Source organism: Coccinella septempunctata, chromosome 1 (genome assembly GCF_907165205.1).
Source record: "Coccinella septempunctata chromosome 1, icCocSept1.1, whole genome shotgun sequence".
Taxonomy (NCBI): domain Eukaryota; kingdom Metazoa; phylum Arthropoda; class Insecta; order Coleoptera; family Coccinellidae; genus Coccinella; species Coccinella septempunctata.
Window position 1 is genome coordinate 28,748,278 of NC_058189.1, and position 108,886 is coordinate 28,857,163.

The 108,886-nt window shown below is 36.6% G+C and overlaps 5 protein-coding genes and 3 long non-coding RNA genes across 8 annotated transcripts; 2 read left to right on the forward strand and 6 right to left on the reverse strand.

Moving 5' to 3' along the window:
- Positions 1 to 22,320: 22,320 nt before the first annotated feature.
- On the reverse strand, positions 22,321 to 52,506 carry LOC123308022 (ubiquitin carboxyl-terminal hydrolase). Its single transcript, XM_044890544.1, has 7 exons — positions 52,370 to 52,506; positions 51,263 to 51,274; positions 50,970 to 51,098; positions 50,775 to 50,914; positions 39,788 to 39,947; positions 22,575 to 22,706; positions 22,321 to 22,519 (listed from the first exon to the last, which is right to left on the reverse strand). Exons 1-7 carry the CDS (start codon positions 52,400 to 52,402, stop codon positions 22,430 to 22,432), a joined length of 696 nt encoding a protein of 231 aa, XP_044746479.1. The 5' UTR covers positions 52,403 to 52,506; the 3' UTR covers positions 22,321 to 22,429.
- Positions 30,400 to 32,523, reverse strand: LOC123308133. Its single transcript, XR_006537060.1, has 3 exons — positions 32,238 to 32,523; positions 31,874 to 32,007; positions 30,400 to 31,261 (listed from the first exon to the last, which is right to left on the reverse strand). It is a non-coding gene; the product is annotated as an uncharacterized LOC123308133 (long non-coding RNA).
- LOC123308124 lies at positions 51,281 to 52,328 on the reverse strand. Its single transcript, XR_006537058.1, has 3 exons — positions 52,027 to 52,328; positions 51,647 to 51,865; positions 51,281 to 51,558 (listed from the first exon to the last, which is right to left on the reverse strand). It is a non-coding gene; the product is annotated as an uncharacterized LOC123308124 (long non-coding RNA).
- Positions 52,507 to 63,632: 11,126 nt separating the features above from the next.
- On the reverse strand, positions 63,633 to 65,264 carry LOC123322665. The gene has a single exon (XM_044910643.1). It carries the CDS (start codon positions 65,262 to 65,264, stop codon positions 63,633 to 63,635), a length of 1,632 nt encoding a protein of 543 aa, XP_044766578.1.
- Positions 65,265 to 69,181: 3,917 nt separating this feature from the next.
- On the forward strand, positions 69,182 to 69,819 carry LOC123308128. Its single transcript, XR_006537059.1, has 2 exons — positions 69,182 to 69,323; positions 69,670 to 69,819. It is a non-coding gene; the product is annotated as an uncharacterized LOC123308128 (long non-coding RNA).
- A 23,955-nt stretch (positions 69,820 to 93,774) lies between these two features.
- LOC123322673 lies at positions 93,775 to 97,740 on the reverse strand. Its single transcript, XM_044910654.1, has one exon. It carries the CDS (start codon positions 97,738 to 97,740, stop codon positions 93,775 to 93,777), a length of 3,966 nt encoding a protein of 1,321 aa, XP_044766589.1.
- Positions 97,737 to 99,134, reverse strand: LOC123322682. The gene has a single exon (XM_044910667.1). The coding sequence runs from the start codon at positions 99,132 to 99,134 to the stop codon at positions 97,737 to 97,739; it is 1,398 nt and encodes a 465-aa protein (XP_044766602.1).
- A 1,187-nt stretch (positions 99,135 to 100,321) lies between these two features.
- On the forward strand, positions 100,322 to 102,656 carry LOC123322689 (THAP domain-containing protein 5-like). Its single transcript, XM_044910676.1, has 6 exons — positions 100,322 to 100,414; positions 100,548 to 100,733; positions 101,661 to 101,803; positions 101,872 to 101,941; positions 102,048 to 102,262; positions 102,652 to 102,656. The coding sequence occupies exons 1-6, from the start codon at positions 100,407 to 100,409 to the stop codon at positions 102,654 to 102,656; spliced, it is 627 nt and encodes a 208-aa protein (XP_044766611.1). The 5' UTR covers positions 100,322 to 100,406.
- Positions 102,657 to 108,886: the final 6,230 nt, after the last annotated feature.

Sequence of the window (108,886 nt, forward strand, 5' to 3'; positions counted from 1 at the left end):
CAAAAGGAGTACTATTTTTGTAAAAGCTTCCTGAGGGATCAACCTGATCTTTTAATTTTACAGTCAGACAAGGGAAATATCACGGTTGCAATTGATAAAGATCAGTATTTACGTTTGGCCTATGAATTACTTAATGACAATCGTTATTATATGTTGCTTCAGAGAGATCCAACTACATCAATTCAAAACAAGTTGAATGCGATGATTAATAAATTAGTCGACAATAAATATATATCTAAAGAACAAGGTAAAATGTTGCATGACTATAACGGTGTTCCAGCTAGGTTCTATGGCCTGCCCAAGGTTCACAAGCCTACCCTTTCTCTACGTCCCATTGTATCATGTATCAATACTCCTACATCTAGTCTCTCAGGATTCATAGCATCAATTTTAACCAGCTCAGTTGATAATGAAGAAAATAGATATTATGTCAAAGACAGTTTTCAGTTTTCTGCCGAGTTTAATGATTTTCAGTTGCCACCAGGCTATAGGTTAATTAGCTTAGATGTTGTGTCTCTGTACAGTAACATTCCTCTTGATTTGGTGCTTGAAGTAATAGAGAGTAATTGGAGTTCGATAGAGGCACATACTGATATTCCAATGGTTGAATTCATGAATATAGTGAGTTTTCTTTTTAAGTCAAATTATTTCATCTTTGATAGTAAGATCTTTATTCAAATTTTTGGATCACCTATGGGCTTAAAATTGAGCCCTATTGTCGCAAGAATGGTGATGGACTATGTGCTAGATAAGGTTCTGGCCTTGATTCCGTTTTTGATCCCTGTAATAAAGAAATATGTTGATGATATATTTTGTGCGGTTCCTGCCGATCAGATTCAGTTTGTGTTAGATAGTTTTAACAGTTTTAATCAATACATCAAATTTACATTGGAGGAGGAAACAAATGATTCAGTTCCATTTCTTGATACGAGAATCATAAGAACTAATGATAACAGATTAAAGATTGATTGGTATCGTAAAAATAGCAGTTCAGGTAGATACATCAATTTCTCATCCAATCATCCATTAAAACAAAAAATTAATCTTATTGTTGGCATGAAAGAAAGAATCACTAAGATTTCGCACCCCACACTATTAAACAAGAATCTAGTAATCCTTCAAGATTTGATGTTAAAAAACGGATATCCAAGAGGATTGATTAGCAGATTAGTTTTCAACACATCCTCAATAACACATGATGTAGGTAATGAATCGCGAATTGCAAATTTAGCAGATATTTTTTATGTGTCCTTACCAGCTATACCAGATGTCACCTACAAATTAGTGAATATACTAAAAGATTCTCACTTCAAGATCGCGATAAAAAATCAATTTAATATAGGCAGACTTTATTCATCAGTAAAAGATAAGTTAGACAAAATGAAAATGAGAGGAGTAGTATATTGTGTACCATGTACGTCTTGCAATTTAAGCTACATAGGCCAGACTTCTCAACAATTAAAAAAGAGATTAGTTCAACACAAAAGTGATATAAAAAATCCCAGAAAGAATTGTGCTTTGGCGGAACATAGTCGAAAAACCAAACATGAATTAGATTATAATGCTACCAAGATTCTGGAGTTTGAAAGTAATTTGAATAAACGATCATTCTTGGAAATGTTTCACATCAAACGAACAAATAATGTTATGAACTCAAAAAAAGACATAGAAAATATTAGTAACATTTATTCCTTTTTAATATCTTACAAAAATGAGAGAATTGTCCGGGATATTTCTGTGAGTTCAGATTGATTGTCTGTGATCTAACCTTAAATTTCATTCTATGAACTATTGTACATGCCACATTGTTAATTGTAATCCTTAATCTTCCTGTGTTTTATAAAAGTTGACTAATTGAGTATCCTCTCAAGTTAAAAATTAGTCAGATTTCATGTAGTCCTTGTGCATTATGACAGTTATCTTTTTGTTCGTTCTCAATAGATGCTGAAAAGAACTAAAATTTTCGAACTCAGCTATTCTGTAAGTTTCTTGAATGTTGTAGTTGAGGAATGATTTGTGTAGCTTATTCTTCATTATTGTAGAGTCCTGAAGAAGGTCCAGACGTGGACCGAAACGTCGACCGAGAATAAATGTAGTTTTACATAATACAGCCTGTTTTGATCCAAGAACCCATTAACCTTATTGGAGTATATATATATATATATATATATATATATATATATATATATAATATATATATATATATATATATATATATATATTATATATATATATATATATATATATATATATATATATATATATATTATATATATATATATATATATATATATATATATATATATATACAGGGTGTCCCAGACGCCGACGTCAAGCCGAAAAAAGCTGATAGACCAAGTCATGATAGTTATCGAGAAAATATTAAAAAAAATCTAAATTATGTATTTTAAAAATTATTGCCATATTAAAAAAAACGAAAAAATCTACACACTTTGATGTTTTTTTAACTCCCGTTACTACAAATCTTTATTTATTTACAATTTTATTTTTATTATGTAATCTTGACTAGTGCTTCTGTAAGCTCTCGCCAAAAATTCAAAGGTAACTACGCCAGCTTGGAAGAAAATGACACTTTTTGCCCAAATAAGTATGCAAAATTAATACTTCGCCACATTTAAACTGGCTGTACTGAAAAAAAAATGTACTACGCTAGTTGGGCAAGTTACCTTAAAAGTTGGCGCATTTAATGAGGATTCCAAAATATTATGACATTTGCTAGAAAATTTGACAATTAGACTTGGACAATTTTTTTTTGTAAAAAAACCCAATTTCAAACAAAATTTTATTACTAGATTTGACTACTAGATTCTAGTTTGAGTAACACGGAGAAGTGTAAGCGAGACAGAAATCGTATTTCCAGGTAGTTCAGGGCACCGCAGGCCAATCAATGACTCATTCTTATTTGCTTCCAACCAACCAAAACCAATCCTTAACTTAAAGCAAATCAGAATGAGTCATTGATTGGCCTGCGGTGCCCTGAACTACCTGGACATACGATTTCTGTCTCGCTTACACTTCTCCGTGTCACTCAAACTAGAATCTAGTAGTCAAATCTAGTAATAAAATTTTGTTTGAAATTGGGTTTTTTTACAAAAAAAAATTGTCCAAGTCTAATTGTCAAATTTTCTAGCAAATGTCATAATATTTTGGAATCCTCATTAAATGCGCCAACTTTTAAGGTAACTTGCCCAACTAGCGTAGTACATTTTTTTTTCAGTACAGCCAGTTTAAATGTGGCGAAGTATTAATTTTGCATACTTAGTTGGGCAAAAACTGTCATTTTCTTCCAAGCTGGCGTAGTTACCTTTGAATTTTTGGCGACAGCTCACAGAAGCACTAGTCAAGATTACATAATAAAAATAAAATTTGAAATAAATGAAGATTTGTAGTAACGGGAGTTAAAAAACTATCACAGTTTGTAGATTTTCTCGTTTTTTTCAATATGGCAATAATTTTTAAAATACATAATTTAGATTTTTTTTAATATTTTTCTGATAACTATCATGACTTGGTCTATCAGCTTTTTTCGGCTTGACGTCAACGACTGGGACACCCTGTATATATATATATATAGAAGTTATAGGATACTAGTCATTTGGAAAATTATTGATTTAAATTAAGGGTGTTTCGACTATTTCTCAGGGCGGAATTCAAATGAGAGTCAAATTGTATTAAAGCTCTATATATTTCGTCAACTATCGTTGACTTCTTCAGGAGTAACTGGAAAATACAAAGATCTCATAACAAAAGTTCAAATTCTCTTATGTTGATAAATTTCTTGAGAAGCTTCGTTGTTAATTCGAATGTGACTTCTTTAATGTAGGGCAGTTTTCCAAAACAGACTCGGTTCTCTTCATTATTCACTTCGTTTAAAGCTTCGGTTGGTTCTGGTAGTCTTGGAGCATTGTATATTAATTTTTTTAGAAAGATGTTTGAATATCCATTATCCCTCATCAGCCTAAATAGCCTTCTCAGTGCCGCTTGTCTTAGAGTATGATGCGTGATATCTTCTATTCTTCTTTTTAATCCCAAAATTATATTTGTTTTTATTTTGATATCATGGTAAGAATCGATATTTATATATCTCCCAGAACTACTGGGTTTTCTGTACCAATCTAAAATAATCTTCTTTCTTTCTTTCGTCTTTCACGAGGAACCTCACCCATATTTATACGGGAAACTACTGAACGTATTTTCATGAAATTCAGCACTTATAAGTATTTCACGATGCTGATGAAATCTAAAATATTTTCAAGGCATGAGCACCTCCGGTTTCTCCGGAAATGACGTCAACTTCCGTTTCTCAAATAAGAACATCATTTTTTTATTGCAGAAATAGATTCCTTAGAAAATTTCAAGTTATTTTGATGTAACATTTTTCAGTTTTGGTTGTATTCTTTGTATTCTTTGTGCATAACAATCTTCTTTTCTTACTCTGACTTGAGGGAACATTTTTTTTATGTCCGCTGTGAAAGCATATTGCTTTATCCTGAAGTTCAGAAATATTGTTTGTAAAGGTCTGGTCCGGTCAACAAACAATCATTAAGACTTATACTATTACTCTTTGCCGATGCGTCGAAAACGATTCTCAATTTATTGGGCTTATTTGGATTGATTGCACCGAAGTAAGGCAGATACCAAATTTTATTTGATTCTTCTTCAATCTCGCTCTTTGATAGTCGTCTTATGTATTTCTTTTCTTCCATTTCTTCAAATTTTTCAGTGTACATTTCTGCATAATCTTTGTCTTTATCCATTTTCCGTTCACAGCGAAGTCGTCTACTGAAGGCATTCGCTTTACTTTCTGGTAATACTAAGTCTTCTTTTTTCCATAGTAATCCTGTCTCATATCTTTGTCCCACTCTTCTCATTGCAGTATCCAAAGTCCTCTGTGCTCTTCGATCTAGAGGTGATGGAGCCAATTCCTGAGAATTTTCAATTTTCTCTAGTCTCCATTGTTCTTTGACAAGATCGTGAAGAACATCTAAGTCATCTTTTTCTCTGAAAATGTCGAAAGATTAAATATGACACACTGAATTTGGATTTTTCTCGCCGTATTTCAAATTTCTGTGAAGTACCCAACCTAAAAGCGTTTTGCTCACTGCTGGTCCGTTCCAGGATCCAGCAACTAATTTTCTATTGACAAGAAGCGGCCAATTGTCCAGCCCAATAATTATTTTGGGTTGGGCATTCGTCATTGCAATCACTTTGTCATTAATATAGGGATAATTTTTTCGCAAATTGTTCACATCTACAGTTTGGTGGGGTAAAGATAATTTTGTTGTACGAACACGACGAAACTGGAATTTTGATCCGTTAAGCGGTGAACACATATGAGCGGCCGCGGCCACGATCACGATCGTGAGACATCGCGACTGAACGTCGCTATATCGCTGAACAGATCGTAACCAGTCCGGCCCTTGCGGTCGGACCTTTCGAGAACCAGAGCGGTCGAGAAATTCCAGAATAACCGCGAAGGTACCTGAATGTTTCCGGCGCCTATATAAGCCCAGCGGAGGAGCAGGTAGGCAAGTACAAGTACAGTTACAGTGCAAGCGACTAGTGGAAATAAACTAGAGTGGAAATAAATAGTAGTGTAATAGTTAGTTTGTGAGTTATAAATGCATTAAGTGTAAATAAATAATTGTTAATCAGTTGGATGTTTTAATCAAGCAAAGAAAACGTTACATTGGTGTCACGTGTGAGGTTCAACATCGCTCGAATTAAATGAATATTTTCGGTTATTTGTTCATGCCAGTGACCACAAGATTACAGAACGCAATGGAGACTCAAGCGGTAATGGACTTTTTGAGTAAGATGAACGAAAGAATGGAAGAAAATTCCCGAAAATTGACTGAGAAAATGGACGAGAACTCTTGTAAGTTGAATGAGAAAATGGACGAGAACTCTTGTAAGTTGAATGAGAAAATGGACGAGAACTCATGTAAGTTGAATGAACAAATGGAAGAAAATTCCAGAAAATTAAATGAGAAAATTGATGAGAAATTTAATGAGAAAATGGACCAGATTAGGGAAAATTGTAACGATGTGGTGAGTCAACTATCAGATAAATTGGATGATAAACTGGAAACCATAAATGAAAAATTCGATGAAGTGGACGAGAGATTCGATATAGTGAGTGGAAAATTTGACGAAGTTGATGAAAAGTTTGACAAGGTTAACGGCAAGTTTGAAGAAATGGCAGGAATAATTGAACATCATTCCAAGTTGATAGATTCATTGAAAAGAATGTCAAACAGAACAGATATTCTGGCTTCAACACCCTAAAGCACAGCGAAAGCGGAAAATGACGGCGAAGGTAGTAGAATGAAGATCAAGCCTCCAACTTTTGATGGAAAAATACCCTGGTCGACATATCAAAAACAGTTTGAAGCTGCTGCGCTGGCGAACAATTGGAACGACAAAGAAAAAGCCACGGCATTAATTATAGCTCTACGAGGAGAGGCACTCAACATTCTACAGACGATCCCGGAGAGTCAACAAGCCTGTTACGAAGTTCTTACATCTAAACTTCAGATGAGATATGGCGATGCTCATGTGCAACAAGTATACCATGCACAAATAAAGAACCGAGTGCAGAAAACAGGGGAAAATCTCCAGGAGTTTGAAGCTGATGTGGCGAGATTAGTCAGGCTGGCTTATCCATCTGCTCCAGATAGCTTCCTGGAACAGCTATCAATCCAGACATTCGTGGATGGGATAAAGGATAGTGAAATACAACAAGCCCTGAGACTAGCACGCCCTAGAACCATAGATGATGCCTTAGCCCAGGCTTTGGAAATAGAGGCAGCGAAGCAAGCGTCGCATAGAGGACACCTTCGCGTAAGACAAGAGCAAGAAACAGATCGATCTGTTGAGGAGATTGTCAGAGGGCTACAGCTGGGAAAATAAAAGGAGTCGCTGTGGTGGACAATAGTTCGACCAAAACCATTGAGTGTCCCCAGAATTCCAGCCATTGTTCGCGTCTGGAAGAAAAGATCGATTTAAGGCGGACCACCGTAATCGAAGACGACTGGCTACCTGAAGAAATTCAAAGAGCACAAGAGGAAGATAACGACTTGAAAGTAATCCTGAGTTGGAAGAAGAGCGGTAAACGTCCTACTTGGGAAGAAGTATCCAGCCTGAGCCAGAATATAAAGTCGTATTGGGCACAATGGGAAACGCTGAAGATTGATGGAGGTCTTCTGAAACGTTGTTGGGAAAATGAAGATGGAACTGAGCAGAGACTTCAGTTGATTGTGCCGAAGAGCCGTGTGACAGACATTCTGACCAGACTACATAACGGAACTTCAGGTGGACATTTCGGGATAACCAAGACATTGGAAAAAGTCAGGCAGCGATTTTATTGGCCAAATTGTAAGAGGGACGTTAAAGATTGGTGTAGAAGATGCAAGGTTTGCGCTGCTGCTAACGGACCTTATGGTAGAGGAAAAGCTCCAATGAAGCAATATAACGTCGGATCTTCCATGAAGAGCTATCGAAATCGCTGGCCCCTTTCCCGAAACAGACCATGGAAACAAGTACATTTTGGTAGCGATGGACTATTTCACGAAATGGGTGGAAGCCTACGGTATTCCTAATCAAGAGGCAAGTACGGTAGCTGATAAATTGGTCAGAGAATTCTTCTGCAGATTTGGAATACCTCTGGAGCTGCATTGTGATCAAGGCCGAAATTTTGAATCGAAGTTATTCCAAGAAGTATGCAGCAAATTGGGGATTCACAAACAAGGACTACACCTCTTCATCCACAATCAGACGACATGGTCGAACGAATGAATCGGACCATGGGAAAACATCTAGCCAAAGTAGTTTCTGATCACCAGCGGGATTGGGATGAATATTTACATCTTTTCACCATGGCATATAGATCTTCGGTTCAAGAATCTACCAAGGAAACTCCATCCAGTATAATGTTCGGCCGAGAAATAAGGCTGCCTTACGACCTAGAGTTTGGATGTAAGCCTGGAGAAGACGTAGCTGGGGAGGACTACGTTAGTAAATTAAGGAACAAGCTGGATTACATTCATGACAAGGTACGCAATCAAATGCAGCAAGCAAGTGACCGAATGAAAATGCGCTACGACATCAAGGCTATTGAAGGTGGATTCACCGCTGGAGATCTGGTGTGGCTACATAATCCACAAAAGAGGAAAGGTTTTTTACCAAAGCTGCAGAGACAGTGGGAGGGACCGTATGAAATAATCAAGAGGATAAATGATGTTGTTTACCGGATAAGGAAGCTCCCCAGAGGAAAACCAAAGGTTGTCCATTTCAACCGATTAGCTCCGTACGAGCAGGACGAAGAAGAAGTACGTCTTGTGGAAGCCCCGATGCAAGGTAGCAGCGATTACCAGAAGTTTATGGATTGTTATGGTGAGACACGCGTTGCACGGTTCGGCGTTACACAGTACATCAAGATCTCTTTACCGTGTCTAAGGAATACTCTCTCGCTCATGGCGTAGCGGAGGACCTTCGTATGAGCAACATTCCTATCAGAAGCCAACCTATCAGAATCTATGGGCGGCACTGTATAGCTTGAAAGAAGACCTTTAACGCTTTGGGGTTAGGAAATTAGCTGTTCCCAAGCTCGGTTGTGGATTGGACCAGCTAAATTGTGCGAAGCATGTTGGAGGTGGTATTTCAGGGGACTGGTATACGGATCCTGGTGTGCAGTTTCAACCCAAAGCAAGCCAGGGAGCCTGGAAAAACTGTGGAGTGCTACTTCCATCAGAATGGCTACTGTAGGAATAGTGATGAGTGCAAGTTTCGCCACGGTCCTCGGAGGAATTCACTAAATCTGTTCTGGGACAGAACAGGCTCAACCCTTAATTTGGCAAGAGCATTTATAAAAAACCAACATTACTTACTATGATGACACTGTATTTTCAACAAACATGCATGGCGGAAATAGTTGTGGGTTTGCTTGAAATGAGGTCTATATATATCATATAGGTACTACATTATGCAACCTGATGCAGCCCTCTACACAGAAGAATACTTGCGTGAATATGGTGTATCTCATAGGATACGGAATCAAATTAATGGTTAAGGAGGGGACAGTGTAACCAGTCCGGCCCTTGCGGTCGGACCTTTCGAGAACCAGAGCGGTCGAGAAATTCCAGAATAACCGCGAAGGTACCTGAATGTTTCCGGCGCCTATATAAGCCCAGCGGAGGAGCAGGTAGGCAAGTACAAGTACAGTTACAGGGCAAGCGACTAGTGGAAATAAACAAGAGTGGAAATAAATAGTAGTGTAATAGTTAGTTTGTGAGTTATAAATGCATTAAGTGTAAATAAATAATTGTTAATCAGTTGGACGTTTTAATCAAGCGAAGAAAACGTTACAATACATTTGCATGGGACGCTTTTCGATCGTGATCGTGATCGTGGCCGCGGCTGCTCATATGTGTTCACCGCCTTATTTTTCCCTTTGATTGTGAAGCTCACTATTCTAGAATCATTATCATGATGAGTAATATCTTCGTTTGTCCATTGCAAACACAGTGATTGCTTTGGACCATTCAAATCTAAAGAGTTTGCAAATTCTTCATCAATTAGAGTGATTGTAGAAGCATCATCCAATAAAACGTATGTTTCGACCTCCTTACCATTGTGACACTGGTAGAATTTTCATGAGTGCATTCACGGCAATTGGTTTCAGCGGCATTACTATTTTGTGGAACTAAATTGTTTTCTCTCGACTGATTGTGCAAAAGTTTATGGTGTGGTCTTTTGCAGTCATTGATGCCGCATATTTGTTTCTTTCGACATTGTCGGATATTATGAAAAGAGGTGCCAGACAAGAAAAACATATTTTCTTTTCAGTTATAAGAGACCATCGAGCATTCACTGACAAATTTTAGAATTTTGCATATGAACTCAATGGATGAATTTCTCTGTTACAACAAAAACATCTTTTGTTCGAAATTTTATCTGAAGTTGTCAAAGTGACATCTCGATTCAACTTGTACTTTTGCTGTTTGTCAAACTTTAGGAACATGAATTTGTGCTATTGCATTTGCTTTTTCGTCCAACCAATTCGATAATTCGATCAATTTAATACCAACTTTGATTTTAGCAATATGTTCAATCCATAAAAGTTTGTAAGAGATAGGCATCGATTGAAATTTAATCTGGGAGGATTCTGCATCTCTTCATAAACTTTTTAGGGTTTTCACTCCCAATCTCTGAAACAAAATCAATTAAAAATGAAATCAACGATTTGCTCCTGCGTAAATTTTTGCACTAATTTGTCACGAGCAAATTAACTAGAAAAAATTGTTGCCTGACAAATGAATCAACGTTTCTTTGCAGTCTCTGTTTCTATGTGTTGACAATTAATGTCAAACAAAAGCCACAACTCAGAAGATTTTCTAAAAAATAGATTTTTCGTCTGATGAAGGAGTCTGATATAGACTCCGAAACGTTACAGAATTATAATTTCAACGTTATTTATTTTGAGTTCATTGTCAGGCAACAATTTTTTCTAGTTAATTTGCTCCTGACAAATTAGTGCAAGAATTTACGCAGGAGCAAATCGTTGATTTCATTTTTAATTGATTATGTTTCAGAGATTATGGGAGTGAAAACCCTAAAAAGTTTATGAAAAGAGATAGGCAGTTTATTCAAAATTTCTGTGATCAACATTGGATTGCGTAAATGATCGTTTTCTTCCAAACATTGTACCGTAGCTACAAAATTCTTGATCTCATCGGAAAACTCAACAAAAAACTCCAATTTCTCTTCTTTGATTGGTGGAAATCTTCTGATTTTGTCTAGCAACATCGAAATAATATATTCTGCGCGTCCAAATCTAGTTTCAAGTAAGTCCAAAACTTTATCCAAATTCTTAGGTAATATGAGTAAAGATTGTACCACGCTTCTAGCATTTCCCTTTAAACATTTCTGTAAACGAAACTGATTTTCTTCATCGGAGAATCCACAAACTCGTGAGGTATTTCTGTACTGGTAAATGAAGTTTGGCCAGTCAAGAGGATTTCCATCAAATATCGGTAATTCTTTCGGTAGAGATTGTGTTGTCATGATCTTAGTTATTTGTGGAAGAGTAATTGGGTTTTCATCTCGAGAGGTGGAAGAAGTGGATAGATTTCTGTCAAAACTGTAATCTCTTACCTTCTCTTCAGCTTTCATTTTATCCGTTTTACCTTTGACAGTCCTGTACTTATCTTGTTCTCTCCCAATCCAATATGGGTCCTGTCCGTGATTCCATGGAAGGCGTCCGTCCATCCATTCTTCCATGTTGGGCTCCAATGACTCATGTATCGATTCGGAATTATCATCTTGCTTAGAACTGGACTCGCTCGTCCCTTCACTTTCCTCAGTTTCGGTCAGCTTCAGCGCTAATTGTAGGTCTAACATTTCTTGCTCTAATTTTTTCTTTTGTATAGCAGTTTCGATTTCGGCTCGTCTTTTCCTTGATGCTATACTGCTCTGACTTATTTTTGACTTGGATTTCGTGTCTTTCACATGATTTATCTCTTGGTCTTCCACGTTTTTTGCTGAATATCCTTTTCTTTCTACTTTGTTGCATTTTAATTCACCTCCACTTGCGGCAGCTCGTCTCATTGCTTCTTCAGCTTGAAGTCGTTTGCTTCGTCTCAAATTATCTGACTTCGTATCCATAATTTGTCTACCGTAGTGCTGGTTGTTTCAAAAAGTTCGAAGGACCAATGTTAGAGTCTTTACCTATAATTAATTGGTTCATATCCGGCTCGAAGGACCAATGTTAGAGTCTTTACCTGTAATTAATTGGTTTATATCCGGTCGAAGGTCGAAAATATGGTCAAAAATGAAAATCTGTCGTCAGTCGTCAAATATATTATATTTTTTCAATATGTTTTTTTTTTGAAAACCTTGGAAACATCAAATGGCTACTTTACAATTGAAAATAAATAACACCTTATAAAATTCTATGAAAAATATAACAATTCTCCCACCCAGTAATTGACTTGGGAAATGACAAATAGGTCAAGAGTTGTTCTAACTTTCCTACCGAGGAGCACTTCTGCTGGAGATGTTTCATTTGGCGTATAAGGGCTTGGAGTAGTTCGGTAAGTCGCTAAAAATGTCTGAATCTGTTGTCCCAATTCCTACAGGTTCTGAATATTGCCATTGATGCACTTCAAGTTACTCACAGGATGATTCAACAAGAAACTTCCAAATCCCTGGCAACGACTTCGTATTGATTTTGAAGGACCAATTAAAGGAGATTCCTTTATGATTATTGTTGATGCTTATTCGAAATGGCCAGAAATAGTGAACTAGAACATTAGAAGAAATTTTTGCAAGATTCGGAAATCCCCAAATTCTTGTTTCCGATAATGCAAGTCAATTTTGCAGTCAAAGTTTTCAAATATTTTGCAAATGGGACAACAGATTCAGACATTTTTAGCGACTTACCGAACTACTCCAAGCCGTTATACGACAACTGGAACATCTCCAGCAGAAGTGCTCCTCGGTAGGAAAGTTAGAACAACTCTTGACCTATTGTTGCCATCTCGAGTAGGTCGTCAAGGTAACGACAATGATGTTATTCCTTCCAAATCATTTGAAATTGGTGATATGATTTATTGCCAAGCAAAGATTATAGAGTAGGAAGATGGGAAACGAGGCGACTAAAGCGATTTGAGCGACATCTGTGTGTCACGCGTGTTATTAAAACGCTAGGACTGGTTAAAATATCAATTTGAGTGCCATTTGCAGAAATATATGACATTTTTCAAGATTTCAGACGTCAATTTTGATCAAACGCTTCTTGTTTATCTGGCTCGTTCTAGTTGCCGATTTTTGGAGTTTTTTGTCTTATTTCTTGGTGAAAACATCAAAATATTGTTCGAAAATTATTGAATGGTGAAGAACGGTGGATCAAATAATAAAATGTATTTTACGTGATTAAGTTTTTCACTCAACTAAGGAAAATGGAAGCGTAAGTATTAAAAGTCGTAACATATGTGAATCGGTCATTCATTGATTCTTACTTTCAGTGCTCCGAAGTGGATAAAATTCTCAGGGCTTGAAGACAATTACTTCAGCAAACATTACTAACTACACCATGTGCAATGAACATTTTACTGCAGGTCAATTGAGAACTGTTCATCGACGTAAATTGTTGTATGCAGAAAGCATCCCTTGCATGAACGGCAATATATTCAGAAATGCAGAGGTTTTATTGATTTCCATTTGGGAACCAAGTGACTGTCAAATTGTTTTTTAGAAAGTCAAAGTTTTATGAAACCTGCTGTGAGTGTTTTGTTCATTCATTCACAGAACATAAACATCAAGAGAATGGTAACTCCCGTGCTAATCTTCTTGACCGTGTTTTTTGTCTGCGACACTAGCGCTGAAACAGCGTACTGTGGAACTACGTTCTTTTTGCCCGTGCGGCTTCCGCTTCCTCCCGTCCGGACCTTACTAGCAGGAGGCGAGAGATTCAAATCGACGAGGACGCATTGAAAGAGCGCCGAATCAGAGAAATATTGAAAAATTCGAGAAAAATTTTGAGTTTTATAGGAAAATAAAGGATGAAAATAAACTTTTATGATTTCTTGTATTTCTTTTCCTGATGGTGCTCAGAAAAAGTAATGAAATTAGGAACAGGAAGGTTTTTCTTCTTTTATTCTCCCTATTCAACTTAAAATTTCTCTCGAATTTTTCATTATTTCTCCAATTCGGCCATCCTTCAATGCGTGCCCGTAATTTGAAACAGCACCTCGAGTTATTTTGCAGGGGTGAAAAAATGGCTAATGCTAGTACATATTGCAAGTCAAAACAAGTTTTGTTTCTTATGTTTTCTCTTATCTCACGTTGTCCAACAGAGTATTATAATTATTATTTGGAGAAGTTATATTGGGATTATTGTCTGGGTTTCTGAATAGAAATATTGATTCCGAAAAAACGATTTTTCTTCAATTGACGATTTAGAAATACAACTTCATAATTTTCAGACTTCCAAATGAATGCTTTTTTTTCATCTGCAGAACTTGTTCCATGAGCTGAAACATATTTATGTCTCTTGAGATTTCAGTATGAGGAAAACCTATATCATAACATGGAATTGAAATATTTTAAATAGAAACTTTAAAACTTCCACTTAAACGCTTTACTTATCAAGATGTTTAGCTTCTACCTCCTTCACAAAGTTACTATATGCTACCTCAACATTATAACCCAGGTTTACTTCAAGAAAGAATCTTAATCTAATAGGAATTTGTGTCTAGGTACAATGGATCACCAATATCATCGCTCGATTTTATTACACAATTCATCCCTTTTAAATGAAGTATTTCCAAAGAATGTTTATCTTTCTTTACGAACCTAAATCAGTCAATTCACTTCCGATAATTTCGATAAATATCTTGATTTACTAGAAAAACTCTGTTAGGCCGTATAATCTCGAAAAGAGTACTGACAAACGTCAAAGTTTGTTTACATTTCGAATTTTATGGTTAAGGATTTGCCGATTGCGTATTTCTGTGTTGCCAAGGAAAGCGACACTAGCGCTCTAACAGCGTACGCTTGCAACTCGTGGTCCAAAATTATCTGAATGAGTTGCCACCGCCTGTTCATTCATTAATCAATTTGTATATTGTGTCATGAAGACATGAAGAGACCATATCATAGGAAATCATAAAAAAAGCACCAAGAAACTAGACATACAGGTCTTGCATATGTCTGCAAGTTTTTTTTTTTAAGTGTGGTCCTGAAAATTCTTTAAATAATACCGATATATGTAAGTAACTGGAATATGTATGCTATGATGGTTTATTGAATATTGGTTCATATTAATTTCTGATATATGTATATTTTACAAATTCAACTAAGTTCATTAATTCAGAACAACCTATTGTACAGAAACAACACCTTCGACGTATAGCAGATCACCATATACTTTAGTGTCCTAGGAAAAGCTTCATTTATTGCCCACTATTTCAATTTCTGTAAATTTTTTATGAATTGCAAATAAACATATAGCACATCCAACAGCGTTTTTCGTTGATATCAATTGATTCCAAACAATATTTAGATGAAAACTAACATCCTGATCACAAAGCAAAATCATACTTTTGTTTTGTCGCTCAGGATGTTTGTTTTCTGATAGAAACAAAGTCAATATTGGAATGCAATACGAGAAATAGAATTCGAATTTCGCGCCCCTCAATCAAAAAACAGAAAACTGTTATCAAAAAGTTTTCCTGTATTGACAGTGCGTTTTTAGCGCCATCTCATTGTCACGCGTGTTTTCACTGGCCAAAATGTAGTAGATTTTTAGTACTAGCGATATGAGGGCGTTTCCTATCTTTCTACTCTATAATCTTTGTTGCCAAGTTCATAGTAATAATAGTTACCAATGGAAACCTGGAAGAATCACCGACAAGATCGGGAATGTCATGTTTGAAATATCACTTGAAAATTCCAAGAGAATTTTGAGAGTACATGCAAACCAGTTGAAGAAAAGATATGTTAAGTTTTCTGGTAACGAGAATGACATTCTGCCCTTCGAAATTCTGATGGACTCCTTTGAGATATCTAGGAACCAGGGAAAAAATGTGGCCACGACTTCATCAGCCGAATCGAGGGAACTACTTCAACCCGAGCCTATCCTTGAAGTTATCCCAGACCGCGTTGTACAAAATAGTCAACAAAAATTGGACATATCTGCAAAGCCTCGATGTGAAGTTAGACCAACTAGAACTAAACGAATCCCCCGTTATCTGAAAGATTTTGAACTCAGAAAGGGAGATGTTGGGAACGAGTGAAAATCCGAGTTACCTATTGACAGTTAACAATTAATAATAATCTTATTGTACTTTTCAATCATTTTGAAATATGAAATGAAAGAATATTGGGATTCTTGGACTAATTTTATTTATTGTTCTTCAATACAACGCCGACGTTTCGAAACGACTTGTTTCTTTTTCAATAAGAGAGTTTCCATACCTGAATATATGAACAAGGCATCATAAAAAACATGGTTGGTTTTCTAGAGTTATTTGATCGGTATGAGAATGGACCAGCAAAGTCAACGCCCACCTTACTGAAGGGACGTGAAGCGTTCACTCTTACTGAAGGCAGAGGGGCCATTTGAGGTTGATAAGTGTTACCTCTGAACCTTGTGCAAGTAAGGCAATTTCGGACGCACTCCCTCACAAGGCTCCTTAGGGACAATATCCAATATTGTTGGCGAATCAAACTCATGGTAGTATTAGGACCAGAGTGCAAAGGAACTAAATGAAAATGGATGCAAATCAAACGAGACTACGCGGATCTCTTTGGTAAAAGAATCGGATGCTTTGTTTCTTGTAGCAATGATGAAAAATGCAGTCTTCCGCCCACCCTAATTAATCCAACTGTATCAACATAAGGAGTCAATGCTCTTAGGGATCTACTGATAGACCTTTTCTCTTTCAAATCACGAAAAAGATTCGCGAAATAATGACTCTGCTGGGTCAAGAGGACGAAATAGTTTTATGTGTGAATTCGCTTCCGCACGACAATTCACGACGAATTCGTGATAATTATGAATAAATCTTCGAATGTATGCAAAAATTTTCTTAACTTTATTCAAATTTGCAAAACTCTCTATAAAATTCAATAAATCGTCCGGGAGCGTTTGTACGGCGGCAGCTACATTTATATTAGATTTTAATTCTGGTACAATACATTTGGGGGAGTAGCGAAAAGGCTCTGGCCAATCAGAATATGGTTTCTTCAAAAATTCTGGACCTTGTAACCAAAAGTTAAAACTTTTATTTTTTACGAACTGTTGGGGAGTCATACCCCGAGAAGGTAGATCGGCAGGATTCCGCTCTGTTTTTATGTGATGCCAGGAGGCATTGGGAATATACTCTCCTATGGTCTTAATGCGATTTGCAATGAAAGTTTTCAGAAGATGAGGTGATGAATAACTCCATTAATTAAGTAGGGGTGTTGATTGTCAGAATATTCGCTACTAGCTTGGCTAGTAATAATGCGGCAGATAACTCTAACCTGGGAATAGACAAGGTTTTGAGAGGAGCTACTTTAGTTTTAGCAGCTAATATATGGGAGAAAATGATATTGCTTTGAATAACTGTAATATAAACAGTGGCAGCATATGCCTTTTCGGACTCATCGCAGAAACCTGCCAATCTTATTTGACATTCTCGAGACGTAACTACATTGCGTGGAATGGTTAACTCAGAAATAAGTGCAATGTTGTCAATGATTTTATACCATTCGTTTCGAAGAGAAGTGGGAATATGCTCATCCCAACTCAATTTTTCGAGCCATAACTTTTGTATAAGAATTTTCATACAGACTACTATAGGGGCTAAAAATCCAATGGGATCGAAAATACGCGCGATATAAGACAGCGCTGATCTTTTTGTTGGCTCTTCATTGAATGGAATGACACTAAAACTGAATGAATCGATGTTGGGAATACAATTCAAACCCAAAATTTTAAGGCCCATTTAATCATCATAAAAATTTAATTTGGATTCAATATGATCTGAAGGTATTCCCTTCAAAACTTCGGGACAATTACTTGAACATTTTTTTAATGAGAAACCGCCCTGATATAACAATTGTTGAAGTTCGTGACGTAACTGAACTGCTTGCTGAATGTTAGAAGCCCCAGTTATGATATCGTCTACATAAATGTCGTCGAGAATTACTTTGGATGCATTTGGAAAACATTGGCCTTCATCATGAACTAACTGATTTAAAACTCGAATGGCCAAATATGCAAAAGGTTTTAAGCCGTATGTCACGGTATTGAGTTCGAATTCGTCTACTGGTTGATCAGGAGACGGACGCCAATAAATATGTAGGTATTTTCTATCTGAAGGATTTAAAACCATTTGTCGGTACATCTTTTCGATATCAGCACAAATGGCGATTGGATACAACCTGAAACTGATTAAAAGGTTTTTAATGTCCTTTTGAAGTTTAGGACCGCGGAGAAGACGATCGTTCAAAGACTTGCCGGACGAATCAGAATCAGAGGCGTTAAAAACAACTCTGAGTTTTGTTGTTGAACTTGATTCTTTTCGAACTACATGATGCGGTATTACGTATTTGTTCGACACTTTAGAAACGGACATGTGGTTCAAGGACAAATATTCCAACATGAAATTTTGGTAAGCCTCAAATGAGTCTGGATTTTTTTTTGACAAGAAAGATCTGAAAGATCTATTTGAATTATAATTCAACTCCGAAAATTCAATGTCAGGTTTGCAGGGGAGGGAGACAATATATCGACCGCTTTTTTCGCGGAAATGGGTTTCTTGAAAATGGTTTTCCCTCGGGTTTTCCACATACTCATCGGTGGGACTACTTTCTTGCACGGGACCGATAATAATCCATTCGAAAAATGTATTGACTGCGGTTGGGGAGCCAACAGATGATAAACGACCATCCCTATCGAACACCATCGAATATGTGTCAGGTCCCAATAACATATCTACAGGGTGCGACATATGAAAATTTTTGTCCGCTAAATTCAAATGATCGAAATGTTTGATGATTTTTGGAGACAAGGACACAGAAGGTGAATTATTGGTTAGTTGAGGTAATACAATGGCTTGCAACTATAGAATATTCGAGTTTGATATTGGGTACAACTTGCATGTGACCATGCCTAATGCCCTAGCTTTGGTTTTACCAATACCGGTAACATGCACGTCTTTGGGATTGATTTCCAAACCTAATTTATGGACTAAATGTTCAGATCGCTGAAACTTGAAAACCGGGATCAAGAACAGCTCTGATGGAGATTATCGAGCCATCCGCGGCTTGAATTCTAGCTTGAACAGTACCAAGCAATACCTGATTAAGAGAGGCTACCTTCTTATTCAAATGACAAGAGTTGACCAACTTTTCACCTGCGTTTTGAGATCTACAATTAAAACCTTCACGACTGGCCGAAGGATCGAACGATTAACGAACCACGAGTACTTTCATGGGAGTTGGAACGGACGTTGCCAGAACTAGATGCATTATCAGGGTGTAAGCTGGTGTGGTGGCGATTGGAACTGCAGAATCTGCATGAATGTTTTGAAGAGCAATCTTTTACATTATGAAGGCCTAAACAATTGAAACAGCGTTTTGAGCTCTTCAAGAAATTAAGTTTAGATTCTCGTGACATACTCGTGTATTGTGAACAGTCGAATAGCGGATGCGCTTCATTGCATTTCGGACCACGAAATTTTCGAGTGTCGGAAATTTGATGTTGAGAATTGGAAGCAGAACTAGAAATGAACATATTATGTGTTTTGGTTTTGACTGGGTTGGTCAGACGAGATGTAGATGGTTTGGAAATGGTTTTGGAGGAATTTTGCTCACAGAACTCATGTGCTTGGAGTTGCTGTGTAACGAAATTATTATCTAAATCTATTAATTGATAGTTGTAAACCTGATATTACGGCGAGAGATAGGATTTCAAGAGTTGAAATTTCTGAATGGGCGCTAAACCCTGATTTTCATGGACCAAGGAATTGAATAGTTGAAAGAACTCTGGCCATTCTGAACTGTCGCCAGCAAATGTGCGAATATTAATTTTTGGAAGCAATATAGATGAATCTGAATTCGACTGGGGACTTTGCGAACTAGGTAATCGTGTTGATGGTGATTCTTGGCGTTTCAAACACAAAAATAAGGCTCCGATTTTAGTTATTATATCATCGAAGGCTAATTCCGCATTATTTGTATCGACACGATCTTCCGATTCAAGCGGAAAATTTAATTACACTATCTCTTCTTGTATAATATTTTCTGAAATTTCGATTCATAGGCTAGAATTTTCTCCTGATACGCTTCCAGTTCATATAATTTTGAAATATCGAAATTTTTCACTCGATTCCAAATCCCGGTCACATATGAGAAAATATTAGCTCGTTTGTCAACTAATTTATTCAATGAGACATTACCAGTATCAGTTTTCGGCGGCATCTTGGCAAAGAACAAAATGAAAACAGAGAAAAACTGAGAGCGAACGCAGAAAAAGATTCCTTATCAACAAATTATGAACTGAAGTGAAACAGATGTTGCAATATGTGGTCTTACCAGCTTTTAGGGCTGTGTCGATCAGGGTATTTTCGTAACCCGGGTCGATCGCGACCCACCGGCTCAAGGATCGGGTCAAAAGATTCGATCATTTCGATCACAGAACCCGAATATGCTAAATTAACTCATTTATCGTGTATCAAGCCTGTTCAAATCTGATCGGGCTCAGAAATGAAAAGAGTGGGTTCTAGATTGTGGTCAGAAATTATTTTAACGGGTTTTTTATATATGAAATGTATTTACTGTAGTGGACTGCTTTTTTTTTCAATATTGACATAACCACTGCCCTCTAGCGGACTTTATCAAAGACCACCAGTAAGAAATGAAATGTTAGAGAAGGTTTTCTGTACTAGCTGTTGAATTGAAAGGGGAGATGGCGCAAGTGTTAAGAACCCTCTGGAAGACGCTCTTTTTCAAGTAGGTACTTGAGATCGAAAAGGCAAGAAATTCCTAATGAAGAAGGGATTCATTAAGCGTCCTTTTTTGAAACGAGTTAAACCGGTTTTTCCTGTTAGTTAGTTTTTTTTCCTAGAGTGAATTTTTGAGTAAGGCAAAGCTTGTTTTTTTTCTTTATTTTGTTCAGTGAATTCCATACGTAAGTTACCACTCATTTCATTATTACCGTTTCTTATTTTATTAATTTGAAGGTTTTATTGCGAATATGCGGTTTTGGGTACTTGATGCATCATATTAGTTTCCATTGTTAAAGTATTTCGTTAATTACTCGAGGGCCAATTCCGTCCGTCTCTATTTTATGTGCTTCACACACAATATAACTCATTTTCTTTATTGTAGATAATAACGTACTTTCTGAGTTTTTCTTTCTTTGAACACGTCATAGGGACGCCAGACGCCATTTTGGACGCTACCCCTTTTTGCTTCCAATTCTATTCCATTTATGATTTGAGGGCTAGTTATTATAATAAACTTGTTTCATGGTGGATGCGCTTGTGTTATATAATGTTCATAGTATTAATTTCTCAATTTCTACATATTTTTTTGTGCTTATCTTATGAATACGTGTAAATGTCACTGAAGCGTCCCCAAGCCAAGCCAATGATTCGATTACTTAGGTACGACCAACAGGGTAAATACTGTAATTGCATTAAGGACCCTTAATTATCATTTTTCCTTTTCTTTTATTATTATTATTTTTCTCTTCACTGGTGGAATGGTCAATACAGGACATATTTGAACAACCCCCTGACTGAACCCTACCCAATTCAGAACTGTTGTATGCTGAACGTAACTCATCTCACTGAAATATCGGTTAAGAGTCATCATTAAGGAGCTGATAGCTGTAGATGTAACCGATTCCACCAAGTGTGCATTTCACACGAGATTTTCTCTCGCCAGTTGAACCTGTTGCCGTAGCTACGTAAAATCATACCTGTATAGGATATTATGTAATTGCTGCTGTTCTAAGGGGAGGTTTTCTCGCAGCTCTTTTTCCTCCCCTCTGCTGCGCCCTAGAGCTATGACATTGGAGATCGTCTCCAATGAAACCCGAAATAAACGTTTCTTGTTTGGGTTTAAATGTGTTGTTTTCTTTCGAATCTCCCAACCTCCCGTAAATTTTTCTATTACTAATCAGGGTAAGTACGGGTCGAACTCGAATATGACCGAATGATCGAAATGATTGGGTCATTTCGAGATCGGTGACTCGATAACTCCCGCACGGGTTACGATCGAATTCAAACGATTCGATCGATCGTGATCGATACAGCCCTAGAAGGCATCTGCGGCACTTTCTTCGTATAGTCCGGGAGGCAGGGGCTTTTTTTTTCAAGGAATTTTATCCCCGCTGAATTTAATATTGTAGGTTGTAGTCACATAGCAAATGTCGAAACCGACCGTCAGCTTCAATACCACAGGTGGGTGCGGGCGTGGGATGCGGCGGAACTTGGAGGAGGCGGAGGGTGGAAAATACGTCAGTCGAGCTCGTGAACTTGAGAAAAAAATTTTAAAATCAAGTGATTTCATCCCGAATGAAAATACCTCCATATGATTTATTACATACATGGAAATACAAAAATGACCGTCAGCTGAGTGTCTAGCGGGGGAAAGACCATCAGTCAGAGCAAAAATGTATGAGCGCGTTCATGCATTTATACGGCGCGCGGAATTTTCAATGGTCTGACTGACGGTCTTTCCCCCGCTAGGCACGCAGCTATAACATTCCAATAAATACTATAAATAATGAATAAAAACATATAAAATATAAATGCCAAGCTTTATTTAATAAAAAAAACGATTAAACAATGAAAGAACAATGCATATGTGAATATGAATATGTATTTTGCAGCCTTTGGTGATTTCCAGTTTATTCAACACTGCTAGTTAAAACCATTGCGGTGAAATTAACATCTTCATGGTCTCTTGCTATGAAATCCTTGCACACCTTCGCTGCATCCTACGCATGAAAAAAAAATTATGACAGAGAATCTTAAAAGAAATTCAACTATTACATTGACGAAAGTTTGTCTCGTTGTTTTTCCATGATTAACAGGGAATTCTTTCCTTCCATCAAGTTCATAGAGATAACCACCTTTTTCCACAAATGCAACGAAATGATGATTCACTTTTTCATCAGGGTTCAGCTGCAAATAGAGTAGAATTTAGACCAAGTAAAATGGAAAAAAGATAAGGATAAACGGTTAGTTTACATATTTTTGTGCGCTCAATCGCACAGAGAAACGTTTGAATTTTATGATTGGCGCTTACAGACATGCCAAAATTGTATGATGGATGCTACTCTTTTATATTTGCGTATGGAAAAAAACCCTACTATCCACTCTCCGCACGCATATGCAAATCAGGGCTTTTTGCCGCATGATATTGGAAAAGTACTACTTTCCAAACATCAATGTGGAAAGTAATACTTTCGAAACGCTAGTAGGAAAACAATATTTTACGTCGAAAAGGCTACGGAATCGAAGACTGGTCCAAGTTGCCAACAGAAAAAATGTTGAAAAAAGGAGAATTTTACAATGTTTCTATTATTTATAAATAGATATCCGTGAACATGGGTTGATGGATCAAATTATCGATAAATAAGAAGAGAGTTTCGAGGCCGTGATTAATTTCTGAATAATGAAGAGTTCACTGCGTACAATATTTGAATTAAGTGGCGGGTGCTTGACGAAAAACCATAATGAAACTAAAAACTGAATTATATGATTTTCACTAATAGTCCGAGAGCTGGCAGCAAAAACAACTACCTCATAAGTTACCAAAGGTTTGGTTTGGCACTTTGGTTCAACTTTATTACCAAAACTTGAAACCGCCCGTCTGCCGGGCGTGAGTGGTCGCCTTATGAAATAAAAAAAATTGAAAAGATGAGAAAAAATCGATTGGAACTTCCTAATAGTTACCAAGATGAATGTTGTGTCAAAATGGTGTAGGATCTTAACTGAATTGAAATCGTAAGCGTCTGCCAACAGAGGTGGTCGCTATTTCGAAACAGACGCTGTCAAATACAGGGTGGTTCAGATCATAACCAAGAAATTTTAACCACGTATTCTACATCAAAAATAAGCCCTAGTTTGCCATATAAACATATGTCGAGACATGTTTCCTCTCCGAGATACGGGGTGTTAAAATTATAGAAAAAAAAAAGTTTTTTATAAATAACTTTCACACTGCTTGAAATATTTTTATGAAATTTGAGACATAGGTTTGGAGCGTAAAAGAGCACTTTTTGCATAATATCATTTTTTTTTTATTCTACCAGTGGCGTCCGTACTGCAGCGAGACTGAATATTTTCAGATAAAAAAATGATACGCCACTGGTTTTTCCGGCAATAAAAATTACTTTTTGAATCCTTATTCAATTTGGAGCAACTTCGGTCTCTTGACTTTTTGCTGTACGAGGCAACGTTTCCGGTTAAAAAAATAAAACACATTCTCATGCATGAAGAAATCGCCAAACTTGAAGAAGATGTTCGAAGTATGACCCATTTTGCTGAACACATAATTCACATCGACGTCTAATAGACCCGACAGCAGCAGCTAAATTTCGATTTCTTAATTCGTCGCAAGCATTTTAAATACGGCCAATAAGTTTTTCCCTTGAGTTCACAGTCATATATTTCTTTCAAAAACCCCCATACGAAGTAGTCCAAAGGGGTAATATCGGGGCTCCGTGGAGGCCAACTGACTGGCCCATTACGTTCGATCCATCTTTCTGGAAAATTATTATCCAACCAGTTCCTCACATTTCTATGAAAGTGGGCTGGACAACCGTCAAGTTGAAACCAAGCCGCTAACCTTGATTCTACTGGAATATTTTCCCACATATTTGCAAGCTCTGCCATTAGAAATTGTAAAAAATTTTCACCATTAACTCGTTCTGGTAAGAAATAGGGTCCAAATAGGTGATTATAATAAACTCCAAGCCAAACATTAACACTAAATTCTACTTGGAAATTTCTTGATCGAATGGGATGTGGATTTTCGTTGGCCCATACATGCTGGTTATGAAAGTTTATCACGCCCCGACGACTGAAACACGAGTCATCAGTCCATTATATGGTATTTAAAAAGTCTCTATTCTGCTCAATTGAACAAAGAATCCATTGGCAAAAAAATAACCTTCGCTGTTCATCACCTTCTCGTAAACCTTGGACGGGTTGCAAGAATTTTTGACATAGAAAATCGAAGTGTGCGAGCTGCTATTCGACTGCTTGTTGTTGGATTCCCATCAAATTCACGAAGTATCCTCCATGGCACACTTTGCTTTCCACAATAAAGAAATTGCAGTCTTTTATGCTTATGCTTGTATTGAAACGAGTAATTGGAAACCAAAACTGTCATTTAAGTTTTTTAATCAAATTAATCTACCCTAAAAATAGGAGTTGGGTGTGTGTTGAATTTATCTGATCTTAGAAAATTGCTACAAAACCGTAGTAACCTTTTTATTGCTATATCAAATTTTTGCGATTTCTTCATGCATGAGAATGTGTTTTATTTTTTTAACCGGAAACGGTGCCTCACTCAGCAAAAAGTCAAGAAACCGAATTTGCTCCAAATTAAATATGGATTTGAAAAGTAATTTTTATTGTCGGAAAAACCATTGGCGTATCATTTTTTTATCTGAAAATATTCAGTCTCGCTGCAGTACGGAGGCCACTGGTAGAAGAGAAAAGAAATGATATTATGCAAAAAGTGCTCCTTGACGCTCAAAACCTATGTCTCAAATTTCATAAAAATATTTCAAGCAGTGTGAAAGTTATTAATAAAAAACATTTTTTTTTCTATAATTTTAACACCCCGTATCTCGGAGAGGAAACATTTCTCGACATATGTTTATATGACAAACTAGGGCTTATTTTTGATGTAGAATACGTGGCTAAAATTTCTTTGTTATGATCTGAACCGACCTGTATTTGACAGCGTCTGTTTCGAAATAGCGACCACCCCCGTTTGGCAGACGCTTACGATTTCAATTCAGTTAAGATCCTAGACCATTTTGACACAACATTCATCTTGGTAACTATTAGGAAGTTCCAATCGATTTTTTCTCATCTTTTCAATTTTTTTTATCCCATAAGGCGACCACTCACGCCCGGCAGACGGGCGGTTTCAAGTTTTGGTAATAAAGTTGAACCAAAGTGCCAAACCAAACCTTTGGTAACTTATGAGGTAGTTGCTTTTGCTGCCAGCTCTCGGACTATAACATGAGTCGTTAAACCACGACACGTATTTCGCTATCATAGTAGCATTTTCAGGTGAGTGGAATTAAACTGAAATAAATTCAGTTTATCTCTTCAGTAAACAGAGCGTGTCAGATTTTCATACAGATGGTTAATCTCGGTGTTGTAAACGTGTTGACCCATTAATCTGACACTAATCACGGGGGGTTTTCTTAATCTGACACTTTGAAGATGATAAAAATTCTTTTTTGGCGAATATTTCCCTGCCTGTACCTCTAATCGTTTTTGTATTCATTATGAAAGTTGTAGATAATAAAATTCTACACAACTTTTGTCTGAAGCAATTTTACATACTCTTAACCGTTCTCGAGTTAGAGGGCGATAAGGGCGAGAAGCTTAGCCACACATGCGAAAGAGCAAGGTCAATGTAGAACCCCAGTCCAATCTAAAATTGTCAAAATGACAGGGTATTTCTATGATGACAATTTCGGAATAAGTCACGAAAACTTGTTGTCTCTTACTGAACCTTAGAATGTACGATTTTCCAACGATTTAATTTTCGATTCAGCATGTATCGCTTAACACCTCGCATTAATCGCCATATATCTCAAAAACGTTTGAATGTAGAAAAAATTGCTCTAAACAAAATTTGTAGAAAATGTTATGCTCTACAACTTTTATAATGGATGCGAAAAAGATTTGAAGCTCAGGGCAGGAGATAATTCAAAAAAACGGATTTTTGTGATCTTTATGGCCAATTTTTATTGTTTCGGCTTGCTAAAACTGCCAGATAATATTTTTTTAGTTATTCTTGAATCATTATCTTCAAAATAAGAAAAAACGCCACCGCGCTCGAGAATGTACACGTGACGTTTTTTTTGCAACTTTGCCGCCCTCCCACACATTTTCGACACGCTTAAATTGTCAGATTAAGAGAATATATACTTTTCAACATTTGATTAACCACATATATCTTAATCTGACACGCTCGAGTATGTACAATGATCGTTTTTTTTTTACTATTCTGACAGGCTATCCTAGACAATTCCCCCTATATACAGGTCTAATTTTTAGTAGAGGTACTCTACAGGGCCCAAGGTATGTCCCCTTATATTAATTTGACACGCTCGAGTAAATCCCGAATATCCCTCTTCGGCTCCCCACTATAAGACGAGTTAAGAAATGCAGTATTTGCAGTGAACTCTAAAAGAACTGGAACGGGCGGAACGGCATCTCGATGCAGGAAAACTGAGGAACTCTCAACTCTCGAAGAGGAAGGAGACATCAGATTTGCTGCTGAAATATGGACTGGAGGGAATAAGATCCAAGCCCTCAATGACTATGCCCTAGAGATATTAGCAAAATATGGCAGAGTCAGAAAGAAAGGGCGTGCCCCTCCCGGAACGTCCCCTCCAACCTCTAGGAGAAAGAAAAGAGCTGCTGCCTTCCGAGATGCTCAGAGAAGGTGGGCCACTAATAGGAAACAGCTTGCAGAGGAGATCATCGAAGGAATGGACCCAATAACTCAACAAGAGAGGCCATCCAAAGATGACATCGAGAGAGAATACAAGAGCATCCTCTCCAAAGATTCTCCGCCCGATCCAGCTCCTATAAAATCAAGAGTAGATTCCATCAACCTGTACCGGCCTATCACCGAAGAACAAATTGCGGAGAAGTCAACCAAATAGGGGGCAGCGGGCCCTGATGGTATCACTCTACGAGAGGTGTCCAAGAGTCCTAGGCACAAACTTATACTTCTTTATAACGGTATGCTGCAGCTAAGGTCTGTTTCCAAAGAAGAAAGATGATCTGACCAACATTAAGAACTGAAGGCCAATTACAATATCAAGCCTCCTCCTGAGGATATGCAATAAAATTGTCAACAAGAGACTGATGGAGGTACCTATTAATACGAATCAGAGAGGCTTCGTTAGTGTGGATGGGGTCTTCGCCAATAACATGTCCCTCCACACTATCGTAAAAGCGAAGAGAAGAGCCAGGCGAGGTTACTGTATTGTTGCGCTAGATATCTCCAAAGCGTTCGACACGCTGTCCCATGCAACGGTGGAGAAGGCTCTACAACGCAAGGGCATCGACAAGAAAACCTGTCGATATATCATGGCAAATTACCGAGAAGCTTCCACTACCATATCTTGTGCTGATGAGGAGATATGCACCTTCCCTATTAAGAGGGGCACAAGGCAAGGCGACCCGATGTCCCCCTCCATCTTCAATTTCCTATTGGATGAGGCGATAGAGGAACTGGAGCAGCAGTCTGGCATTTCCCTGGGTGATCAGGCTATCAGCTGCATGGCCTATGCTGACGACCTGTTGGTGATGTCGGATGATGTGAAGTCGGCAAGAAAACTCCTGAATATCTGTCAGAATTTCTTTGACCTGCTCCACCTGAACCTCAATGTGGACAAGTGCTTTGCCATGTCGGTGGGGAGAGCACCTGGATGGAGACTATTCGTATATTCGACCAGCCAATTTCACATTTACGGCAAACCCGTCCGACAAGTAGGTGTGAAAGAAATGATGGAATACCTAGGAAATAAGTTCTCACCCATAGGAATATCTAAGTGCTCAATTACCAACTTAAGAGCACAGGTGGATAGAGTCTGTAGAGCCCCACTGAAACCTGACCAAAAGCTCCAGATTTTTAAATTCCATCTGATCCCTAGGTATATCCACTCTCTGCAGATCCCCCAAGTACATCTGAAAACTTTAAAGGCAGCAGATAGAGCAATTAAGTGGGGCATAAAGAGGGCGCTACACCTGCCCATCCACGTAAACGACGCATTCATCCATGCACCGCTGAGGGAGGGTGGCCTGGGAGTATTCTGTATGCGGGACAAAATCCCCATTATAATCTCACGCAGGATGCAGAGACTGAGAGAAGTTACGCCAATTCTGAACTGCGTCGTGGAGAGCTCCTCAATATGGATGAACAGGGTGGCCAGGATGATAAAACCGCCAAACGCCACCACTGCCATGAAGGACGCTAAGAGGGCCAGTGAACTCCAACAATCTTACCATGGCACTGGACTGGATGCACTTAAGAACCACAAGATGTGCAACACGTACATTGATAACCTCCCAGATACTGGTCAGGTGAGGACTATGTACGGGCAATACAGCTGCGGTCAAAATGTTTACCAACTGCTGGCCTGCCGTGGAACCAAGGACCAGAAGGCGTGTGCCGGGCAGGATGCAGGCAACATCACACTCTCACACATCCTGCAAAAGTGCAGTTTCATGCACTGGGAAAGAATAACTAGGCACAACTACGTCGCTTATCGGCTTGAGGATATAGCGATAAAGAACGGCTGGCAGGTGACGAGAGAGCCCAGGATTAGGGACAGAGAAAGGAAACTTTTACAGCCCGACCTTCTGCTAATTAAAGATCAGCACGTCATTGTATGCGACGTTTCAGTGAGCTGGGAGAGCCCAGAGCCTTTAAGCATGGCCTATGCAGTTAAGAAAGCCATATACTCCACTCCCACCTTCCTAGAGAAGGTTGAGGAACTCCACCCGGATAAGACCATAGAGGTGCTTCCACTGACTGTGGGAGCTAGAGGAGGATGGTGCCCTGAAAACCGCAATATCATCAAGATGGTTGGCGCTACAGATGCGGACATTGGTGACATTATCCATACCGCACTGAGGGGTGGCTGCATCATACATAAGCAGTTCAACTGCGTGGTTTGGCGCTGTGCCCGTAGGGTTCGCGAAGTTCTTGTTTAGTTCGTTCCACTGCAATACCTCAGTGGTAATGCTTTAACCAGTCTCGCGTGTGCGCGAATTGGTTGTGTATTCGGGCTACTGATGCGGGCTGTAAGTGCGGTTCGAGAGAGTTTGTTCGTGAGCTTCGTTCTATACTTGGACGTATTGTATTCTCTCTATTTTTTGTCAAATATGTCATGTACTGAACTTTTATCTTCTGTTTTATCTATGGACCTGACATTTTCTACGTCATCTCTGAGGTCATGTGGCCGAATAGCATAGGAATATCTTTCCACTCTGTTTTTTGTATTTTCCTTTGCTGTGAACCGCCTTTGTATACTGCCTGTAGTCTGAATATTTAATAAAGCCTTATAACAGCGGCCCAACAATTGGAGTTGAACAACAGAATAACCCACTGGAGAAACACTTCTGGAATTACTCAAAGAAATTCGTGATGATTTCACCGACCTTCACCAGAAAACTGCTAAATCGAACCTATATTTACGTCTCAGAAGATGGTTTAAAAATGTAGAAATGAGTAAATAACTTTTCAAAATGGTTCATGTATATTTTTATTACTGAATCGATACGGTAATGAAATAATTATCCTTGTCGATCTCAACAATATATTGTTCAACAAGATTATCAGTTTGAAACATAGATTAATAAAACAGGAGATAGAGCATTTCGCCAAAAACGCATTAACAAAATACTGCCATAAATATTAATTTGGATTCTTCGGGTGGGGGAACTGGACAGGGGCTGATTCAGAACTACTTGCACTGAATATTTCAGATAGTCGACAATAATTTTATATCGAATGGAAATTAAGTATGTTTTAATGCTAAGATTTGGAGTATTTTTTTTTTGACAACTATTCAAAGGGATATAGAACTAGTAATACCAAAACACCTTGTGTGAAAAATAATTTATTTTGAATACAATATTACCATATACTAATGGTCAATATGACCCTAGCCTTCATACAAATTATTTGAAATTTTATTCACCAAGTATATACTAAAAACTAAAAATTACTGTCTTCAAATTAATTCCCTTCACAATGGTTAATTCTCAGATCAATAGAAGTGGAAGCAGCTGAATTTTATGGAATTTGTATAATGAGAATCTGAAAGAGTTTGTCATTGAAGAAATTCTCAAGTCTTTTGAACAGATTAGGCGGAATGAAAAAGTAATGTTAAACTATAAACATCTACCAATGACTGTGAAATCAAAAAGAAATCATTATTGCATAGAGTTACCCATGAAAGAATCCCTAAATTCGTGATAAAGCATCATTTTTTTTCTTTTATGAGCAGTTACAAATTCAATTAAGTTATATTGCATATCAACTAATAAGCAGTGTTTTAAACTTCCATTTTCAGCAACTCAAATAATTCAACAAACTGCTTCCCCCTTCAAATTTTCATACCACCACAAAAGTGCTTTTGGGTGTTGAAGTGTATCATAATTAAGAGCAATTTTAACGAAACTGTAAACTTTAAATAGATAATAATGTTACTTTAAAGCAAATTGTTTGAGGTCATTGCCATATTTATGTTTTTTATGCATGCAGCTGTCTTCAAAGAAATTTTTCATAAGGTATTTGCCTCGGCATTTCAAGCTTTCATCTTCAATTTTTCCTCCCAATGAATAGACAACAGCTTGTAGGGTAGCAAATTATTTCTTGAATTACTGACGACACACTCGTCGTCTCAAATCGGTTTCGACTTCAATTAGCTGTTTTTCAATTTCTGTTCTCCGCGTGTTTATTCCTGCAAAAATTTTTCTACTGAAATTTCACTTCGAAATATCCTGATAACAGACATTTTCATTCAATCTAATATATAAAATTCTCGTGTCACAGTTTTCGTTGCCATACTCCTCCGAAACGGCTTGACCGATTTTAATGAAATTTTTTTGCTTATCCGGTATCTATGAGAATCGGCCAACATCTATTTTTCATCCCCCTAAATGTTAGGGGTAGTCCACCCCTAAATTTTGTTTTTATTTTTTAGACAAAATTTTTAATTTCTATTTTTTTATGATACATACATAATACATACAAAAAGAAATTATTTATATGGCAAAACAACGTTTGCCGGGTCAGCTAGTAACTCATAAAAATAATGGGAATATCCGAGCTCCATTTGAATGGTCATAATATTGTGTTCATAATTACAGTAGTAGCATAATTTTTACATTGCCATTGAAATACATTTTACAAATGAAGAAAACTTTTTTGATTATCAAAAACTGTTCAACGCCGTATGCCTCAAAACATGACCTTTACTCATTTTTATGGATTTTCATTCCTAAGATGAGTTCTATTAACCATAGTAGTTTAGAGAATTTTTTGTACCACCCTGGGTGGGTATGTATCTTACTTGTTTTATTCTTGAACTACAAGACACTTTCATTTCTGCAAATACTGAACTGGCATTCATGTTTGATGATTTTGTTCCCATTTTCCTTCCATTTTCTTCAAAAACTCCAGTACTGATGACAGGCACAGTATTGGCTATAATTAAAGTATTGTTGAAGCAATTAAAATCTCGTTCTACTGTTCATCTTGAAATCAGGAAGGATGTTTGTATAAAAAAGCTTGATTTATTATAGGAGAAAGAGAATCTACCAAATTTCAAGTTCACCTCAAAACTAGAAGTTGTCAGAAATCACTTGCAAAATTCCAAACAAAGTGATATTCAGACAAGAAAGCGAGTTAAAAAAGTGGTAATGTACCTATCTTACCTCACTCGGGATGGCATCTTTTTCAAATTAACAGTAAAAGTCGATTTCTCCCATTATACCGAAGTCTGGAGTGTAAATTATAGGAGAAGTGTAAATTGTTTTCAAGACCCGCAGTCTCTGGTCTGGCTTTATTTCTTGGAAAACTTAAATTTAAATCAATTATTTTAATGTACAAACTCAACATTTCAATGTAAGCACAAATCACTAGATCGTATTCAAATTCAAACAGAATTCGACCCTGGCGTCCCCTAAATCCCTCCCTTGATTTCATAAAGTCGTGAACTCAAACAAGAATAAAATATCAAAGACTTACCGGAATGAGTGAATCGCTTTCCTCTTCCATGTATAAATGCACTTTTATTTCAAAAACACTTTTTTACGGCACATCGTTGCATATTTTCCAAAATATTACGACGTGAATGATTGAAATAATATTTTGACAATTACAAATACACACGCCGTCTAAGAAATTTTGAAGCGATCAGAAGGGGAATACAAGCGAAAATTCATTTCATTGGTGGTTGCATGGAGTGGGAATTATTGGAAAAATGAACAGTCTGGAAAATAGCTTATGTTCCATCTATTTAATCTATGGTTTTAAAACTACATACAGCGGGTTTCACAAAACGTTGATTGTTCTATCAACAATATGACAGTCACTCGATTTCCAAAACGAATTCGCTGAAACTTTTTCATTTCTGAATATTTTGAAGAAGTGGAATCATTGAATGGATGCATATAGATCATAATTTGATGAGAGAATGATATTCTAAATGCTCGTGACTGTATGATCGATTGAAGACCTGTACCTGGAACATAAAGTACCTACTCCGCCGTCAAGTGCCGCGAGCATCACAGAAATATTTAATATGGAGACGACAATTCTTCGAATTGTTCCATCAGTGCGTTCTAGTCAAGAATCAGCGAAGGAATTCACACAGATGCTGAAACATATACACACAAACTGTAAACCGGTTACCACAGATTACAGAGTAGAATAGATCTGACACTCACGTTCTACGATGAAAAATACAGTTTATCCCGCCCTCAGCGCCCCCATGCGGTTGCCACCCAACTAACAGGGAGAAATGTCGGTATAACAGGAAACTGCAATCGCATGGCGCGAAATTTAAATTAGCCCATCTACTGGTATTTTAGACGTCGATAGAATAATATGGATTATTAGGGCGAATTTTAAGGAGAAATAAAAATTGTCATGATAAATATACATATATTGATATACCCAGCACAGGAAAAAAAATATGGAAATACATAAGCTATAATTATGGCAATGAATATATGAGCAGAGGTAAAATGTCAATAGGGTCACATATCTTCGTAAGACAATAATTATAATAAACAGTAATATTATTGTTCGTAGGAAATGAGGTTGAAATTATTATATCTTCAGAAATCTTCAACATTATCCAAAAAGGACACAATGTTTGTTGGGAGTCGGCAATAGAAATCAAAAACAGCATGCCAAAGCTTAGAATGCATTAATAATTTGGAAAAGAAAAAATTACTTGCCCAAAGACCTATGTGGATTTTATATTTTCCTGCAGGAAAGATTTCAAAGTCTCTAAACAACGACTCCCTGTTTTATCTTCCTCACAGTTAGATCCCCAGGAATGTACTGACATGAAATTAAATAACTATAGTTTTGAATGATGAAATAAAGTGTTCAACATTTGGGTCAGTATTCCTTACTTTATGTGCTCTAATGTACACAAAAAGGTTTTCTAAACAATCTTGATTGAAAGCCCCAGTGAGAATATATTTAAATTGATAATCATTGAACAGTTTTTGCCTAAGGTAAACGAATGCTTTCAATGTTGTCACTATATTCTTCAAAGTGGCCACCACAATGGATCTTTTCTTTCGAGGGCAATAAAATGAAATACTGTTGAAAATTTGTATCGCCTGCTCCCAACAAACATTGTGTTCTGTTTGAATACTAACCGTCTTCTTTAAGAGTTTCGCAGTGGATGTCCAAGCTCTGGATACATTCAACAAATCAAATAACTCTTCTAAGAATAGTATAAAGTCAGCAGTGTCGATAGCCTCTCTGGAAAGCTGAAGCGGATGCTTGATTTCTAAAAAGAAAAATAGTGAATTTTTGTATTATTATGTTTGAGAAAAAAACTTACCCATTGAGAAATGAGCTTCATCATTGACCCCACGGAGTGGCTTAATACCTGACTACACAGTTTGACTTTCATTTCCATTAACACAATTTTTAAAGGGTTTGGTTGGATTGGTTTAAGTATAAACGATTAATGTTATAATTACGTGGTTCTTTGAATCAAACATTTCTTACAAGAAAATCGATTTCCTGATAAGACTGTCGAGTTCAATAAATGGGTATTTTTAATTTACTCTCGTATAAGATCTCGTTTGTAAACAAGAATTTGCATTAAAACATATTGACATTGACACTGTTGGCGTTCACAAATCCAATATGTCAGAATACAGTAATCTGTGGAGAATATGATATATATTTTCGTATGCAGAGTCACATAGCGATTGATTGCAGAACTAAAAACCGTATTTGGGGTGGGGGTAAGGAAGTGTCAAGCCCCTGCCGGTTACGGTGTTATTGTACCTCACCAGCACCCGTGCAGTTAAATACATCGCATTCGGGGGATGGTGTAGGATTCTACAGAGTAAGTGAAGCTTGGTTCACTCTTGGTTGGACAAGTGGCGCGTTGTGATGAGGATTGATACAGTGACTTTATCAAACACAGTGGCGACAATTGGAAATTTAGCAAGAATATGGCGGCTTAGAAGCACAAATTTCAATGCTATGATCTCCAGGGGCTTGACACTTCCTTACCCCCACCCCAAATACGGTTTTTAGTTCTGCAATCAAACGCTATGTGGCACTGCATACGAAAATATATATCATGTTCTCCACAGATTACTGTATTCTGACATATCGGATTTGTCAAAGCTAACAGTGTCAATGTCAATATGTTTTAATGCAAATTCTTGTTTACAAACGAGATCTTATACGAGAGTAAATTAAAAATACCCATTTATTGAACTCGACAGTCTTATCAAGAAATCGATTTTCTTGTAAGAAATGTTTGATTCAAAGAACCACGCAATTATAACATTAATCGTTTATACTTAAACCAATCCAACCAAACCCTTTAAAAATTGTGTTAATGGAAATGAAAGTCAAACTGTGTAGTCAGGTATTAAGCCACTCCGTGGGGTCAATGATGAAGCTCATTTCTCAATGGGGTAAGTTTTTTTTCAAACATAATAATACAAAAATTTACTATTTTCCTTTTTAGAAATCAAGCATCCGCTTCAGCTTCCCAGACAGGCTATCGACACTGCTGACTTTATACTATTCTTGGAAGAGTTATTTGATTCGTTGAATGTATCCCGAGCTTGGACATCCACTGCGAAACTCTTAAAGAAGACGGTTAGTATTCAAACAGAACACAATGTTTGTTGGGAGCAGGCGATACAAATTTTCAGCAATATTTCATTTTATTGCCCTCGAAAGAAAAGATCCATTGTGGTGCCCACTTTGAAGAATATAGTGACAACATTGAAAGCATTCCTTTACCTTAGGCAAAAACTGTTCAATGATTATCACTTTAAATATATTCTCACTGGGGCTTTCAATCAAGATTGTTTAGAAAACCTTTTTGTGTACATTAGAGCACATGGAGTAAGGAATACTGACCCAAATGTTGAACACTTTATTTCATCATTCAAAACTATAGTTATTTAATTTCATGTCAGTGCATTCCTGGGGATCTAACTGTGAGGAAGATAAAACAGGGAGTCGTTGCTTAGAGACTTTGAAATCTTTCCTGCGGGAAAATATAAAATCCACATAGGTCTTTGGGTAACTAATTTTTTCTTTTCCAAATTATTAATGCATTCTAAGCTTTGGCATGCTGTTTTTGATTTCTATTGCCGACTCCCAACAAACATTGTGTCCTTATTGGATAATGTTGAAGATTTCTGAAGATATAATAATTTCAACCTCATTTCCTATGAACAATATTATTACTGTTTATTATAATTATTGTCTTACGAAGATATGTGACCCTATTGACATTTTACCTCTGCTCATATATTCATTGCCATAATTATAGCTTATGTATTTCCATATTTTTTTTTCGTGTGCTGGGTATATCAATATATGTATATTTTTCATGACAAGTTTTATTTCTCCTTAAAATTCGCTCTAATAATCCATATTATTCTATCGACGTCTAAAATACCAGTGAATGGGCTAATTTAAATTTCGCGCCATGCGATTGCAGTTTCCTGTTATACCGACATTTCTCCCGGTTAGTTGGGTGGCAACCGCATGGGGGCGCTGAGGGCGCTGTATTTTTCATCGTAGAACGTGAGTGTCAGATCTATTCTACTCTGTAATCTGTGATGATCTCTAATTCGGAATGCGGATTGGCTCACGTCACGTGACCAAATCCGCCATATTCTTGCTAAAACGATGAAAAACGAGACCACAATTGTCGCCACAGTGTTTGATAGAGTCACTATAAGGATTGAAAAATAGCCCTCATAGCGGGCCCCAATTTCTCGCTTAAAAACACCATCCTCCGGTCGCGATGTAGGGCTGTGCGATCAGGGTCAAAAGATTAGATCATTTCGTTCACAGAACCCGATTATGTTACATCCAAAGCAATAAAATATAAGCTATAATCTTTGATCTATGAAGGGTACCCTCCATACTTTGATGAAAAGATTATAGAGTTAACCTAAAGCCGGCCACAGACATCGGAATTTTTCATCGGTTCGTACTGCATCGGTTCGATCTGACGGTTCGAACCGCCGAACTGTTTTGCCCACACACTTCAGTAAATCCTATCAGTTATTTCTCGAATTTAAACGTCATGAAGAGGAAACATCTTTTAGCAGTGGCGGCCGCGGTTTATTTGCTCAATGCCGGCTATGCATAGGACTCGACTTGTACTACGCTAATGAAAGATAACCGTCGGTTCTAAACGAAATCCCCACACACTGTCGGTTTGGACCGACAACCGATTGTCCGACGGAACAAAAATCAAGCGCCGACAGATTTTTGGACCGACGGATCGACCCGACGGTTTTTCCCCACACACATCGGATTTTCGTGGTTTTGGACCGACGGTTCGAACTGCGGCAGTACGAACCGATGAAAAATTCCGATGTCTGTGGCCGGCATAACTGTGAAAGCCCTAAAAGGTTTGTGAAGAGATCTATAATCTTTGGTTACATCGAATCATATTCCTCTATGAGTTTCAAGATCGAGTTCAGAAATGAAAATAAATGGTTTTTCTAACTATTTTCACGTTCGAACATCGTGGTAAGAAATTATTTAAATGGGTTTTTCATACTGAAAATGTATTTATAATTCACATTTCATACACTTATATCAAATTTCATAATCAATTTCGAAGTGCCTCGAATCTCAAAGCTTTCTTTAATTACACTCACTTGAGGAAAAATTCAAAATTTATTATGAACCATCGAACGCGTCATGCTGTAATACGAAACAGCATCTTCAAAAGTTTTGACCGTTGAATTTTTCAGAAAAATGCACTTTTTTTTTCTTTTCAAGTCTAGTCAGTATTTTATCCAACCGAGTTCATATTCATGATCTACGTATCCGAATCGATCGAACAAAAGATTCCGATCATCAAAATGGCCCAGTATTTTCGGCCAGAATATGGCCAAAAATTGTTTCGTCCTAAATCACTGTTTCTGTTATCAGCAATATTTCTCTACAAGTTCTCAATAAGATTTAAATTCTACCGCTTTTATAACTATGGATATTTAATTATTCAATTGATCGATCGATCGCAATCAACAAACAATCCTTATGAGTTATTCAAGATTCGATCGTTCGATCATTTAGATCTTTTCTATCGCATCGCTTCTCATTCGATCTCGATCAAGATACGGTAGCTATTCTTGAATAGACATTATTAGACAACCAAAGATACAACCAATCCCAAAAACTGAAAGTTGCCGTCTTTAAAAGATTCATAGAAATGTGAGAACTCTATTGAAAAAATAATAAACACTTCAGTCACTTCATAATCGAATTCGGTATGATCCTGTCCTAAAGGAGGGTCGAATATGATCTAAATGATTGGGTCATTTCGAGATCGGTGACTCGATCACTTCCGCATGGATTATAACCGAATCCAAACGATTCGATCGATCGTGTTCGCTATCGCGATGTATTATACTGCTGAGGGACAATAATCCCGAAACCGGTCTACAGTTTGTATATATGTTTCAGCCTCTCTGAGAATTCCATATTGAATATGATCGATTGAAAACAAATTGACGTTTATTCGTCAATCAATTCTCCGATTCTCCGATCAAATTCTGTGAAACCGGGGGAAAATAAAATTGAAAATATCCTAATAATAATTAGGATATTTTCGGGATCATTTATTGTTTAACAAGCGGGATTATTATTAATATCATAGAAAATTATCATCTTGAACACTTCACTGTCATATCTCATACAGTTACAAATCGTTTTTCAACTAAACAAATTATTTACCGGGAATGTGATAATCAGGTCGATTCTGTTTGGAAATAGTAATATGGTTATAGAAAAGATATTGCTATCGCAGCAAAGTTTGAAAAACTGGTATTCTAATCACTGATTTTGAGCAATATGATCTGTCAATTTCTAGAAGATCTTGTTATTTCAGTTTGCTATATCAGCAACATCATTTAAGTACTTTTTTTCATAACAAAGTTTAAAATGGCAGTGAATCTCTTGTTTTTACATTCCTTCCAAGCGTTAGAAATTAAAAAAATAGGCAAGTTATTATAAACTTGCTTCGTGTTAGTAACTTTTTGGAAACCTTCACTTGAACTTTTCATTTATAGCGAAAATATGAGACTACGATTTCGATATATTAGGGACACCAGTAATTCATTTGTCTGATGAAAAGTTTCTGGAACTGTTTCGCTTGAATGAAGAGGGAAGATTTGAATAGATTGGTAGAGGATCCGACCAGTAAAAATACAGTTCCTTTTTACCTACAAGTGGGTGAAAATCCATAGAGAATTTCTAGGAGATTGATTATCAAATCAATTCCATCTGATTTTTTGTTGTTTTCTTATTTTCAGACATGATGCACAGTTCAACCAAAAACTCGCAATCCCAAATACCGAATAAAACATTAAACCAAAGAGTATCAATTGATGATACTCTTTGATGAAACACAAGTAACACAACTTATTCTTCTTTTCCATAGAACAATTATAGAATTACATGTTCTTTTTTATGGAATGAGAATCTTACCCTTCGAAACAGTGTTGTCAGCTCAAACATTCGATTATTTTTCAACAATATTGCTATGGTCAAAACTCATAACCAATCTTGCGTAAAACGGTGAAACAGAATATTCGTTCGCTCAGTCATATTGCTATATTTTATAATTATAACAATGTTGTAGATTTAGCAATATTATAACAAGATGCGAACAGAATCGACCTGATTTGGTGAATGAAACTTGTTATAGTTTACTTTGCAAATGAATATTTCATACCTCCGTCTGTCCTTCCAGTGCCAATTCCTGATGCGCATTAATCATATCCATTACATAGGGATTATTTGGAAGATCTTGTAAGAGTTTTCCTCTCTCTTCGGGGTCAAGATCTTTCGAATCGTCCAAAATCTTTTTGAAGATTCCATCTTGCAGAGGAATTCTGAGAAGAATGGTATATAACGTTAATTCTAGATTATATCGCTTGGCGAATGACGATATAGACTATAGAGAGTGTTTCTAGATGAGTGTTGCAACGGAACACTGCATATTCCCGATGGAAAAAAAAAATTTTTGTCTTCCATTTTTCCTTGCGGGCATTGATTCGTGATAAAGAGCGTCAAAATTTGTTATTTCGTTTTTTGCCTATACCTATTCTAGCAACTGCAGTATCCATACCACTTATGAAATAAAAACCACTTATAAAATAAAATTCTTTGTCCTTATGTAAGAAAATTATAGAGAACACTGGGACACGTCAAGTTTTAATTTCAATGGTGCACTTGTTGAGCATAAATTCAAATACACAGGGTAAATCGCGCAAGTCTAGCACAGTCCATCCTCTTTATTTCAAATGAAACATCCTATATATTCATATATTTTTTGGAGTTCCTTAACAACCTGATTTCAAGAAACTCAATATATTATGTTTAATTCCGGGTGAAATAACTACAGAATTTTTTTACTCCTAAATAACATGAGCCATATTTTGGCGATTAAGCGTCTTAATCGATGTCTTAAAGCGTCTTTAAGCGTGACGTCATTAATTTTGTTGTCGCAAAAATAGAATATCGGTGATGGTTGAGTCATCTGTCGTTGTCATTAGACAGCGAATCGAGTTGTGAATTTTTCAATTTCTGTTCTATGGATATTATTTGAAAAATATCTATTTATTCTAAATGATAATGCAGAAACTGCATTTTTGGCAATAAAAGCACTCCTTCCAAGTAGGAATTCAAATCAAATTCGATATAAACAACATATTCTCCCTTCTTCTTTATATTACCTCTTTCCGCTTAAGACGTTCTGTGCTTAAGACGACACAGGCCAGAGACAAGATGACTCTATGACACAGGCGCTCTCCATAGACCGCCAGGTTCCGCTTAAAGCGTCTTAAAGACTGACGTCATGACTTATTCGCTCGAATAGCACCGCTTAAAGACGCTTCACGCGTCTTAATCGCTAAAATATGGCTATGATTTCGGCGATATTTATATCATTTGTGACATTTATAGTTTGTAACATCGGAACAATACCGGATGAATTTTCGACAGTATTTATTGGTTTTAAGAAACTGAATGCTTAAATTACATGATATGGTTAAATGGAGTGAAATTGGCTCGATGGGAGACTATGATACCGATGTTAATTTTTGTAGATGCTAACCAGTTCTATTAGTTCTAATCGTTGACATCCCCTCCATGGTTAGTCGAAAAGGTAACCTTCCACCGTTCATTTTTTATGGTTTTTTAGTATCTTCAGAAGATTCCTTGCTATTACAGAGATAGTCCAATGAAGTCTAATTTCTAATCCAGATCTTAAAGGGCGACTTTGATAACCCATGCAAAATGTGAGGAATTCTCAAAGACTCTAGAATCGGATACATCTTTTTTGAAAAAATATATTGAGAAGGAAATAGTATGCCTTGCAATAGCTTTGTTTTGGTTTGCAAACCAAACTCGCAGGAGAGTTCCGAATCGGTTCAAAGCAGTTGAACAGCAATGGTATGGAGAGCAATGTGCGAGCTCACTCTGAATAAATAAATGTGCGACTCTTTTGAACGATCTGTGGAACCATCGAAAAATTGAACCAAAACACTATTATAAATTTTAGACCTAAATCACTGGATAAAATGCAAAATAGTTATTTTCCTATCAAGTGCGGGCAAGACACTTTCCGCAAGAGTTAGGAACAATATTTTTTCTACAAACGCTTGTTATATATAAATGTATCCAATTCGCGAAACAGATCATATCTCATTTGATTAATTCATATATAATGACAGACGTAATTCTGCATGTCGTTACTATGGGTTTCTCATCGTTGGCGTTCTGTGCATAGAAACACGATAGAATTTAATTTACTCTTTAATATTTGCGTGCGGGAAAAACCCCTGCTAATCCATTCCCGCACGCTATTTTGAAATAGCAGGCGTTTTTCCCGCACGTTTTGGGGAAGTGACTCGTTGCAACTTGGAATGCGTGCGGGAAAAAGGTTGAACGCGCACGCTTGTAGAAAAAAGTACTTATCAATGTCATCCTAATTGTATGACTTTGAGAAATGGGCTTTCATTTTTTATGACCAAGTATACACAAATAATTGAAATTTTCTGCATATCTTGTCTTCATTAGACATTAGTCAAAAATGTCAGATGTTTTTTTGAAATCCGTTTTTTTCCTATTTTTAATGAATGACAACAGGTATATCTATGGGGGATGATTCCCCAACATAAGGGTTCTGTAGTTTTCCTCGTCGGAAGAAAGAACCTCGTCGAGGACGCAAAAGTCAAAAACAAGTTTGGACTTTCAAATTATTTCAGTACTGAAGGGATTTCTAACAACGAGAGTGATCCTCCACCAAAATCAGAAGATTCTTGACGCACAGATGATATTTCTCACAATGCAATTGGAGAACAAGTTATGTCTTGAATGATTATTTATTTTTCCTCAAATTCATCAAGTTTTTTGATCAGTTTGATGAAAGCTGTATTATTTCTGGTTGTTTGCTATTTTTTCTTTGTGTCATATATAATTTCGAGATGGAGATAGGAGAAAGAATTTTTACGCCAATGGAAAAGATACCTTCCAGTATTAAAAACTTATTCTGTAAGCGAATAAAGAGTACGGGGTGTGTTGGACTTGCAAGAATCACCTTGCATATTTAAATTTATTGAACGAATGAAAATGAATGAGCTCTGTCAACTCCAAAATTCTTTTAATAATAAAAATGCAACATGTTTCGACCTCTACACGAGGTCATCTTCACGCCCTGAAATGACGAAAGACATAACTGAAACAAGGGAAACAGACACACAGAAGGAAAAAACCGTACAATTGCATATTCAATTAAAATTTTAACAAAAATTCCGTCCTCAGATTTTTCGATCACATCAATGAATAAAATCCAGTCGACAAATTTGTCGCAAAAAAAATTCAGGAAAATAGATATGTAAGAATTCCCTCAAAAATTGGGAGCTAAGTTACCAACTTTATGAAAACAAAACATTCAACCCAACATGACGCCCAATGGACGTCCATTTTATATCCAAATGAAGTAAAAACATTTACTGTATGTTCATAAATGGAAGTTTGATGGATGTCCATTATACTTCGAATAAGGGATGTTGGACAAACATCCAAATACGTCCATTATTGGACATTGTTTGAATTTCCCACGTTAAATTCAAATTCTAAATTCCCTACATTAATTCGCGCATAACTTTTTCGGTTCAATTGAGTGACACATGTTGATAAGTCGTCCATCTCTTCTCGATTATTATTGATTGAGTATCTTAGTCCGGGAGGTGGTGTCACTTTTTTATCAGTGATTTATCTGCAACTCAAATGTGATTAATTAAAGAGTTGCACTATTACTGTACTCGAAATCGGAAGTCAGTCAGCGCGACCGTGGTGGGCGTGGGCGTGGGAGGCGTTGAAACTCGCCGAAAAAATCTCAAAAAAAAGTGATCGATCTGCACGTGAAACTTTGTAATAAGGTAAATTATTCATGATTATGAGTGAAAATGGGCGTCAGTCACTTTCCCGATGGTGGAAACATCGTCAGTCAGGCGGTTGAAGATGGTCGGAAAAATCTGAAAATTGACAAGTGACCGATCTTCACTTGAAATATGATTATTTTAATCAAGTTGAACGTAAAAATGGACGTCAGTCACGTTTATAGTGGTGGATTCTGCGTCAGTCAGGCTTCCAAAGTAAAGGGCAGTGACCAGCTTCCTTTGGCGCGCTGCACCTTTTGCAGTTCGAATGACGCATATTCCACCGGCATCGTGCCGGCTGACGATTATTTATCGAGTGTACATAACAATTACTTGTTTATACAGGGTGTTTCATCATATAAATATTCCGACCATCTTCAACCGCCTGACTGACGATGTTTCCACCATCGGGAAAGTGACTGACGCCCATTTTCACTCATAATCATGAATAATATACCTTATTACAAAGTTTCACGTGCAGATCAATCACTTTTTTTTGAGATTTTTCCGGCGAGTTTCACCGCCTCCCACGCCCACGCCCACCGCTATTGGACTGACTGACGCGCGGACCTCATATGTGCAAGTGAAGAACTACTCATCCTAAAAAATTCGTGTGAAGATCGATCACTAGTTCAAAAGTGACGCCACCTCCCGGACTATCTGGATGCATATGCACATGTAGAATTGCTCGCTGTATCAGAATTAAAATAAATTTACATACTGATATCTTCATCCCTGAAGACAGTGTTTTCTTGTGAAAATCCCCTTTTATGTACGAAGTGCAATTTCGTTACAGACATTTTCTGGATATACAAATATGGATCTTAATTGTACTATCAGAAATTGTACGCATAAAGGTATGGTTGCGGTAGTGCGTCGGATGCATGCGGTGGCTGCAGAATGTTACAACCCATATGCAATTATCAAGCTGTAGCACTGCATTTGATGCACTACCGAAACCATACCTTGAGTAGGCATGCAGATCCGGAGTGGGAATTTCTCAGATTTTCGAGTAACTTTGGTTTCGAAATACTCAGCCCTGGTGAATATTTTATTTATAGATACGATTTTTGCTACTATCACTTATGTAACTATGACTTATTTCGACGAGTTCTATTACCTGTCATAAAAGAGCCTCACCTTTAAGAACACCCTGTATATAAACCGAAAAAAAGAGTAATGGAGAAGATACGCAGATGGCATATCATATCTCACAAATTCCTCAATTCCTAAACTTCCTTTATGCAGATACGACACTCTTAGCAGGGAAAAATTGTAAACTGCATTCGTTTGGCCTTTCCGTAAATGATACCTGATGTGATGTGTTCTCACGTCAGGCACCGTGGGACCACATCAGACCTGAAGTGGTGTTCACATTACCACAACAGATAGCATAAAAATTCAACAACTTTTCATTCAATGGTCACATTCGTATATCATTTAAACTATTCCAAAGGAATAACGAACGAAACTATTGAACTATAAATTGTATGTACAAAACAACAAAATATGGAAAAATAACTTTTTTTTTGTAAAATATTGTTATACAATTATTTACCAAACTATTTGTAGAATACAATAGTTTCTCTTTTACAACCAGGCCGATTGGCTTTTTCCAATAAAGAACATTTATTATGTATGTATGTTGATTTCACTGTGGCAGCACGTGTTCTAGAGCGCTCTGTTAGTTAAGCGTTATTTTGACGGTTTTTGTGGACTTTCCTCGATTATTTCTGGGTTCTGACGTTGTTCCTGTAGCTGTCTTCCATACTTTGGTGGAGGTTCTTCTCCGAATCGCAGTTTTGACTTGATTTGCGATTTTTTTCGTTCTACTTTGAACGATAGTTATCTGCTGTTCGTGAATCACCCCTGGAACAGCTGTTCTTATCTTGTCGCGGTAATGAGTTCAATTTGTGCCGGATGCAAGAAATCCTCAGATGATGAATCATCAGTTTGTTGTGATTCTTGCGCTGCGGTATTCCACAGCAGGTGTTTATCATTGGGGGGCAGTGAACTCAGAGTCATGGAATTGAAGAAGCAGAGGTCACTTTTCTTTTTTTGCGACGACTGCAAGGAAGCATTCAAGAGGGTGCCCTTCATTCTACGTAGCTATGTGGAGCTCAAGGAGGAGGTATCATCCCTTAAACATAGGGTGGAGAAGATCGAGAGGGTTGCTGCGAGGCTGCGGTAGGAGACTATTTCTGAGATTGCTGATCGAGATGGTAGAGCTTCCAATCTGATGATCTATAATATGGAGGAGAGTAGTTTTTCTGTTGCTGGCATCCGACAAAGCCATGATCGTTCTAAAGTTGTGGACTTGCTGAAGGAACTTGATTCGGGAAAAGATTCGAACGACCTTGAGGGATCAATTGTGAATTTGTTTCGAGTGGGGAGGAAAGCTGAAGGAAAGTCTCGTGCGCTTAAGGTCATCATGACGGGTACTTCGGTCTGCAGGGACGTTCTTAGGAGAAAGCATGCTCTTAGTAAGTCTGTGAAGTTTAAGAATGTGCGGATTGATGGTGATTATACCGAATCCCAGCGCAAGTATCTGAATGATCTCCGATTGGACCTCGATAAGCGTAAGGCTAATGGTGAAAACGTCACAATTAGATATATTAACGGTTTCCCTAAGATAGTTCTGGCGGGAAAACGAAAAAACTCGGGACACCCCATTTGAAGATCTATTTTCAAAATGTTGGCGGCTTGCGTACTCGACTAACTGACTTCAAGCTTGCCGCTATATCCTCGGATTATGACGTTATTGTTATCGTCGAATCATCTTTAAGCGAATCTTTTTTTGATGGTGAGGTTGCTCTTCCCGGATACCAAGTTTTTCGGAAAGATAGAAGCTTATCTACTAGCTGTAAGTCTAGAGGAGGTGGTGTCCGTATGTTGGTGAGGGATTCCTTGAATCCTCGACTTGTTGTGAGTAACACATATGTGGTGGAACACTTGTTGGTATGTTTTAATTGGTGTAGTAAATCGTATATATTGGGTGGAACTTATATACCACCAAACTCGCCTAACACGATATACGAGTCTCATGCGCGCGCTGTTGAGGAACTATACTATGAACATCCCGACGCATTATTCCTGTTGTGCGGAGATTACAATCTCCCGGGAGGTGGGCTGATGAAAGATTCGTGCTGTGTGAACCTGGAAATGTGGGCGAGTGCTTCTCCGAGTGTTGTGATTTTATGGAACTTTCCCAGATGAACCGCCTGCCTAACAGCCGTGGCATCTTTCTGGACCTGATATTTTCATCGGACAATAAAGTTTTAGTGGACTATGCAGGTGATACGCTTCTCGAAAACTCTGTTCATCATTTTGGTTATTCAATTGTTATACCACGCTCTGATCACTTTTGTGTATCTGATCTAACTGACTCTGATTTCCTCACTTATGATTTTAAGAATTGTAACTATACTGAACTCAACAATTATTTTCACTCTGTTGATTGGAGTTTTTGTAGTAATTTTGATGTTGATAGAGCGGTTGCCTACTTTTACCATGTAGTGTATAATGGGATTGAAATGTTTGTTCCCAAACGGGTCCGAGGACGTGGTACATTTCCCCATTGGTTCAATAAAGAGTTAAAAATGTTGATTAAAAGAAAGAAGAAGGCTCATGCGCGCTTTAAAGCCTCAAACTTACCCGATGATTATGAGGTGTTTCGTGACTTACGCAATCAGTGTAAGATTGAGAGCAAAAAGTTCACTACTACTAATAGGCACTTACTGCCTATTCCTCGAGTCTAGAATAAGATCAGATCCTAAATTCTTTTGGAAACACATAAGTAGACTTAAGGGAACCACCAATCTTCCTGATAAAATGTCTTTCAGCGGAGTGGAGAGCTCGAACAGTGGGGAAATTTGTGAATTGTTCGCTCAATTTTTTGGAGAAGTTTTCGTCCATGAGGAGATTGTCCCTCCTCCAGTAGATATTCCAGAAACCGTCGACTTCAATACTTTGTCATTTTCGCTAGCCGAAGTTTTTGATGGCATATCTGGGCTGAAGTGCACCTACTCTTGCAGGCCCGACAGCATTCCATCATTCTTGCTGAAGCAGTGCATTTTTAGTCTGTCTGCACCACTGTGCGATCTGTTTAATAATTCTTAGTTAGATCATTACCTTCAGTTTGGAAGGACAGTTATATCTTGGCCATTTTCAAGTCGGGTGATAAGCAGGTTGTATCGAACTAAAGAGGAATTTGTATACCATCTGTTATACCTAAGCTCTTCGATAAGTTAGTTTGTTCCTCTCTAACTTTGAAATGTGCTGCCACAATTATCAATGAACAGCACGGTTTTGTGAAGTCGAAATCCACTGCTACCAATTTGTTGATGTTTGTTGATAGTGTTACGTCTGCTATGGAGGGTGGCGGCAGTGTTGATTGTATTCATACTGATTTTCGGAAGGCGTTCGACAGGGTTAACCATAATTTATTGTTGAATAAGCTCAACCTCATGGGTATCAGAGGTAGTCTTTTTGGTTGGATCGAGAGCTTGAGTGGTCGTCGTTACTCTGTCCGATATAAGAACTCTTTTTCTTCGTTTTTTTTTTTGCTCCTTCTGGGGTACCACAAGGCAGTCACTTGGTACCTATACTATTTCTCTTATTTATTAACGATGTCGCTGCTGTTTTGTCGGGTTGTTTGTTTCTGCTGTTTGCTGACGATATAAAGATTTTCAGGGCCATCTCTACTACTGACGATGCCCTCGCTTTGCAGCATGCCCTTGACGTGTTCCACATTTGGTGTGAGCTTAACAGATTGTCGTTAAATATTGATAAATGTCACCTTATATCATTTCATCGCTCCCGAGTCCTAGACCATTGTTATCATATCGACAACTGTTGTTTGCAGAGAGTGAGTGAGGTTCGGGACCTCGGTGTATTGTTGGATTCTAAGTTGAATTTCTGCAGTTATATGTTTGATGTTAGGAAGAGGTGTATGCAGCTCCTCGGTTTTATTCAGCGAAATGGCAGGTTCTTCACGGTTGAAACTCTCAGGTTGTTGTATTGCACATTTGTTAGAAGTATTGCTGAGTATGCCTCTGTTGTGTGGTGGCCGTCGTACGTCACTCACATCGCCTGTCTCGAGAGTTCAGAATAGGTTTCTGCGTATGTGTGCATTCAAATTGGGTCTCTCATTTCGGCGCCTGGACTATGAAGCAGCGAGGTCCTCTTTACGCTTGCCCTCTTTGGAGTCGTGGAGGTTACTTCTGGATCTTTTGCTTGTCTACAATTTGTTGAATGGCATGATTTATTGCCTGAATTGTTGTATAAGTTTAATTTTTGTGTTCCGTCTTTCAACACTAGCAGCATGAATATTTTTTACCAGGAGACACCCCATACAAACTACCGTAAACACTTTTTTTTACACCGCGTCACGGAGCGTTCTAATGTTATGTTTTGAACTTGTTTGGGACCTCACTTGGCTGTTTTAGATGTGAGGTATTGCTCGCTTTAAGCTAAAATATTGTTGCCATTTTTGTGAACTTCATTGTTTTGTTTGTGATTTACTGATATATGCTTATTTTGTGATTGTAATTATTGTTCAATTTTTATTTTCAAATGGGTTGTACCGTTTAATGTACTGAGCAATGCTCATGTTCATAAATAAATAAACAAATTATTATTATAAAGGCTGTGGTCCGTATATACATTTTGGTTTCTTCTGGTTAGTAAGTGAGCGGTCCGTATATGTCGAATTCCTGACAATTCGGTTCAATATATGTCACCAGAGTAACCGCTCTGGTAACTTTCGGTTGCCCAATGTGTATATAGGGACCATACGCCAACTTTCTTCACTTAAATGGAATGCCAGATTTTTCTCGTATCATCACAAGCCTCCTTCCTAGAATGCTGGTTTCGATATTTCATGTAAAGGGTCGAAAACATCTCTTTCATCTTCAAAAAATTACTAGGGTTTGAGAGGAACCGTTTGCCGAAAATCTTTCGATATTCTTTTCACGCGTCATAAGGTAGGTAGTTGCATTAGCTTTCATCATCTATCGCGTCACGTTAGGCCAATATGAATGCAAGTTACGCAATCGCACAAAACCCTATGTTGCATTTTTCAATCAGGCGTATTATGAAGTGTTCGAACGTGTTACCACATCACGTCATAGTAATCTGTTGGCGCGGACTGAAGGTGTGTGGACGCCGTACGAACGAGTAACTGGCAACAGAACGCGCAAAGAATTCGAGGAAGAATGGTGGATTTTCACTGAATTTAGACTTATAGAAAGAAGACTCCCCAAGGAAGGCTTTAGGCTTCATTTCACTTTCTAACTCCTCACCATTTCGCCATAATCTTGATAAAAGTGAATGAACTAAAGTAAATTCGTCATTCATGCTCATTAATAAAATCCTTTAGCAAGATATGCGGGAGATTTTCCTATTGGTTTGACTTATATTAAGATATTAAGAGTTTGAATGAATATCAGGGTTGACAAAAGTTATAAGCTATAATCAGGGTGAGGATATGTTTCAAGAGATAAGAATATGTAAGCACTTCAAGTATGAAGAACGCTGAATATCGCTCTTCTTTAGTGACAAAACGATAACTTCACAATGAGGAATTCTCCTCAATTTGGGTTATCACTGCATATGAAAGTTTAAACTGAATAATTAGGAGTTTCATTTATGAATTTTTCCAATTCACCACGGAAACTATTCAAAATCAATATTCAAATATGGGGTTTTAAAATTTAAATCGCTATGTTTCAAGTTTACGATTTGGCAACAGCGCCTACTAGAAAATCAAAAGAACAATGTCCGATCAGCTTGCTTATAAAATAACAGCTGTTCAGTTACAGCCATCATAAGTCGCGTACTTACTGGCGAGCCCCAACAGCAACCGACCATAAAAATCCCATAAAATTTTACGACCTTTCTCGTTCGTCGCAGACTTCAAGGACAGCCATCTTTGTTCATCTCATCAAGATAATGTATTTGTTGTCCTTTATTATCGACGCATATTTCAGTCGACGTTGCCAGCTTGTGCAATTGACATAAAACGCTTTAAATTTTAAATACCCATTTTTATTTTTCATTTTTAAATACTGAAAAAAAATTTTTTGGGAAACTGTTGAAATGGTTATTTCAAAATGTGACGTTTCAAAGATATTTCATAAAAAATACATCATTTTTGTCAGAAGGAGTATTCCCTATTGAAATACCTTCGTGACTGGTGGGATAGTAAAAATAATCACTTTTATTGAAAATGCTGAAATTAAATTTATATTATCTCACAAAAACAAGAATACATACCTTTCTACATTATTGGCAACAGAATGTATAAGAGCTATTGTACCACAAGCATTAGAAACATATTGCTTCATGTAATACAGATCAGGCACTATTATTTGATCTTGCAATTCCTTTTTTTGTTGTGCTGCATGCTCATAAAACTATAAATGCACTTGCATCAATTTAAAATCCAGAAAGTTCAATTTTTTATCTTACTTTATCACTGCAAGGAAATAACAGAATGAATGCTGCAGCTGGTCTTGGAATCCAATCTAAACAATCATCTTCGAAACTCAATACATCAGCCAAATGCCACTCTTCAGAAACTCCAAGTTTATGTAGAAACTAGAAATATTTTCAAGATTCACAAGAAAACTGTAATATCTCTTCAACTACAAACTCATATTGCAGGTTCAAATTATCATTTCAAGAGTGTCCTTCTTCATATAGAAGATGAAATTGACTGCTTCCATAAACATTATTAATTAATAAATAAATCGCAAACTTACCTTGGTCATCACCTGCAACATAAAAAATTTAATTTTCATAAACTGAAGTTATCATTTGATTTTGGTGTACATATAATAATAATCTGGAACACTTGAGCCATCAGAGAGAAAGTGACTAGTTTGCATTTTGCATTAGCTTTTGAATTACCATTCTAGTAACTTATAAGAGGAATACTCTTGTGTGGATAGGGGCTATCATAATGTTGCAACACATTATCACTCATACTATTAAACTAGAGAAAACTCTGTATTGAACCTTCCTTAACATCTTGAAAGCTAGTTATACAGGGTGTTTCCTGAAAGAATGTCAATATTCATAGGGGTAATTTTTGGGCCCATTTTAAGAAAAAAACTTCATATGAACATATGTCCTAAACGTCTTACCTTTTGAGATACAGGGTGGTAATATTTTCAAAAATAAATCATTTATTATTGATATCTACAATACCACTTGAGATATTTTAATGAAACTTGTCATACATGTACTATGAATCAAGTGGCATTCTTTAATGTATCACTTTTTTTTTAATTTCCACCGGTCCGTTCGTACATAATTTGACCTACCTATTTAGGCAGACATTGATGGTATGTCACAGATTTTTCCTGAAATAAAAATTACTTTTGAAATTTCCAATCATTTCTTACCAAAGTTGATCACTTGATTTTTTTCAATCCGATGCACGGTTTTCGCTAATAAAAATAAAAAACGTTTGTCTGCATTGAAATAAATTACATTATGTATGTAAGTAAGAAAGAATTGTTACTTATCGTAGTGGGTTGTGGCCAAGAATTTGATATTTCTGTTGTCAGGGCGGTTGTCGTGTAACAGTTCATCAGTCTTTAAATTCAGTTCTTCATGTCTTATCTATTTTTGAAAACTTAACCACCCTGTATCTCAAAAGGTAAGACTGACTTTCAATTAGGAAACACCCTATTCACATCACTAAATATAGTTCTTAATTTTTCTACACTAAAATTCAGAGGATACAGATTTGAACAAACTGTCAATTGTAAGTTGTAAGAAAATAAAGATAAGCAGAAAATTTAATATTAAGAGCCGACTTTTCAATTCTATTAAACGATTGATTTTTCAGTTGCTTTACATACCTCAGGATTAGATTCTAGAGGGAAAAGAGCCATATCCTAATCTAATAGAAAAGATGAATTTTTGCGGGAATTATATATCAAAATAAAACTCAAATCCCAAAAAGTTACTCGAATTACTCACAAACTGTCAAAACATATGTCACCATTCCCACCACAGAATACTATGGAGTGAAGAGGAGATATGGAGAGTAGAGAGAAGGCATTGAACTCTATGGGAAGTTCAATGAGAGAAGGAGAAGGAGTATATCAAAGATTATAGAGTTAGGTTAGGTTAGGTTAACTCTATAATCTTTGGAGTATATTAGTGTTCTGTGAGGAGAACGATCGCTGCTTTGAGACCACAGATTTTTTGTCCCCTAAAATATGCGTATGGTCCGTATATACACATTTGGTAACCGAAAGTCACCAGAGCGGTTACTTAGGTGACAGATATTGAACTGAATTGTCAGGAATTCGACATTTACGGACCGCCCACTTACTAACCAGAAGAAACCAAAGTGTATATACGGACCACAGCCTATGTACCAATAGAGTAGTTCATGCCTTTGCCAACAGGCGCGCTGGCCATCACGAGAGTGCAAAATTTTGATTTACACAAATCATCACAAATCAAATTGTAGTTGGCTCGTTGGCTGAGTGAACTGTTTCCCTGGTGACAGATGATAGGAATATTATTATTTTCGATTTTTGATAAGAGAACAACATATGACCATGGTGAAATGTTGAAGCGTGTGCTAGTATAAGAGTGTTTTGGCATCGGAAAGTAAAGGAGAAGACATAAAATTTCCGAGAGCATTTTTGAGAGAAAATTGGAAAAAACCTTATCTCAAGAATCGACTCCGAATCAATTTGTGTGTCAAGAGCACTTTTGCGATGAAGATATCAAAAAGATGATGGATTCATTATAAACGAAATCGAAATTGTCATCCCTCGTGAGAAGTTGACTCTTCTGAATAAGAATATCTAACCAATAAAACTACATGGTTCAGAAGTAGATATTCTTGAAGAATTTTGTTGGCATAACATAATATATGGTTTATATCGGTTCTCAGCTGAGTATTGGCAAAAGAATCTACTCTAATACCTAAGTGATAAATCTGAGACTGCTACCTTTTGTTGTCTTGATGTGTACTACTCCTCACTACGGATTTATATAGCGTATGGTCCGTATATACACATTTGGTAACCGAAAGTTACCAGAGCGGTTACTCTGGTGACTGATATTGAACCAAATTGTCAGGAATTCGACATATACGGACCGCTCACTTACTAACCAGAAGTAACCAAAGTGTATATACGGACCACAGCCATAATTTTGAAGATTACGGTAAACCAACTTACATAGCTGCTTTCAATAAACAATGATAAACAAAAGTAGGTACAATTTTTTTGATCAGTGATTTCTTTTGAATTTCATTGATTTCGACTTGCGTTTTATTGCATATAATTCAGCGAACTCATATTTAATATAGATTTGATGAAAGGTATTCAAAAAATCATTAGAAAATCCACGATGACACATAACCTAAAACCTAAAATAAAACGAAGGCTGTTCATTTCAAATTGACTCTTGAATCCCCACCCCTTATCGATACCCGCTGCAATCGCAGTGACACCTATCCTACGTTTCCCGTTTTCGGGGACACATTTTTAGTACGTCGATCGTTCTCCTCCCTTCTCTCTACTCTCCGGCTGTGGTCCGTATATACACTTTGGTTACTTCTGGTTAGTAAGTGGGCGGTCCGTATATGTCGAATTCCTGACAATTTGGTTCAATATCAGTCACCAGAGTAACCGCTCTGGTAACTTTCGGTTACCAAATGTGTATATACGGACCATACGCTCCATAAGAGGAGAGAAGAGAACCGAGACCATAGATCTTTCTCACCTAAAATATGTACCATATGGTCCATTCATATGCTCTTGATTTTATCGTATAAATTGGAAACATAATTGTGTCAATTTTGAATGCTGATTAATATGCTGGAAATCTGAATATTTCTTATTTTCATATACTTTTCTAGGTTATAATATTATATTCCAGTTCTGTGATTGAAAGTACAGAAATTTTTAAATAATAGCGTGTACTGTCCTGGCCTTAAATTACCTTGCGCTGGTCAGTGATGCTTGTAGAATTCTTTTTACTTCGAAAATACTTACGAATGACAGCACTTTAAAGACACCTTACTACTCTATGGCCAAAAATCGTGATCGTCTGGTTGTGGTAGGACTCCACATTACGTAGGCAACCCAAAGTACTTACCCTGATTACTAATAGAAAAATTGACGGGAGGTTGGGAGATTCGAAAGAAAACAACACATTTAAACCCAAACAAGAAACGTTTATTTCGGGTTTCATTGGAGACGATTTCCAATGTCATAGCTCTAGGGCACAGCAGAGGGGAGGAAAAAGAGCTGCGAGAAAACTTCCCCTTAGAACAGCAGCAATTATATAATATCCTATACAGGTATGATTTTACGTAGCTACGGCAACAGGTTCAACTGGCGAGAGAAAATCTCATGTGAAATGCACACTTGGTGGAATCAGTTACATCTACAGCTATCAGCTCCTTAATGATGACTCTTAACCGATACTTCAGTGAGATGAGTTACGTTCAGCATACAACAGTTCTGAATTGGGTAGGGTTCAGTCAGGGGGTTGTGGGAAGGATTAGACTCAGATGCAAGGGCATCCAGCCTAAAGGGTTGGAGACGCAGTTACAACGGTACCCGGCCTCAAGGGAGAGAGACGCAGCTGCAAGGGCATCCGGCCTCAGAAATCGACGCAGATACAACGGTATCCGGCCTAAAGGGTTAGAGACGCAGTTACAATGGTACCCGGCCTCAAGGGAGAGAGACGCAGCTGCAAGGGCATCCGGCTTCAGAAATCGACGCAGATACAAGGGTATCCGGCCTGCAGGATACTAGGAAGGGCAAAATCCACAAAGGTTGTATGTTTATCCCGTAACACAAATATGAATTATTTCCGCTCTTAGCTATCACGTTCAAATATGTCCTGTATTGACCAACTCCACCAGTGAAGAGAAAAATAATAATAATAAAAGAAAAGGAAAAATGATAATTAAGGGTCCTTAATGCAATTACAGTATTTACCCTGTTGGTCGTACCTAAGTAATCGAATCATTGGCTTGGCTTGGGGACGCTTCAGTGACATTTACAAGTATTCATAAGATAAGCACAAAAATATGTAGAAATTAAGAAATTAATACTATGAACATTACATAACACAAGCGCATTCACCATGAAACAAGTTTATTATAATAACTAGCCCTCAAATCATAAATGGAATAGAATTGGAAGCAAAAAGGGGTAGCGTACAAAATGGCGTCTGGCGTCCCTATGACATGTTCAAAGAAAGAAAAACTCAGAAAGTACGTTATTATCTACAATAAAGAAAATGAGTTATATTGTGTGTGAAGCACATAAAATAGAGACGGACGGAATTGGCCCTCGAGTAATTAACGAAATACTTTAACAATGGAAACTAATATGATGCATCAAGTACCCAATACCGCATATTCGCAATAAAACCTTCAAATTAATAAAATAAGAAACGATAATAATGAAATGAGTGGTAACTTACGTATGGAATTCACTGAACAAAATAAAGAAAAAAAACAAGCTTTGTCTTACTCAAAAATTCACTCTAGGAAAAAAACTAACTAACAGGAAAAACCGGTTTAACTCGTTTCAAGAAAGGACGCTTAATGAATCCCTTCTTCATTAGGAATTTCTTGCCTTTTCGATCTCAAGTACCTACTTGAAAAAGAGCGTCTTCCAGAGGGCTCTTAACGCTTGCGCCATCTCCCCTTACAATTCAACAGCTAGTACAGAAAACCTTGTCTAACCTTTCATTTCTTACTGGTGGTCTTTGATAAAGTCCACTAGAGGGCAGTCGTTATGTCATTATTAAAAAAAAAAGCAGTCCACTACAAGCGTATGGTCCGTATATACTTTGTCTATGGTCCGTATATACACATTAGGCGTATGATCCGTATATACACATTTGGTAACCAGACCAGTTACCAGAGCGGTTACTCTGGTGACAGATATTGAACTGAATTGTCAGGAATTCGACATTTACGGACCGCCCACCACAGAACACTAATATAAGTGCCGCCCACTTACTAACCAGAGAAGAAACCAAAGTGTATATACGGACCACAGCCTTGGTAACCGGTGACTTCATAGACATAGAGACATGGACTGAGCAATGTCAGCATGAAATTGGCTTTTTTTATAGAAAGAGAGAAATGATCGTCGGGAACGTAGATATCCTCTATCTACGGTCGGGAATTTACCTGTCTCTTTTTTGTTCACATAGAGGTGAGTGTAGACCAATCAAAATTCTAGAAAGAGACAACTGCATTCCCGACGTGCGTTTTTCTCTGTCACTTTTTTTGACCGTATTTCATGCATAGATAGAAAGGGAAGGCACGTTCCATACGAGGAGCTAAATGCTCATACCCGTACCGACGTTGCCACGTCTGTCGTCTACTTTTTAAGCCACAGAAAATTTGTAAACTGTCAACCACTGTCAACTATCCATCTCTGACAGCCTGTCAACTCATTTCACATCTTCCCTTTTCTCCATGTTTCACATCAAAGATTATAGAGTTAACTCTATAATCTTTGGTTTCACATGTTTTATTTATTTTTATTTTGTTATCAGAGACCGTTTATTATTTACATTTTTCATTAATATTCTTTGTAAAATTGTGGTAATAGTTATATTAGAAAATCTGCATTGAATTGATGACCAATGAAACACAAATAACAGGGTTGCAATCACTTGCAACATGATTAACAACAAGAAGTTTTGAGCGGAACGTTAAATTAAACTGATATATTTACATATAACAACATAAGGGTCCTGTAACGTTCCTCGAACAACTGAAGAACATAACAGAATCATTACTTGGGAGAATGAACCTGGTCGAGAGGCCCTCCCGGTCAAAACAAAGATTTGGAATATTTTTGGCCACTCCAACCTTCTAGCCTCACAAAATTGTGGAGGCAAGCAAAACCGTCATAACAAGTAAAACTTCGCACTTGACGAATATTTTCGTTGTTCCAAGGTATAAAAGAGTGGTATTTAACTTCATCTGGAAGAATATTTATTTGGCAATCTGTAATAGATATATGCAAAGTAAGTTGATATTAAACTTTTGATATGATAACTACACACACCGGCAAATTTAAAGGAACGGAGATGAATTGCATTTTTTTCCCTCGTAACTTTTTTTTGCGGCACATTTGAAAAGAATCATTCAACAGGGAAATTCAACGAATGGTTTAGTTGATTTCAATTTGTTTTGCAAAGCTTCATGCGCTTTTGGAGCCTGTCTAAAGACTTAAGACTAAAAATTGAAAACTTAATTGTATACTTATTGTCGTCTTAAACATTTAATGGTAACACAAAATCACAAGGAATATTTTTTTAATAACGTGTGTTTCCTCCAACAGTCCTTATAACTGCAACCATTCGTCTTTCCATATTTCTGATTACGTTGGGGCTAATTCTCCCATATTTCCATCAAAGCAGTTATTGCTTCTTCCAAGTTTCGAACAGCAGGAATTATTGACCTAAGTGGTCTGCCTAGCATGTCCCAAACATGTTCAATTGGATTCATGTCTGGAGAACATACAGGACAATTCATTGCCGGTATTTGAACCTGATTTAAATATTCACTTACACAACGAGCTGCGTGCGGGCGAGCATTGTCTTGCATCAAGAGAAAATCTACCCTGAAAAATGGGGCAAAAGGTATTACATGATTTTGCAGAATATCCCTTATGTACATATCTGCCGTTAAAGCGCCGCCTTCAACAACCACCAACTCTGTGTGCCCCTAAACATACGCCACCCCATACCACAATTTAGCCTCCACCGAAAGAGACAGTAGGAATAAAATTAAATTGTTCATTTTGTTCTCCTGGACGACGATACAATCTTTCCCTCCTTTCTATTGAATTTACACAGAAACTCATCCGTGAACAAAACATTATCACAGAGATCATTCCAATTTTGGTGCTCTCGAGCAAAAGCTAGTCGCACCACTCGATGACGTTTCTGGAGTTGTGGTGCTTTTTTTTACCTATATGCCTTCAAACCAACTTCTTTGACTCTTCTCTTCACTGTAGGCTTACTTATAGCGGTTTCACGAACTTCTTCCAATTCGTTTCTTGTTTGAACTGAGGTTCAAGGCCTATTGCGGAATGTTTGCAATGTGATAAATCGGTCCCCACATACTCTGCAGTTTGCCTCCATTGCATAACACTACGGTGGATCGACAATTTTGATTTCCCAAACATATTGGCAACATCATTGTAAGATCGACCATTTTCGATCATTGGTACTACCCTAGCGATTTCAGTGGGTGCTAAATCACTCATAATTTACAGTTTCACAATCAAAGTGATGATAGTAAACAAAAACCAACTAAACTCAAGCGAAACGAAAAAACTAGGAAATTCTACTTGGAGAAAATTTGCGTTTCAAATGTAATGTATCAATCGACAGATATTTTCGCTTTGATTTGGCTTTGACGTTGACTAAATTGATAAAAATGTGCAAAATGAATAACAATTGTGTAAGAATGGCATAGCTTCTAGACCTAGGTACCGCAAAAACCAAATAAAGCAAAAATACATTTCATTTACGAAAGTATATCTCGTTCCTTTAAATTTGCCGGTGTGTGTATTATCATCATATATCAAGATTTCTGAATTAACTATAAATTTTCTTTCAGTGAATACAGAGAGTACCTAATTTATTGAAATTTTGATCAAGAAATGGCGGATTTTATTCCCAGAAGATAAGCCAGATATACGAAAGCATTCGAGAGCTTAGCAGCCTACAAATAATTTACAATTGGCCTTTTACCTAGGTTACTCTATAAAATATTTGGAACAAAATGTTCGAGGAAAGTATTTCACAAAAGGGTTAGCACAGATGAATTGATGCATATTTAGGGAAGGGAATAATGACCAATCTATAATAAAATACTGCTATGAGGATTGTGAAACTCTGGATCCATATGCAATGCATCTGGTAGACCATTGTTCCTGGCCTTTATTTCTACAGCGTTTGTACGGGTTATAAGAGATGGAATTAATATTTTCTCAAAATGTAAATACATAATATTATGTAATTTAGTTGTATTAAATATTCTTGAAAAGATGCACTGTTTCATTGAAAAGGTGTATTCAATATAGGTATATATAAAACAGAAACACTATAGTAGTAGTAATAAACTTTATTAAAACAATGTTTCCAAGGGCTAACAACTAACAACTCAGGTCTTCCTGCCCAGGAACAGTATAAAAATATAATCGATACAAATTAGAACTAGTAAGAAAAACAGCATAAATATAATGAGTATAAATAAAAATATAACTAGTATAAGTCAGCTCTCCTAATAGCATTTTTGTTGTCTCCTCGTCAAGTAATTTATGTGAAGCTTCTTATGCTAAAATACAGAAATTTCTTCAGGAATAGGGAAAAAACTTAACACTGTTTCCTTGGCCTCCATATCCCACAACACGACAAGAAAGTGGCATACATAGACATAGAGACATGGACTGTGCCTTCCCTTTATATCTATGCATGAAATACGGTCAAAAAAAGTGACAGAGAGAAAAACACGTCGGGAATGCAGTTGTCTTTTTCTAGAATTTTGATTGGTCTACACTCACCTCTATGTGAACAAAAAAGAGAAAGGTATGTCCCGACGAGCTTTTCTCTCTTTCTAATAAATAGCCAATTTCATGCTGGCATTGCTCAGTCCATGTCTCTATGTCTATGGTGGCATAATTATTCACTTCCTTCTAAAATACTGTGTGACATTAGAGAAGAAGCGTAAAACGCCGACGTACGCTAATAACGTTATGCGGTAATGGAACATAGATAAACACTATAGATGGGAAACTCTGAGATAAAATTTTGTTACGAAGAAAAGCGCCATCTCTTAAACGTCAGCAAACTAATCTCGATTAATTTGTCGAGAGCGCTCTTTACGCTTTGATAAGGTAATTTTATTTAATTTTTTTTGGAGACAACTATGTAACAAATAATACTCTGAGTTCATACATACAATTTATTAGATGAAATGTTCACATATGATAATTGAAAAACAATAGAATATATGATTGATAAACAAACAAAAATCAGTTAAATGAAACTTATCTATCTTTTATGAGCTGAAATACCTCAAATTTGGACAAGATTTCAAGCGCTTCATGAGAAAATCATACCTCTTCTTTGGTACTACATCCTACGTAATCAGAAAAGATTTATTCTTCGAATTCCTCATAGTCCGGCTTCTGAAGAATTATGCCAACCATAACTCTAAAAGGAACCATAAGAACAGGCAATTTTTTCTCTCTTCTTTCACTTTTACTCGTTGCTCTTGAATTTAGGTACACAACAATATTTCTTCCCAACGAAAACTTGTAATAAAATGAACAAACAAACTTGAAATCGAATGTTGATCATTTGACATATCAATTTCACACACAAGCGCAGAATCAAAGATTAACTTAGTCTATGCTACAAAGTCACTCTAGTTTATGCGCAGAATTATCAGCGTAGGAAACTAACATTTTTTTATATTAATTCGCTGACCTTTCAGAGATGGCAGCAGTTCATTCGGTTCACGTCATTACTGAGGGAGTTTCACCCCCCTGGTAATGGAATACCGTCTTGCGCTATCTGGCTCGGAATTTAGTCGTATGCAGAGACAACCTGTCTCTGGTCGTATGGAAGCATTGAACTCTATGGGTTCAATGTATGGAAGATACGAATTTACGTTATTAGCGTAAGCAACAGATGATCGGAAAATGTCAAAGTTTGTTGTCGTTATAGGTTTCTAATGCTTTTTGGGTTGATTTTATGCTGTTTTTGTGGATTATGTGCGTTTATATGGATGCATGTCTACAGGAATTTTTGTTTGTGGAGTTGGATTAAACTGTATTGAAAAATACCTGTTCACAGTGATGCTTTCATAATTTTAAAATTTATGGACATGGACCTATAAGTGGCCACTATAGTTACCAAGAAAAAATTGGAATATCACCTGGAGGATATGTAGAGATAACGTGTACATACACTTTAGTAAAGCAGTACACATGTACTGCTTGCGTAAATTACGATAACGTGCTACGTTATCCACCCGTCAGAGAGTTGAAGTGCGCACAGAACGTTAGCCTGAACGTAAACGTTAACGTGACAAATAACGTGAAATATAACGTTTACGCGTTGTAATGAAATTTGAGTTGAAGTGCTGCCATCATGAAACGTCAGACGTTAAACATAACCTATCAATTTGGATTTTGATATCGTTTTGCTGGAACTCTCTCTTATCTAATATCAAAGAGGATAAGAGATTAATGAGATAAGAGGTTAATCTTTGCTAATATCTAATATTGAGCCTCGACAGCTGGAATAATATTTGGAATATTTTTTTTTTTTTTTTTTAGAAATTTCGCTTCAACCACAAGGGTTATTAGCGATGGAGTGGTACATATTAATATTATTAATTATATAAGGTTGTCAATTTGTACACTTCTGAGAAATTTTATAATATTATTAACTTCACACTTTTCCACCAAAATGTCTTTCAGAGAACCTGCAATGAAATTTCTTGTTCTTTCTTCGTGGTATCTTGGACATTCACAAAATATATTGATGTTCTAATGATTATATGCATAATAAAGAGAATTTTGAACTTGGAAGTATTTTATTATCAATGAAATGTTTAAGTGTTAAGCCTTAAGTTGAATACTCATTGAACTCTATGGGAACTGGAATGGCATCGCAAAATGAGGAAGAGTGAAAGCGTATATTAGCATTGAACCAGAGATATAGAATATATCTCTGCATTGAACTCATAGAGTTCAATGTATATTAGTGTTCTGTGAGTGAAAGGGAAGATGTAGAGCAACCTTTCTCTCTCGCACGCCGTTGCTATTAGCAACGTAAGCATTTCAATGAGCGGGAATGAAAGAATGAACTATTCGAACTGAACACAGAACATAAACATCAGAACTGAAAATATTTGAAGGTTTAATACTGATTGGAAAAATTCACTTCTTTCTCTATTTCCCAAATTGTTCAAATCTTTCAACAAGTCGGTTCGTACTAAAAATTTTTAATCATTAGTTTGTCATTCTAATCGAAATTTCTAAAAATTTTGCACTTTTTTTAGTGATTTATGATGTTAATCATAATTTCCTGAATTTCGGGAACGAAATTTTCAGTAATCACCCTTGCAGCCTTGATGAATTAATAAAATAGAAGCTTTAAAGTAATTTGAATATAAATATTAATTATAATCTTGAGGCAAGAATATAGGAAATGATCTTCTGAAAAGCCTCGGATAAAGCTTTGGAATCATATGAAAAGCAGTGTCAGCAAAGACAGAGTTGTCTCTGGAGCAGGGACAGTCGTCTCTGGTGTCAGTGCGAGAGATTTTAAATATTCCAAATAGTTCAATATATAAAAGGAATCATATCAAAAAGTAAAGAACAAAATTGCTGAAATATTTTTATTTAACATAATTGGGACAAAAATGTTACATTTGCTTAACAATTATTAAATAAAATTAATTTAGTCATTTTCTGACGAATAGTAGAGGATCCCCATGAAGTTCATCATTCATTAATTTTGATTGATGGAACATTCTACACTAGCCCTAGTGCACTCTTCATGGTCGAAATAAATCCTAAATTTGAAACTGTTGAGAGGGTCCTTGTTGGTCTGGGTTAAAGAGACTCAATTTAACAAAATGCCGACGTTTCGATTTATTTAAAATCGTCTTCAGGGCTTTACAATAGATGGCACACATTAAAAAGCTATTTAAAGAAGGTAACATTACACATCAACAAGAAAATATCAGAACAATTGTATATGAACAAACCACTAAAGCAAGCAAACATTAATGAAGGGCAAGGGAAAAAAGATTGAACACATTAACAACTTGGTTACATATATATAAATATAAAAAAATATAAAAAGAGTATTTATTATTGACCCTTCAATGAAATGAATTGAAGCTACTCACATTGTCAGTTGGTCTCTATTGTCTTCAGTAATAAATAATTGAGGGATGTTATGATGACAGGCATACTACGGTATTTGACTCGAATCCGAAATGAAAATGAAATATATTCAACGTGAATAATCATCTGTCAAGAAGGGAAGGAAACAATATGTAGACACACGAACATGACTAACGTTACGTTAAGATGTGAGATTTCTTATTCTTTGGATTATATTGAAATAGGCCGTGTTCAAATTCTCAATGTCACTTCTCTTATTGAGAGAATTTACTTCTTTTTTTATTTCCAGCATTTCACAAAACAACCTTTTACTTAAATTAGTTTGGCAATGAAGTATCTTAACACTATCGAAATCGAACGAGTGTAATTCATTGAAAGAATGTTCAGCTAATGCAGTGTTGTTATCTTTCATTTTAGTTGGATTGTGTATATTGACACAGTCTCTTTTATGTTCAGTCAATCTAGTTCTCAGATACCTGTTAGTTTGTCCTATATATACTTTGTTACACTCTCTGCAAGGGATACTATAGATAACACCAGATCTTAAGCCAAGAGCAGTTTTCGACTTCAACTTGGAATAAAATCCCCCGACGGTATTGGCTGGTTTGAAGGCAATTTCAACTATTTGATCTCTTAAGAGTTGACTCACCCTTTCAGATAAACCCTGTATATAGGGAATCTTAAAATATCTTTTAGCTGTGGTTAGTAGTGGTTTTAGGTGTGTTGAATCATTTTTGTTTAAAATTCTTCGAATCAATGATACCGGATAATTATTCTTAATCAAAAAACTTTTAATTTTGTTCATATTATCAACGTGAAACTCTGTGCTGGCTAAATGAGTAGCTCTAAACTTCAGATTTTCTATGAGATTAATCTTATGAGTGAAAGGATGCTGAGAGTTGAAATTCAAAAATCTCTCAGAGAAGGTTGGTTTACGGTACCAATCAGTTCTTAAACAACCCGATGACCTGATGACACGAACATCAAGAAAAGGCAATGAATTATTCCTTTCCGTCTCTAAAGTAAACTGTAAACGTGGATGGAAGGAATTGAAGGCATCAAGAATGACACCAACACCGTCTGAAGGTATTGAGGTGAAAATGTCATCAACGTACCTTTTATATATCGGTACTCTGAAAGGTAATGCAGATAAAGCGGAATTCTGTAAATCTGACATGACTATGTCTGATACAATGGGTGCCAAACAGTTACCCATGCCAAGTCCAAAAACCTGGCAAAAGAACTGATCGTTGAAAACGAAATAACTGTTGTCAACGCAGAATTCGAATAATTGTACGAATTCATCCACTGTCAAACGAGTGTGTGGTTCGACTTTAGACCAGTGCCTCCTAACTAATTCAACCGCAAGTTCAATCGGGATGTTAGTGAACAATGAAGAGACATCTAATGAGACTAAAATAAAGTTCTCCGGAATGCTGACATTGGCCAAGTCCTCAACAAACTGAAAAGAATCCTTAACGTACTTTTCATCCTTCTCAAACACATTAATCAAAAGTTCTGCCAAAAATTTGCTCAAATTATAAAGGGGAGAACCCACGTAACTTACTATTGGTCGTAAGGGACAGTCGGTTTTGTGAACCTTAGGTAAGAAATAAAGTTTGGGGCAAGTACCGTTGTTACATTTCAAAAACTTTAGCGTTGCGTCATCGATATGCCCTCGTTTATGTAGGAGTGCAACAAGTTTGTTTAGCTTGTTTTGTATGCTGGTGGTTGGGTCTTTCGATAATTTCTTATATGTATCTTGTTCATTGAGTTGAGTCTGAGCCTTTTCATTATATAGATCCACAGGCATAATAACTGTTATATTACCTTTATCGGCCTTGAGGATTAACAACTCACTGTGTTCTCGCAAAAATTGCTTAGTTTCTATTATGCACTTATTGAAAAACCGGGAAGGTCTAGTTTTCTTAGAAAAATTATGATTAACTAGTAAGTTGTTAAGATAATTCGTGGTGATATTAATGAATTTATTACGTTTTTCTGTAGTGTCTAGCTCGTTTGTCCTACAACTTAAACAAAATTCTGTATCAATCAACAGTTGTTGTAATGGAGGTGGTTTATATTTATTATAAGGTAAGTTAAATTTCTCACCAAGACTCAAAAGATATTGTACATTAACTGGAATTTGAACTTCATCTAAAACTGTCTCAACTTCCTAATGACAAGGTAGATGATATTGGAAAACCTAACATAAATACAGGGTGGATCAGAAACCTCTCTGAAGTTCAAATTCCAGTTAATGTACAATATCTTTTGAGTCTTGGTGAGAAATTTAACTTACCTTATAATAAATATAAACCACCTCCATTACAACAACTGTTGATTGATACAGAATTTTGTTTAAGTTGTAGGACAAACGAGCTAGACACTACAGAAAAACGTAATAAATTCATTAATATCACCACGAATTATCTTAACAACTTACTAGTTAATCATAATTTTTCTAAGTTTTTTTTTAGGTAGCACCTCTACCCCTTCCCACTTTTCCACCCTCTGAATAACTGATTTCATTTTTTTTCTAACACTTCGACGGCCATCCAAGAAAAACTGACTGCGGTTTTAGCCTATGTGTAGAATCAGCATTCTAAAACAGTTTTTTTTTAGGCAGCACCTCTACCCCTTCCCACTTTTCCACCCTCTCCATAACAGATTTCATTTTTTTTCTAACACTTCGACGGCCATCCAAGAAAAACTGACTGCGGTTTTAGCCTATGTGTAGGATCAGCATTCTAAAACAGTTTTTTTTTAGGAAGCACCTCTACCCCTTCCCACTTTTCCACCCTCTCCATAACAGATTTCATTTTTTTTCTAACACTTCGACGGTCATCCAAAAAAAACTGACTGCGGTTTTAGCCTATGTGTAGAATCAGCATTCTAAAACAGTTTTTTTTTAGGTAGCACCTCTACCCCTTCCCACTTTTCCACCCTCTGAATAACTGATTTCATTTTTTTTCTAACACTTCGACGGCCATCCAAGAAAAACTGACTGCGGTTTTAGCCTATGTGTAGAATCAGCATTCTAAAACAGTTTTTTTTTAGGCAGCACCTCTACCCCTTCCCACTTTTCCACCCTCTCCATAACAGATTTCATTTTTTTTCTAACACTTCGACGGCCATCCAAGAAAAACTGACTGCGGTTTTAGCCTATGTGTAGAATCAGCATTCTAAAACAGTTTTTTTTTAGGTAGCACCTCTACCCCTTCCCACTTTTCCACCCTCTCCATAACAGATTTCATTTTTTTTCTAACACTTCGACGGCCATCCAAGAAAAACTGACTGCGGTTTAAGCCTATGTGTAGGATCAGCATTCTAAAACAGTTTTTTTTTAGGTAGCACCTCTACCCCTTCCCACTTTTCCACCCTCTCCATAACAGATTTCATTTTTTTTCTAACACTTCGACGGCCATCCAAGAAAAACTGACTGCGGTTTTAGCCTATGTGGAGGATCAGCATTCTAAAACAGTTTTTTTTTAGGTAGCACCTCTACCCCTTCCCGCTTTTCCACCCTCTCCATAACAGATTTCATTTTTTTTCTAACACTTCGACGGCCATCCAAGAAAAACTGACTGCGGTTTTAGCCTATGTGTAGAATCAGCATTCTAAAACAGTTTTTTTTTAGGTAGCACCTCTACCCCTTCCCACTTTTCCACCCTCTGAATAACTGATTTCATTTTTTTTCTAACACTTCGACAGCCATCCAAGAAAAACTGACTGCGGTTTTAGTCTATGTGTAGGATCAGCATTCTAAAACAGTTTTTTTTTAGGTAGCACCTCTACCCCTTCCCACTTTTCCACCCTCTGAATAACTGATTTCATTTTTTTTCTAACACTTCGACGGCCATCCAAGAAAAACTGACTGCGGTTTTAGCCTATGTGTAGGATCAGCATTCTAAAACAGTTTTTTTTTAGGTAGCACCTCTACCCCTTCCCACTTTTCCACCCTCTCCATAACAGATTTCATTTTTTTTCTAACACTTCGACGGCCATCCAAGAAAAACTGACTGCGGTTTTAGCCTATGTGTAGGATCAGCATTCTAAAACAGTTTTTTTTTAGGTAGCACCTCTACCCCTTCCCACTTTTCCACCCTCTCCATAACAGATTTCATTTTTTTTCTAACACTTCGACGGCCATCCAAGAAAAACTGACTGCGGTTTTAGTCTATGTGTAGGATCAGCATTCTAAAACAGTTTTTTTTTAGGTAGCACCTCTACCCCTTCCCACTTTTCCACCCTCTGAATAACTGATTTCATTTTTTTTCTAACACTTCGACGGCCATCCAAGAAAAACTGACTGCGGTTTTAGCCTATGTGTAGGATCAGCATTCTAAAACAGTTTTTTTTTAGGTAGCACCTCTACCCCTTCCCACTTTTCCACCCTCTCCATAACAGATTTCATTTTTTTTCTAACACTTCGACGGCCATCCAAGAAAAACTGACTGCGGTTTTAGCCTATGTGTAGGATCAGCATTCTAAAACAGTTTTTTTTTAGGTAGCACCTCTACCCCTTCCCACTTTTCCACCCTCTCCATAACAGATTTCATTTTTTTTCTAACACTTCGACGGCCATCCAAGAAAAACTGACTGCGGTTTTAGCCTATGTGGAGGATCAGCATTCTAAAACAGTTTTTTTTTAGGCAGCACCTCTACCCCTTCCCACTTTTCCACCCTCTCTATAACAGATTTCATTTTTTTTCTAACACTTCGACGGCCATCCAAGAAAAACTGACTGCGGTTTTAGCCTATGTGTAGAATCAGCATTCTAAAACAGTTTTTTTTAGGCAGCACCTCTACCCCTTCCCACTTTTCCACCCTCTCCATAACAGATTTCATTTTTTTTCTAACACTTCGACGGCCATCCAAGAAAAACTGACTGCGGTTTTAGCCTATGTGTAGGATCAGCATTCTAAAACAGTTTTTTTTTAGGTAGCACCTCTACCCCTTCCCACTTTTCCACCCTCTGAATAACTGATTTCATTTTTTTTCTAACACTTCGACAGCCATCCAAGAAGAACTGACTGCGGTTTTAGCCTATGTGTAGGATAAGCATTCTAAAACAGTTTTTTTTTAGGTAGCACCTCTACCCCTTCCCAATTTTCCACCCTCTGAATAACTGATTTCATTTTTTTTCTAACACTTCGACGGCCATCCAAGAAGAACTGACTTCGGTTTTAGCCTATGTCGTGGATGAGCATCCTTAAACAGTTTTTTTTTAGGTAGCACCTCTACCCCTCTCCACTTTTCCACCCTCTCCATAACAGATTTCATTTTTTTTCTAACACTTCGACGGCCATCCAAGAAAAACTGACTGCAGTTTTAGCCTATGTGGTCGATAAGCATTCTGAAACAGTTTTTTTTAGGTAGCACCTCTACCCCTTCCCACTTTTTCACCCTTTCAATAATTGATTTCATTCACACTTCGACGACCATCCAAGAAAAAATGACGGCGGTTTAAGAGCCGTTATTTTTTTAAAGCTAGTTTTAATTAATGTGACCGATAATCACTCAATCAAATATTATATATTGTGGTATTATCATTTGGAATTCTTAAGACTCAATTATCCTACTACAAAATAAATATGGCAACACTGTTCATAAATAACGAGTAACTGCCCTGTATCCCCGATTCGACTGTCTCTACGTCAGAAACCGTGGCTGGAAAAGTGTGGCTAACTTCACATAACCTCTTTCTACTCTATAATCTTTGCTGAAAAGCGTGAGGCAAGTTGCAGAAAATGTGGTTTGATGTTCCACAAGTCAAACACATGTGTGAACACAGAGAGATTCTGCTTTTTCTGCCATAAGAAGGGACACGAAAAGAAGGACTGTAGGAAACTGAAAGATCAAAAATCTAGTAAGTCATTGTTCGATTTGAATAATTTCAGTATGTTTGCAACATTTCTAGTTGATTCTGGTGCATCTCACCATGTAGTGAATGTACAGAATATTTTGTTAAACTATCAGGCTTATAAAGAGCCGATATCTGTTGTTTTGGCATCGGAAACTGAAAGCACTATGTCAATGGGTCAGGGAACACTTCCATTACTAGTACAGTTTGGAAAAAGTTCGCACATTGTACATCTAGCTAATGTTCAGTATGTCCCCGAAGTAAGGGATAATATTCTCAGTGTCCGTGCATTTAATATTCAGTTTGGGACAAGTCTTGTGCTAAATGCTAATAATGGATTTATTTTATCTAGAAAATTAAGAAGAAAGATCTCCCTGCTCTTTGTATCGGATGGCGTTTATCGAATCCCAGCAAGAGTCAATCCTGGTGATACAAGTAGTATCAACAAAATTAATGTAAATAAAGTAGAAAGTATAAATAAACAGTTAAGTTCGAAAGATAATTCTAGTTTTAAAATGAAACTCTCAGTTATCAAACCCAATAAGAAAGTCAATAATAGTAGAAGAGAAACACGAAAATTACGTAAAAGATTTACTCGTAATCAGTTAAAAATGTTGGCTCAGGAAGGTAGTATGTGGCATCGTAGAATGGGTCATATATCATCTTCTTACTTAGGAAAATTACCTAATGTTGTTCAAGGAGTTAAAGAACTCACGTATAATCTCAGTACTGGTAATTGTACAATTTGTTCTAAAGCAAAAATGACCAGAAAAACATGTGCAAAAGAAAGAGATCGAGCCACTAGAGCTTGTGAAATTCTTCATTCAGATCTATTAACTGTCAATCCGCCAACACAGTACACTAAGAAAAAGTATATTTTAATTGTTCTAGATGATTATTCAAGATATGCACAAATTTTCCTGATGAAACAAAAGTCTGAAACTTTCAAGTTTTTGAAGTCTGCTTTGAACTATCTTCAGTCATTATTTCCTAGTCCTGGTCAATTCAGAAAATTACGTTGTGATAATGGAACAGAGTTTATCAGCGAATCTTGTCAACAAGTTCTCGATCAGTTTGGTATTCAAATTCAGTTAGCAGAACCTTATCAACATGAGCATAATGGAACTGCTGAAAGGTTCAATAGAACACTCCAAGAAAGGGCTAGAGCCTTGTTATTTGAATCAGGCTTTCCAAATACTTTCTGGGGTTTTGCATTTTCGACTGCTTGCTATCTATACAATCGTACGCCTCATTCATCATTAGACTTTTTGACTCCATATGAAAAACTCTATGGAAAACAAGCCGATCTTCAAAATATAAGAATTTTCGGTTCACAGGCAGAAGTTAGAAATGAAAATGTTCCAAAAGGTAAAAAGTTGAATGCAAGATCTAGCACAATGTATTTAATAGGATATACCGATACTGGCTATTTGTTGTATGATCCTAAAACCTGTAAGACTATTACATCTTGTAATGTTCTAATAAATGAAGAGTTGACCTACAAGTCATATGAATCAAAGTTATCAGTCCCAAGTGATGAATTAACAGTTTCGTCTGAATCTGTTGAGTCCAGTGAGAACGTTTCTGTTACGCCCTCTGTAGGCAATTCTGTTGCGTCCATTACGGACATATCTGTTGTGCCACCTACTGGCAATTCTGTTGTATCAGTTGCAAACAATCCTGTTGAAATGGAATCAGTTGAACAAAACTCTGATTCTGTAAGAACTACAAGTCCAGTACAGAGTAGCTCCAACAATTCTGTTGATAAAATAAGTGCTACAAATATGTTAGAAAATGTTTCAGTTAGCTCTCAGATAAATAATAGGCGTTTTCGGAAACTTACCCGGGTTCATACGATCCCTAACCCTTGCGTTCGTTTACCTAACCCGAACATCCAACCCGTGTTCGGAAAGTACGGTGCTGCTAACTCGATCACTAACTCGGGTTGTTTTACCGTAACCCTACACTAGCGTCTATTTCCTGTGCTTTACAAATGAACCTTCATTTGTCATTTACATTGAACTAAAGAAAGAAATGGAAGGGACCCGCAGTTCAGCAAATCGGTCGAAAGTGTGTCCAAAAGTGTGGGAGAGAGAAAGACTATTGGTGGGTATCCCTTCTCTCTCTTTTAGATGTTTTGTTTACATCAATCAGCTGACGGTTTTGTTGATTATTCAGTTTAAATTAGTTTTTGGGATGATTTCGGTTGTGTTCAATTGGAAAGAGATCTAAAAGTGTTCAGAATGCTAAAACTCACGATTAATATTCGCTTGAAACTTCTGGTTGAAACTGTCTGAAAAGACCTCTTTCGATATTAACTGGACAGTTAAAAAAAAATCAAAGTAAGTAATCTTCAGAATTGAAGTTGTTTGTAAATGTGTGGTATAAAGTTTTAGAGAAAGTATTTTATAGGTTTTTGTGTTTCTCAAATCATTGTTGTCCCCATCAATATTAGTACTGTTTGCAGTCACGCAAAATTGGTAAATTTCAGACTCTTGTTACAACGATGGTTGTAACAAGTTGCTAAAGGATGCTCCAATGAGCCGAACAAAAATGAGCCAAAGAGTTTCCACAGGTAGGTCTATTTTAAATATTTTCATTATGAGATCCCTTTTTGCGACTTCTAAAGCATTATATGTTACTTTATTTTAGGTTTCCTTTTAAACGCCCAGATATTTTGGAACTTTGGATTACTGCTGTAGGTAGGGAAAATTGGTATCCCTCAAAGTATAGTAGAATATGTGAAGATTACCTTCATAATCCAAGTTATACAAAAAAAATATTGAAACTTGATGCTGTACCAAGTGTATTCAATAATATCTCAAGACATTCAAGGATCATGGAATACTTACAGTTCCATCACTCTTCATATACAACTCACTGTGTTATGTGCATCAGAACTGGAAGAACTTTCCGACCAATTCTATAAATCATGCATATGAAACAAGAAATAAAGACTCCTTGCAGATTCCAGTGCACCATCTGAAGCGCATACACCAGGGCATGGACTTCTGCGGCCCCAAACTATATAATAAATTTCCTTCTGAGTTTCATGACAAGTCCTAGATGAACTTTAGGAGAGAAGTGAAAAGGTTGCTTTTAAATGAAACTATATATTCTATAGAAGTTCTTATCGAGAAAGAATATGTGATGAGATTTGTTTTTTATTTTTATTGTGTTTGTATGCATGTTGTTACCACTGTGATATTTTATATTTGTTTATTACTGTCGGCACCATTTGTAATATTAATTGCAAACGAAGATCCCTTTAACCTAATCTAATCCGATGAGAAGCAGAGCACATGTAAGTTTTCGAGTGAATTTAAATTATTTGAAATCAATAATTTTCTTTTTCATTGTAGACTATTACTGAAGATATATGTAAACTATTTTATATATTGTATATAATAAAAATATAGAAAGAATTGACACTTGTTTTTTTTTGGACAACGCTCCTTAATTAACTTAAAATTCAGTATAGTAGAAGGAAAATATGTATATTCAACATGTAGATTAAAACCTTGATGAATTTCACATGATTACATTCTTTCATAATATACTAATCTAGTTAAAATGAACAAATTTCTGTTCTTTTCATACAAAAAAAGACTTATTAAATTCCGTCTACACTGCTCTGAAAAATATGATCAACGTCGCAAAATTAACTCAGAAAACGTCTTGAATTGATGAAAAATATGATTCCAATCATCACAGTTCGAGAAACGGGTCCAAAATTTCAGATATCCCCATCTCATTGTTGCAGGTGGTTGGCAAAAAAATTATTAAATTCCTTCTACAATACTATGAAAAATATAATTCACATCGCATAGAGGTTATCTATGATCGCATAATCAACTCAGAAAACGTCCTGATTTGATAAAAAATACGATTCAAATCAGAAAAACGAAACGTCAAAAATTTAAATTCAAACTTTAATAGGTTATCTCCCCTTGCGCAAGAACAGAGAGAGAAAGATATACATCCAATTGTCTATTTCAGTCGGCCTCACTTTTGCTGACCCGAGAGTCCCTTCCATTTCTTTCTTTAGTTCAATGGTCATTTATCCCTGCTGTGCTGCCATCTGTAGTGGGAAGTGGGAGTTATGATGTGCGCGGTCATATGTTCCTGAATGTCAAAATTCAAATTTAATTAAATTAACGCAAAGCGGATTTTCGTATATAAAGTTCACGTTTTGAAACCCCCCAATCAGCAGAAATGAATAGTCTGTGTTATAAATGCGGCAAGGTGTTTTGCAATTCCAACATATCAATTAAGTTTGACACGCCAGGAATTTTCACAGAGATGAAACTACTGAAATCGCTCCTAACTTGTACAAAAATGCAGCGAAATATAATTATAACTGCCATTGTAGAAAGAACTTTAGTGATAAAAATAATTTCACGAACCATCAGAAGATCCACGGTGAAGATTCATCTTCTGGTAGTGGTAGTTACCAATCGGTAGGTAGGTATTCTTCTATAAAATTTAGTCATAATATACAGTCTATCATATTTTCATTACTATTTCAGAATGAAGTTCATAACCAGTTGCATAGTATTTTACATGAGATAGATCAACAAGCTTTACGTAGAAAGCTGTTCAATTTCCTAAACCAATGTGATGATCCAGATGTAACAGATTGTATCAATTACTTCAAAGAAAATTGGGCATATGCTTACAGACTCCATGCTGGTATTAATACTGATATGCATCTAGAGAGATTTCATAAGACTCTTAAATATATGTACCTCAAAGGAAAGAAAGTTAAAAGACTAGATAAGGGAATATGTGCAATCGTGCAATTTGTTGACAGACTTATATCCCGTCATAAATCTGCAGTAAAAGTCAAAGAAATAAGAGTTCGTCATGAAACTATGACCAGCTTGGATAAAAATTTATTGATAGAATGTGAAGATGGATGGAAAATACCTTCAAATACATCTGAAGAAAACATTTATTCAAAAAACAGACAGCGATTGCCAAAAATGCCAACTTAAATGTACATTGTGTAACATCTGCATACATGAATATATCTGCTCTTGTATTGATTCACACAGTTTCTGCTTCAAGGAAAGAAAATCTACTTCGGCATGGAGGACCAAACTTTCAAACTGATACTGGTGAGTGGTTTAACATTGTAGCAATATGATAATGCCATTGAAGATTGAGAATAGTTATTTTATACCACATGTTGCATAGGAAGAAGTCAACTATCAAGGTAATATAAAAAAAATTTCATTATTGGGTTTAGGACATTTAGCACATTACTATCCTCTTCTTCTATTTCTATTTTTTTCACAAAGCTTGTTATGGATATTTATGTATTATGTTTGGGTGCTTGTAGGAAATATTGTCCTTATAATAGCAGGTTGTATATTATCTTTAGATATTCTTTTGAAAGGGAGAAATAGCAACTTTTACAATCAACTTTTACAATAAAGCAGGTATAAATAAATGGCAACAAGAAGCAGATCGTAGAACCTGTTCCAGATCTCGGTGTAAGCAGAGGAAGCAGAGGAAAATTTTATTAGGGTTCTATACATATATCTTCAATGATACAGGAAAAAAAAGATAAAAACTATTTGAGTGCACTTCTCTGTTATTATACTTCAAAGTAGTGGTTAATTTTACTGTATCCCCTGTTTTAGACAGTAGTAGGTGAAGGAGTGTGAAGACACAAAAGAGAAGAATTTAATTCTAAATGAAGTGGATAGGAAAAGAGACTTGAAGAGGTCCGTAGAGAAGGAGAAGGAAGATATCAGGAACGAAATTCATTTGAGGAACAGACATTCTCCTACCAAATTTCAAGTCATTAAAAATAATTTATTAGCTCTGGTTTCACCTACACTCGCAGCTTTAGATGCTAATAATTCCGTACCTTCTACAAGTAGAATTCCACATTATATGAAAATTGTTCCACAAAGATCACTGTTTTCAACCAGAAATGAAAAATCAAAGAAAAAAAATCATTCTCCTTAATCTGTGTAGAATACAGTACCTGTTTCAATAAACTATTTGAAATTTTCTTTGACGTATCATTGATCCCAATTCCATAGAATCCCTTTCTGAATTAAGGTTTATTGTCACTTCATTATACCATCCCCTGGAATAAATACTCACAGAAAGATTTAATTCACACGCTGGAAAAATTTTGCTAATGATAATAGGTCGTTATTTTAACCTCAGCGGAAGATGGAGCTTTTCTACTCAACTGAGGAACATAACATATATTTATTCTCATAATTATAACATAAGAATGCTATTTTGTAATTCCAAAGTAGTTGCACATCATTCCTCATTAATACTGATATCTCTGAAAGTGTTTATATTTAACCATGATAACGTATATTATTTGAAATAAAATGTATCCTTTGCCAATCCAATAATGATTGATGAAAGAGAGCCTGAGCCTAATCTTGTTTATCTGCCTATTCCCAGAGACAGAGTTTGTCTCTGCTATTCCTATTATTAAACAACATAAAACTGGTAACGGTTCCAAATATTATTAAACCTTTTAATTTGCCCGCGCTGCGGACCATAGAGATATGATTACAAATATTGGTCGGACACTCTGTGTTCTGGGTTCATTTGTAAGGCACAAGAAATAGACGCTAGTGTAACCCTACACAAAAGCAGGGTCGTTCGAATCGCTAGAGTCACCGCATGCGCACTGCAGTTTAGTTTTGTATCTGAAAAACGCGGGAATAAGCTTTCTACTCTTATTCTCAATATTTATGGAAATAGAAGAGAATTCGGCTCAATGTGAAATGTGTAGTTTCATTAGCTAATTCCACTATAGCTGCAATTTTCTTCTTGCTGCTAATTTTGATAAATAGATATTGATATCGATCACACTACAAATTTTAAGATATGGCAAACGCCAATGAATTCAAGCAAAGCATCAGAAAATCCAATTATCAATTGGGAACAGGAACCCAGAAAAACTGACTGGGAATAAAATCATTCCATATTTTGTTATTTATTTATTTTTTCTTGAAAATTACAACGCTCAAACTAGCAGCCCCTCCCAATTTCGGTAAAATCTTGGTTATTGTTTTCTTGAGGTCCTGGGGAACTGCAGATTCTAGGATGATCCAATCCCCAAGAAAACTTCCAGATCACTCAAGTTTTTATGAATTTCTTGCTTGTTCCTGGAGCATCAAGAATCTTGTGTATCCAATAATCCCAGAACTGTCTCTGGTAATATAATGTAAACAGGCTCTGTATCGTGTATAAATATTCATCCATGAAACGAAGTTCCAATAGGAATATAAAATTTCTCTGCAAAATTGCAAGAAGATTCTTACGACTTTTTCTTATAAACTCTGTTTCTGCATCAATAAAATGTGTAAAGTTTATAACACAGATAACAGAATCATATAGATACGACACTTCCTTAATATGTTGAAAAACGCTTTTTGCCGCCGCCATCTACACGGTGCGATTTGAACTACGAATTACAGAGACCCAACTTATCGATACAAAAAATCGAATTTAGCGCGAAATTCAAATAAGCGCTTTGGCGCAAATTCGAATTATTTTGTTTGATGATTTTATGCCGTGATCACACGGAAGCAACTTATGTCGCAAATCGGTCTTCTACCTGATTGGTGAGATCGCCATAAAACTCGACATTTACGCCTATATCACCAATAAGGTTATTGAAGACTGGTTTGCTACATAAGTTGCCTCCGTGAGCTTACGACCTAAAATGAAAAATTATATCGGAAATACTTTTTCAATAATAGCAGATGTATGTGAATGTTTGATACAGATTTATACAACTCCTACATCCACTCAAAACCTTAAAAATCCAATTTTCATTAAAATCACAAGCAAATTATAAGTTTGTAAGAAATTAGAAAAATAAATGTTTATTCAATACAGTACATTTCTTGTTTACATACTCCTTATTGAAATGGTAATTATATTTCAACTCCGCACATCTATTTGAGTCAACTAAATACAAGAACTTATATCTTTTATCTTTGGGTTCGGGAAAACAAACTAATTTTCGAATAGGTAAATCATCTATAATGAGCATCACATACATAATACCTGTTGTATATATATGCTCAACAGATAAATCTTGGTAATATTTTGGCTTGATGATTTCAACCTACCCTTTAAAAAGAGCTGTCTTAGTTTTGGAAACCGATGTCTCTTACGAACAACATCCTCACATCCAAATACACAATAAGTTTTCAATACCATTTTTTGGAAGATATCTTGAGCTGTCCCAACACGTGTTCTTTTACTAGTCACTCGATTTCTCTTTCGAAGGTGAGATTTTCCGCTGATCTTTTGATAATTTTCCGCCCAATAAAAATATATTCGAATTTGTACATATCTATTGAAGACAACAGTGACATTGATATTTGACAAATTAATTTCATTTTTATTTATGATTCTGTTCATAGATTAAGTTAATCTATGATTCTGTTATTCTGTTATTAGAACATAAATATCTATGTTCCAAGGGTTTAAACGATAAACAGAGTCATCTATAGATCAAACATTGTATTATTTGCGTCTACAGAGTCATCTTATCGATGCGATTAGAACTAAATATGCGATTGGGACTGGGGGTAAGAGAGTGTCACGACCCTGGTTTATAATAAATTTGAATGACGTTTTGGTTATGTTATTCTCACTAGGGATGGGCGAAAAATATCGATATATCGAAATATCGATATTTTTTAAAAAAATTATCGATAAATATCGTCGATATTTCGAATTCCGATACTATCGACTATCGATATTTATTTCGAAGTATCAAATTTCGATATTTTTCCATGTGTCGCACATCGTTGATCTGATATGTTTAGTGTGTAGTATAACGACCACGACAATGAGTGGTGTATTGGGTTAACTTAAGTTCAATCCTTCGTATCTACGCATTGAACTCTATGGGTTCCCATAGAGTTCAATATATCTACGGTACGGGTAGATCATTGTTACGCTTTGTGACAGGAGTTCTAAACGAAAAGAAAAGGAGTGCACGTGCAATTTGCACTTAAAATAGTAATTGATATCAGTTTTGTATTTTAAATAATAAAAATATTGATAACACTTCCAAGTCTGTGCTTCATTCCGAATATTTTAATAAAGCTCATGGGTAACCACAAATTTTGTATATATCGTTAAACCGATATATTCAAATAATAAAAATATTGATAACACTTCCAAATCTGTGTTTCATCCCGAATATTCCAATATATCGATATATCGAAATATCGATATTTTTTCACGATATATATCGATACTGTCGAGAAATATCGATACAATATATATCGATATTTTTTTCACGTTTGCCCATCCCTAATTGTCACGACTGACACTTCCAAATCCTAACCTGATAAGTTCGTGAACTTAGAACCGGGTCAGTGATCCGAGAAGATCCGTCACGTGACCTCAATGGATCGAGTTAGTAACCCTGAGTAAGTTTCCGAAAACGCCTAATGAGATAGAATATGAAGAAATATCCCAGCTAGATGATTTTGATGGCAATGAAACCAGTGGACTTGATATGCCGCAAATTTCAGTTAATGCCACAATTTTGAATCCATTTGGTTTTGTATATGATACAAAAATCTATCAGACAAGTAAAACACCTCAAACATATCTGGAAGCAATGACATGTTCAGAAAGTAGTAAATGGATTACTGCCATTCAGTCCGAACTTGAAGCTATAAACCAACATGAAGTTTGGGAAATTGTGGAAAGAAAACAAGGTATGAAAAGTATTCCGTTGAAATGGGTATTTACAGTTAAGGACAATGGTGTGTGTAAGGCTCGTTTAGTTGTTGTAGGATGCAAAGATACTGAAAAGTATACTCCTGAGGAAACTGCATCTCCTACACCAGCTCTATCAGTTGTTAAATTATTATTTGCATTGTCAGTTTCTAGGAATTGGCATGTTGAACAGTTGGATGTCAAAACAGCATTTCTTCATGGTGAAATTGATCGACCAAAATATGTAAGTGTTCCTGAAGGAATCAATCTTGATAAATCAAAGGTAATATTGAAGTTACGAAAAGCTCTTTATGGATTATCTATAGCACCGAAATGTTGGTTTATGACACTTGATAATTTTCTGAAGAATTCTGGTTTTGAATCAAATTTACGAGAACCATGTTTATATAAGAAAAAGGAAGATAGTAATATCATTTTGATTTTAGTATATGTTGATGATCTATTAATTACAGGTAGTTGTAGAAACCTTACTCAGGAAAATGTGAATATGTTGAAGTCACGTTTTAAGGTAAAACAATTTGGCTTTCCTACAAAATTTCTTGGTTTGGAAATCACTAGATCAGAAAATCAGTTGTTTCTTCATCAAACACAGTTTGTTAATGAAATGTTGAAAGAATTTCGAATGGAAAACTCAAATTCAGTTGACACTCCTTTAGTTCCTCAAGGAAATCATAAAGTTCCGGAAGTAACGAATGAAGCAGATTTTCCGTATAAGAAAGCTATAGGTTCCCTACTGTATTTAAGTATGTTCACAAGACCTGATATATCCTTTGCCGTAGGTTATTTGGCTAGATTCCAAGCTAATCCACAGCAGTATCATTGGACATTAGTTATTTAGTTTAGAGTTTTCAGATATTTGAAAGGTACAAGTCAGTTAGGTCTAAAATTCACAGTAGGATCTCCAATTTTGTCATGTTATTGTGATGCAGATTTTTCAGGTGATAAGTGTGGTCAAAAGTCGACCACAGGCTTTGTGATTTTTGCATTTGGTAATCCTGTTGTATGGTGCTCAAAACTTCAATCAACAATAGCACAAAGTTCAGCAGAAGCGGAATTTATTGCACTTACTCATGCTACTAATGAAATTCTATTTTTAGCAGAATTATTAGAAGAGACTGTGGGTCTCAGAGCATTTCCAGTTAATATATATGAAGACAATGAAGCAGCAAGACGTAACTGTCTGGCTAGCACAAGTAAAAGCCGCTTGAAGTATGTGGAACGTAAATATTTATTGATTCGTCAACACGTAAGAGATAAGAAAATTAATATTGTGAAGATCAATACCAATGATCAGATTGCTGACATTCTAACAAAACCATTGAATGCAGCAAAGCTCACTAAGTTTCGTGATTACCTTGTATTCTATGAGGTTTGATTTGCATGAAAATATCCAATCCAAGCATAAGATGATAACCAAGTAATAAGTCATAATGATTCAATATTATAGGAAGAAAATGAGAAAAGTCAACGACAAACTCAAAACATGCTCTGTTTGATCAAACATTTCATAAGTAATATTAATTCTTTTCTTTTCAGTCATTATGTATACCTTATCTGAGTAGTGTTATAAATGATCTTCGATCTCAAACATACTCTGATAGTGAATTCTGTTGTTTATCTTAGTATCTTGACAGGATCTTCGATCCCTTAGGTACTTTGGTAATATGTCTGTTGAGAGTTTTATCTGTATATTGTGGAAAGGTTCTTCGTTCCTGGAAACATAATCTGATAATACTCAAAATTTGTTGTATATTTGTTCGAGTTATATTGGAAGGGTCTTTGGTCCCTGGAGATATAATTTGATGAATATACATGTTGAAGTGTTCATTTGAGACATGTAGGAAGGGTCTCCGGTCCCTGGATACATACTCTTACGAATACTAGTGTCTTGATTTGGAAGGGTCTCCGGTCCCTGGAAATGATAGATGCGAAATCCAAAATTCTGACCACATGTGTGTTATGAATTAATCATGTTAGTCTGATATGATGGAACATACTATGTATGTGATCAGTCATGTCATTTATATGTTGATCTACTATGTGATATGTATGCATTATGGCATATGTATCTGTTGATCAGTTTCAGTTGATATGATGGTATAATATCACTTGTGGGAAGGGTCTCCGGTCCCTGGACACAATGTATTGATACCATACCAAATATTAAGGACAGTTGGTTCGCTATAAGGAACCCTATTCCATTGCCTCACAGCAACAGCTCTGTATGGTTCTACCACGGCCGTCTAAAGACATGGCCGGGCGCCTCAAGCGGCAACGCCGCAAAAGACGATCGTAGGGAGGTATACTGCTTACGATGCTTAGCATTGAGAGATACGATATTTCGAACGTATCATTTCATTTCCTGAAGTTATTAAATGGGTTTCCCGATGAAAATCTGGAAAAAAAGGTGGAAGTATGCCCTACTCGGTCAATAAATTGAATATAAATGAAGAACAAAATTGAAATTAAACCCAATTGGTTGATTTTTCATTCAATTTATTGTCCAGCAAGAACCACGGGGAGGTGTAGGGCCATCTCTCGCCAATAAATGTGAACTCAAATATAATTCTAAGAATGAAATAACTCAAATAAAATTCTCTATATAAATAACAAAATAAATCAAAATTCTCCATATAAATAACAAAATAAACTGGAATTCTCTACATAAATCTTCTATATTAATAAAAGAGGATCTATGGTTTACTTCAAAATGCTTTATTGTTCAAACGATCGCACCAAATTGGACAATTCTTTTTTTGTTGTGTTTATTATTGATAGGGCAAGGTGGATATAACAAAATATTCCCGAAAAAAAATTGTACAGAACAGAAAAAAAGGCATTCCTTTTTCTTACGACCAATCGAGCAATCACGATGAGTTAGTTATTATTATCTACCCTAGAAATATGTAATTCGAATGGCAAAACTAGGTTTGCCGGGTCAGCTAGTAAAAAAATAAATCGGAATTCTCGAAAAAATAACCAAGTGGAAAATGATAAGGAATGAAAATTTTGACCCCTCAACTTAAGGTTTCTAATTTACGATTCTTTGGAAGCAAATTAAAATTACTTCCACGACTACTATCTCCCGCATGTTTCCGCTTTTTTCCACTTTTTCGGCGCGATTCTCATTATTCGTATTCTTCACGTAATTATTGAGAAGTATGTTCGAAAAAATAGAACAGAGCGAATTTAAAATGAACTTTGAATTCAAACCACAACCACAAGTTTCTGTGAATACTGAATAATAGAAGTCCAATTCAATGCTATGAATAGTCAGTTGACATAAAATTGATTTCTGTTCGGAACTCTTCAAAAATTTGGAAAAAGTTTCGACGTCGTTCGAAATATATTCTGAAATAGCGCACATGTGAACAAAAATAAAACTTACAGGGTCAGTGGCAATTGACAAACCGTTTCTCTGTAGAGCATCGAAGTATTTATTATTTATTTTAGTTCCCTTTTCGGCCCTTACTAATGAAATGCATTCATCGCATGAAAGTTTACGGGAAATGGAATCCTTCATTTTTTGTAGACGGATAATTACTTCTACACGATGGAATACAACACGTTTTGACCATTTTTCGAGCACTATTCTCTAGTTGAGTTGAATTTATAGGTTAGATATTTATAAAAGACGAGTGTAGTTTGTTATTCCAAGGAAAATTCACTAACACCAATATCACAAACACTTACACTGTTCACAGCACTCGAACAATCGCAATAATCCACTTATTTTTCACATTTAGTACCAGAATCAACACTAAACTAAGACGGTGCTCTAAAAACGCGGGAACTATTTACCACTAGAACCATTGAACTCTATGGGAACTGGAATGGCATCGTAGGTAGCAAAATTCGTCGAAAATTGTGACCGAGAGAGAGGGAAGAAGTAGAGCAACCTTTCTCTCTCTAGCGTGTTTTTGTTTACACTATTATAACCTAAATTTAAATGTCATTTTCGTAGATAAATTTTAAATTACATTATTTAATGTCTTTTTGTCAGTATTTTAGTAAAAATCATGGTGAAAAATTGTTTAGAAGCCATATACTTCCGATTTACATTCCTAAGAAACTCGAAAAATGTCTATATATCAAGTCAAGTTAGCTGTTGAACAGAATTTCTTGTGCTTTTTCAAAGCTTAAATATAGTTTTTTGGTGAGTGTTTTTTGAGTCTATGTGTTTCCCAGAGTGACAAAAGTGGTTTTTGCAGTAACAAAAAAAATTTTGAATAAGAAGAATTTTAACAACAATGGTCCAGTATTGTGTTGGAAACGGATGCCATAATGCAGGGGACATAAATATAATATAATATTTTTTCTGTGAAGTGTTGGTATCACATAAACCAATCCATCCTGAACAGTTTTACAGAAGTGAGAATCCACAAAAGGAGAGAAGCAGTAAATAATTAGGAATTATGCCTTATGTTTTTCATTTTTTTAGGTTCCCTCTCTGAAAACCTTTTACTTTACAACTTTGGACCAAAGCTACAGGAAGGAAAAATTGGTATCCGTAGAAATACATTTGCAGAAAAAAATTTGCAGTCCCCCACAGGAAACATTTCTTGGCAGTTTGTCAAGGAATTAGAAAAAGTTCAAATGGAGGAAGGTCTAAGGTTGGCTAATTCCCTCTCATCTCAGCATATCAATTATAAAAAAAGAATTATGAATGTCAGATTAGCTACTCAAACAATGAGTAATGGGGTAGCAGATGCTATGGAATTTCTTGATAACAAATGTAAGAACTTACAATTCGAAGATAGTGCCACTACCGTTGAATTCATTACAAAAATTGATAGTGTTTGACATTCTTAATTCTAGAAATCTGTTCCAGAGAGGGTTTAAAGCTCCAATTAGATCTTCTTCCCTGAGGTATGTTGAGGAAATTTTCAGTGAAACTATAGAATATTTAGAATCATTGGAAATTGATGATACCAACATTCTTTTTCACTATCGAAAGACATTCGCTTTAGGATTTATTTCGACCATGAAGAGTGCACTAGGGCTAGTGTAGAATGTTCCATCGATCTAAATTAATGAATGATGAACTTCATGGGGATCCTCTACTATTCGTCAGAAAATGACTAAATTAATTTTATTCAATAATTGTTAAGCAAATGTAACATTTTTGTCCCAATTATGTTAAATATAAATATTTCAGCAATTTTGTTCTTTACTTTTTGATATGATTCCTTTTATATATTGAACTATTTGGAATATTTAAAATCTCTCGCACTGACACCAGAGACGACTGTCTCTGCTCCAGAGACAACTCTGTCTTTGCTGAGACTGCTTTTCATATGATTCCAAAGCTTTATCCGAGGCTTTTCAGAAGATCATTTCCTATATTCTTGCCTCAAGATTATAATTAATATTTATATTCAAATTACTCTAAAGCTTCTATTTTATTAATTCATCAAGGCTGCAAGGGTGATTATTAAAAATTTCGTTCCCGAAATTCAGGAAATTATGATTAACATCATAAATCACTAAAAAAAGTGCAAAATTTTTAGAAATTTCGATTAGAATGACAAACTAATGATTAATTATTTTTAGTACGAACCGACTCGTTGAAAGATTTGAACAATTTGGGAAATAGAGAAAGAAGTGAATTTTTCCAATCAGTATCAAACCTTCAAATATTTTCAGTTCGAATAGTTCATTCTTTCATTCCCGCACATTGAAATGTTTACGTTGCTAATAGCAACGGCGTGCGAGAGAGAAAGGTTGCTCTACATCTTCCCTTTCACTCTTCCTCATTTTGCCTGTATCGCGATGCCATTCCAGTTCCCATAGAGTTCAATGACTAGAACTGACTAGACGCTCCCCGCTCCAGTGTTGCCGCTCTTGGCAATGACCGGGCCCGGGGGTTTAGAAGGCCGTGGTTCCACTGACAATCCTGTTGTAGGTTTAAGCAAAGAGGAACAAGAGATTTCACTCCTCGAATTTAGTTCCCGAGTCTATGTCGATGGTGGGGCGACCTTCGCAATGCTTTGCCCCGGACCAATTTCCCACTTGTCTTTTAGTTGCAAGGGAGCCAATCAGATCGCAAGAATTTCGAATGGCCAATCAGATTGAAGATTCAGTCGAACAGAATCAGCTGGTCCATAGCCTACTAGAAGTTCGAGGCCGTAATGTTAAGCCTAGTTCTCAGAGCTTCGTAGTGTCGCCAGCGACAATCCCCACTCCTTCCTACATTCTCACATGACGTGTGTGTTCTCCGCTGTCATAAACAGCTGATTGTCAAATACGATTGAAAAAGTCTATTCTATTTTGAATTTATATTAAATATATCTTTTCAAAAATGAATTTTCGAGTTGCTCACACCATAATGTCCGAAGTAAACATGGTGTTCGAACTAAAATTGTGTAAATTTTACATTGGTACAGAGGCCATGAAAGTATTCAATAACTTGGGCAAGTCGAGCAGTATTTTGGGAGGAAATGAATAAATATGCCATCCTCTTGCATATTTTGGCCGAAGAAATAGAGACTAAGATAAGAAGTTTTACTCAAATGACTCAAGACAATAGACGACTAAAGTTATTGGATGCTATTGAAAGAGCTATTCAAATATATGGGTTATATTCTATACTCATTATATTTATGCTATATATTTTTCTACTGGATATAATTTTATACTGTTCCTATTTTAATCTTATATTGTTTCTGTTTTATATTTATAGTAAATACACCTTTTGTATAGAACAGTGCACCTTTTTGAGTTTATTTAATACAACCACATTACATCATATTATGTATTTACATTTTAAAAAAATATTCGATCCATGTGTAAATTGCTTGTACAAACGCTGCTGAACAAATGGTCAGGAACAATGGTCAGCCCAACACTTTCCGCATGGATCGGATCCAATATATTTCGCAATCCTCATAGCAGCATTTTATCATAAAATGGTCATTATTCCCTTCTTTACATGTACACCAATTCATCTGTACTGACCCTATTGTGAAAAACACAGAATATTTTGTTTCAAACAGCAAAACCCACATATAATGCGAGCATTTGTAGGCTGAGAAGCGCCTGAATACTTTCATTTGCTGATTTGTCTAAAAACTGGTTGTGAAAACTAGAAAAACCACAATATCATCATATTCCATCAGGACTGTAACCTCATATCTCTTGCTTAAATGGTGTTAGGATCAAAACCTCCAATCTTGTTTATTTTGAGGGAGTAACGTTCAGCTACTTTTTGATTTGTTTTGGGAATTTCAATGAAATAGGCACTTTTTCTATTCACTGAAAGAAAATTGGAATTTCATTCAGGAAATCTTGACATATTTCTCATTTCAAAACGTGAAATTAGCTTACTTTTCATATATCTATTATGGATTGGCCAAATGAATATTCATGGAGTATATAGCAGTGAACTCCCATGGTTCATTAGGAAGTTAAATACCTATCCGCCGCAGTGGCCTAGTGAATCCACCTTCTTCTCCTTATTTTATTTCGCCTTTCGCCACGAATATAAAGCTGTATACTTGTAGAAAAACTCCATTCTGAAATAAACAATAAATATGAAATGAAAGAATATTTCCTTTCTCCGTGATAATTATCATTGGTATTTCATATATTTACCTGAATTTAGATGGAAAATATACCATGGTTAAAAAATACTGAAAAGAACATCTAAAATCAAAAACAACTGTTTTTGCGGCTGACAGTTAGGTTATATTTACTTGTGATTGTCAGCTGTATTCGGGTTCGGCTTTTGGACGGTCCGAGGATGGTTCTAGAACTGCGCAGAGGATTTTATACTAGGGCGCAACAGTTTTGCGCAGTCCTAGAACAATTCTCGGACCGTCCAAAAGCCGAACCCGAATACAGCTGTCGCAGAAATTCGAGGTGTAGTTGGAATATTTCAACTAGTGATGTTATAATTCGAATTAAAAATAATCGGTAATCCGATTATTGAAATAATCGTCATCATCCGATTATTGAAATCGAGAATTCGAATGAAAAATAACCTGATTTCAGAACCTAACTTTAACCGCGTTGCATGAAGGTTATGGAAAAAACGCTGAATGATATTTCATTCATCGTTTCAGGTTATTACCTGAAATCTGAAACCTTTCGAGTTTCGGGCCTCGGCATTAGGTTATGGTGTCGAGAACCGGGCAAATCTAGATTCTAAAGGTTCTAATATAACCCCCCACGCTAGTCCGGTCCTTACCGAGCTTCGAAACTCGCTCGAGGTTTCGTTTCGAAAACATTCAAATGATGAGATAATTCGAATGTCTGCTCGACAATCTGCTGCTACCTGCGACCCCACCGCCACCATTCGAATTTATCATTCGATTCGAACGCTCGATTCTTAGGTTTCAGTACAGAACACAGGTTTCAGACTTTCAGGTTATTTTTCATTCGAATGATCATTCGATTATTGAGATCATTCGAATCGTCATAATCCGATTATTGAAATAATCCGATTATGAACAACACTAATTTCAACTACAAAAGGGGCGTGTCGCGACACTTCTCGACAACCAGAAATGAAAAGGAAGGGGTCAGGGGAAGTTTTGTTTACATGCTCTGATTGGCTGGAGAACTGTCGCTGGCGACACTACGAAGCTCTGAGAACTAGGCTTTAGACGTTGCCGTTGTTACCATCGGAGGGTCACGAAGCACAGCATATAGAGAGAGAGTGCACGGATTTGATAGGCAACTTCAACAGTTTTCGATTCAATTCCGATTTGCTTTCAATTCACTTTAAAATTAAGAACTGTAGGGAGGAAAACAATACAGCATTTAGTTTATTTGCGATCAGTTTCATAATGTCTTATCGCAAATAATCCAGAACTCACCACGAGGAGGTAGCTGTAGTATTAAGTTCCACAAGATTACAATCAGAATATAAGTATTATTCGATTTTCTGGGGCATTAAAACTGAATCAAGCATGCGATTGAAATAAAATCATTTCTTAAAATAGAATAAAATGAAAATGATTTGCCGGATGAGGAAGTGTTAATGAATAAGAGTCTCTAATCAACCGATAGGAATCTGGAAATTGGAAATGAATTAGAGATGCCCACAAAAAAAATTCTGTTGAATAAATTGGTTTCGGTGAAACGACTAATTTTAGTTGTTGACTTAAAAATGATATTTTTCTGATTATTTTAGCAGAGTCAATGTCATTAGAGCAAATTTTTTCTAATTTTTGGATACAACCTTTGAGGGCGCTATAAATTTTCTTGATGTCTTCTTTAACTTCATCGAAAAGACATTGATCTGAAGTATTGCTGGCAGAGATATCTGATTCTACATCGGTCCTATTTAACTGCGCAATTAAGTTTTCAAATTTCGACCACCTATCACAAATATACCTGTCACCTAGTAACCACTTGAAATCAGAAATGGGTACATTAATTTCGTCTCTAAATACTTCGATTCTCAAATCAAAATAATTTTAATACTAACGATATTTTCTGGAATGAACCTTCGAAATTTATTTCATAAAATTAGACGGAATCATTTTCTTTGACATTGAAAAAGAAGTTGGAAATTGCCTTGTCTTTGAAATGATCACAAAAATGTGAAACAGAACAAATTTTATCTTGTTTGTCCCAGTCTCTATAAACGTTATCATAATGAAAAACTAATTTTTGTCTTCGTTCCTCTGGATCAGTTCTTTTTGGACGACATATAACTAGGTTGATTCGGAAAAATTGAGGGAAATGCATGAATGGAATTCAGGAACTTTTAGCGGTATATTGATGACTGAACCTTCAGCGGTTAGAAAAGAGTACTCTTTCAAAACATGTGAATCTGCAAAATGTTTGATGCATACTACAGTATCTTCGTTTACTTTAAAACTGCTTTCCCTATGAATTGCGTTAAGCCTCGCGAGGTCTTAAGGAAATCTGAATACCGAAACCTTCTCATCAGACGATAATTGCTTTTGCAACCAGGTACTGCACAAGTACGGGGCATATTATATCAAATCGAAGATTTCCAAATGCCTACTAATCCTAAACCTACCTGTTGATTACTCCAGATTGTGAAACTACAAATTATATTCTTTGCTAACCTAACCTAACCTAACACTATCTACGGATAACACACTACACAAGCACTGTTCTCGTAATTTTATCACTGCTATTCACTCAAAACACTGATAACACCACCGAACAAACCGAAAAACTAAAAAACAAAAACTTTTTACCGCGTTTCCCGTCGAAATTCTAATGTGAACTACCGGGATACCGGTAGCGTTTACAAATGTCGTAATGTTTACAACACTCCCTGTTTGTCTTTGGACCCTCCGATGTCATTACGGCAACGTCGCACTTTCGAGCAACATTCCGGCCTCTAACTCTAGTAGGCTATGGCTGGTCTCATGTTTTGATTGTCGAATTGAAAGCAAATAATCCTTGGTTAAAAGTGTTTTCGTAATCCAATTTTTTCATTAGAATAAAGAATAAGTCATCCTTTTATGAATAATATCGATAAATAGGCCACTCCAACCCGCTGTCAGATAGATATCAAAATAGAATTGTGGAGGATTAACAGGTGTTGTGTACGTAAATAAAACATAAATCATATAATTAGGAATATTATTGTAATTTTAGTTAATATACGTACATTGAATTAGCATTAAATTCTTCGAGTGAGGAATTTCACTTGTAATGACGCTTTTTTTGTCGTCCACAATTTTTGTGAGGTTAGAAGGTTGGAATGGCTTCGATTCGTAAGAGTTTCAATCATTTTCCTCATAATTCAACAGACAATCATATTGACAATATCAATGTTTCTAGAGGATAGTTCGTGATAATTTAAAATTCAGGAAATAATAATCTGTTCCGTCTGCTAGGTTATGTTTGAATATTTCGAATTTGACATAAGGGACTCCGCCCATTTCTGTTCAAGGTCTAAGTAACACGCAGCGTCATAATAGTAGAGTGAAATCTCTTGTTCCTCTTTGGTTTAAGGCTTGATTTATATAAATTCAAATAAAATACTATCTACTATTGTATACTTTATATATATTCTATATTTCTTAGTTTATCGAAGTCAGTTAAATGGAACTTTCAGTTTTCTGTTGATTAGTTGTCAGGTCCTCAGTTTGGGAGGGGGTGTTGAAGTAAGAACTGCTGGCCAAAGTTGATTTGGGACCAGTCCACTTCTATAAAGCAACCTGCTGACAACTAATATTATGTTCGGCCTAATGCGCAAGCGCAACTAAGTTAGGTACACGTGCTATTAATGGTGCAGAAGCCAGTTCTGTCGGGAATGCGAATAGATAAAGGCTATTCTCACTATTAATAATTTCAAGCGACCATCGGCCATTTTGTATTATTCACCAGTGTGTTAAATATATCTTTAAATAAACTTTGTTAAAAACCATTTCATCAGTTTTAAAAGTATCCACCCTCACAATTAATATTAAGTTTATGGTCTCCATATATCTATAATAATTTTATTGATATTACGTGTTTAACGCTATAAAAGAGGTGAAGCCAAATCATTCTCAGAAAGGAACTTACACACATGACGAACAAGATATTGATTAGTAATCAAATATTTATATATTCAATTTCTCCAATATTATGATCTGTGAAATGACAAGTGCCCGTCATCGTAGATAAACAAATCTTGCATTAGTTTGTCTATGTTCAGGACCTCACTCTACAAAGGCGCCAACTGGTGAGCAAAAAAACGGTAGCCCCCATTCCAGCATGAAATTGGCTATTTATTAGAAAGAGAGAAAAGCTCGTCGGGACATACCTTTCTCTTTTTTGTTCACATAGAGGTGAGTGTAGACCAATCAAAATTCTAGAAAAAGACAACTGCATTCCCGACGTGTTTTTCTCTCTGTCACTTTTTTTGACCGTATTTCATGCATAGATATAAAGGGAAGGCACAGTCCATGTCTCTATGTCTATGAAACAAAAACACGCTAGAGAGAGAAAGGTTGCTCTACATCTTCCCTCTCTCTCGGTCACAATTTTCGACGAATTTTGCTACCTACGAAGCCATTCCAGTTCCCATAGAGTTCAATGTGAATACTCAAGAGTGTTAGAGACATGAGAATCGCAGTGGAGTTTCAGCATTTCCTTACTGAATGTAACCTGATAAGTTTCAAAACTTAATCCTTTTGATAACTTTAATATCAATGCTGATTTCCTATAACTTTTCATTAATTATGGGAAAATACATGGGAGGTTATTGAGAATTGCATTCAACAGTCATTAGCTGTATTCGGGTTCGGCTTTCGGACAGTCCGAGAATGGTTTAGAACTGCGCAGAGGATTTTATACTAGGGCGCAACAGTTTTGCGCAGTTTTAGAACAATTCTTGGACCGTCCAAAAGCCGAACCCGAATACAGCTAATATTAGGCCATTCGCAAGACATCGGTGCTACTCGTTTAACGTTCGGTTAACGTACGTTGATGTTTAAGGTATACGTGGGAGACCGCTAGTTCACGTAGGCCGTAAAGCTGACGCTAACGTTAACGTTAAAAACTGACGAAGGAGCATGCGTAGATGTCAATTATAACTTAACGTTTACGTTCATGGCGGCACTTCAACTCTCGGATAAAATTTTGTTACGAAGAAAAGCGCCATCTCTTAAAAGCCAGCAAACTAATCTCGATTAATTTGTCGACAGCGCTCTTTACGCTTTAAGGTAATTTTATTTTATTTGGAGACAACTATGTAACAAATAATACTCTGAGTTCATACATACAATTTATTAGATGAAATGTTCAAATATGCTAATTGAAAAACAATAGAATATATGATTGACAAACAAACAAAAATCAGTGAAATGAAACTTATCCATCTTTTATGAGCTGAAATACCTCAAATTTGGACAAGATTTCCAGTACTTCATGAGAAAATCATACCTCTTCTTTGGTACTACATCCTATGTAATCAGAAAAGATTTATTCTTCGAATTCCTAATAGTCCGGCTTCTGAAGAATTATGCCAACCATAACTCTATAAGGAACCATAAGAACAGGCAATTTTTTCTCTCTTCTTTCACTTTTACTCGTTGCTCTTGAATTTAGGTACATAACAATATTTCTTCCCAACGAAAACTTATAATAAAATGAACAAACAAACTTGGAATCGAATGTTGATCATTTGACATATCGATTTCACACACAAGCGCAGAATCAAAGATTAACTTAGTCTATGCTACAAAGTCACTCTAGTTTATGCGCAGAATTATCAGCGTAGGAAATATGGAGAGTAGAGAGAAGGAGAACGATCGACGTACTAAAAATGTGTCCCCGAAAACGGGAAACGTAGGATAGGTGTCGCTGCGATTGCAGCGGGTATCGATAAGGGGTGGGGATTCAAGAGTCAATTTGAAATGAACAGCCTTCGTTTTATTTTAGGTTTTAGGTTCCCATAGAGTTCAATGATTTGAAATGAACAGCCTTTTATTTTAGGTTATGTGTCATCGTGGTTTTTCTGATGATTTTCCAAATACCTTTATCAAATCTATATTAAATATGAGTTCTCTGAATTATATGCAATAAAATGCAAGTCGAAATCAATGAAATTCAAAAGAAATCATTGATCAAAAAAATAGTACCTACTTTTGTTTATCATTGTTTATTGAAAGCAGCTGTTAGTTGGTTTACCGTCATCTTCAAAATTATATAAATCCGTAGTGAGTAGTACACATCAAGACAACAAAAGGTAGCAGTCTCAGATTTATCACTTAGGTATTAGAGTAGATTCTGTTGCCAATACTCAGCTGAGAACTGATATAAACCATATATTATGTTATGCCAACAAAATTCTTCAAGAATATCCACTTCTGAACCATGTAGCTTTATTGGTTAAATATTCTTATTCAGAAGAGTCAACTTCTCACGACGGATGACAATTTCGATTTCGTTTATAATGAATCCATCATCTTTTTGATATCTTCATCGCAAAAGTGCTCTTGACACACAAATTGATTCGGAGTCGATTCTTGAAAAAAGGTTTTTTTCCCAATTTTCTCTCAAAAATGCTCTCGGAAATTTTATCTTTCTCCTTTTCTTTCCGATGCCAAAACACTCTAACACTAGCACACGCTTCAACATTTCACCATGATCATATTTATGTTGTTCTCTTATCAAAAATCGGAAATAATAATATTCCTATCATCCGTCACCAGGGAAACAGTTCACTCAGCTAACTACAATCAGTGTTTATCTATGACTACAATTTGTTTGAATCCTAATTTTGCACTCTCGTGATGGCCAGCGCGCCTGTTGGCAAAAGCATGAACTACTCTATTGGTACATATTTTAGGGGACTGTTAAAACCCACCGAAGACCAACACACCGTTTGGTTCAGGCTAGGTCGGTTCGTAAAACAAACTCGAATACTTTTTCAGTTTTTATTTTTCACGAATGCACCAAAAAGAACAGCGGCTTCTTGTTCTGACTCAACAACTCTAACAACACGCTTTCTTACTCCATTGAACTACTACTCTGATTGGCGTCCAAATTGGGCACATATTTTTGACTACTCGACATTTTTTAAAGGACATAGGAGTATATCTCCCTTTCAAAGGTAGGTTCGTTACAGAGCTACATTGGTCAGACCCAAGAGTTTGACTACCGGCCGCTAGATGGAGCAGGGAGTCACAACATTCTCCCACTCGAGAAATGAATTTGACACAAAGAATTTCTCGCATTCAATTAATACATAATAAGCAAACAACATTTTCATCACAATACATTAGTCTAAAAGTTTTTGTGGAACTTTGATCTTCCGCCCACTTCGCGACATTCTTGAAACATTAAGATCGATTTCGGGTGCTCTGCTTTCAGACACTCCCGCACTACCCGAATCGCACTGCCCTTCAGGTTCGTCGTCTTGCTGCGAAGAGAGTTCATGATCCTCTGTTGCGCCATCGCCCTCCTGGTCTCGAGCAACTTCCCCTTCACATTCTAACGGATATAACCGTCGCACTGGTCGAAGAAGTTCACCACAACGCGTCTTTACACGAGCGAGTCTTATCAGTCCGTCTCTTCCGCGGATCACCTCAATTACTCGACCGAGAGGCCAATCTACCCGTCTGCTGTGGTCGTTCCCGACGAGCACTACTTGACCCAGCTTAACCGACGCATTAGGTTTTTGGTCACACAGCAGTTTCAACTGTCCTAGATACTCTGTTCGGAATCTTCGACGTAAATCATCCCTCAGTTTTTGCCTATTGCGAAGGCTTCGCGATAAACAAACTCTTTCAATGAGGTCACAATCAGGTAAGAGAGTCTCTACTTGCTCCCGTAAAAACATAGCGGGTGTCAACGCCGATATATCTTCGGAATCGCTAGACACGTATGTAAGAGGTCTGGCGTTAACCGTCGCCTCGCAGTCGCAAATTATAGTCAATAGTTCTTCATAATTGAGACGTGCAGACCCCAAGACCTTTTTCAGCAGCCCCTTCACTACACCAATAAGTCTCTCGAAAAATCCTCCCCACCAAGAGGCCGTAGGAGGATTGAAGCGCCACTCTATTCGCCGTATTGCCGCTTCGCGCGTTATTTTCTGCCAATCCAAACTCTCGAACAAATTATCTGTACCTCGGAAATTGGTTCCGTTATCACTGTAGATAACCCTTGGTCTTCCTCTTCTCGAGACAAAACGCCGAAAAACTTGCAAAAATCCCTTAGTGGAAAGAGTCGATGCCAGTTCTAAATGTACAGCTCGATAGACTGCGCATGTAAAAAGACACACCCACGCCTTCTCACCTGTTTTTAAATACAATGGTCCCGCGAAGTCGACCCCTGTCACTTCGAAACACATCGCTTCTCGAACTCTGTCGATGGGTAGAGGCGGTGGTTCCACCACAAAATGTTTTGAACTGAATCTTTTGCAAACCACGCAACTCTTCACAATGGACCTGATGGCCCGGCGACCTCCAATGACCCAGTAATTCTCTCGGAGTAAAGACATAAGGCCTTGAACGCCTACATGACATGACTTCTTATGTGTGTGAAGTATAAGGCTACTGACGACAGGATGTTTCGCAGGTAAGATGACCGGAAATCTGAAGCCCTCGGTATCAGGTCTATTTGCTACACTCGTCTTCAATCTGAGTAGACCATCCTCATCATAGAACGGTTTCAAATATCTAATCTCCTCTGGACTATGATAACTAGTTTTCTGTATCAATTTGAAAATGAATTTTTCAGCCATGTTCATCTCCTGGACTGAAATATCTCCAGTTCTTCGCTGTTTTGAGCAATTGGTATTATTACCAAATCGGAATATCCATGCCACCATCCTTACTGTTTTTGGGTAATCACTGAAATGATCAAGGTGAAAATCAGCAGTACTTGCATCTTTATCCAATAACGTCTTCACTGTCTTTTTCTTTTCTCTTAGAATTTCTCCCTCATCTGTGGTCAACTGTTTCGTCATAGGCCAGCCACTTTTTTGTTGATATAACCAATCAGGGCCCTCCCACCATTTCGACTCTAGTAAATGGGTAGGTGAACATCCACGTGAAGGTAGATCGGCTGGGTTTCTACTTCCTGGTATATGATGCCAGTTTTCCAAGGGCGTCAATCTTCTAATTTCCTCAACTCTGTTATGGACGAATGTACCCCACTCTTCATTTCTTTGAATCCACGCTATGACAGTTGTGGAGTCGCTCCAAAAGTAGGTTTCATAACGTTGCGACAAATTCTCTACTACCTGTGAATACAGCCTGGATCCTATCGTTGCAGCAAGCAATTCTAAACGGGGAATTGTTAACGTCTTACTGGTCTTCTCTATTGGCGCTACCCTGGATTTGGCTGCCATTAAGTAAACTAACACTTTATCGACCTTCTGGATCCTACAGAAGATAGCGGTAGCATAAGCATCTTTCGAGGCATCAACAAAGGTGTGAAGGCTGACATCTTCTGGATTTGTTTCACCAATGTTTGTCCATCGAGGTAATTCGATTTGCAGCAAGTTCGGAATTCCTTGGACCCACTCCTTGAATGAAATAGCTATATCATCTTCTACCGCAGTGTCCCAACTAATATTCCTCGACCACAATTCTTGTAACCACAATTTCGGTCGAAGCGTCGCAGGGCAGGTGAATCCAATTGGATCGAAGATCTTTTGAGCCACTGATAATAATTTCCTTTTCGTGACAAGCATATCCCCGATTTCTACATTGATCAAATCCCTATTAAGTGTCAAAACATCCCTGGCTGGATACCATCGAAGTCCAAGCACGGGTATTCCATTTTCCTGAGAAGCTCCATTTCCTGAGAACTCCCACCCTCGGAGCTCGAAACCTGCTTCTTGCATTACTTGTACCGACTGCGTGATAAAATGGTTCAGCACCTCCTCATCTGGAACGCTGGTTACGCAGTTGTCTACGTAGAAACTTCTGTCAAGTCTCTCTATGTTTTCCTTAGAAAAGAATTTCCCTTCATCAGAGGCTATGTTAAAATATTTCGACAGATGATATTTTATTGTCGCTCCGAGTAGAAAAGGGCTACAGTTCACTCCAAACACAACTCTGTTATGTTTGTAAACAATTTCTTGTCCCTTCTCATCGACCCACAGAAATTTTAAAAAATGACGGTCTTTAGTGTTGACACTAATCTGTAAAAACGCCTTTTTAATGTCTGCTATAACGGCAATCTTATTCTCACGAAATCTGGTTAAAAGTGCAGGTATCAATTCAATTAGGTTAGGCCCCTTTTCCAGACACTGGTTAAGTGAAGGGCTGTTTTTTCCACGTGCTGATGCGTCGAAGACTGGTCGAACAGCAGTTGTTGATCCCTCTTTGATAACTGGTCTATGAGGAAGGTAATGCCCTTTTTCATCATCTGCATTAACTTTTGTGATAATACCTGCAGATTCCCATTCTTTGAACACCTCATCATACCTGGAAATAAGCTGGTCCTTCGCTAACTTCTTTAAAGTACCTGCCAGTCGTTTTCTGGCCGTTTCTAGGTTGTTAGGAAGAACAGGATGATCCTCCAGCCAGGGAAGCCTCACCTCATATCGTCCCTCTTCGTTCATCTGGACAGTCTCTTCAAACATCCTCCTGGCTGCCATCGCAAGCTCTTCTTTGGACTTTCTCCCCTCTGGGTCAGATATACCCAAGACATCCAACTGCCAAAGTTCAGTTATGGTAGGGTTTGACAGCATGGAAACCGTCGTCAGCATACTTAAAGAACTCGGCGTCGGTACCTTGCCTTCCATTGTCCAGCCAAAATGTGTTTCGTATGCCACCAGTCCACTCTTCAACTTGTGCCTTCTGCCAGTGTAGAATAACCCAGCAACATCTGCTCCAATTAACACTTCTATCGGGCCTGACTCACCCACATCCGATACATCGATATCAGCGATCCTCAATTCCTGTATCCAAGGACCATAGAATACCGTCGCCACATCGTTACAAATACAGAATTGATCTAGAACTTCGAATGTGATGCTATAGTTGCCCCTGAAAACGGTAATGTCATAGCAGTAGTGAGTGTTGTCAACCTGTGTACCACCAAAAAGGCAATGGGTTATTTTCTCTGTCCTCTTTGGCTTCAAATTGAGTGCAGCAGCTGTGGATCTCAAAATGTAGCTTCTTTGAGACCCTGAGTCGACCAACCCCCTCACGGATCTGACACCCTTGTTCCCCCTTAATGACAGGCGCAAAGTCTGAAGAAAGACATGAGTAGTAAGAGTTTGGTTTGTCATTGTGTGTGGTCGTTTTTTCGCTCGACTCTCTCGTCTGGTGGTTTTTCTTCTCGATGCTTATTTGGTATCTCTTGGCACATAAGCGGCACATGCGAGTATCCACAAACAATACACTTCAAGCGCATCCTGCATTTACGTGATACGTGACCGATCTTTAAACATTTGAAGCACGCTTTTTTCTCCGAAAGAATACGTTTTCGTTCGTCGATATTCATTTTCTGCGCCTTGAAACAAGAATGACTCTCATGACTTCCAGAACAAAATATACATTTTTGAACATCCGCATGCAAAAGTCCAGCTGCAGTCTTTTTTGTCTCTAAATTTCGTGCATTTTTCTTCTCAGAATTTGGTTGTTTCCTCACATTCTCCGATAAACCGAAACCCTCACTCGCCAGGTCAACTCTTAGTTCATTCTCAACTTCTGAACGCAAGAAACGCATTAAATTTTTCAAGCGAATCTCTAGAGAAAACTCGTCACTTTGTGAATTGGTTAAATTCGAACTGGATCCTGAAACTTGGGTATCTTGGCTTGTATTAAATGTAGAACGTTGCCAAATTCTCATAAGGTCTTGAGGTAAACACGACTCAATCAAAGGAAACAATAGAGCAGCATATTTATCACTCGTGATACCAAGAGTATCTAGGGCCCGCAATTGTGTCTCTATACGATCGTATAACTGAGCAAGGTCGTATTTACCCTGTAATAGCGCGTTGTTGAGGACTAACTTGAGCAATTCTCGCACATACACCTCGATCTGTAAGTCTTCCCGGCCGAATCTAGATTTCAAGCAATCAATTATTTTTTCATAGTTCTCGCCGACGGACGGAAAACTCTCTACAATTTTTCGCGCACGACTGCCGTCAACAGTAGCTTGAATTAAGTACTCGATTTTATCACACGCGTCAATGTCTGCATCCTCGTGGATTTTACTGAATTGTGACCAAAACCCGAGCCACTCGCGAATATTTCCATCGTATAACTTGAACTGGATGGTGGGTAGTAGAAACTTGTGCTTACCTTTAGATGGGCAATTGTCTACCTCAACCCTACTTCCATCCCTGGATCGAACGTCCAACGAATCAAGCGGTTGTTCCAATAGCTTCTCGACTTGAAACTTCAATTCGAAGAATCTTCTGTTGTAAGCATCGTTCTGGTCCATCTCGGCAAGAAGTTCCTCTTCTGTCGTGTCCGATTCCAGCAAATGATTGTAGACGGAGCATTCCCCTGCATACAACTCTTCATACTTCGGTTTAAAACACTCCCATAGAACAGCCACTTGGTTGTGTTGTACCGGCACTGCTCTCAACAAATTTTCTAATTCGCCTGCCAACTTTGTAAAACTACAACGAAGCACCTTGCGTCTTTTCCTTTTTGCTTCGATCGTATCAGCCATTTCAAAGGATTCACTCACACTCAGAACTGCAAAGCTCGTACGTTTTGCAAACGTGAAAAACGAAGGTCCTGTCACGGTCGCCAGAAAATGTTAAAACCCACCGAAGACCAACACACCGTTTGGTTCAGGCTAGGTCGGTTCGTAAAACAAACTCGAATACTTTTTCAGTTTTTATTTTTCACGAATGCACCAAAAAGAACAGCGGCTTCTTGTTCTGACTCAACAACTCTAACAACACGCTTTCTTACTCCATTGAACTACTACTCTGATTGGCGTCCAAATTGGGCACATATTTTTGACTACTCGACATTTTTTAAAGGACATAGGAGTATATCTCCCTTTCAAAGGTAGGTTCGTTACAGAGCTACATTGGTCAGACCCAAGAGTTTGACTACCGGCCGCTAGATGGAGCAGGGAGTCACAACAGGGACAAAAAATCTGTGGTCTCAAAGCAGCGATCGTTCTCCTTCTCTCTACTCTCCATAGTAGGAAACTAACATTTTTTCAAATTAACCCTCTAATACCCAAAGATATTACACACCCAGATAGAGCATAGTGAGAGAGAAAACGTCCTCGAAATAAGATAGCTATATGTTTATATTCTGATTAAAACCAAAACAATAAACCACATACAGCGATTGGTTGAAAGACTCGTGTTTTCCGAAGTGATTATCAAAACCAAAGATATTACACACATTACATGTGTAATATCTTTGATCAAAACCAGAGATATAGAAGAGATATAGAATCTATATCTCTGATCAAAACCAAAACAATAAACCACATACAACGATTGGTTGAAAGAATCGTGTTTTCCGAAGCTATCCGAATGATGCTGAATTGTCATGCAGCGTTGGCAATATTTTTGGAAAAGTATATAATCCCAGGTTTTCGCTTCCATTCGAGAGGAAAATATATGACATAATTATTTCAATGTAAAATGTATCGGCTATTGAATAAATGACAATACTGACAATACTAATGCTTGATGAATTCAGGATATGTTCTAAGCTAAGTTACATAATGAAATTATGTTCATAAATTTAATATAAAAAAATAAGGAGATGACGAAGAAAGAAGTTTGGCAACGTTGTTTATTTAACAACCCACTTCGAATGGCCACATGTTTACATATTCTCGAATCTTGAATGATACAACGTTATTGTTGGACGATTTACGTGAAAACGGTATTGGACAATAACTAGAAACTGCAAAAATGGTGAATCGCTGTGTGGTGTGCAAAAAATCAGCAGTAAAAGCAGTGGGAAATCCATGCACCGGTAAGTAAACAACAACAAATGAACAAACGATATTTTTCCATAGGCGTAACTTGGGATACCTAGCTTTTTTCATTAGTCTCGTACTAATTTCGTATTGTTTAATTCATCACTAAAGAATTTTTCCTCTCATTAGAATGCCTATTGATAGTGCTCGACAGAAATTATGGATGGACCAGTTAAAACTGAAAATTTCAGAATCTTCCAAATGGGTATATGTTTGCTCTGACCATTTCTGTGACGAAGATTTCATCCTTAAATTTGGAAAAAAATGTTTGAAAACTGAAGCTATTCCATCCAGGATTTCATTGCCTGATCCTTGGTGAGTATTCTGAATATTTTGAATGTATCGAGTGAAATCAATCATTTAAATAATGTTACTATAATAAATCAAGGGATTACACAATTCTTATTGAAGAATCCTAGGTAAACTCGCTGTTTAGACAAGTGAGATTCGGTAGTCAAATTCCGCGTGCGGTAACAGCGTCATTCGAGCTTTTTGTTGCCAGATTGTGCAGAAACCTTATATTAGAATCAGATTTTGATGATTATTTCTTTATAGATAGAATTTGTTCATGAGGAATCTAATCAATCTGCGGAAACTTATAATTCAGTAGGTATAATTTTTTGAAATGTTCGTTAAATGCACTGAATTATGACAGCTGAATGTTTGTTCACTGTAATTTTTAATAAATTCCAATGTTTTTCTCAACAAATTGGGGTTTTGAGACAATTCATTGGGAAAATGTGCATAATTGATCAATTTTGGCCAAAAATTTAATTGAATCATTTGGAGGTTAGGTTAGGTTGTTAGGTTGGGTTAGGACAGTGAAAAAACAATTTTATACATAAGAATATCATTTTTGTGGATTTAAATGTATGTTTGAAGTTTAAAGGACCGAAAGGTGAAAATATAATATGTCATGATAATGCACGTATTCTGATGAAATTTTCGAAAAATCGTTCCTCTCAAATTTGTTGAGATTGATAGTTGTACAAATAGATTTTGTATCTTGTTCTGCATATAGGAAAAAATCGGCAAAAAAATCGGATAATGACACAATGTCGAGTTCGAGATAACAGACTTTACAAAAATTTCAAAAAAATCATGCCGAACTATGAGTTTCCACAGATTGAGTCTAACACCATTTGATTCCATATAAAGAATTCTATCTTTAAAAAATAATCATTAAAATCTGAGGTTCTACTCTTCCTTCAATTATTCCTAATTTTTTATATTTTATTTCAGTTCAAGTAACACATTAGCGGCTTCAGACGAAAGGTATATGACCCAGGACCCATCAGATGTTGGTAAAGTTGGGGAGTCCTCAAAATTGATTGGTTCTGAATTATCAGGAACTTCAGATTTGTCTGCTACCGCAAGTGCTTCAGATTTATCTGCCACATTGACTCCTTCCGATTTATCTGCTACAGACAGTCTGTTGCTTTGGCCGCTTCAGATTTATCAGGCAAAGTCGATTCCTTAGAAGTATTTGATACTGAAAAATTTGCAGCACCACATACAAATACGTGAGTGTATTGAATATTATTTTGAATGCATCAGGTGAAAACAATCATTTAAAAAGTCTTGCGATCATTTCCAACCATAATTTATGTTGATATGTTTTCATTTCAGTTCATGTTGCACATCGACTGCTTCAGATGGAAGGAGTGTGACCCAGACACTCTCAGATATTGGTAGAGTAGAGGAATTCCCAAAACTGAGTGGTTCTGAACTATCTAAAACTTCAACAGCTTCAGATTTGTCTGCTACATTAACTGCTTCAGATTTGTTTGCTACATGCAATGATTGCACCAGTCTGTTGATACCCCTCATCAAAGAAACTACGTGTATTTCCTTTATTTTCAAATTTGATAGTATCTGTCCATTGTCATGTTGTCACACTTTCAGAATCCTATTGTTTCGTTTATATATTCTATTTTCCAGGTCTATATGTACTAAAAATGATCGATAATTTTTATCTTGTAATAGTGTGGTACTCACCACATTTTCAATTGTGCAAAATGGTTGAAAACAAAATAATACTTGATTCAAGTTCAGCAATGAATTCAGTAATCTAATAAAAGAATTATGCTTTCTAATTAGTCCCTCTTATTATAAATGTTGCATATAAATGTTGAGCTACAGGATTATTGTGATATGTTTTTATAAAGGAATTTTTTGTCAGTATTAAGTTTTCAATCATTTAATAAGAACATTCAATCATTTAAATTTTAAGTATAATTTTGACGCATTAACTATTTTGAGAATTGTCTGAGTCTTAGTTAATTTTGTGAGCTCCTTATTGACCTATTAATTTATGTCATTGTACTGTAATGTTTTTCTGGATGGAGTTGTATAATAATAATTAAGAATTGTTCTTATAAGATTTTGTTAATTTTTTCTGTAGGAATATTTCTTCTATTCCAGTTCGACTACAAAAGCAAATTTTAATGAATTATTGTAATTAATTTCTAAATAAAATGTAGAAAACAAAATTTAAGGCTATATCACATATTATTTTCTACTGAAATACTAGCTATCAACATGATCGAATCTGTATTTTTGGAATTATTGAAAAAATAAATTTTTCCTCACATCAGTGGTTTAGCAACTTTTTTTGGAAACCTAAATTTATCAAAAAATTTCCCTTGACACAATAAGCGAACAGCCTAGTGCAAAACCTGAAATACCTCTATGTATGGGCAATGTTATGGATCATACTAAACAAATATTTATTTTTTGGAAGAAACCAATCTTAGTCCGGAAGTTTTTTCACGGAATATGAAGTTTGGATAGTCGACAATCATATGTGTGAATATTTCGTTTTGACTCTCGTTAAAACTTCGGAGATATATCGGAAAAACTTCGTGCTTCAGATTGATAACCCGAATTGATATCCCAGGGTTGAATAGGGGCGGTCTGCAAGCAGTAAAAGAAATTTTTTTACGGAATATCATAACCATTTGTGCGAAAATTTCTTTTAAAACTTCGGAGTTATATCGAAAATAATTCGTGCCTCAGGTCATTTCATCATTCAATTTAACGAGAAATTATATCAAACAATTTTATTTTCCAAACGAATTGATGTATTCATCAAATTCATATACCTACACCCATAGGCGTAGCCAGGTTTGAGTATCGGGGGGGGTTTTGAAATGAAATTTTTCTGATTGAATACTATGTAACTATATTATTTCGGGGGGGGTTTGAACCCCCAAAACCCCCCCCCTGGCTACGCCCGTGCCTACACCCATCATTACTATTCTTCACACCGCTATAATAAAAGATATTACATATTATTATTTACAACTTTTAAACTACGCCACTGGTTTCTGTTTACTATTGCCGCGTTTGTATGTAAACACTCAGTGTTTACTTTGCGGACAAAACATTCCATGCTTTCAGTATAGGGATGCTCCATCTTGGTGTGTAATATCTTTCAAATATGCTAATTGAAAAACAATAGAATATATGATTGACAAACAAACAAAAATCAGTGAAATGAAACTTATCCATCTTTTATGAGCTGAAATACCTCAAATTTGGACAAGATTTCCAGTACTTCATGAGAAAATCATACCTCTTCTTTGGTACTACATCCCATGTAATCAGTAAAGATTTATTCTTCGAATTCCTAATAGTCCGGCTTCTGAAGAATTATGCCAACCATAACTCTATAAGGAACCATAAGAACAGGCAATTTTTCTCTCTTCTTTCACTTTTACTCGTTGCTCTTGAATTTAGGTACATAACAATATTTCTTCCCAACGAAAACTTATAATAAAATGAACAAACAAACTTGGAATCGAATGTTGATCATTTGACATATCGATTTCACACACAAGCGCAGAATCAAAGATTAACTTAGTCTATGCTACAAAGTCACTCTAGTTTATGCGCAGAATTATCAGCGTAGGAAACTAACATTTTTTCAAATTAACCCTCTAATACCCAAGTCCGCCTTGAGACTGGTTGCATATAAGTGGATAAAAAATTATTTTGCCCATGTCCCCTTCAGTATAGGTTCATTTTGTGAGTATACAGGTGTTAATGTAAATCAGTCAACTATTTGCGAAAAATAGATGTTGATTACATAAGCTAATTTGAAACTAGACGGAAATAATTTCAAAAAAGAAAAAAAACTTGGGCATTAGAGGGTTAATTCGCTGACCTTTCAGAGATGGCAGCAGTTCACTCTATAACTGATAGATTAGTGACAGAGTCACTGTACCTACAGTGACTTTTTTAATTCTCTCTTTCTATAAAAAAGACAATTTCATGCTGACATTGCTCAGTCCATGTCTCTATGTCTATGAGTTTCACCCTGTAGTGGACTGCTTTTTTTTTCAATATTGACATAACGACTGCCCTCTAGTGGACTTTATCAAAGACCACCAGTAAGAAATGAAATGTAAGAGAAGGTTTTCTGTACTAGCTGTTGAATTGAAAGGGGAGATGGCGCAAGCGTTAAGAACCCGCTGGAAGACGCTCTTTTTCAAGTAGGTACTTGAGATCAAAAAGGCAAGAAATTCCTAATGAAGAAGGGACTCATTAAGCGTCTTTGCTTGAAACGAGTTAAACCGGTTTTCTGTTAGTTTTTCTCTAGAGTGAATTTTTGAGTAAGACAAAGCTTGTTTTTTTTTATTTTGTTCAGTCAATTCCATACGTAAGTTACCACTCATTTCATTATTACCGTTTCTTATTTTATTAATTTGAAAGTTTTATTGCGAATATGCGGTTTTGGGTACTTGATGCATCATATTAGTTTTCATTGTTAAAGTATTTCGTTAATTACTCGAGGGCCCATTCCGTCCGTCTCCATGTTATGTTCTTCACACACAATATAACTCATTTTCTTTATTGTAGATAATAACGTACTTTCTGAATTTTTCTTTCTTTGAACACCTCATAGGGACGCCAGACGCCATTTTGGACGCTACCCCTTTTTGCTTCCAATTCTATTCCATTTATGATTTAAGGGCTAGTTATAATATAACTATAATATAATATTATAATAAACTTGTTTCATGGTGGATGCGCTTGTGTTATGTAATATTCATAGTATTAATTTCTTGATTTCTACATATTTTTTGTGTGCTTATCTTTGAATTAATACTCGTAAATGTCACTGAAGCGTCCCCAAGCCAAGCCAATGATTCGATTACTTAGGTACGACCAACAGGGTAAATACTGTAATTGCATTAAGGACCCTTAATTATCATTTTTCCTTTTCTTTTATTATTATTATTTTTCTCTTCACTGGTGGAGTTGGTCCATACAGGACATATTTGAACGTGATAGCCAAGAGTGGAAATAATTCATATTTGTGTTACTGGACAAACATACAATTTTGTGGATTTTGCCCTTCCTAGTATCCTGCAGGCCGGATACCCTTGTATCTGCGTCTATTTCTGAGGCCGGATGCCCTTGCAGCTGCGTCTCTCACCCTTGAGGCCGGGTACCGTTGTATCTGCGTCTCTAACCCTTTAGGCCGGATACCGTTGTATCTGCGTCGATTTCTGAGGCCGGATGCTCTTGCAGCTGCGTCTCTCACCCTTGAGGCCGGGTACCGTTGTAACTGCGTCTCCAATCCTTTAGGATGGATGCCCTTGCATCTGAGTCTAATCCTTCCCACAACCGCCTGACTGAACCCTACCCAATTCAGAACTGTTGTATGCTGAACGTAACTCATCTCACTGAAGTATCGGTTAAGATTCATCATTAAGGAGCTGATAGCTGTAGATGTAACTGATTCCACCAAAGTGTGCATTTCACGTGAGATTTTCTCTCGCCAGTTGAACCTGTTGCCCTAGCTACGTAAAATCATACATACCTGTGTAGTAGATTATGTAGTTGTTGCTATTCTGAGGGGAGGTTTTCTCGCAGCTCTTTTTCCTCCCCTCTGCCTAGAGCTATGACATTGGAAATCGTCTCCAATGAAACCCGAAATAAACGTTTCTTGTTTGGGTTTAAATGTGTTGTTTTCTTTCGAATCTCCCAACCTCCCGTCAATTTTTCTATTAGTAATCAGGTTAAGTACTTTGGGTTGCCTACGTAATGTGGAGTCCTACCACAACCAGACGATCACGATCTTTGGCCATAGAGTAGCTAGGTGTCTTTAAAGTGCTGTCATTCGTAAGTATCTTCGAAGTAAAAAGGAATTCTACAAGCATCACCGACCAGCGCAAAGGAATTTAAGGCCAGCGCAAAGTAATTTAAGGCCAGCGCAAGGTAATTTAAGGCCAGGACAGTACAACCCCTCTGGTGCGTCAAGCCATGGGGTATGGAGGGTAGCCCTCTATAAATGGTCACTTCATACACGTCCCTTCATTTCTTTATTTTTGCCGTAAAAATCCATTCGTTCTTGATTTCAGCCAAGTATTTCGTATAAAGATTCATTGTCAATCATATTTTATGCCATTTCCATCTGGGTTTTTACCATTAATTCGGTAAAAACGGGATGTTTACGTTTGCTCGCGAAATCGGCCATTAGGGTAATGACAGGGGGTGGAGCGAGGTTGCCAGACCGAAAATTTATCGGATCTGCAAAGATACCACGGGGACCACGAGGAGGTGTGTACCACTCTCACCCAGAGATATATCTCTGGGGCCACCTTTGCCTGGATAGGAGAATGGAAAAAAGGAATGATTGTGAGAAGGAAAAAGAAGGTTAGGATAGGTTACGTTAGAACTTTTTCCAGCACGTAATTGAGGTGAGTACAGCTGAAAAAGTCATCCAGCAAAGACCACGGGGAAGTGCGGGCCACCTTTGCCTGGATAGGAGAATGGAAAAAAGGAATGATTGTGGGAAGGTTAGGTGAGGTTATGAACAAATATGAGCAGGAGAAGATTGAATAATGAAATAAAAACGAAAAATAAAATTATTACCGAAACTAAACCGCAAATTGCAACTATTCAATTATTTGCTTCCTCATCATTTGGAGAGACTGTGAGGGGATACTCTTTACCCATATATTCAAAGAATTCGTGAATCCTTTCTTCTTTGAATATATGGGTGCATGAAGTGTATCCCCCCATCCTGAGAGCAAGCCCTGAGAGCAAGGGGCCCTGAGAGCTAGGGATGCTCAGGTCATCCGCGTGTTTCATTTCCAAGATCAAACTCTCCAGCAAAGATTATAGTACTCTATAATCTTTGCTCTCCAGATCGGAATTTTTCGAACCATCGACGTACTATACGTTCGTAAGCGACATCCTTGCCAAACACTTCGTTGACATTTCGACTACTCGACTAGTCTGCGCTGCATTAGTTCCACGCCGGAACTCATATTCGAAAATAACTCGCATTTTTGTCTTATCCATGGTTAATAATATTCAACTACCAGACGACGATACTATAGACTATTTAAAACAAAACAGTGCATCGGAAAACCAGATGGCGTACCCTCTCAATGCAAAAAAATAATGGACGATCGAAGTTAAATATCGAAGACACCTGGTATCAAACTTGAGATTCAAGTAACATTTCATATTTGACCTAATACTTGTATTAAAATAATTAATAATTAAGTGAGGTGTGTATATATATATATATATATATTTAATATTTTCTATACCCATGTATTATGCAGATTTCCACTTCATCTCGGGGTACTGCACTCGGTGCGTTAGTTTTTCATAGTGAAGTTTCGCCAAAATTTTTGTTTCTGTTTCAATAATCTCTGAAGATTATCCGGAAAATAAAAAAAGATTGAGAAATAACTAGCCCTGCACTTGAAAAATAAACATAATTTCGGAACAAATATGAAAATAAGAACCGAAACCGTATTAACACTTTATACCTATATATATATATATATATATATATATATATATATATATATATATATATATATATATATATATATATATATATATATATATATATATATATATATATATATATATATATATATATATAGGACATGAACAACCAGTGACGGCTCGAGCATATTTATCGTGGGTCGGCAGACATATATATATATATATATATATATATATATGTCTGCCGACCCACGATAAATATGCTCGAGCCGTCACTGGTTGTTCATGTCCTCGTCGCAGTGTTGCCAATGGTAATTTATGGAGAAATCCGAAATATCTGACAAAAAATCCGAAAAAATCCGATGCTTTCGTAACTTAATCCGAAAAAAATCCGCTCGTTCATCGAACAATTAAATAATTATGAAAACAGCATTTTTTCAATGTGAAAAATCTTCACTAGCCTTTTTGAGCTGCGAATATGCTGCCCTCTAGTGGTAGCTGAATTTTGTACCAGGTCTAGAATACCGAATACGTTATTTATTTCATTACCTAAACATAAACAAATACTTTTCCAAAAATCCCCATCGATCCCGCTTGTAAAGTTTTTTTATTTGAGGTCAAAGCTCGCACATTTTCGTAAACCTCAAGAAACTTTGCAGATCATACAATTCTTCACAAAAAAAATATTCTATTCGTGAGAAAGTCGTATT

Coding starts and splice junctions, on each gene's coding strand:
- LOC123322665 (XM_044910643.1), bottom strand. CDS start 65,264: ATGCCTGTGGATCTATATAATGAAAAGGCTCAGACTCAACTCAATGAA.
- LOC123322689 (XM_044910676.1), top strand. Junction 100,734..101,660: donor ATTTCATTGCCTGATCCTTG/GTGAGTATTCTG, acceptor ATTTTATTTCAG/TTCAAGTAACACATTAGCGG. Junction 101,804..101,871: donor TGCTACCGCAAGTGCTTCAG/ATTTATCTGCCA, acceptor TGGCCGCTTCAG/ATTTATCAGGCAAAGTCGAT.
- LOC123322682 (XM_044910667.1), bottom strand. CDS start 99,134: ATGGCTGATACGATCGAAGCAAAAAGGAAAAGACGCAAGGTGCTTCGT.
- LOC123322673 (XM_044910654.1), bottom strand. CDS start 97,740: ATGACAAACCAAACTCTTACTACTCATGTCTTTCTTCAGACTTTGCGC.
- LOC123308022 (XM_044890544.1), bottom strand. CDS start 52,402: ATGGCTCTTTTCCCTCTAGAATCTAATCCTGAG. Junction 50,915..50,969: donor TATTTCCTTGCAGTGATAAA/GTAAGATAAAAA, acceptor GTGCATTTATAG/TTTTATGAGCATGCAGCACA. Junction 22,520..22,574: donor CGAGACAAACTTTCGTCAAT/GTAATAGTTGAA, acceptor TTTCATGCGTAG/GATGCAGCGAAGGTGTGCAA.